A 144179-nucleotide genomic window follows, 5' to 3' on the forward strand; every position below is an offset into this window, starting at 1 on the left:
GAAAGAACTGGAATTAGGAGAACTGATTTCAGGGCTGTCCAAAACTAATGCAGACCTAGCCTGGTGATCATGACACAGCTTTAACAATGCTATGTATCACTGTGCTTAAACATTAACGTCTTATGATGAACTCAGAAAGCCCACACTATCAATCTGCAGAAAGTTCTATTCACACATGCACAGCACACCAAGGAAGTTCCCTGTGAAAATAGGAACAATTGTCAATTTCTGTCTTTGAATTCCTCACCTCTTCAGGGAGTGCCTTTTTCATAGTATGGATGAATGGTTAAAAAAAGCATTTTTAAGCCCTTAATCCATACAAAGCTATGTGAGAAAGGCCAGAGATATAGTTAGAGAAGAACCAACCCCTAATTTATATATTTGTAGGTATGTATGTATATACATATATACATACACACACACACACATATATATTATATATATATATAATTATAATCAGGAGAGGCAACACTTGTGAAATTTGAGCTCTAGGTCAGATGAAAGTCTTACCACCCACAGGCAAAGCACATGGCAAAGTGGCTTCTTGAATATCATTGTCACTGATAAAATCATATCTGTTTCTGATGTTGAACCATTTGATGGTGTGAAGGACTTTGGTGTTGAGAACTCTCTTTTTCCTAGATTTTCTTTCAGTAGCTGTGACTTATGAGAAGAGGGGTATTTATCACCAGAAGAAGGAATTATCTTATCATATCGTATCATATCATATCATATTAAATCATATCTTCTGAGGGGTTAATTTTAGGATAATGACTGTGGTGGCTGGGCTGGAAGCAAGATTAGTGGTCTGAGTATAGAAGCCTTAATGAATTGAATCATGTTTTACCCCATTTCCTGTGGAAGTTCCATCATTGGCACTGTGTCCCCATTTATTTCTCTATTGCCATTTATGCCACCATAATTTTTAATTTTTCAGATAGGATGGTCTATGATTCATAATCATCTTGTTTTACCAGGAGAACATTGACTTAAAAGCTGGGGTTGTTTGTTAGGAAGCAGTTTTGGATCATTAAAAATGATGAAGTTTCCTATCTGCAATCCAACTTGGTCTCTTCCTCTTCAGTTCTGGGTCCAGCTCTGGGTCTATCAACAGTGTCCATGTGCTGTTTGTTCTTCATTTTCAAAGATCAGTGACATCATGGATGATGCCTTGACTTGTGGATGATCTGGATTTAAGTAAGGCAAAGGTATACAAAGCCATTAGTCTCACTCTTCTAGAGTTGTCAGAGTTCATTGATAAGAGGACTAGTGAGAGCCCAGGTTGCAGTGGATGACCAAGCTCTTAGTGCTTCAGCACCTTCCTGGTTAGTGGAACAGTATTTTCTCATTCACCCATTCCACTGGGGGAACTCTTCACATGCTTGGAGTAGATATCCCCCTAATTCAGATGAATTTATGGGTCATCAGTCACTTTCAAACTGGTTTAGCCCATCTCTGAGACAGATATCTGACTGAGGTGTGTCCACTACAAATGTTCTAGCTTATTGGAGCCACAGGTTAAGAGCTAAGTGAATAAGCAGCCCTGAAAAGGGCTCAGCAAGCTCTCACACCAGAGATGCTAATCCTTTTTGAACCTCCCATATACTCTAATTGAGATATAAAGCTGTTGGACTAACTGGATGGACTGCCCATCAAATTTCAGGTCATCATCTGGACCATGGGCTTTCTTCATCTATTTGGCTCTTCCATGGGTGAACTTTTCAGGTTATCTCCTCATAATCTTTTTAGAGCATGTTCGAGAGACTTCATAGTATTCTGGGGCTTGATGCAATCGGCACAATGCCACCCACAAGGATAATGAGAATTCTCTTTAATTTAATGATACACATTATATATCTCCCTTCCCTATCTCTGAGCCCCCTCCAGGATTATGTTCTATCAATCTTGGATCAGGCCTACTGCCTGATAGACATTGAATTGATTTTTCAATCCCTAGATCTGCCTCTTATCTCTTTCCCCTCTGTACAGACATGTTTGGGTCTACTTAGTCTAAAAAAGATTTGCCAAATCCCCAACCATCAATTTTTAATTCTGCAGCCCTCTCAAGTCGTCATTCCATATTTCTCATTCTGCATTCACTCTAGGTCTTTATGGCCCTCTCTCTCTTTTAACTCTTTGTAATCTGGTTTGCACTACTACTACTACTTCTTAACCAAAAGTACTCTTTTAAAAGTTATCAGTGGGGCGCAGCTAGGTGGCACAGTAGATAGAGCACCGGCCCTGGAATCAGAAGGATTTGAGTTCAAATCTGTCCTCAGCCACTTAATAATTTCCTAGCTGCTTAACTCCATTGCCTAAAATGAATAAAAAAAATATTTTTTTTAAAAAAAGAAAAGTTATCTGTGAACCTCTCATCATCAGATTCAATGTATGGCACTGTATAAGTCAACTAACTTCCATTATCTTCAGTTTCCTCATCTATAAAATGAGAAGGTTGGGCTCTATGGTTTCTAAGGTTCTTTCAGTTTGAAACTAATGCTTCTTTTCTTAATCTTCAAATTTCTTGACTTCTGCCTCATTTGACACTGCTAGACAACTCTTTTTTGTAATCTCTTCTGTCTTGTTTTCATTCCTTTTCTAACTCATTTCTCTTTCTCTCACTCATTCAATTTCAATCACCAAGATTCAACTTTTTTCCTTTTCTTCTCCTCTTTGGATTCTCTCCCTCTACTCTCATGACTTCAAATATCACCTTTGTGCAGATAACTTTCAAATCTTTAGGTCAGCTACAAAATCTCTCCTTGGGTCCAGTTCTGTGTCTCACATTCAACATGCCAAAAACTTGAGCCCTCATTTAAACTAGCTCTTCCCTCTGATGTCCCATTTCAGCTGTTGGCCCCAGACTGCAAAACTTACGCATCTTTATTCTTCCCTTTCCCTTGACCTGACTTATCCAATCAAAAACTACTCCATGATGGCTCTTAAACTTGTTCTCTCCTTTTCATTCCCCATACCTTATTCAGCTGGATTTTTTTTAGTTTATCTCAAATGGACTTTAAGTCATTATTTTCCCCATCACTATCCTCTGCTCACTCCAACCTATTCTTCACGCAACTGCCAAATTAGTCTTTTGAAATCATAACTCCAACTGTGCCATACCACTGTAGATAAACTTTTAGAGTCTCTCCACCAAATAAAGTTAGAACTACTCATCCTGGAATGCAAGACCTTTAACTTGAATCCAATCTGTCTTTCTAACCTTGTCTCAAAATTACTCAAAATTACTCTAGTTGTCTGAGGAAAAGTATAAAAATACTTCTAAATTTAATCTGTATTGTTAACATTTTTCTCCATCACTTTCTAAAGTCTTGATAATCAGGTAATAAGTAACAGAATCAGAACTTGAACCCTCTCTCCCTCATCAACATTTAATTTTGTGTTATATTTATCTGTGCCTTTTCTTACCCACCTTGAACTAGAGCTCAAGTTCTTTAGGGTATAGTTTTCTCTTCATCTTGGAATATAATGTCTTTGCCTATAAGCAGGTACTCAAGAAATAGCTGTTGGAGTAACTCAAATTGGTTCCAGCGTCTTCATTTACTTCTAATGTGCAGGTCCTTTGAAGGAGACAACACTTTTAATTACAGCATCAGCAAGATTCTTAATGGCAATTTTTCTTTTTTGCATATTTGCTCCAAGCACTTCCCGTGAAGCTCTCAAAGCACTACTTTGAAAACAGCTACTAAACTAAACGTAATCCCTTTCTCTGCAGGGCTTATATCCCCATTGCTTAGTCCTAGAGGCAATGAATGACATACAGGTCAGGCAGGCAGCACTGCTCAGAGAGGAAGTGCCAAGTTGACTGTGATGTGGCACAAATTCAGAGGGCAACAAACTACTTAAAATGCCAATAAGTTGTGCTTAATAAAGGGGGGTTGGAGCTATGTACTTTTCACCCATATATATTTGTAGATATCCTCATATGAAACTTCTCTAGACTGAATTTTCAATTTTCCAGGACCATTTCACAGGAAACCCCCTCTAAAGTTGGTCCCTGCCCTGTTTACTTTTCCCCATCTTCCAACCCTTTGGTTTATTAAAAATATTACATAATGTACAGCAGCATATCCATAATTTCTAACACCCTGTTTTTATTGCACCCAAGTGAATGAAAATATTCCATCCCATTAATAGTTATTCTTTTAGATATCCAGTATAAATATTGCTCATAAAAATTTTATTTCCCAACTTATTTCCAGTGCAACTCATAAGGGCTCCATAAAATTTGCCAGAGAAAATTATCCACAACACAGGCTGAAGATTTTATCTCTTTAGATGGCTCTCTGTACAGACTGAATAAACCAGGGTTCTGGAATTCTACTTAGCATTTCTAGGCCCATTTCCTTCATAGCACTTTCCAAACATTACCTAAGTGACAAAACATATGCATAGAAACTGGAAGTCAGAACCTTTGGACACAGAATTGTAAGATACAGCTCTGAGCAAATTAGAATTTAAAAAGGAAATAAGACTGGACTAGAACATTTTAACTTGAAATCACCACACTTCTGTTTTTGTCTGACATCTCTATTTAAGACAAAGAGAATATTGTGTTAACTTGTGTTGTATTATTATGTTGCATTGTGCAATACTCCCATAGATCCTTGATCTCACTATTCCTCCCACACACAGATTTTCATTCAGTCTGATTCTTGTCCTTGCCAAGAGGCAGCCAGGTGACTCTGCAGATAGAGCTCCGGACAAGGAGTCAGGAAGAGCTTAGTTCAAATCCAGCTTCAGAGATCATAGGTCAATCATTCAATCTCAACTGGCTTCAGTTTCCTTATCTGTAAAATGGGGATAATAATAGTGTTTAACTCCTAGGATTGTGGCAATAATCAAATGAGATATTTGTGAGGCATTTATCAGGTATTAGATGCTTTAATAAATAAAGTGTGCTTAATAAAGGGTATTTGGAGCCATATATTGTTTGCTTCCTTCCTCCCTTCTCCTTCCATTCCAAATCATTGAGTGACTTCATCAGAAGGCCAAAGAGTTCCTGAGATATACAAAAAAGTTTAAGAATGCTTAACCCAGCCGCGCGGTGCGGCCGCCCCGGCAGGCGGAGCAGGCGGCAGGGCGCGGCCGCTGAGGGGCCGGGCCCGGAGGCATCGCCATGCCCGGCGTCAAGCTGACCACCCAGGCCTCCTGCAAGATGGTGCTGCACGGTGCCCAGTGCCCGCACTGCGCCGTCAACGGGCTGCTGGTGGCAGAGAGGCACAAGCCCCGCGAGGAGCAGCGCCCGCACGCCGGCCCGCACCACACGCTCTTCGTGGACTGCGTCCCGCTCTTCCACGGCACCCTGGCGCTGGCGCCCATGCTGGAGGTGGCCCTCAGCTTGATTGATTCTTGGTGCAAAGGTAATAGCTATGTGATTGCTGGTTATTCGCAAGCCAATGAACGTGTAAAGGATGCCAGTCCAAACCAGGTTGCTGAGAAGGTAGCTTCTAGAATTGCAGAGGGCTTCAATGACACTGCACTCATCATGGTAGACAACGCGAAGTTTACAATGGAGTGCATAGAACCCACTGTTCATGTGTATGAGCATCATGAAAACAAATGGTGGTGCAGAGATGCACACTATGATTATTGTGAAGACTGGCCGGAAGCCCAGAGGGTCTCGGCATCTCTCTTGGACAGCAGGTCCTGTGAAACCCTTGTGGATTCTGATAACCATCTGGGCGACATCCGAAATGATTGGACAAATCCAGAGATCAATAAAGCCGTTCTACATCTATGTTAGGGAGGGATTCCACTGACTGATTTATGGGCATTTCCACTACACTGAAGAGGAAAAAAGAAATATTTTTAATTGTAAATAGAATAATATCTCATACCTTGTGTGGAAAGGCAACGGTTTTAAGAAATGGCATGGGGCTCAAAAGAGGCAATTTATCTAAGCGGTCATCTTTTTAAAACAAAGATCTCTAGAGGAGATACAAACTGTCAAATCTAGCTGTCCCTGTGGATTCTCTCCCAGTTGTATGTTGCTCTAACCTTCAAAATCAAAGCTATTTCTGCTTGTCCAAGAATGTTCCTATTAAACGATTTTAACTAAAAAAAAGAAAGAATGCTTAACCCACAAAGAATCCTTCTCCTTTCTGTCCTTTGCTAGTTATCTCCCCTCTGACAGTGATGTCAAAAGTCAAATAGAAATAGATCCCAGTTGGTAGTTGTATTAGTCATATCTTGACTTAGAAAATCAAAAATTTACATTATCTCAAGTCAATTGTAGTTTGCTTTATCTTATTAAATATTTCCCAATTACATTTTAATCTGGACCACCCACGGATCAGGGGCCAGAAGTGTGATGTCTCTGTTATCTAACATGAGCCAAACATAGCTCTTGTGCTGATCTTGGCTGTTCCAGGATCTCCAGGGGTACTCCCCTTTTAGAAGGTAAGCTTCTTGAGGGCAAGGTCTAGCTTGCTTTAGTATTTAAATCTTTATTTTTGGCATGCAGTAAATACTTATTAAATTTTTTTCAGTTCATTTATTAGTTCCTAGATGGGATAACTTGGGAAAATCTTTAGCTTCTCTTTGCTAATTCTGCTTCTGGTCATGCTGATCTGTTTCCATGTTATATGTCCTTCCTCCAGGACCCAGGAGAATATAAGGTTTTGGTTTTGGATTTTTTTTTTTGCAAGGCAAATGGGGTTAAGTGGCTTGCCCAAGGCCACACAGCTAGGTAATTATGAAGCGTCTGAGGCAGGATTTCAACTCAGTTACTCCTGACTCCAAGGCCAGTGCTCTATTCACTGTGCCACCTAGTCACCCTGAATATAAGGTTTTTGAAGTCAGAGATTATTTTTGGATTTGTGTTTGTGCCTCTAGCCCTTAGGATAGTATCATGCATACTGCAGGCTCTTAATACATATTTGTGGATTGGAATGAATAATTTTAAAACAGGCAAAGAATTTAATAATTGTGAAGAATAAAAATAAAGAACAAAAATTTACACTGAGTTCATTTTATCTTGAATGTTGCCAGATATGCTATACAAACTACAATAGGAATCTGACTTGGTATCTTTTAAGGTGCATAAGGGCAGAAGTTCTTATCTTAGCCATCTGTACACAGTAGGTGTTTAATCAATGTTCGCTGTTTTTGAATTAGTTGATGAAAAGGAAATCTAAGTTTATAGTTCTTGTTTTGCTGATTGCACATAAAAGGTTGTAGGAGGTCCTTGGTTAGCTAGGTGGTACAGTGATTAGACTGCCAGTCCTGAAGTCAGGAAGATTCATCTTCCTGAGTTCAAATCTGGTCTCACACACTTATTAGTGGTGTGCCCCTGGGCCAGTCATTTAATCCTATTTGCCTCGGTTCCTCATTTGTAAAAATGAATTGGAGAAGGAAATGATAAATCAGTGCAGTACCTTTGCTAAGAAAACCCCAAACAGGGTCCCAAAGAGTTGTACATAACCAAACAACAACAACAAAAGGACTTAGCTTTCTGTTCCTGGGTTGACCTGCATTTTACAAGAGGAATTGCAAGTCCAACAAGTCTCTATTTCTCATTCTCCTAAGTATCTCACTCTATACTTATGCTTTTGTCAACCCAACATCTTCCCTGTCTCTTCCTGTTGAATATGCCTGCTAAATTTCATTCTTAATAAGCTGCCCCATAAAGGATGCCTGCTCTCAAACTAAATTTCTTTGCATCCTTTCTTTATATACCTACTCCAGGGAGGGAAGCTAACCTTTTCTGGTAGAGAATGCCTCTTAATTTTCAACATGTCTAAAATTCAATGGGAATCACAATAGAAAACGTTTTGTTTCACATCTTGGCTGGACTTATGACCAGTTTTCAAGCTATTATCGTTAACTCCTAGAAATTCCTCAGTCTACTATTATTTCCCAGTTTATCCTACTCTTCAATAACCCCACCTGTCCTCTAAAGGTAGACTATATAACTAATAACTGGTTTACCTTACTGTCTAATATCCTTGACCTGTTGAGGGGAACTGAATGGAATAGAATGGATCTGTTGGCAAATACTTCCATGAGAAACCAGAGGAAGAAGAAGTAAAGCTATGTTTATCTCCTGGGAGGGAAAGAAATCAAGAGATTGCTACAAAAATAGAAGTCCCTCACAAATGGCCTTGCAAAGAAAGACAAGTGTTGGGGCAGTGTTATTTTTCTGACAGTATACAATCTTCCCCAACGGTTCTCTTCTTCTTCTGTTTGGGAGCAGAGGGGGACTCCTCCAGGAAAATGGATTCCTCAATAGCTGACCACTGTTTGACCTTGTCTCTAAATTTAAAAATCCTCCCCTAGAGTGAGTCCGGACAGAATGCCGCCCAGTGAGGTAACAGAAGCCTCTCTGTACCCCCACCTCACCCCCTCACTTTCTCTGTCTTTCTTCACTACTGCTGCTGGCACTTTCCAAACAAAAAGAAGGAAAGACAGATCTTTGTTCCCTTCGCTTAAGAAGGGAAGAGATCACATCCTGAGTTTAGGATGAGGCTTTAAGATAAACTGGCCTGCCCATAAAGAATCCTGAGTAGTCAGCCTCATTGACTTGGTGACCTTTTAGGGAAATGCTTTGCTAGACATTTCAAGGTAAGTTAATTAGCATAAATGTGGTAAATTGCCTCCTGTTCTTTACTTTCAAGTGTATCTTATAATACAGATACACACACACACACACACACACACACACACACACACACACACACACAGAACACTCACATTCGAGTGTCATCAAGAGGCTCATTCTTTCCTTGGAGAAAAAAAATGAATAAAGCCATTCATATAGAGGCAGCTAGGTATCCCAGCAGATGGAGTGCCAGGCATTGAGTCAGAAAGATCTGAGTTCAAATACGACATCAAATGCTTACTAGGCATATGACCTTCAGCAAGTACCTCTGAGTTGTTTGCCTCAGTTTCCTCATTTGTAAAAAGGGGATAAGAGTAGGACTTAGCTCCCAAGGTTGTTGTGAGGATCCAATGAGATAATATTTGTAAAGAGCTTATTAACATAGTGCTTGATGATGGTGATGGTGATGATGCTGATGATGATTTTTTCCTTTGTTCTCGAAGAAGATCATAAAAGGAAGGAGGTGATGTCATGACAAGCATGTGAATTGGCTAAGTCACCAGCCTCACTTTCTCCTCCAGAGTCATCTGAGTCCAGGGACCAGATGTGAATCAGGACGACTGAAGATGACTCTGGATGTGAGACAATCATGGTTAAGTACCTTGCCCAAGGTCAGCTAGCTAGTAAGTGTCTAAGGCCAAATTTGAACTCAGGTCCTTCTGACTTCCTGACATACAAAAGGTTCTGAATAAATGCTATTATTCCTATCATTCTTGAAATATACTGTACTCTGGTTTGTGTTTATAGGGTTCATGGAAGCACGATGAACAGAGGAAGGTGGGGGGAACTAAAGGCTGAGAGATATTTGTTCTGACCCCTGGTTTGAAAAAAATAATTTAACTTCTTTACATCAGAGAAATCATAATACTCAACCCTTCTCAAACCATTAAGGGTTACTACATGGTCTTGGGCAAGTTATTTAATCTTTCCAAGACTCAGTTTCTCCATCTATAAAATAAGATCAGGCTAAATGGTCTCTGAAGTTCCTTCCAACTTTAAAACCAATGCTCTTATTAAACTCAAGGCTTTGTGGAGGCAGTCCCATTCCCAAAGAAAGTATCCTTGAGGGTAGGAATTATTTCATTTTTGTCTGTCTCCCCAGTGCCTACTACTAAACATTTATTAAATATTACTTATTATTGCTTTCCTGGAGCTGGCCAGATTTAATTGTTGGGAAGTATTTCCTTTTATGAAACTGAAACCTGTCTCTCTAACTACTCCTTGTTGCTTTTGGCACTGCTCTGGCTTCCATATGACAATGCCCTAAATATTTGGCGATGGCTATCATGTCTCATCCTCTGCTTCTTCGTCTTCCCTTCCTCAGGCTAAACATCCCTGGCACCTTCAGTTGCTCTGCACATAACTTTTTTTTAAACTACTAATTATCCTGACCACAAATGTATGGGGTGTTAAGGGAGAACAGTACCTCTGCTGTGAGGCCTTGCTGAGTCCTTTTCAGTCCGTCAACCCATGATGTCATTGGTCATCTCTAAAAAAAGAAAGACAAACAACAACAGTGTTCTTCCTAAAATGTGGTAGCCACAACTGAACACGAGAATTAAAATGTGGTCTGAACAGTGCATAGTATAGTGGGACTCCCTTGATTTGGAACCAACTTCTATTAACATGGCCAAAAAAATTACATTAGTTTCCAGCCATCACACACTTTTGGCTCAAAATGAACTTGTGGTCAATTAAAATTCTTAAATCTTTTTTTCCTGAAAATTCTGTCAAGCTAGAGCTATCCTTCTCTGTAAATGAACAATTATAAGACATCAATTTGACCACATAAAAGATAATAATAATGATAATAATTTCAATAAAATAGCTGGTATTTATTAAGGTTTGCTAAGTACTTTAGAAGTATAATCTTATTTTATTCTCTAAACATTACTAGGAAGTAAATACTATCATTATCCTCATTTTACAAATGAGGAAATAGGCTAATGGAGATTAAATCATTTGCCCAGGGTCACAGTAAGTGTCTGAAGCAGGATTTGAACTGAAACCTTTCTGACTCCAGGCCAATGCTCTATCCATTGAGTCACTTAGCTGTCAAAAACACGGACCACAGATGGACAACCCAAAAGTTATATTATTTTTTAAGAACTGAAAGAACCTCATCACTTGTAAAAAAAATATATATATATATTCATAGCAGCCCCATTTGTGGAATTGGAATTGGAATTGGAAATTGAGTGACTGTCCATCAACTGGGGAATGGCTGAACAATGTATGTATGTGATGGGACACTATTGTGCTATTAGAAACTAGGAGGGATGGGAATTCAGAGAAGCCTCGAAGGATTTACATGAACTGATGCTGAGCAAGATGAGCAGAACCAGAAAAACACTGTACACCATAACAGCAACATAGGGTTGATGATCAACCTTAATGGACTTGCTCATTCCATCAGTGCAACAATCAGGGACAATTTTAGGGTATCTGCAATGGTAAATACCATCTGAATCCAAAGAAAGAATTGTAGAGTTTAAATAAAGAAAGACCAAAGACTATAACCCTTCATTAAAAAAATGGTATCTTATTATGTAATTTTGCTATCTCTTATATTTTATTTTTTCCTTAAAGATATGATTTTTCTCTTAAAAACTCAATTTTGATCAATATATAGCATGAAAACAATATAAAGACTATCAGCTTGCCTTCTGTGGGGGTGGGGGGAGGGAAGCAAGATTGGGGAAAAAATTCTAAAATTTTAAAAATTTTAAAAATTTTAAAAATTAAAAAAAGAATCAAAAGAACCAGATTAAAGACCTATAGCATAGTAAGTGGATCCACTTTGGAAAACATATGGAAATAAAAGGGTAAATATCGTCCAGAAAGAGGTGCAAGCTTGCAACTGAGTCATTAAGAAAAATATGGAATAGAAAAGAATGAAGGATAGAATCCAAAAGCAATGACCTTCAAGGTTGATATCAGCTCATTTTTAAAAATTCTTTTTTATATTTTTTTAGTTAGCTCCAAATGCATTGAACTTTATCTCACAATTTTACCCATGAAGACAGTTTGAGATTGTCAGATACCTTGCTGAAGTCAGATGCTATGTCTTCAATATTTTACCCTGGTGAACTAAGGTAATAATGCTACTAAAAAAGAAATTGTGTTTATTTGATAAATATTAGAGTGAATTGAGCATGACTTGTTCTTAATGAACTCTTTCTAAATCCATTTGACCATTTCTTTTCTAAATCATCACAAAAAAAAATCTGCTTAATAGGATCAAGGGCCTTTAGAGGCTGTTGTCAAGTTATTTTGCAGTACAGGAAACTGAGGCCTAGAGAAGGTAAATAACTTGAAAAACATCACCTAGATCAAAAGTGGAAGAGTCAGAATTCAAATCAAAGTTTTCTAACTTAATCCATCAATCAATTTTATTAAGCATCTATTTTGTACTATGCCAAGTTCTAGGGATACAAAAAAGGCAAAAGACTCTTCCTGTCCTCAAAGAGCTTACAATCTATTGGGGGAGACACTCCAATACAAATCTAATACTCCTACTGCATTCTGTTGATATTCTAAAATTTTCCTAGGAATTAAATTCAATCTGTTTTTAGCTTTCCATCCACTCCCCTATCTCCAGTCTAACTTTAAAATCAGGACCTTTTTTTTCCCTTTCCAATCTTCAGGCACTTTTTGTCTTTATTTTTCAGTTTATTGTCCCAATAATGACTTATTGTTTACTAAATGCAGGAGTTTGGTCACATCACTTGATTTATCTGGGTCTCTGTCTTTGCATAGGTAAAATAAGGACAATGATAGCTTTCCTGTTTACAGGACTGCTAGGAGGATAGAGTAAGTTGATATAGGTTAAAGCTATATTAATGTAAGCTTCTATCTTTGCCCTTTATTTTGTCAATTGAGAGAGTTGAACTAAGATGAACTCTAAGGTCTAAATTATTGCAAATTTACAAAAATTCTAAGATCAGAATTATAGAACTTGAGAATTGCAAGGTATCTCAGGGACTATTTAGTCCAACCAATAAACAAAATGATTATCTTTGATAAGATACTTTTTCTGAAGTACTATCTAAACACCACAACTACCACCCCTCTCCAAGAAATTTTTTTAGAAATCAAGAATAAGACTTTCAATAAACATCTACATTTAACAGATTTTTATCTCTAAATTTTATCATTCTATTTAGCCCTGTGCTCTAGACTGTTCAGATCTTTTTGGATCTTGATACCATCCATCCTTTGGTTTAGCTATAACTCCCAATGTTGTATCATTGCAAAATTGATAAATATACCAATTATGTCTTCATCCAATCACTCACTTAAAGGTTAAGCAGCCAGTGCCAAAAACACGCATTGAGACACTTCACTCCAGACTACCTGCTATACACTAACATGTTACCATTAACAGTTATTCTTTGAGTTGGACCATCCAACTAAATCTGTGTCCTAATTGTATTTTGATCAAATGCATATTTCTCCATCTTTACCACAAGAATTGCAAGAAATATTATTTAAAGCTTTGCTGAAATAAAGGTAATCTATATTGATATCATTCTATTAAATTACCATTTCAGTAATCCTGTCCTAAAAAGGAGAAAATTATATTAATTTGGCATAATGTGTATCTGAGGTTGGATTTGAATTCAGGTCTTCCTGACTCCAGAGCTGATACTCTAATCCACTGTACCACCTAGATGCCCTAGCATAATATATTTTAGATGAAGCCATTTTTTTGGTGTTCATCTTCCCTTTCTGGATGTTCATCAAACATCTCTTCAGTGATTTAGGATTTTATCAGAAATGGTCAAGTTCAATTTGTTTTTAGTCCTTTTGCTTCTGCCATTTCCACTGATAAGGTCTTTGTAAAGAACACAAGAACAATTTTTGGCTGTCTGCAAAGGAGAGTACCATCTGTATCCAGATAAGGAGCTGTGGAGTTTGAACAAAGTACAAGGACTATTCCTTTTAATTCGGAAAAAAAAAACCCAGATGTCTTATGGTTTGATCTGGTTACCTCTGAGAATTCTGTTCTCTTTAAGGATATGATTTCTCTCTCATCACACCCAATTTGGATCAAGGTACAACATGGAAACAAAATAAAGACTGACAGAGTGCTATCTGTGGGGTGGGGGTGGGGGGAGGGAAGCAAGATTGGGGGAAAACTGTAAAACTCAAATAATATCTTTAATAAAAATTTTAAAAAAAGAACACAAGAACAAAATACTTGAGCTGCCTTAAATTCTCTTTGTTGACAGTTATCATTGTCCCATCTGCTCTAAGAAACTGTCCTATTCCTTCCTTAATCTGTTTCCTCCCCAAATTGCTTTTTTTAAAAAACCTAAAAACTTCCTATTGTCCTAAGTTTTCCTTGTCAACCTCAACTTATTCTGAGTTTTAGTTTTTCTCACACCATTTTTACAGAACTGTGCCATGCTCTTATATTCATCTTCAACTGGATAATTATTTTTAATGTGAAGATCACTCTCTTTAAAGGAGAACAAAATCAGAGTGGAGTTGTTCTGTTTGAATTCTGACATCAATATTATACCACCTTTCCCAAGCTATCTTCTTTCCTGTTCTAATCAATTCAATACACAACTATTATGACCTGCAGAATTCAGTACTAGGAATAAGAAAACAAGATTAATAAGACACAAACTGCTCAGAAAGAACTCATAATTTTATGTTAGAAAAACTAGACAGAAGTTTGGAGAAAATTGAATAGTGATAGAGTGGAATATACCTTTTTTCCTGAAGTACATGGCATCTACACAAAAATTAACCATATACAAGGGCATAAAAACCTCATAATCAAATGCAGATGTGCGGAAAGGGTGAATATGGAAAGATGGACCTTAAAACTAAGTGGAAACTAAATAACTTCATTTTAAAGAATGAGTGTAGGGGCAGCTAGGTGGTGTAGTGGATAAAGCACCAGCCTTGGAGTCAGGAGTACCTGGGTTCAAATCTGGTCTCAGACACTTAATAATTACCTAGCTGTATGGCCTTGGGCAAGCCACTTAACCCCATTTGCCTTGCAAAAAAAAACCTAAAAAAAAAAGAAAAAAAAAGAATGAGTGTATCAAACATCAAATTATAGATAGAATTAATGATTTCATGCTAGACAATGACAATAATGAGACAACCTAAAAAAACTTATAGGATACAGTCAAAGCAGTTATTAGGAGATATATTACATCTGTAAATTCTTGCATGAATAAAATAGAGAGAGGAAATCAATGAATTAAGCATGCAACTAAAAAAAATTAGAGAAAGAACAAATTAAAACCCCCAACTAAATATCAAATTAGAAACTCTGAAAATTAAAGGAGAAATTAATAAAATAGAAAGAAAACTATTGAACTAATAAATTAAACAAGAGTTGGTTTTATGAAAAAACAATAAAATAGAGAAACCTTTGGTTAATTTGATTTTTTTTAAAAAGGAAGAAAACCAAATTCCTGGTATCATAAATGAAAAAGGTGAACTCACCACAAATGAGGAGGAAATTAAAGTAATAATTCAGAACTATTTTGCCCAACTGTATGCCAATAAATTTGATAAGTGAAATGGATGAATATTTACAAAAATATAAATTTCCCAGGTTAAGTGAAGAGGAAATTAAATACCTAAATAGCCCTATCTTAGAAAAAGAAATTCTACAAGCTATCAATGAACTCGATAAGAAAAAATCTCCAGGGTCAGATGGATTCACAAGTGAGTTATATCAAAAATTTAAGGAACAACTGGTTGCAATTCTATATAAAGTCTTTGGAAAAATAGGTGAGGACAGAACTCTGCCTTCTGTGATACCAATATGATTCTGATACCTATACCAGGAAGAATCAAAACAGAGAAAGAAAATTATAGACCAATTTCTCTAATGAATATGGATGCAAAACTGTTAAATAAAATCTTGGCAAAATGATTACAGCAAGTTATCACCAGGATATTACACTAGGATCAAGTAAGGTTTATCCCAGGGACGCAGGGTTGGTTCAATATGAGGAAGACTGTTAGTAGAATTAATTCTATCGATACCCAGACTAATAGAGATCATGATTAACTCAATCGAAGCTGCTAAAATACAGCACTCATTTCTACTACAAACACTAGAGTGTAGGAATACACGGACTGGTCCTCAGAGGATAATCAGTGTCCATCTGAAGCCCTCCCCAAGCCTCATTCGCAAGGGTTATGGATAAGCTGGAGGCGGATCGGGGCGACGCAAGGATGCCGTTATCACCGCGACTCTGCCATGCGGCATTACAAACGTTAGCTCTGGCCTTGGCCGCGGTGCGGTGAGCGGGCGCTGCTTCCGCTCGCGCCTCGGCCTGGCCCGGCCCGGCCTCGGCCTGGCCCGGCCCGGCCTCGGCCTGGCCCGGCCCGACCCCGCCACACGCCCTTGACTCTTGTCTCCCTCCAGAGCCGGTCCCCGCCCGCGCCGCCGCCATGGGCCGTCGTCCCGCCCGCTGTTACAGGTATTGTAAAAACAAGCCATACCCCAAGTCCCGGTTCTGCAGAGGGGTTCCTGATGCCAAGATAAGAATCTTCGATCTCGGGAGGAAGAAAGCAAAAGTGGATGAGTTCCCGTTGTGTGGCCACATGGTGTCAGACGAGTGTGAACAACTGTCTTCGGAAGCCTTGGAAGCCGCGCGGATCTGTGCCAACAAGTACATGGTGAAGAGCTGTGGCAAGGACGGCTTCCACATCCGTGTGCGCCTGCATCCTTTCCACGTCATCCGCATCAATAAGATGTTGTCGTGTGCCGGAGCTGATCGGCTCCAGACTGGCATGCGAGGCGCTTTTGGGAAGGCCCAGGGCACCGTAGCCCGGGTTCACATCGGCCAAGTCATCATGTCGATCCGAACCAAGGTCCAGAACAAAGAGCATGTGATTGAAGCTTTGCGAAGAGCCAAGTTCAAGTTCCCAGGCCGCCAGAAGATTCACATCTCCAAGAAGTGGGGTTTCACCAAGTTCAACGCTGATGAGTTTGAGGATATGATAGCTGAGAAGCGGCTCATTCCTGATGGCTGTGGGGTGAAGTATATCCCCAGCCGCGGCCCCTTGGACAAGTGGCGGGCACTCCACCAGTAAAGGGACTGTACTGTGAATTCAGCCTTATAAGGTATAAATAAACTAAATACTGTATAAATTTAAAAAAGATGTTAGCTTCATCAATAAGAGAAGAAAAAGAAATTGAAGGAATTAGAATTAGGAAGGAAGAAACAACTGTCACTCTTTGCAGATGACATGATGGTATATACCTAGAGAACCCTAAAAAATCACCTAAAAAAATGGAAACAATTAGCAACTTTAGCAAAGTTGCAGGATATAAAATAAACCTACATAAATCCTCAGCATTTCCATATGTTACTAGCAAGGTACAGTAGCTAGACCTAGAAAGAGAAATACCATTCAAAGTAACTTCAGACAATATAAAATACTTGGGAGTCTACCTGCCAAGGTAGACTCAGAAACCATAAAAACAATTACAAAACACTTTTCACACAAATAAAATCAGATTTAAATAATTGGGCAAATATCAACTGCTCATGGATAAGTTGAGCTAATAAGATAATAAAAATAAAAATTCTACCTAAATTAAATTACTTATTTTGTGCTATGCCAATCAAACTTCCAAAAAATATTTTAATAAGTTAGAAAAAATTGTAACAATTCACATGAGAAACAAAAAGGTCAAGAATATCAAGGGATTTAATTTAAAAAAGGGCAAAAGAAGGTGACTTAGCCTTATAGATCTAAAATTATATTATAAAACATCAGTCAACAAAATTGTCTGCTATTGGCTAAGAACTAGAGTGATAGACCAGTGGAATAGACTAGGTGCAAAAGAGACAGCAGGAAATGATTATAGTAATCTGTTGTTTGATAAACCCAAAGATTCTAGCTTCTAGAATAAGAAGCCCTCCGATAAAAACTGCTGTGAAAAATTGGAAGATAGTATGGCAGAAACTTGGATTAAATTAACACCTCACACCCTATATATACCAAGATAAGATCAAAATGGGTACAGGATTTAGACGTAAAAGACAATGTTGTAAGCAAACTAGGAGATCAAGGAATAGTTTACTTGTCAGATCTTTGGAAAGGGGAGCAGTTTATGACCAAGGAAGAGACAGAGAACATCATTAAAAACAAACTAGATAATTTGACTATATTAAAAAGGTTTTGAACAAACAAAACCACTGTACCAAGATCAAAAGGAGTATAGTAAATTGGGAAACAATTTTTACAACTAGTATTTCTGACAAAGGACTCATTTCTAAAATATATAGAGAACTGAGTCAAATTTATTTTAAAAAACAAGCCATTCCCCAATTGACAAATGGTCAAAGGATATGCAAAGGCAATTTCCAGATGAGAAAATCAAAGCTATCCATAGTCATATGAAAAACTGCTCTAAATCATTACTGATTAGAGAAATGCAAATTAAAGCATCTCTGAGGTACTACCTCACACCTCTCAGATTGGCCAATATGACCAGAAAGGACAATGAGCAATGTTGGAAGGATTGTGGGAAATCTGGGACACTAATGTATTGTTGGTGGAGTTGTGAACTTATCCAACCTTTCTGGAGAGCAATTTGGAATTATACCCAAAGGGCAATAAAAATGTGCATACCCTTTGATCCAACAATAATACCTCTACTGGGTCTATACCCTGAAGAGATCATGAAAAAGGGTAAGAACATCGCTTTTTTACAAAAATATTCATAGCAGCTCTTTGTGGTGGCAAAGAACTGGAAATTGAGTGAATGTCCATCAATTGGGGAATGGTTGAACAAATTGTGGTATATAGGTGTTATAGAACACTATCATTCTATTAGAAACGAGGAGGGATGGGAATTCAGAGAAACCTGCAAAAACTTGTATGAATTGATGCTGAGCGAGATGAGCAGAACCAGAAGAACACTGTACACCATAACAGCAACACGGGGGTGATGAGCAAACTAATAGATTTGCTCATTCCATCAGTGCAATAATCAGGGATAATTTTAGGGTATCTGCAATGGAGAATGCCATCTGTATCCAAGAAAGAATTGTGGAGATTAAACAAAGACCAAAGACCTTCAATTTAAAAAAAAAAAGTTATCTTTTATGCTACATAATTTCGCTATCTCTAATATTTTATTTCTTCCTCAAGGATATGTTTTTTTTCCTCTGAACATTCAATTTTGATCAGCACATAGCATAGGAACAATGTAAAGATTATCAGACTGCCTTCTGTGGGGTGGGGGAAGGGACTGGAGGACGGGGGGGAAACTGTAAAATTCAAAACCTTATAATGATTGGTAGAAACTACTATTGTATATAATTGGAAAACAAAATATTTATATAATAAAAAAATTCACAATTGAATGGGGGAACTACCTAAAGAAAAGTATGATATCTCCAAGTACTATCTAAGGAAAGTGTGATATCCACAAGAAATTCTGACAAAAGCAGTAAGGAGGTTGAAAAGAGTCAGCTCAGTTTCAGCTAAGAGAAGGAAGGACTAGAGAAGACTTCAAGTTGAGGGGAGCATCTGAGTTGATCATGGAAGGAAGCTGAGAATTCTATACATTGCATTAGGGACAGGATAATGGGAAGGAGTGCAGTACAAGCATGTGATACAGCTTGAGAAAAAGCAGTTTTGGGGAGAGAGGGAGATGGCAATATATGAATGGGGTAGAATCCAGCATGACTAAAACATAGAATTAAATAACAGGAATAGTATGATAAAACATGGCTAATATTTTATCAAAAAAAAAGAGAGCCACCTAAGGTCTTTAGGTAAAGAAGTGAAACTATCATAGTGGTGTATTCAGATTATTTGGGTATTAATATGAAGGGCATATTGGAGAGAAGATAGAACAATTAGGAAAGGCTAATGTGATGGAGCCAGAAAAAAAAAGTTAAAAAGATACTAATAGTTTGAGAGGTCTTGAGCTACGGTGATTATCTTTTTTTTTAAGGTTTTTTGCAAGGCAAATGGGGTTAAGTGGCTTGCCCAAGGCCACACAGCTAGGGAATTATCAAGTGTCTGAGACCAGATTTGAACCCAGGTACTCCTGACTCCAGGGCCAGTGCTTTATCCACTGTGCCACCTAGCCACCCCTACGGTGATTATCTTGAGAGTGAAAATCAGATGAATGGGAGTTAGACTGCTATATTAGAATTCAGAAGACTACAATTCATTGGGTGGTATAAGGAGAAATGAGTCCAGACTCCAAGGATATTTGCTGGAGTGGGTGACAGAATGGTGATGCTATTAACAGAAAAAAAATTTGGAAAGATGATCAGGTTGGGAAGTGTAAAGGTTAAGATACTTGCATGCTGGTGGTGATATCTTTTAGACTGTAATAAATGATAGTTTTTAGGAGTAGATATCTAGTTTTAGAAGGAATAATCTGAATAAAGTTAAACACTGAAGTCATGAAAGTAGCTAAGAAAGATTCTAGGGAGAGAAAGGAGTCACAAAATCTTGGAAGCAATCTTTAGGGAAGGGCAGGAAAAGGGTAGGCAAAGTAGAAAGAGAAAGTACAATTATAGAGGTAGTCAGCCATGATAATGGTGGACAACATCATCTATCTATCTATCTATCTATCTATCTATCTATCTATCTATCTATCTACATGTGTGTGTATACATACACACACCTAAATGTGGATGTATATGTAGTTTAATGTGATCTTATAATCTAATTGAAAGCATTTGTAAAAGTGTCCTTTTATTATTTTAAATTGTCTCTAGTGAGTTTTATTAAAATTGTCATTTATTGTCATATAACCTTTATTTCCCAATATATCTCTCTCTTCCCTTCCCTTTCACAGACATAAAGAATAACAAGGGGGAAAAATTCAGCAACACTAACAAACATATCAAGTCTGAATTACATGCAATGTTCCACACCACGAGTCTTGTCCTGCAAAAAAAGGCAGAGGGAATGAGGGAAGATGCTATTCACAACTTCTTGGGGATCAACTTGTTCATTAGAATTTTGAAGCATTCAATTTTGGTTATTGTATTGTTGGAGAATTATGTTTCCAGATGAGTTTTAAAAGATATGCTTTAATAATATCCACCTAACTTTCCACTTACATTGTTGTAGTCTTCATCATTTTCCTATTTCTGCTATTTCACATTGCATCAATCTATGTCTCCCAGTGTCTCTATTCATATTAATCATTTTTACAGCACAGTAATATTCCATTATATTCATGAACTATAATTTGACAAAGGTTTAAGTCATTAGAAAGACTGACAAAAATTAAAAGTTGATGAACAAAAGAATAAAAGATCTATTTCTGATTCAGTATTAATTAATTGAAAAGTTTAAGTGGTTTCTAGGGCCAGGGCACTTATTTTGCTGCCCATTACTACACTGAATACAATCAATTCAATTTTTCAGGAGATAATTATTTCACTTCAGATCTAGAACTCTCACTTATTCATTCCTGTTCCTCCTATACCATTTCCTAAAACTTATCTATCTTATCCTTATCTATTCATTGGTACCTCCAACCAGAACACTGGATAAAGGGGGGGGGGACCCACAAACTCTGTATTGACCAATTTTGTCTCTTTTTTAAAAGTTTGGTGACATTAAAATTATTAGCTTTATACTTTTTAATTACTTTCAGATTTAACTTGTTCTTTTTATTTCTATCTTGCAAGGGTAAAAAAAGTCTAGTATTATTTTATTTTATTATGTTAAATATTATTAACTTGTTTCCTTTTTAACATTTAAACATAGTTTTATTCACATAGTAGCCACCTAATAAATTATTGCTATTATAATACATTGCTTATTGATTAATAAGTATATATTTTCTATTAAGAATATAATTAGGGGGCAGCTTGGTGGCACGGTGGATGGAGCACCGGCCCTGGAGTCAGGAGTACCCGAGTTCAAATCCGGCCTCAGACCCTTAATAACTGCCTAGCTGTGTGGCCTTGGGCAAGCCACTTAATCCCATTGCCTTGCAAAAACCTTCAAAAAAAAAGGAATGTAATTAGACTATAGAGCTTAAAAGATGAATACTAAATCTGCTTGTCATTTTTTTTTTAGGTTTTTGCAAGGCAAATGGCGTTAAGTAGCTTGCCCAAGGCCACACAGCTAGGTAATTATTAAGGGTCAGAGGCCGGATTTGAACTCGGGTACTCCTGACTCCAGGTTCGGTGCTCTATCCACTGTACCACCTAGTCACCCCCTAGTTATTTTAAAATATTAATATCTTCACTGAATTATTTGTTTCCAGATGATTTTTAAAAGATATGCTTTAATAATACCCACCCATAGGCTATGCCATAATATTTAATATGGCAGGCCAGGTGGACCACTACATATTGGATTTCATTAAACTACTTTTATTTTTGGCTTCATTTCTTACATTTACATTCAAATAGTTTTAGAGCACCCATCTTAACAATCAGGCCTCTAGACCCAAGAGCAACAAAGAAACAAAGAAGTTTCAGGACTGGCCATTTTACCAGTCAGTAAACTATGAAACAACTAAATAGAATTGAGAGTGCATTTGGCACATAGCTTATACATTTCATACAAGAACATGTCTCATTAACTAGAAATGGTCATCACTAATTCATCAAAGATTACCCATCCATGATGCTGAAGTGGAACTATGAAACCTAATATTATCTCAAATTCTCAATGGAGCTACTCATTACTTTTGCCAAGAATCAGCAGAGGTTAGTGCTAAAGAACAATTGTATTTAAAAAAACAATGGTGTTCCTTATTTAAAGAGTGGAATTAGCTTTTTGGTATTAAAAATGAGTATCATCCAGATCTGGTTACATATTTATGCATCATACCAAGCAGACGCTGGAAGTTGGAAAGCTCATCTTATTACTTTAGTTGCACCTGTCTTTTTCAATTTGTCTATTCAACATAGTTCAGTATTTCCTGCCCTGTTTGAGGCTTTTTGCAATACAATGTACATGGCAGTTTATGTGCCTGATCTTTAAGCAAAAGAATTTTTTTTGTTCTTAGAAGTCTAATGAGAAAAATATTGTGAGACTAGAGGATACACAAAGAATGTGCTGTGACTGATACAAGTTCTGGTCTGTTTTTTTTAATTAGCTTAAATGTATTTTATTCAAACTAACACACATCCTCCATCCTTCCTTAGCCCTGTTTACTCAGCTGGATGTCCACAGGGTCCAATTTTCCCTCCAATTGCCCTCGCACACTAATATAATTGCTGCTCATATGGGTAATTGGTCAGCCTACAGCAGCGTTTGTATGCATTTGCTCATCTGCAGTATCTGGCAGCTTCTCAAATGAATTTGTAGGCTCCTAACGCTAGCATGGATTTTCAGTTTTTGTCTCCTCACATAAAAGCTAAACAACCCAATAAATCTTTAAAGGAACTTTTTTTTGACAAAGCCTTTTAAAATACAATATCATACATATTATTTCAAATTCACATAAGCCTCTATTCAACTCCTTGCTTACTTCAAATAAGTGAGGCAAATTAAACAAATTTGATATAATTCTAGATTAAAAAATGTTTAAATAAAAAATATTGAAAGTAATTTCACAAGTTGGATTAATATATTTTTATAAGAAATCAATGTCAGTTTTACATTTTGTTGTAATTTTATCTTTTTATTAAATTTGAGGACATAGGGCTGTCAGATTTTGAGTTAGAAAGGACCCAGCTAATAAATAGCTGAACTAGAATTAAAACCTTGGTGTTCTTTTCACTGTGCTTTCCTTCCTCCCATCCTGTTTCTCCTTTGTTCTCTAGCCATTTTTACATGAGACTTTTTGTTTTCAATATACATTTACACAAAGTGAGCCTGAAATTCTATTTCTATGGTACTTGATATGTATTGAATATACACATGTATGTCTACATGAGCCTGTTTTAATATCTAAAGAAATTAATTCAGACATCATTAGAAAATAAGAAACTAAAACTGAAGCTTGATTGTTTGGGTCACATAAGGAGAAAACAGACTCACTGGAAAAGACCCTGGAAAAAAATATTGAGATATTGAGAAAGATTGAAAGCAAAAGGAGAAGAGGACAGGGGAGGAAGATATGGAACTGATAGTGTCATGGAAGCAACAGACATAAGCTTGGACAGTCTTTGAGAGATAGTGGAGGACAGGAGGACCTGGCATCCATGGGGTCACAAAGAATTGGATATGACTGAACTCAACAACAAAAATATTTGAATGTATATACATCTCTTTCACATATGTATACATATATGCATGTGTTGTGAGTATATATGTATAGATATAAAATCTACATATCTATAGTTCTATACTTACATATATAATGCATGTATGTGTATATATAAATAAAAAATCTATTTTCTATATTAAGTTTTATACCTACATATACTTATATAGAGTATAAGTGTATTTTATATACATACACCTTTATATAGCTATATACATTTATAACTATATACTTATATCCATGTATAGGATATATATATATATATATATATATATATTCACTCAAAATATACCTATATGCCTATGTATAGATACTAAATGCAAACATATATTATATATATTGCATATATATCAACATAACATGGGTATATACATATATGCTTATACCTCCATATTTACCTTACATATATACACATGTATATGTACATATATACATACATGGGTCTTATATAAACATATTGTATACATTGCAAATATACATGGTATAAACATATACACATTTAAACACATATGCATATTCACTTACACACACACAGATATAAACCTAATGGCCCCTTCACACCTCCAGTCAAAAAAACCCATAATTACAAGTCAAAGTCACTTAGGAGAGAAAAGAAGGAAATTTTAAGAAATACAAAGTTTAGATTTTTTAACTTACCTTGATTAACCAAAGCACTTTAGAATTTAGACAGGATATTACTTTTGAGTAAAAGTGATGGTCAGTCAACAAGTAATAAGCTTGTTATACTCTACTAAATTGTACTCAGCTCTGGAAGAAGTGCTAAAGATACAATAACAAAAGAATAAAACAATTCCTTGAAGAAAGGTTTCTAAACAACTTCTTAAGGAATTCACATTGTCATGACAATTTGAGTAGTATTCCACAAGCTGACTACAAAAATTGTCCAAACTTAACTGTACTATAGGAATTCAATATTTATTAATTATATACAGAATTCTAGATGCCGAGTTCTAAAGTCGAGACAGAAATAAGCAAATTCCCTTCAAGGAGCTTTTATTCTACTGGAGGCAAGGGATATAATATGTACACAGATGGGTTGAACTTTGAAGTCAATTTAAGTATTTCAGAAAGACCATAGAAATGAGAAAGGGAGGGCATTCCAGGCATGGAGATGATGGCAGAAAATGGAATGTCTTGTTTAGTGAACTAGTGGTCCAATTTGATGAGAAGGAAAAGGGAACAAAATGAACAAACACAGTAATTACTACATACTGCTGGGCACTTTACAAATATCTCATTTGCTACAACAATCCTAGGAATCAAGTGTTGTATTTATCATCTTTCAGTAGAGACACGAGGCAAGAAGTTAAGTGACTTGAGGCTTAATTTGAAATCAGGGCTTCCTGACTCCAGGCAGAACACTTTCTCCACTGCACCAGAGTCACTGCTTTGATGGAAATATAAGTGTGCATGAAGGGTGGTGGAACGAAAGTGGAAATGTAAGGATAGGATCATATTGTGGAAATTAATCTTAAAGGTTAGTCAATAGGGAGGAGCCCTTAAGGTTTTGGGGGAAGATTGACAAGATTAGACTCATTACATTAAAAGTTGATATCTGGCAGTTATCAGGAGAATGAATTTGAAGAAAAAAAGGGGGAGAACACTTACCTATACTACATGAGTACTCATAATAAATGTTGAGAAATAAAACTTTAAAGTAGTAACTAGTTAAACCTTTTGTTAAAGATTTCATGAAGTGGGGAGCAGCTAGGTGGCACAGTGGATAGAGCACTGGCCCTGGAATCAGGAGGACCTGAGTTCAAAGGCGGCCTCAGACACTTAATAATTACCTAGATGTGCAACCTTGGGTAAGTTACTAAACCCCTCTGCCTTGAAATAAGAAAAAATAATAAACAAAAAAAAGGCTTCATGAAATCTTAGGAAAATTGTGACCTTGTATTCTGTACAAAATGATGTTTCAGATTTACTTTCAGGATATCCACTCAATTGGTTTTCCAGGACTGGTTATGTTTTGAACTTTTCCATACTGTTCTTCAGTTTTGCCTTTGAAATGAAGACATCAAAGCAATAGGCCCTATGTGGACTCTTCAAACCTACATAAGCTCAGGTATAATTCTCATTGATTTTAAGTCTATTTATGAAGGCTTCAGGCTTCATTTCTATCTAATTCTTTGGAGTTCCTTTTTTTTTAAAGTGTTTTTATTGGTATTTTTTTTCTAATACATTTCCTAATTTGGGACTGGCTAAGTAATTTTTTTCAGAAATTATTTTCTCACAGAGCTAATGGTATTAATGGCTGCTGGGTCCGACAGCATTCTAAGCCTCCTAGTTAATGATAGTTATGCTCAGGAGGTAATGCCATGGATATAACAAGCAAATAACAAACACAGACATGCACAGCAATGTAGACTATAGGCTTAAATACACTGGTGACGTGAAAAGGGAAAAACTCTGCAACATTAGTTTTTAAAAATATTTATTTAAAAATAATATTTCTAAAAATACAATACATAATACATTTCAATAGAAGTAAAAATTTCACAATTTAAATTAAAATAATCTGTAAAGAAAATAGAAATATTACATGAATAAAACAAAAACAAAATACAAAAATCATTTTTCATAAGGTAGATACATATTTTGCTTTTTCATTTAAAGAACCAGTGCAGATTGCTTATTTAAACAAGTAAACCCCAGGTAGCTTCATCCATTTTCCTTCCTTTCTTCCACCTCTCCTACTTCTTAGTCTCTGACTAGGTCTTTCCTTTGTTAATCATCAGCATTATAGGTAATTACCAGCACAGACTTCTGTTAATCAATGCCCTATGTTAACAGTCATGTTATAGTAGTAACAACAAAACAGTACACAAATTTACAATCAAATGTATTACAAAATGTTTTATACAAGACTGGTAAATGATTTTTTAGGAATTTTAGGAACAAGACCTTTGTATGACACTTCAAAAATAGAAAATGATAAAACATGGTCTCAGGAATACATGCCAAATACACATATACAACATCAAGTGGATGATGGCAGAAATCTCAGAGCAGCACAGTTCTGGCCTTATCGCTAAAAATTCCCAGTCACATTTGATTGGTATGGGTAGGGCATTAAAGATTTGGAAAGAAATGACAAATTATAGAGGTATGAGGCATGTTCAAATATACTGGCCAATCTGACCCTTCTCATGGCTTAAATTAAATCTGCACACACATTTCAGTACCTCTGTTAATGGTGTTTCCAATCTAGTCCTATGGTGTTCTTCTACTGGCTTAACCTAACTTTGCAAAAGACCAGGAATATCCTTTTCTCTTTCTATCTTATTATAGGACAATTTCTGCTGCCTTGCTCAATATATTAAGTCAAATCATCACACTCATGCAAGGCGCATTAAACAATTCAGAAATAAATAACCTAGCTTCTATATTAACATGGTAGCAATACATTCTATATAATGTTGCAACCTGGAGAGATATAATATTATTTGCTCTTTAACTTTGTCCTAGAATTTTGTGGCATGTATTTTGATGGCAAGATTCTGTTAAAATGCTTCTATACAGTTTGTATTTATATCTTTAAAACCAAATTTTTTTCCATGTAGCTATCTGGGAAAATCATGGCAATACCACAAACAATATCTACATTTAGCAAAGATTAATTTTAACCGAAACAATGTAAAACATTATTTTACATGTGATTGTCTAGTTTATTAACACAAACACTGATAAACTTCTCTGAATGACTTCATTTCAGCTGAAATTTTTAAGAGACTAATTGGTTATATTACAAAAGGGAAAGGGGGGGGAGGAAATAAGGGGAATAATCCTATAAAAATGGGCCCTCACCCAGTTCAAGTATTGACTTATGCTGGATGAAGTATAAAGAATGCCAGAAGGCCATCTTCATTTAATTTACCATATACCTCTTTTTATGCTAAAATGTGTTCCAGCAGTTTACTTATCATCTAATTTTTAGAAAACGAACCATATCTTTCAGTACATGAAGGTTTTATTTTCTAAAATAATTTGGCCCCAGAAACCTTACATACAGAAAAAAATAAATACTGGGCACTAGAGTCTCGGGAGTGGGGGTAGGTGAGGAAGTCAGGGAAAATGGATTAAGTCGTCCTTGGACCATTGTTGTGGGGTTACCTGAAGTGTGCTGGGCTGGGCTGCAATCCTGGGCTTCTCTGGACTTCCCTTCAAGCCAGAAGGCTCACCCAGGCCCCTGGCAGTGCCATGCCCAGGCTCCTCTCCTCCATTTTAACCATGGCTCTGCCCCCCTATCAAGGACAAGGTGGCCAGGGAGCTGCAGCCTCAATGATCTTCCTATTTTTTTGCCACATTTTTTTTCACATTGCAAGGCCAGGGAGAACACAGGTTGGAAAGTACTGAACTAAGAACCCCACTATAAATTCATCTGTAAAGTAAATAACCATTTCCAAATTTATATCCTGTGTAAAATGAATTTTCATGTACCACATTTGTTTTAACTCAAGGTATACAACCTGGGTACCTCTTAGGGAAACATGAGTCTTTTTTTTAAAGAGTAAAAATTATTATTTTTTCCTTAATAGCAAGGCAAACGGTATAACTTCAAAGTGACCTTCAACTACAGATAGCAAAAACTTTGGACGACATAACACTATTCCAGCATAATCTAATAGAGGTCTATTAGGGTAAATGGTTCTTTTAAGAAAAACGAAGCTCTTCATATACACAAAAATGAAGTATAACTCTTATGAAGAGCTTCTACGATTTTAAAAGCAGTTTGTTAAATAACTTTGTAAGGTAGTAAATTTACATTAGAATAATCAAATTAAATTCAAAAACATATATCACGATCAGGTCTAACTAGGAAAGAAATGTCCAAGGAAGATCTATTTAAAATTTATTATGCCAATGTAACAAGGAGTATAAATTAGGATCTGCTAATAGAAACTGATCTGACATTAAATCCAATTTTTATAAAATTAAATACACATTTTTACTCACTTCACACAGGGGAAAATAATCTTTCAGGTTACAACAACAAGACATTTCAACTCTTTGGTGCAGGAGCTAGAAATATTAGATGCACAATACTAACCGAGTAGCACCAGAATCTCTCTTAGTGGTTGAGATTGAGAAACAACGACTGAGTATTATCAAGTTAAAATAATACTCAAAGCACACTGGCAAATATATAATGCTTAGGATTCATAGGTATGCTTTGATTTCACTTTACAATTCTACCAACAAAACCCTGCATTTATTCAGAGTAAACCAAGACACAAAAACTATGTTTCTCTTCCATATGTTAATTTGTATAAAATTTCCAATAAATCAAGCCTCTCCATAATGTTTAATAATTCTCATAACCACAACCCTGACTTCTTATAATGTCACTGCAATATACCAGAGGGAATAGGGATTTTGAGGTATTAAGTATCAGGAAAAAAAAGTAAGCAATAATCACTATGTTTCTAAACCAGTAGTGACTCTACCTCTGCCAGAACAAGAGACAAGGGCTTTTTGTCGAGTTCATTAGAATGAGCAGAAGAAATATCTAAATAAAGATATAAGCTGAACCCCTAGAATTTGGGAAATAGTCCCATTGTTCTCAAACTAACTGTGAATACTATTAAATTCTTCTCTCTGTTAAATTAGCTTCAAAACTCACATTATTTTTATTCTTCACAATTCATGTTAAGAAACACATCATGACAATATATAGTCTAAAGCATAAAACAATTTCTAGAAGATACCTGATCCAGCTAGTGAGAAACAACAGAAATTCTTCATATTAAATATGTTAATCAAAGTGAAAGCGTTCACATGCAATAAGGACTTTGACAGTCAAGTAGTTCTCAGCAGCAAGTCAATCCACACAGTGAGGACACAGCGAGGAGAAAGCACTAGCAGAAGGCCTTTCCTTGTATACATTTCTGAAGTACCATACAATAATAAAACAAATATATTTGGCTTCATAATTCCTAGTTTTAGTATGCTGCAGAAGGAAAATTGAAAGGGATTCCATAGAGAGTAAAATGACTAAATTCTCTGATGAGACAGAAATCCATACAGACAAGCCTGTTCCTGAGAAGCTAATTATTAATGACATCAACTTTTTCATCTTCCTAATTGTTGATTCCCCCAATCTCACTACCCCTCTTTTGGGGGGGAAAATTCATTACTCATCAGTGATTCCTCACTATGTGGTGGGGAAGTACAGAGAGATGTCATGAAATTCTGTCACTTGTTCAGTGATAAAACCAATGGAACAGGCTGGTTAAGCCTGACTGCAAAGAAGGTTGAAGCCTTCTGTCCACTTAGAGCAGGGTCATCCCTGATCCACATTATCCCAGATAACTGTCAGCTCACTCTATTATAACATATGAGGACAAAATAAAAGTAATATATTTGCACTTTAAATGTCATTATGCATTTGTTTTCTAGAGGGTGGTAAAAGGCAGAAGTCTGAGGAAACAGGCCCTTTTCAGGCAGAACTATGTTAACTAGCCGACTATTGCACTGGAAGCAGAAATGCCAATATTGAGTGAGGTATGCAGTGTAATCAATTAATGATAATAATGGTTCTAGAAAGTTAATTCTGATCCTTTCCCAGAATATTTCTGCAGAACACCTTGGTAGTGTTCTGAAAATGAATAATTAGAAAGGATAATTCAATTTAGCAAATTGGAGATGGACTCTGGAATTCAACAGCACAAACATAGGCTTTTAAAAAGTATACACATTATTATGTGGCTAAATGGTTAAAGGATACCAAAAAATAAAAAATATAACATAGGTACACACCCACTAATACTTAAGGCATCATTTTTCAAGGTGCCAGTGTTTTATACACAAATAACTGAAAGTTACAGAAAGCCAAGTAAAAATCTAATTGTAAACAAATGATGATTATGTTTGTCAGTGTTTTATGTAATATTCCTAAATATGAAAATTCTAAGTGAGTCTCATAGTTTGGTCACACAGGAAACACAAAGAAAGCAAAGAAAAAGAAGAAAAAATCCCAGAGAGAGAGAGAGAGAGAGATCAGTAATTTTGCAGTGTAAATACAGTATAATGTAGTATAAATAAGGGTCATATTATCCTCAATAACAATATATATTTTTAATCATTGACAGAGTAAAATTTTAACACCTATACATGCACTAGCAATGGGATAAGCTAAGATCTCTTTATGCTGCCATTACTTAAAGTAGTTTGTTCTTTCTGCCTAGGAGAGTAATTAGACAAAGGCTTATGATTCACATTCAGAAATAATGGAGATGACAAGCAGATAGCTTTTGAAAACTAGTAATTTGTGTAAAAGTGACTTTGAAAAGTTTTACAAATATAAGTTGTAATTAACATGCCATTATTGACATGGCATTTTAATGGCATTAAATTTAATTCTGCCAGAAAAGAACTTGCTAAGTTAAGAATATCAAAATCCTGTCCATATTTTTTAAAAGTAAACCATGATTTCTGTAGGAAAATATTTAACTGAAATTTTAAATTCTTTATGTCAACCAAAATATTTTTTAGTATAATTCTTGAGAAAAACATTAGATTTTTCATAACAGAATGCTGGTTCATTAGTATCTTGAAACTAAATTTGAGAAATAACATGCCATGAATACTTCAGTGAAGTGTCAAATACACACATACACGCTAAGCTAAGCATTATATCTTATATAAATAAATCTGTATGCAAATAAAAACAAAGAAAAGTTTTGTTACTCTGGAGGTCTAGTTTCCAATTTTTAAATGCACTGGAAAAAGGAAAGGCTTTATTTTCCACAAACTCCAATGACTTGTCTGGAGCTAGTACCTCCTTTGACACATTTTATTATTTAATAAAAAATGAGGTATTTATAAAGAATTACTTTTATGCAACATGCAGAGTCTATCAGCCAAAATAGTAGCGGCATAATATTTTATCTACTTCCAGTAATTCTTTTCCAGTTGTCAACAAATTTGTTTTTTTAACTTTTATATAAAGCTTACAATAAATTAATTGAATATTAAAGTATTAAACTGATTTAGATATTCAATGAAAAGACAAAAATGAAAAACAATAAAATCAGTAGATTAAAAACAGATATTAAAAACCATCATCCTTTAAATGCTTTTAAAGCACTGAATGCCTACACTTGTCTATTTAACTACATGTCAGTATGCATTTTTAACTCTCTTAAATAGATTTATCAAACAAAAATTAATGAATAGATTATCCATGTATTAGTGATTTTGTCGAAAAATAAAAACTCTTCTAATTCTTGAGAACTAAAAAATCTCAATTCTTTATATACCTCAAAAGAAAACTCATGATTGTATTCGTGTAATATAAACTGAAAATCTGGAAAAAACATTACTAAATAATAATATAAAATATATTTAAGTGAGACATGATAATTTAGGAACTGAAAACTGGCATACACATAGATACACGCATTCATTTAAGACATTATTTTCCTCATCTGCTTTTGTTAAAATTTAGTTTTCCATCAATGAAAAAGTTTGGTTCCTTAGTTGTCAAAACCAAGGTAAAAGAACAAATTTTTGAAGTCAATAAATATAATTGCATTGGTTAGCCAAAAGAGGGCGCATAGGGAACATCAGAGTTTGTGCTCTAAATTGGAGACGATTCAAGTTATTTTCTCTAATAGATGAATATCAAGAATCACAGGATAAATGTGTGTTAATTGAATAATTTGGAAATGTTGAAAACTACAGTATTTGCATGTAATCTTTATGTGTATTTATGTGTGCATTGACACATATATTGATATACAATATATCTGCCAATAAAATGAATAATCTAATCCCTTGCCTGGTCCTTACTTAGTCTTATGTTCCATGTATCTGTCAGAGATAGTATTAAGGCTAGAGTAGTATAGTTACATAGATGAAAGAAGAAAAAAGGAGGGAAACAGTGAAAGGTATCCCATTTTGCACTTTTCTATTCTAGAACATAATATAAGCAATGTTTACTACCTCTCCCCCAAGTCCCAAACGTAACCAGTCTGAGCTCTTTCCCTTTGAAAAGGCAGTATTTGTTTTGGTTTCTTCATTTTAAATTAGAAGTAGGAACGATAGCTCTCTCCTAGGCAGCCTCCTGGGCGGCTCCCTTCGGTGTCCATATAAACTATAAACATAACCAACTTCCTATATATGTGAGTTCTCCAAAAGACCCATAGCTTCCTTATGGTCCAGGCTTATAAAGAACTGTTCTATTGACATTTTTACGTATTAGTTAGAACTGGCTTCATGTCTCCAAGTGTCCAATTATCAATCAGGTAAATTTTATTTAGCATATAGAATGTAGGGAATCCTGATTATTTGCCTGGTTTCACATGATTTTTGTATTTAAATAGATCTTGTAAGTGATAGCTTAGCATTGGCCAGGAGTAACAAGGTTATTTTTCTATATTAAACTACATACCCTGTCAGCACCAATAAATACCACTTGCAGCTATTAAATATATGTGGGATTTTTAAGTACTATATTCAGATCATGAAAACACATTTCAATGTTTCTTGGGCTCTTACTCTAGTACTACAGGTTATTTTTAAAGACTATATACAATATCTCAAAGCAATGTCTACAATAAAATTATCAGGCTATGCAAAATTTCTGTTTCATGGTTTTCCAGGTATGATTTTACCTGAACAGCAAAAAGGAAAAAAAGAGAAAGCAAAAATCTAACATAGTAGAAGGTAAACAAGTGAAAAATGCTGAAAACCCTCTAATCTATCCCTTGAGAAAAATGTGATTTTTAAAAAAGTTCTGAATGCTATAATAAAACAAATGTACTCTTCTAAACATTTTCCCTATTTACTCACATATTGTCATTCAAAGACATCATTATGATCATATTTTAGTTTTCTAAAATTAAAAAGCTAATAAAAATTGCAAACAATTAAATTTCCTAATGATCTTAAAGCCATCTCATAACAGCCATTTCCAATATAATCACAAAATAATATTTAAGCCCTAATTCAGTTAGCCAATCAAAATTGAATTCAATTTTGTTTAGTGATGGTCAGAAACTAGTCACTTATCTGTAACAATAGTAAGTATATAAAAGAATATCTTAAAAATATTTAACTGGTCAATATTCTTAAATATAAATACTCAAAAAAGCAATTCTAGTTCTATTAGAAGATAAGAGTCTACTTTTGTACATATATTCTTCTATATACTATATATTATATATTAAAATTAAAATACATTTCTCAAGTGTACGAATCTTAATGTGAGGATAGAAATAAAATTATTGTGAATTACTAGAAAATAATACAAAAAACAAATCTCAGTGGAAGACAGGAAAATATGTCTCTTAATCACATATTTCCTCATGTCTTTTGATCTAAACATCTTTTCTCAACACAAGAGTGATAACCTTAGTAGTAAAAATGTGCAGATTATTTTTTCTTTTCTTGAAATGTTATACTTAAAAGATGAGAATTTTAAGTCTTTGGAAGTAAGAAAATATGGAGGAGACCATTAGGAAGATATTTGCTTCTTATAAAATACACTGCCTGTTTTCAGAGCTACACTGTATGGTATTATCATGCAGTATAAAGAAAAAGGAGGCATTAAAGATTTACAATTACATTAGAAAAGAAAATCTGCATAGAAGGTATTTGAAAAATATTTGAAAAAAAAACCCTGAAGAAGTTCAGATCTAGTCATACCTTTTGAAAATGCAGAATTTAAGCAAACATCTGTAATTTTGCACAAAATATAGTAATAGTTTGCACTAAAAAGAACTGCACAATTAGTTCATCTCAATCATTACCTTTTCAGTTTAACAACAAATGAATTTAAAGAAATCCCCATGGAAAGCTAATTTGAAAGTAAACACGTTTTAAAACTTAAATATAGATCTTGTATCAGTCCCACAACAGGATCAAGATCACTATTAAAATAAAGCCTGGGGCACATTATGATGCCTAAGATTGGTGGGTGGATTTTAATTGACTTGAAGACTGTCATAGTTCTATTATCATAAAACCTGTAACGCATTTCCAGCATGGAGGACCCATCTGTGCCCACCATCCATCTGTTTAGACGTGATTGGCAAAGTGGTAGGGAACTCTCAGTGGTTGCCTCTGCCTGAAAGGAATGAACCACAGGATCTTCCAACGAGTGCCAAAAACTTCTGAGAAGGTCTGCTGCCATGGCTTTCGGGGCCTCGATCTACAGAAGACAGCATTATTAGTGAAAGACAGCACTCCCATGGTGCACTTCAGTCAGCTAAAACAATGCGGGTTGGCTGGGGATCCATTACTGGACTCTGATGAATTGTGTCCCAGCATCCCAAATACAGCTTTTCTTTCATTAGGGCATGCAGCTGAGACTTAACTCTGGATACCAGATATTGTATCGGGGTCGTCAATCAACTGAGGGCAACTTCTGAAGCGGAGGAGAATCTCACGATTAACAGAATGCATGTCAACAACACAGTAGCAACTGTCTTTTGATGTACATTGGGGACAAAATAATTTAGCTTACTTTGGTCAGATAAAGAACAAAAATCATCAGTATTTACTCTGTATTAAAAACTATCACAACTGGAGGGCTGGAGATCGGCTTTTCTAGCTCAGACCTCAGGCAGGGCAGCAAGAAAAAGCTGTCATTTCTATCTCCACGTGCACACTTTCAAACTGCTAGTCCTTTAAATTTTTAAAGATGGAAACTTTTATACTCACATTTCTTCACAACAATTTGACATCTTTTCAATAGATGTTGTATCCTATAAGAAATTTTGAAAAGTAAAATTAGAAAGCACTCATATATGAAAGTTTTCAAGTTTTTTTATCCTCTATTCATATTAAGTTTTGGATACCTTTAAAAAAAATTCCAGAATTAAAATAACTAAATGTAGCTATTAAAGATTTTTTTAAATGCTACCAATTCCATTTGAATTTATAAGAACAGAACCAAATTAATATTATTATTATTATTATAAAGTATTCAGATAAAAAGACTTAAGACATTCAAAAAGTCTTACATTATTAAGGCACAATCTCTTACTAAATTTCCTCTCTGAAAATTATTTTTAAATTGTAGGAATAAAATATACTTTCTACAGAAAATAATAAGTAGGTATAATTTGAGAAATACTGTAACTGCATTTTAAAAAAGAAATAATTATAAACAAAACTATAGAAAGTTCACAGAAAAAATTCTTAACAATAAAATAAACTAAAAAAACACAAAAACCTCAAACATTATTCAGTCATTGGTCAATCTCACAGTTGAATAGAACTAATGATATGACAGTAAATTTTGGTATAGAATATTTCTTACTCTTTCTCTCTAAAACTTATTATTCTAAGGCTATACTACAGTTTCTCTTCTGCTATCAAGGCATTTCTAACAAATATGTGAAAAGAAAGCTACCTCTAGGAGTAAACAGATATTAGGTTCTAGGCATGCACTTTAATCTAGATTGGTATTGGGACTATAATTAACCATATGAAGCTGGTATTTAAAAATATTTAAATAAAATATAATGATCATTTATAATTAATTGTATGACTTAAAGATTTAGTTTATTTATTTCATTAACTTTTACCACAATTGTCTTTGTCTTTTACCAAAGTATATTTCTTTTGCTCCATTCTTTGTCACTATATCCTCTATAGTAATTAAATTTAAATATTCTAGCAATAATATCATTGTTTTAAATAACATATCTAAATTCCCGGTGTGTTTTTTTTTCTAATTTTCCTTTATTAACTCTACATTGAGAAGTTTCTACAATTATTATGTTTAGGAATCGGTATAATTTGGTCTTCCCAACCAAGTGTTGGAGGAAAACACAATTCAGCAACAATAAATGAGGTCACAATACAAAACTCAAGTTCTTGGATGTAGTTATAAAGATCATCCCCCCATCTCTTTCCAATAGTACTCAAAAAAATACCTTAAACTTTCAGAATTCTTTATATTGTAATCAATAAGTCTACTAATGAATAAAATGGAATTAACTACAAAAAATACTAAGATATTTAATCTCTCATATATAGTTAATATGTAAGTCAAACATATCAGCACACACTAAGAGCAAATCAGTGTGTTTTTAAATCATTTTTAATTTGCTAAATATTTCCTAATCATATGTAAAAAAGTTAACAATTGTTTAAAAAGAAAACTTTAGTTCCAAATTCTTTCCCTCTTTTACCTACCACACCCCAAGAAGGCAAGCAATTTGATATCAATTATACATGTGAAATCAATACAAAACATATTTCTGTATTAGCCATGTTACAAAAGAAAAGACAAATAAAATAGAATGACAAAAAGAAATAAAATTTAAAAGTATTCATTCTGCTTTCAGAGTTTATCACTTCCCTTTATGGAAGTGGATTGCATTTTTCATCATAGGTCCTTTGGAATTGTCTTGCATCACTATCTTAATCATGGTAGCTAAGACTTTCACAACTGGATCATCCCTACAATATTGCTATTACTTTGCACAATGTTCTCCTGGTTCTGCTCACTTCACTTTGCATCAGTCTTTCCAAGTTTTTCTGGAAGCCTCCTTCTTGTCATTTCTTATAAAACAATAGTATATTTCAACACAATCATAGACCACAAACTTGTTTAGCCATTTCCCCAACTGATAGGCATCCCCTCAATTTCTAATTCTTTGCCATTACAAAAAGAGCTGTTCTAAATATTTTTGTACAAATAGGTTCCTTGATTTCTTTGGGATACAGATCTGGGAAATGGTATTTCTGGATCAAAGGGTATGCAGCTTTATCACCCTTTGGGCCAAGTTCCAAACTGCTCTCCAGAAAGGTTGGATAAATTTATCTTTCCACCAAAGGTGCTTTAGTGTCTCAGTTTTCCACACCCCATCCAGTGCTTAATCAGTGTAGTGATAAAGAAAGATCTTCCTTCTAGGACTCAGCCTTGCCACTATCACTGAGACAGAGATAAATCACTGACCTCTATGAACCTCTGTCAGTAACTAAGCATTACCAAGTGTATTCTTTGGGTCTGCACTGTGCTAAAAATAAAGAAAGGCATCCCTGCCCTCAAAGAGTTCATAGTCTAAAATTTCCTTATCAGTAAAATGGGGAGGGAATCAGATGCCAAATTCTGAAATCAAAGGATAAAATGTTAATAAGCTCAAAGAAAACATTTAGGAAAGGAAAACGAATGTTAAAGCCTGTAGCTAGAAATAAAGTTTGGTTGCTTTTTTTGTTGTTTTTTTTTTAATTCTATGCCTTTCCATGTCAAAGGAGACTGATAAAATTGTAATACTGAAAATAATATAATGGGAAATTTTTGGAAAGAAGAATCCTGATTAGCAATTTAATTCAATCAGCTGCTTATGTTGTAAAAAGAATAAGCTTTAACAACTCCCCAATACAACTTAAGCTTTTTTAAACAAGCAAAAAAAAAAGTCTAGTTCAGTGGTCCTCAAAGTTTAGTATGCAAGATGTCTGGAGGACCCCAAGATTAAATTCTTTAGTGGAATATTTGAAATCAAAATTATTTTCATAATACTATTAATACATTATTTGAATATTAAAATATTCCTCCTTTATCCAACTATTTGGATGTAACTACTCTATGTGAAGTTATGTAACTACTCCAACTACTCTATGTGAGGCTGATTTTTTTATTTACTTCAACTAAAATAACATAATACAACAAATTGGATTCGGAAGCAGAAAGGAATCTAGTTGTCATTTATTAAAGCAAACATTTAAATATAGTTGAAAAAAGTATAAAACAATACCAATCTCAATTATAAAAATAATTATTTTTCATAAAATATTAATGAGTAAAGGATTTGCTGTTTAGATGAATGATTTTTAAAGTTCATCAGTTTTAATTCTTAATACAGTGAAGGCCTTTGAGATTCTCAATAATTTTTTAAAGAGTCAAACAATCCTGAGACCAAAAAGATTGAAAATAGCTGTTCTAGTTGAAATATGTAACTGCCATGTGACCACATTCAGGAACTTAGGTAATAAATAAACTCTGATAATCATCAACAAACTAATTAATTGAGTTTGAGAGTATTGTGATGTCTGTTACCACATTACAGGATGAGACTCCTAAGTCTGTAACTCAAATTGATGTCAATTCTTCCCAAGTATAGTAACTAGTAAACTCTTACCTATTTAGAATATGACAAACCTAAACTATGCTAACACTGACAAAATCTGTAAGTAAAAGGAAGCAACAAATATAATAACCTTAGGCTCACATGTACCACCACATAATCCATGTGTCCTACTAATAAAATATTTAGACATCAGAAGTATGTTACCACACATTCTATGTGCAATTCTAATAAACTTGGTTGTCAGGATCTAAATATAAAAAAGATTAAGAAAAGCAATTTAGATATGAGAAATGAGGTTGACAAAGGCAGATATGTTAACAAAAGGCAACTGATAGTTGCTGAGTCCATGAGAGAAGAATGAAAAGTTTTAAAAGACAAAAGAAATTTAAAAAGTGCAGCAGTGCAAGAACAGTCAGTAAGTAAACTCATTAAATATTTACTGAGCATCTACTATGGGCTAGGCTTTGTGCTAAGTGCTGGGGACGCAAAAAGAAGTAAAAGATAGTCCCTGAACTCAAGGAGTTCACAATCTATTGTAATTATGTAATAATGCAAAACATTCATAATGAATACCTTGAGTATTTATGAAAATATTCAGTTATATTTAATGCACTCTATAATAAAAGGTAGATAAATGTATAAATTTTAATAAAGATTTTCATCCCAAATAATAAAAACAAAAGCTCTAATGAGATACCATCAGTTATCTGGGAAATCGGACTATATGAACTCTATATACTCCTTGAATGTTACAGATAATCAAAATATTATTGTACTTGCATACAATTAAACCAACAGGTGAACATCCATCCTAGTTGGAGCCTGATAATACAAGTAGCTGAGGTTTGCATAGGCGCAATTAAATAAGAGTTAGCACTATTTTAATTCAAGGAAAGCAAACAGAGAGAGACATTTAGGTAACATATTAGGTAGGACTTAATGACTGACCAAATATGGGGGAGGGGAGAAAGTTAACAATGACCATGAAGTGTTTAGAAAGATGTGACTCACAGGAGGAGAAGTTACTTTGGGGGAAGAAAGAAGATGATTGGTTCTTTGAAGATAGGCTGTTTAATGATATACAGAGGCAGTTCCAATTGTATGTTTATAGATTAAAGAGTGTAGTTAAGAGTAAAGTCTTGAGAGTTAACCAATCAGTTGATATACACAACTCTGGGAGTGGATATATTATTGAAAGTAGGGAATTTAAATAGAGAAGAAAAGAGGGAAGAGGGTAAAGCTTATGGGCAATATCTAAAATTAAAGGATAAGAAGACTCAATGAGGAAAACAGGAGCAATGATATGAGAAGCTGGGGAACAATCAGAAGTGGCTCACATTTGAGAAGTAGAAGAAGTACAGTGGTCTTAAAAATAAGACAGTGGTCAGAAATGTCAAATACTGAACCAACTGTCAATGAGGATAAGGAGTAAGAAAAAAAGAATCACATTTGGAAATTTGGTGATCATTAATAAATAAAGCTTTCAGCACTTCAATGTATAAAAGCTCATTTCTCAAAACAGTCTGTAAGGTAAGTATTACAAGTTTATTATCTCTATTTTACAGATATACTGATATTTAGAGATTCAACTCCATTTAATAAATATATAAGAAGTGTGTTAAGTACTAGGTACTAAACAAGAAACTTGATATAGGAAATAAAAATTAAACAGACTCTATCCACACAGATTTTACATTCCATGGGGGGGGGGGTCAATATAACAGCTACCTAGAGAAGCAAATATAAAATATACACAAGGCAACTGGAGGAATAGCACTTGGTAAGATGTGGCACTTGAGCTTGTCACTGAAGGTAAGTAATGGTTCCAAGACATGTAGGTGAGGAAAGCAAGTAAGCAAGTATTCTGGGTGGGGGGGGGGGGGGGGGATGGAATACCAAGTCCAAGACGAGCACATGACTGTCTGTAATGAAAATTTGAACTTGGGTTGAAGCAAAGAATGTGAAGAGCTGTCAAAGACCTTAGAAATCACATGATCTAATCCCTTTATTTTAAAAATTAAGAAACTGAGATGAAATTTTAATTTTTAATAAAGTTTCTGGGTTTTTTCAGATTAAGAAATTGAAATGAATTCAGAGGAAAAATTCTGCCCAAGGTCCCACAGCTTCTCAAACCCAAGTCTTCTAAAATCCTTCCATCACACTCTATATTACTCTCATCTTTATACCACGTGGACAGAAAGTGCTCACAAATTGCAAAATAAAGCCATTTGGTATAGACTTCTACTTTGGTAATGAAGAGATAACTGAGAGTTATCTTGAGAAGGGACTGGGGACAAGGGAATATCTTTTTCCCCCATAGTCTACATTCGAATCAAATTATCCTATTTACTCTTCCCTGAACATAGCAGACTAGTTCCTTCCATTCCCATAGTGCTTGCTCTTTCCATGGAGTTTCTTGGAGGCCCTGAGGTCAGCTCCAAGGTTATTTCCTTCAAGAGGTCTTTACTATTCCAGTATTTGTAGCTCTCCCTTACTTCTTCCTCTCCTCCCAAATTACTTTGTATCTATATTGTATTAGTTTCCCTCCTCCTTGGAGGGTAAAGTTCCTTGAAGGCAGGACCTGATTTATTCTTGGTTGTGTTTCTGGCAGGGCCCAGAACACTGCCTGGTACTGTTACTTACTAAATAATCATTTAATATAATGAATAAACTTTTAATTGCATTGAAGAGGTTGGGGAGATTCAAATAGGTTAAGTAGAAGGAACTGGTATACTTGGGAAAACTGATGATATAAGAATAATGCAGCTATTCCTGAAGCATCAGCAAAGATATAGAACAGCTCTCAGAAATATAAATATGCTTGGCTTATAACATGCATTGGATCATATGTGCCAAACAAAGCTCGCAAACAGCCTGCCTGTGTAAGATAGTGTAAATGAGCAGCAAGGTCCTCAGTTTACTCTCCTGTAAATTGTGAAAATTGCTATGTAGATTATAACAATTCTTTATTATCCCAAAACCATTCATTCAACCTAGGCATCACTAGGTAGAGTGGCTTTTCTTTAACCTGTCTCAACTTTTGGCTCATTAGAAATTTCAACAATAGGAGACCAGAGAAGGGAAAGGAAAACAATGATGATGATGACAGTGACAAGAACAACACCAACAACCCCTTCAAAGCCTAATTCAGGCAGCAAGTGAGGTGGGAGGCAATACAATAAAGGGATGACAAGCCAGATAATGTCCCCTGAGACACTGGGATTCTGTGTTGTTTGAGCCTGCACAAGAGCTGCAAGTACCCAGCAAAAACCCTGAAATGTTGGCCAATTAAGCACTGGTAACATGACCAATTGGATGAGAACCTTGGTTGGTATGACATAAATGATCCAAGTAATCTAATAAATAAATAAATGGGTTGGGCACAGGTTTGCAGGCTGCAAAGCTAATCAAAAATCACTGTGATAAGCAACTTGGCAAAGAGGACTGTGGAGCAAGTAGTGTTTCTTTATGTTCCAGTAACCAGACAAGCCTAGATACATGGGAACAAATCAGAAATACCTGCTGGAAATGCTTCAGTATAGATGGTGCTAATAAAGCAGACAAATCACAAACAATGCATGAAATGGTGTGAAGATATGGAGGGAAGACAAACAGATTTCACCAGTTACCTCAGAAATGTATGCTGTTCTTTATCACTTGTCTCCAAGTCACACAATAACTTGTTTATTACTTAAGCATGGACACAAGCCAGGAACTGGGCAAAATGCTAAGTATACAATACAAGCAATCAAGGTTCTTCATGTCCTCAAGAGGCTCATATTCAAACAAGGGCAAACCACACATAAAGGAAAAATGGAAATCAGGGGGTGTTGAGGAAAGGAATGTACCCCCTATAAAGTTCAGAGAGTAATTCAGAAATATGGGTAAATCATAAAAAACTTATATTCATTACCGTCAAATTAGAAAAAAAAAGCATTATATTATTATTATTATGTAATTTTAGTATCTCATACTTTATTTTTCTTCCTGAAAGTTATGATTTCTCTGTCATCACATTCAACTGAGATCAATGTATAACATGGAACCAATGTAAACACTAACAGAATGCCTTCTGTGGGGGGTGGGGGGAGGGAAGCAAGAATGGGGGAGGAAATTGTAAAACTCAAAATAAATAAAATCTTTCTTTAAAAAAATGTCAAAAAAAGAAAGAAAATAATTACTGATTTTAACAGACTTGCTCTTTCCATCAGTGCAACAATCAGGGACAATTTTGGGGTATCTGTGATGGAGGATACCATCTGAATCCAGAGAAAGAATTGTGGAGTTTAAATAAAGACCAAAGACTATTACCTCTAATTTTAAAAAAAAAAAACTGTAATCTTATTGGGTAATTTTGCTATCTCTTATATTTTATTATTTTTCTTAAGGATATGATTTTTCTCCCAACACATTCAACTTAGATCAATGTAAAGCATGGAAACAATGTAAAGACTAAAAGACTGCCTTCTGGGCAGAGGGGAAATGAGACTGGGGAAAAATAATTAAATTTGAAACTAAAATGAAAGCTTCATCTGGAAAAAAAACAAAATATTTAATGATTTTCCTTAAGGATATGATTTCTCTCTCAACACATTTAATTTTGATCAAGGTATAGCATGGAAACAATGTAAAAACTATCAGACTGCCTTCTGTGGGGGAAGGGGGGGAGGAAAGCGAGATGGGGGGGATTTAAAATTCAAAAAAAAAATAGAAAAAGAAAATATTTACTGAGCTCCTTAAGTACCAACTACTGTTTCACTAAAGAGAAACTGACAATTCTCAAGTGAAAGAGAATTAAAAATAAAACCATCTTTAATAATCTAAAAGTGAGTCTATGCAAGTGAGATAAAATTAAAATGCTAAAAATTTATCCACCTTTGAAAATTTCAATTTTGACAAAGTGGTCACAAAGATCTTTTCTACTTTTTTATTACTGCAAAAAAGTATTAAGTAGGGGGCAGCTAGGTGGTACAGTGAAAAGAACACCAGCCCTGGAGTCAGGAGGCCCTAAGTTCAACTATGACCTCAGTCACTTAATAATTACCTAGCTGTGTGACACTGGACAAATCACTTAACCCCCACTGCCTTGCAAAAAAACAAAAAAAAAAGTAGATAAAAGACAACATCAAATCATCTTACAGCATATACTTTATTTTATACGGAAAACTAAATTCCTACAAAGAAATGAGATAGCTGTCGAAAGTAGAATCCTGCTACACAAGTTTTCAATGTCAGAGATCATCATCAGACTGCTCAACTGTTGACTCCCAAAACTCCCAAGTTTTTATACTGATCCTTCCCTACCTCAGTAACTGATAAAAAAAAAAAACAAATCCATCCTACATTTTCAGAATTAATATTCACCAGTATCGATATTATGACCATGCAACTCTATAGACTGGGATTTATTTTTTTAAAAAAAGCTTGAGTTAATCACTTCGAGAACATCACTGTCAGTTTCCACTTATAGTGAGAAAGTCATGAAACATTATCAAAACTACTAAACAGCTAAACAGAATAAGAAAATTGGTATAGCTCTAAATCTATGATCCTAAGTCTAGATAAAATCAAAGGTAACTAGAATAGCAAAGAAGAAATAAATGTCACTAACAAAGAGTATAAATATATTTGTAAGACATAATACTGTGCTTCTTGTGTACATATAAACTGTTTTCAACATAAATATGCTTTTCATAATTTGACTTTGAAAATGTGTAAAAAATTACTAAGCTTTAATAAGAATGTATGAAGCCTGAATCTTGTTTAGTATTTAAACTTTAAAATAATCAGAGGTAATCCTTTAAAACTAGGGTTTAGATTAGTCTATGCAGATAAAATGAAACATCTGGCAGCATTATGTGGAGTATTATGTGGAGAGAGACCTTTTTTAACTTTGAAAAGGAGATTAGTAAATCTGTTATTTTAAAGTTTGAGTAATTTTTAATTATTTTGTCTGGGTCACAGATAATCTGTTTTTGCTGGTGATCAAAGGATCACTGCCAAAATGATTACCCTGTTACTTTCTTCTAATGAAAGGGAAATAGTATTTTCCTGCTTTTATAATATGAGAGAACTCTGATTTGCCTTAGTTAGTTATTAATAATGAAAGTAAGAAATTGACTTTAAAGAGCAGCCTTTCATATCTTCATTTATTTATTAAGTAAATGATGTGGCACCGTATGGGTCACAACCCAGGAAAGATGGGTAATACAAGTATCATTCACGTTTTAAATTAGGTAAACTAAGTCTTAGATTAAATGACTTGCATAGCCAGTATCAAAGCTAGAACTTGAAACCATGACTCTTAGCTCTCAAGTACACACTCTTTTTATTACTGTTCATCACTAAAGCATGTAAGGTAGTTTTGTACTTAAGCTACTTAAAAGTATAAGAATACCTGAAGGACTTTTGGGTTTTGTCTAGAAATTCCTGGTGTGGGAATTCCAATCATGAAGATTAAGGAGAAAAGTTTTAAGAAATTATCTGAGACACAGTTAAATACCTTGCCTTAAATCGCACAGTAATTGTCAAAAGTGAGATTTTAAATGTAAATTTACTACAAATCATGTAGGAATTTGAATTTTAAACCCTTGTTCTGTGAACAATAATTACTCATCTTTTAAAACTAGTCTTTCCAGGTAAAACATTTAGATTCTATATTCTACAGCTTGAGACACAAAATGATTACTGTTGTTATAGTTCATTATTTCCAATATACATATTTAGATTTCCTTTTTTTTTTAAGGTTTTTGCTAGGCATTGGGGTTAAGTGGCTTGCCCAAGGCCACACAGCTAGGTAATTATTAAATGTCTAAGACCGGATTTGAACCCAGGTACTCCTGACTCCAGGGCCGGTGCTTTATCCACTGCACCACCTAGCCACCCCTAGATTTCCTTTTAAAGCTTTTTCATCTCCTTACTCCAGGATTTTACATTTTTGTTCAAGTCAGTCTCCTAAAAATATCTTCTGACCTGCTAAATCAAATCTCTGAGTACTAGCTCATTCAATTTCTTCTATCAATAACACCTTCATCTCCTTCCTCCCTACTAATCTCCCTACCCATCTATTACTTATATAGTGCTACCCAGAGGCTCCTGCCATAAGACCTAGAGATTTCTCAGCCCTAGTACAGTTCCATCATATCCACTTATTTCAGTTTTTTAAGCAAATAGTAGAAAGCTTCATGAAGAATATTGTGCTTCCACTTCTTAAAAGTCAGAAAGAGATTCTATGAAGAGGAGAGGGAAAGAAGGAAGTGCCTTCCAAGTATGCAGAACTGCCAAAGCAAAGGCATATAGACAAGGCTATCATATAGACAAAGCAAACAAAGAGAAGAACATTTTGGCCGAATCACAGAATACAGGAAGGTAAGTAATGTCCAAAGAGACTAGAAAAATAGGAAAGCTAGAGTTCAGATTAGGAAGGGAATTAAAAAAAACTAAACAAAGGAATTTATATTCTACCTTAGAAGCAACAGGAACATCCTTAAGGCAAGAGTCAAATGGTCAGATCCATACTTAAGGAAATTCTTTTTCTTTCTTTTTTTTTTAAAGTTTTTGCAAGGCAAATGGGGTTAAGTGGCTTGCCTAAGGCCACACAGCTAGGTAATTATTAAGTGTCTGAGGTCTGGATTTGAACTCAGGTACGCCTGACTCCAAGGCCAGCGCTCTATACACTGCGCCACCTAGCTGTCCCAAGATAAAATGGAATGGTAAAAGACTTTAGACAGATCAAATAGGAAGATGTTTTAATAAAGCTGAGGTGATATGAAGGTGATAACTAAGGTGATAAGTAGGTAAGTAGAAAGACTAAATGGGAACCAAGAAATGATGCAGAAACAGAAATGGCAATATTAGGGAACTGAGTGGATATAGGGAGAGCATGAGAGGTCATTAACCTGGGAGACTAAATGATGATGCCTTTGACAGAAACAGACAAGTCTGGAGGTAATTTTTTAAGAAGAAAAGTTTTAAGTTTGAGATGTCTCTGGGACTACAGCTTTTAATTTCCAATAGACAATCATGACCCTGAACTAAAGCTTAGGTGAGAGGTTTTGAATCTATCTTATCCTTTTATTTTCTAAGCCATGGTATAGTTATTGCACAGAATTATGTATTTGCTCATATTTTCCCTATTGTAAGCTCCATGAGTGTCAATCTCTGATCACCTCTAGTATCCAACATACTGTTTTTATATAGAAGGACTTTAAAATTACTGCTGAATAAAAGGAGAGTGCATTTTGGAAAACATGCTATACAGAAAAAAAGCAAACAAATAAAAATTGGTTATCTTGGGGAAAAAATCACAAAGAAAAAATATACTCTTTATAAAGTATTAGAGTGATAGTTAAAAACTCTGAATTTAACCATCCACCATATTCATACTTTAATTGTTCATGCTTAAATGAAATAAATTATCATGAAGATAAATAACCAAATAGGTTATCAAACCAATTGAGTCAATAATATTTTATTATTTACTAAGATGTTTTATCACCAAATTTTTTTCCAAGAAAATCTATCCATAGGAACATAATTTAGCACATTTATATTTAATAAAGAAAACTTAAGTCAATTTTTTAAATTTAAGTTACATAAAGCTTTTCATTCATTAACATTAACAGTTATTTTACTTGGAAAAACATTTTTCAAAAACAAAAACATTTGTCATACTTACAGTGATGATGCCAATTAGTTGTGTATAAAAGAGTCCAGTTATTCCAACTAACATAGTTATTCCCATGAAAGCAGCTAATCTCATTATGGCCAGTTCATGTCTAACTAAAAAGAGATCCTGAAAAGAATAGAAGAGGGAAAAAAACTTTAAAAAAAAAAGTAATCTAAAAAAATCACAGAAAAGTACACTAAAGTTCAATAGCTGAATCATAGCATTTTTACTGACTTTTAAAGCAATATTTTATTTTTTGTATTAGACTATTATAGTAACATAAAAATTATATACTACGTGGCAGACAAAAGTTATGATTTTCCAATGTTACTGTGCCAAAATTTAAAATTCAAAACTGAAACCTGAGAGTTATCCAGTATAATGTAGTGGAATGATCACTAGATTCTATGAACAAAACTGTACCTTGACCTCAAACTCACACTCATGATTTTGGACAAAAAAATCTTTCTGAGCCTCAGTTTCCTTATTTATAAAACAAGGGATTAGACTAGAAGACATGTCAGTTCCCTCTAGCTCTAAATGTATAATTCTTTACTTCATTGTCATTTATTTTGGATAAAGATTCATACTGAACCTATTAGCAACAAGTTACCAAGGGTATTCTTCAGTCCTTAATACCTGAAAAGATTTTTGATGTCACTTGTCTAGGCAAGCCCTCTAAAATAGCAGACAGCAATTTAACTATAGTTTAGAGAACTTTTTCATGAATTGCTATAGTCAAAAAAAAAATCAGCAACTGGAAGTCAATGTTCTGTTCATAAGGCTTTTCACAGTGATTAGAAAGTTTTTCCTTATTTAAGTCTAAATTGCCTCTTTGCAATTTCTACCATATGTGCCTAGTTCTGCAAGTCTTATTCCTCTTCCATATGATAATCACTTAAATACCATTATCCCATTCTACCTCTCTACCCTATGTCTTCTTTCTCCAGATTAAATATCACTAGTTTCTTCAACTGATTCTCATTTGGCATAATCTCAAGGACCTTCATCATTCTGGATGCTTCCTCTGGATGCTCGCTAGTTTAACGAAATCCTTCTCAAAATGTGGTCCTCAAGACTAAATAGAACTCTTTAGCCAATGTCTCTACAAGGCAAAGAACAGTAAACTATTACTGCACACTATTCTCTACTTAATGCAGCTTTTGAGGCTTCCACATCACTGCTGAATCATATTGAATTTGCAACTCTTCAAATGAACTACTGAAAAGTCATGCATTTCTCCTATCCAGTATCTGTGAAGTTTTTAATATTTTAACCCAAGATTTTATAACTATTTCCATTAAATTTTACTGTATTAGATCTGACCTTATTCCTGTTAAGATCCTTTTAGATCCTGAATCTGTCATCCAGGTTGTTACCTATCATTTCTCTGAAAATAAAAACATGACATCCAAGACATAAAAATGCTAAATGGTACAAGGCAAAGTACAAATCCATAGGACTATACATTAGAGACTTCCTCTTCCAGACTGACATCATGTTATAAATCGCTATTTTAGAGTCCAGCTATTGTCAAGTCTAATAACTCTAACATCATCTAATCTCTATCTCTCCATCTAGATAAACCATGTCAAGAGTATTGTGTTTGAATCAGAACATTGTACACCCTAACAACAATATGGGGGATCAACCTTAATGGACTTGCTCACTCCAGCAGTGAAACAATCAGGTACAATTTTGGGGTATCTGCAATGGAGAATGTCATCTGTATCCAGAGAAAGAATTGTGGAGTTTGAACAAAGACTAAAGACTATTACCTTTAATTAAAAAAAACTTACCTTATTATAAAATTTTGCTATCTCTTATACTTTATTTTTCTTCCTTAAGGATATGATTTCTCTCTCATCACATTCAACTTAGATCAATGTATACAGTGGAAACAATGTAAAGACTAACAGATTGCCTTCTGAGGGGGTGGGGGGAGGGAAGCAAGATTAGGGGAAAATTGAAAAATTCAAAATAAATAAAGTGGAAAAAAAAGAAAGTGTATTCTGCTCAACTTTCTAATCTAATAAACTTATCCAAAAAGAAGGAAAAAGAAGAAGAAAGAAGGAGGAGGAGGAGGGGGATGGGAGAGGGAGGAGGAGGGAAGGGGAGGGGGAGGAGAATCTGGTCTGGCACAACCTATTTCTAATGGGTCTTTGTGGTATCTCCTCCTTCAGATGTTCACTATCCATTCTTTTAGTGGTAACAGTGAACAGATCACTGGATCTGGAGTCAGTAAAATCCAAATTGAGATTTGACCCCAGATACTGGCTGCCTCACTCTGGACATGTCCCTAACACTCTGATTGCCTTGGTTTCCTCCTTGTAAGAGTTGCTGTTAGGATTAAATGTGTTTATAAAGCACTTAGCATAGAGTCTAATATATAGTTAATATAAAAGTTAACTTTTAATAATACATTCTATATTTTACTAATAATGAAGTCAGGCCTACCTTACCCTGGCTCAAGGAAGAAAGAATGGGAAACAGGTCAAAGAAGCATGATTTAAGGAAAGTAAGAAACAAGCAATATTTCATTTACCATTATTACAAGAAACTAGAAGGATGAAAGAGACAGAAGCATTTCCATTGTTCACCATTATAATTCCAAATTGGAGTTTCATAGTAGCCCTACACTTCAAGAGATAGATGACACTATCTATGCCTACATGGACTAAGCAGGCCTTGTTTAAGAGTTGGTTTGTCAGACTGAGAGAGGAGTATTCTGAACCACTCAATATCATCAATATGGAATTAACATTTACAATTATTAGTAACTACATAATTACTAAAATAATAATATTTGATAGAGTAGCCTAAGATTAGATTGTAGTTTTCTAAACCTTCATAGAAATAACAATGCTAAACTTTAGATATCTATATTGTAAATACTGATAATATAATTAATAATATAAACATAATACACTAATATAATAATTTATAATACAATCAACTTTTATATTCTTTATATTATATATACATGTATGTATATATTTATGTATATATATATATATATAACATTATAAAATATATAGAAAGTATATCACATTGGCCATGACTATTATATCTTGAAATGTTATGTTCACTAGTGGTGCTATGTCATGCTTATTAAAATAATTCTATCAGAAATGATAAGAAAAGAAAATGAGTATATTCAAGTAGGCCTCAAATTTTATCATATTGCTACCAAAGACTTAGTTTCATCTTGAAACCTAGGCTTAAAGTTGCTAGACTTTGAATTACTTCCTTCAGTTAATGTTTATTTTCCGCAGTGGCAAATAGCACTAAAGATGTGTCCCTCACTCCTAGATGATCACTGAAGTCCTAGTTTAGAAGGCAATACGTCCATTAAGTCCATAAGAGGGTTTTTAATCCTAGCTGAGATTTATAGGATGATTATTGAAAAATGCATTTATGTAAACACAAAAATCAACAACAGCATGCAAAATAATACATTAGGAGTCAGAATACCTTGCTCTGACTTACTACCTTGTAACTGAAAACTAGAAATGTAATCTCCATTGGTCAGTTTCCAAAAATATCTAACATACAGGTTATAGACTATATAACAAATGCATTTTACATTTATATACGGTACCATGTTCTATCCTCACCAGCCTATGAGAGCAGCAGTACACATATAAGTATTTATTTACATTTTTAAATGAAGCAACTGAAAAGACAAGGAAGTTAAGTGTAGAAGATGTGGGACTAGTAGTGTGGGAGGTGGAGGAGGATCCTGTTCCAACTCCAGATTCAATGTTCTTTCCACTACATAAAACTACTTCTCCTTAAGATCTCTCATCTTCTAGCTCTAAATCCTATGATTAAGTGATACATGGTATTTTTGTTTATTTGTTTACCAAATCTAATTTAACAAATATAATAAGCTTTGGAAAAAATAATAAGATTTCCTCAATCTTCATCGTTCTTGAACTCTCTATGATTTCTGACACTGTCAATCATCCTTTTCTTCTTTATTTTCTTTTCTCTCTAGATTTTCATAACATAGTACTCTCCTACCTGACTTCTTTCTCAGTTTTTTTTCTGGATTTTCATCAGGTCACACTCACTAATGATGCTATCCCTTGAGATTCAAGCCTGGGTCATCTTCTCTTCTCCCTTTATAATATTTTACTTGATGGGGAATTTTATCAGCTCCCATGGATTTAATTATCATCCCTATATAAATGATTTTCAAATCTACCTCTCTTCTGACATATAGTCTCACAACTCTTATTTATTTGAACATCTCATATTAGTTGTTCTATGGACATCTTAAAAAATCATCATGTCCAAACCTTCAAACAAATCATCAAACCTTCCCCTCTTTCTAACCTCTCAGTCACCCAGGCTTAAAAGATATTTCCTTGACTCCTCACTTTTAATCTTTCTCCCTACCCTTACCATATCCAGTACAATGACAAATATTGCCAATTCTATCTTTACAAAGTCTTATTTTTATGCTCCCTTCTATCCTTCTATATTCTCATTACCTCATGCCTTGACTATTTGAATTCCTTTCCAGTTGATCTCCCTACCTCAGGAAGCTCCCCACTTCATTCATCCTCCACTAGACTTCAAAACGATCTTCCTAAAGTTTAGGTTTATTGACCTAATCTTGATCAAGGCCTACTCCCTACCTTCTCAATAAATTTTAAATCTTCCCTATTAATTTCATGATCAAACATGACCTCCTTTATTTGGCATCCCAAATCTCTCTTGCCTCTTTTTTGCCCTGGCTTCCTTCAAGTCTCATTTTATTTTCCTGCCTTCAACAATTCTTTCTTTCTTTCTTGGCACCCACTTCTCCCTCACTTCCATCCCTGCTCACTCTCACCTTCCACTGACTCTATATGTATCTTTTATGTATGCAATAAATAACTATACCTCACCCATTAAAATGTAATATCCTGTAAGGTAAGACAGTGATTTGCCTTTCTTTGTATTCCTGGTACTTAGCACAGTGCTGGAAACAAAGTAATGGATGAAAAAAACTTGCTGACTGACTAGTTTCAGGAACTCTAGTACAACACACAAGATTATGAACTTAACCCTTGGTCACCAGAGTGGCTACCTGAGAGCTCATCACTTTACTGATCCTGTGTCAGCATCAATGACATCAACTAAGAGAATGACACTAAAATTCTGTCTATGGCAAATCTAATAGCTAGTCTAATTAATAGCAATAGCATAGCAAATTTTAAAGCCAATTCACTTCTCTTTGCCATCACTTCTGCTGTCCTTTCCATATTAGAAGGCAGCAAACATAGGTTCAGAGATTATAGGATTATTGAGTTAGAGTGGGAAGGGGCCCTAAGAGGACTACTAAACCTTCTATCTGGTCCATTTATTCTAGAAATATTAGAATGCTAGGGTTCCAAGACTTTGTTAATTTTTGTACATATGTAAATGATTTAAACCTCTTCTTTCTAAAATTATAGGAATGACCCTCACAAGTTATTTTCTCCTTATGAACACTTTTTACTTTACACTACTTGATGAAAGCTAATCATCAAAAGAGCTCATCAACAGTTATGGAAGTTACAATAATATTGATCATTTCTTGAAAATTAAAGCATCTCTGAGGTACCACTTCACATCTCTCAGACTGGCCAATATGACCAGGAAGGGCAATGATCATTGTTTGAAGGGTTGTGGGAAATCTGGGACACTATTACACTGTTGGTGGAGCTGTGAACTCATCCAACCTTTCTGGAGAGCTATTTGGAACTATGCCCAAAGGGCAACAAAAATGTGCATACCCTTTGACCCAGCAATACCACTACTGGGTCTGTATCCTGAAGAGAAGATGAAAAAAGGGTAAAAACATCACTTGTACAAAAATATTCATAGCAGCCCTGTTTGTGGTGGCAAAGAATTGGAAATCAAGTAAATGTCCTTCAATTGGGGAATGGCTTAGCAAAATGTGGTATATGTATGTCATGGAACACTATTGTTCTATTAGAATCCAGGAGGGATGGGAATTCAGGGAAGCCTGGAAGGATTTGCATGAACTGATGCTGAGTGAGATGAGCAGAACCAGAAAAACACTGTACACCCAAACAGCAACATGGGGGTGATGATCAACCTAGATGGACTTGCTCATTCCATCAGTGCAAAAATCAGGGACAATTTAGGGCTATCTGCAATGCAGAATACCATCTGTATCCAGAGAAAGAACTGTGGAGTTTGAACAAAGACCAAGGACTATTACTTTAAATTTAGGGGGGAAAGAAACTGATATCTTATTGTCTGATCTTGCTATTTCTTATAATTTATGTTTCTTCCTTAAGGATATGATTTTTCTCTCATCACACTCAATTTGGATCAATGTATACCATGGAAACAATGTAAAGACTGACAAATTACCTTCTGGGGGGGGGGAAGTAAAGATTAGGGGAAAAATCACAAACTCAAAATAAATAAAATCTTTAATTTAAAAAAATATTGATCATTTCTCTGAATGTTGTTGAAGAAAATACTGTTTTAATTTTATGACTGAATCTACAATAAAGAAAACTTTGAAATTTTAGAAATACCATGATAAAAGGAATTTCAAATAGAAAAAACCACAAAGCATTTACCCTACACTTTCTTTCCTCATTAGGTTAAGAAGTATGTTAGATTAAAGACCATAATTACTGACTACAGTGGTGACAGTAAACCCATTTTAATTTCTTCCAACAAATAACAACCACACCTTTGTAGTCAAAAGCATGGAATTTAAGAAGATAAAAATGAGTAATTTTATATGATTCAGTTTCATATATCCCAATGGAAGCATTTTGAAAATCTTTCAATACTGCACATACAATAGTATAAATATTTTTTTATTTCTTGCTTTTAGTTCTTTCTATAAATTCTAAAGATTAATATGATGTAGTTAAATTAAAGGTCCAAAACTTAATTTTGAACTAAAAACAAATATTTATAATTTATATAAAACTTTATTTATAAACTCATTTATATAAATTTCATGAAAAATTATTTAAATTTGTTCACATAACTAATATAAGGGCCAATATTTAAATTCTAAACTCAAGAAAAATACTTATATATGATGATTCAAGATATATTTAAAATGATGAAATCAAATCAATCATCTTTCTCATGATACAAAGAATTCATAAAGCTGTTATGTTAATTACATGAAAAAGAAAAGAAATATCCTGAAAACAAAAGAAAACTTTCATCTGATGGGTTTAAAAAAAAAAAAAGCTAGATTTAAGATAATCGGCTTATCCCTTTTTGACTACTATAGGCAAACAGGAGAAAATTCATGCTGCCACTAAACTGGTTTTTAAAGTCCTTAGACTACAATGGCAAAAAGAAGACCAGACAGTACACTAGCTCCTTAGCTCCAAAAGTAGACTTTTGGTGAAAGTGCACCCCCTAGAGGGATAAACCCCCTCAGCCACTGCCAGACCCTCATTCCAAAACTGACTTCAACCAACCAACAAACCAGTTAAGTCTCTACTTTTTGCCAGGCAGTATTCTCAGAGAGAAGAACATTTTTACTGCTGTATGTCAAAAAAAAGAACAATTTTAACTTTATGATATTTGCCATCATATTATAGGGAGCAAATGGTTTTATTTTGACCACATTTATTCACTTTCTAACCTTTCCCAAAAAACATCTCTCCTCTTTTAAAGAAAATTAAATTTTCTGTTCTTGATTTCATCCCAGACAGGCTAATAATAGCAGTAAAGCTGACCCTCCAAGGGTTTAGAAAGCTTGATGATTTACATTCTTGTCAATAATGTACACTTAACATTAGTAAATGTCTACAAATTTCTTTTATAATAATTACTAGTATTTGTCAATTTAAGGTTTGTCAAAAGATTTACAAATATTATGACATTTGATTCTCATTACTCTGGTACCTAATAGCTAATACTATTCTTGTTTTGCAACTGAACAAAGTGAGATTGAGAGAGGTTAACTGATTTGCCCAGGTAAAAATATAAAAGGCAGATTCTGAACTCAGGTCTTTCTGATTCTAGGTTCAATATTCTATCCATTGTGCCACCTGAAATTTCAGTTTCAACTATTTTGAAAACCAAACAGACTTTTGCCTCATGGGGAAATTTGTGAATCCTGATGTGTTTTTTTTTAATTGATGTTTTATTTTATTTTTCCAATTACATTTGAGATGACATCTTTGTGAGACCTTAGGGCAAGTTGTTTAACACATTTCATTTGTTTCATGATTTGAACAAACAATGAGTCGGAAAAGGAGATTCCCTAAGACTCCTTCACCTCTAAGACCCATGATTTTAGAAACAATTAGTATGAAAAGACTATTCTACAAGAATTATCTACAAACTAACAACCTAACTTTATGGGTTCATCAGAAACTGGTCCATTCAAAGCAGTTTTCTTCTATGTTTCTCAATGTTTTGATAAGCATACTGAGGAAGCAAGAGAGAAGTAAGATTTTTCTTTAACATTCTTTAATGCTACCTGGAAATTATTTCATTTTTCTCTTTTTTAAAAAATAAAAACAAAATACTTTAGATCTCTATATCTAAAATAAAACCAAGCTACTTACTGAGTTAAATGTCCTACATAATCATTATCAGATTCAGATACAAATTACTCTTGCTCTGGTAAATAGAAAGTAAATACTATTCAACTTTTAGTTTCCATCTCCTGCAATTTTTTTCTACTACGTGAATTAAGAAAAATCCTTTCCTTTTACCTAGTATTCACTAAAACAAGGAGTATTATAAAAGAAACAGAGTTGCTGAACAATCCCAATCACAATAGAATAAAAGGAAAAGTTGCTGAACAATCCCAATCACAATATCATAATAGTCACATGGTTGAATTTTCTTTAATTCTTAAATTAAAATGTAGTTAACAAGCTTCAAACAAGTTATGTTGTTGAGTTGTTTCAGTCCTATTTGACCTATCAGACCTATTTGACCATGACCCCATTTGAGTGCTGTTGGAACTTTTTGTGACAAAGATATTGGAGTGATTTTTCCAGCTTATTTTACAGATGATAAAACTTAGGATTCAGTGATTTGCTCAGGGTCATACCACTAGTAAATGTCTGTTTCTGAATGTGAACTCAGGTCTTCCTGACTTTACGTTCAGTATTCTGATTATTCGTGAACTCCTAAGAGACAATGTAGTGACTCATCAATACTTCTGACAAGCTAATGTTTCACTTTCCAAAATCTTGGATTATATTCTTTACAGATGCCAAATCTTGAAATAACAGTGTGTTTGACAGGAGAAAGTAGAAAGAGGGAAATCTCAACAGTGAACAATGTCATTGCTACTTTCCTCTCATTAGCATTAGTTAATAAAATGGTAGAGCAGAAGCAATGAGTATACAATAATTTCTATTACTTAGCAGATGGTAGGGAGGTCAGACATTTTGTAAAGGAAGGCAATAGCTTTGCCAATGCCAACATCACAATTGTGTGGAATTCAAGGATGAGGGCACCAAGAGACCTACCTGCATTAGCTCCTTTCTCCACTATATCTCTCTGATAAAGTCAGTAATAGCTCATCCAAGCCCCAGTCTCTATGACAGAAAGGACCAGAGCCAGTGATTATAGGCTACCATACTGCTCAGATACAGAGAGGCAGCTGGGAGCAGAGCCAGGAACAAGGTACTTGGTGGTACCTCCACTACTACTTAGACTTAAAGCCTTAAAGCTGGCTGATCCACTGACCTCTTGGGGCAGGTTGAAATGGGTCAGGCCACCTGAATCCTGCGAAGCAGAGCTCACTGCCTCTCTCCATCCTACCCCACAAGACTATAAGACTCAGGCACCTCAGTTCCACAGTCAACCTTATCTACCAGAAACTCAAGATCAGACACTTGATTAATTTAAATAGTCATTCTACTGATGAACCACTCAGAGGAAGAACTGATATTGTTTGAACACACACTACAATATGCTATTTTTCTTTGTGAGAAATAAATTCTCTATTTTTTACTTTAAAAAAAGAGAGGATGGACTAAACGGTATCTAATCTATTTTTCTTGCAGTTTTAAATCTTCTGAATTATGAACATGAAAATACCTCCAAATAAAAAAATTACTTACAAAAGTTCAGGAATATTAGGGACAGGGGAGGTGGGAATTTGTTGATAGAAATGTGTTATGAGTCACATAATTCACTTAAAACACATTCACATACAAACAGAAGAAAAAAGGAGTCCTGGAATAAAAATAATAAATCTACAGGAAATTCTTATCTTTGATGATAAAGATACATTAAAATTTGAACAAATGGATTAATTTAAAAAATTAAATATTCATTATATGGATGTCTTAAAAAATATTACTCTAAGTACTGCATACAAAGATAGATAAAATATAAGGGTTTTTATTTTTTTTCTTTATTTGCTTAAGGCAATGGGGTTAAGTGACTTGTCCAAGGTCACACAGCTAGGCAATTATTTTTTTAGGGTTTTTGCAAGGCAAACAGGGTTAAGTGGCTTGCCCAAGGCCACACAGCTAGGCAATTATTAAGTGTCTGAGACCGGATTTGAACCCAGGCACTCCTGACTCCAGGGCCAGTGCTTTATCCACTACTCCACTTAGTTGCCCCTACAGCTAGGTAATTATTAAGTGTCTGAGGTAAGATTTGAACTCAAGTCCTCCTGACTTTAGAGCTAGTGCTCCATCCACTGTGCCATGTTGCTGCCCCTATCAGGGTTTTTTTTCCCCAATGGAAAATTATTTGTAATGTCCACCCCTCTGAATATGGGAGAAGCATTTGAAAAATACTATAGGGGTAGCAAGGTAGTATAGTGGATAGAGCATTGGCCCTGGAGTCAAGAGGACCCTGAATTCAAATGAGGCCTCAGACACTTACTAGTTGTAATCACATAACCCAGATTGCTACTAATATAGCAAATTATCTATATTTCACATTTATAATTTGACACTTTTAAGCTGAAATGTAAAATAAAATGAAAAAGCAATATTAAGGCCAGAAACATTAGTATTTCAGTATATACAAATAAAAAAAAAATTTAAAAAAAAACAAGATTAAAAAATGTTATGCTTTATTTCCTGGTTCCCTAAAACATATATTCTACAGAATACAAAGAAATTTGATGGCATGAAGTCATAATTTCACAACTATTCTTAATATGCCAACATGCTTAAAATTCCAGATGGTCAAACACTTATTTTAGTAATTTCATCCATTTTTCCATATCATAATAAATAGAAGCCCTTACTGATACTAAGTAAACAAAAATCTGATTAAAGTCAAAACTGGCCTGAACAAAAAGAAATAAATATAAAAGGTAAGCATGTGGGGGTCTCTGGAATGTACTTTAAGGAATAATTTGTATCAAAAGAATAAAATGAATTTTGTAGACTTGCCTAAATTCCAAGCTAATTATAACCAAATCTTCTTGCTGCTTCTCTTCTTTGTAAGCCAGTTATATTTGACACCAAGTCCCTAGCAACGCTATTAGAATCAGCCAATGAGGACAATAATGTCAATATCTTCCTAGCAGAAGAGTTGGCTGAGATCCCAAACAATGTTTATTTTCCTTTTTTCCGAATATCAGCACTATATCTTTTATTCTAAAAACCTAAATTGAGGATCGGAAATTTAGCTAGCCTGTAAGCTGTCCTATATACAAAAATAAATCAATCAGAAATGGCCAATTTAAATTTTTTTTCCAATTTAATATTAAATATTCTAAATATGATTGTGAAAAGGAAGCCTAAAGAGTTTTTACCATTTTTTCTATTCTATCATCCAGATTAGTCATAAGAAGAATACTTTGTTCTCTGTATAACTCTCTTACAAAGAATATAGTTTCACACTTAATTGTCAAAACAAATCTGTAGATTGGGACATGAATACCTATATGGTTATCACAAGTCAATAAAACAGCTAAAATATTTCTCATTAATCCCTGTAGGGAAAAATATTCTACAATACAAAACTATCAGCCAGTACACAATTAGAAACCTATATTCCATGTAAAACTTTTATCAGATTGCTAGCTGCCAAGGGATGGGGAGAGAGAAGGGAGAGAGGGAGAAAAATGTGGAACTCAAAAATCTTACAAAAAATGAACATTGAAAACTATCTTTACATGTAATTGGAAAAAAATTTAAAAATATCATTAAAAGAAATATATTCAATGTGTGATCTTATAGGCGATAATAGACACACCTATCAACCACATGAGCAGATCAATATTAGAAAAAATATCAACAAATTTTTTAAAATAGTTGCTTTATAATTTATATAATTTATAATGAACAAGCCAATCATATGAATGCTGCATGCAAGTGATTTCTAAATTGTTTTGACCTACCACCCCCACATAACTTGTTTTTTTTTTAAAGAAAACATACTTTAAGAGACTGCTGAAAGTTTTCCACAAACTAGAGTGCAAATTTGCAAGCTGGCCTAAAAATCTAGTAAACCATAAAACAAAAATCACAAATCATATTTACAAAATGTCTGATACTTTAAAATAGCTAATGTATTTTCTATAAAACCTGTCTATGTTATCAATAATGCCTATCTGAAATTTTCTAATATATATATACAAAGGCAAAAAATAAAACAAAAACAAAAACCAGTCTGTAACAAACAGACAAAATTTCTCTATAACAGAGGTATCCAAGGTCTCTTACTGTTCTAAATCTATGATCCTATGATTGTTAGCCTCAGTCATTTAAATATAAGACAATATGAACAACCATTTAGAAATATGATCAAATGTGACTTTCTTTGTCAAGTAAGGAATTTAATTCTTTTCAGCAGTCACCAATTCTACTTAATAAGCAGACAAAAGAACAATACAAACATTTTAAGGTTAGTATCTTTTATGGTATTGATCTTTAATCACAATATAGTCTTAAAAAAGAAATTAGGGCTGATTGAGCTACAAGGTAAAAATCCGAGATCCTTTTACTGTTTATATAATACATAAAAATTACAAAAAAAAAGATAATTTACCACACTGTTAGTTATAATGTAGATGCTTATAAGTAGTAAATTTATAGATAGCTCTAGTGACTTGAAGGAATCCTGAATACTCAGAAATATCCAAGTTGTAACTAAGGAATCACTTACTTGCCAAGCAGAAACTGAGAAACTGTCCCATAATCTTATTCTCACAACCTCCATTTGAGGAAAAGAAGAAAGTTAGTATAATTATATTCATATTAAATCTAAAGCACAGTGATATTTTTGACTTGTCCAAGAGCATTGAACAAGTCATTGAGAAACCCAGTTTTCCAAATTTGAAGGTTTTATGGTTTGTGAATGAACTGAAATGAAATTAACTTTTAGATTACAAAGAGCAGAGTTTACCAGTGCTTTCAAAATAACAAATTTGTAAGAATAAATTTAAAAAATAAAAATAAAGTGTTTAGCACTTGTTAATTGAGCTATACCAAAAAAGAACAATATATTCTAAGAGCATTCTGATATGTATTTAAGTCTGCAAGCTAGCTCCATGCAAATTTCAATTTATGTGTATTTGCCTTGCACGTCTGCTCAAAGTGAGATGAAGGAAAACTTAGTGTTCAGAATGAAGAGTTACTAAACAAAACAAACCTAAATAACAATATTAACAAAATTGGATAATGGAAAGAAAACATTTTTGTTAGACTGTTTCTGGAGGTTTTAATCAATGGGTAACATAGCTGCCACTATCTGATAATAGGATCTCTACCACTCCAATAAAAAAAAAAACTTGTTTAAATGTATTTCCTAGATAAACTAATAGTAAAAAGAATTCATTTTAGATTGAACAAAGTTCTAGAGTACTTTAATGGTATTCAATAAACACAAATAAGTTGAATTAAATAACAATGTGTTTCTGATTTCACAGCCTCCAGTCTCCTTTAAGACATCTTGAAAGCTGCTAGGTGGCTCAGTGGAGAAAGTAGTGAGCCTGGAATCAGGACTTCCTTGCTTAATAAATGTCATTTAAATTTGGCATTTAACCTCTTTGCCTCAGTTTCCTCAACTGTAAAAACGGGGTTAATTCTAGCACCTACTTCAAGATAAAATGAAATATTTGGAAAAGACAGCACAGGACCTGGCACATAGTAATAAAAGGTTAATTTGCATTCATCAAGGAAAATGGAGTACAGCTAAAAAACATTAAGACTAAAGTATGAGGGGCCTATGTTGAAGTGCCTACTCTAAACCGGGCCTATTGTGGATACAAAGACAATGAATGAATGAAGCCATCCTTACTCATAAGGAGCTTATGTCTTCATCTTTTCCCAAAAAGAATTTCCCTTTCCAAAACTTCCCGTCAAGATAAACTTAGGGATCAACTTTGCCTCTTACCTCCAGCTTCTCCTTCATATTAATCATTTAACAAGTGATACCAAATCTAACTCTGCAATAGCATCCTCTCTTCTCCTCTTTCCAATTACAGTCATCCTCATCAAAGCTCTCATTCCCTCTTATTTAAACTTAATTTTTTTCCAGTGTCTCTACTTGCATCTTTCCTACAGAGCTATCACATAGGACTTAGAATAATCTTGTTAAAGTATAAGGAGATGCAAGTAGAACATCCTGCTCCAAAACTTCCTTCCTGGCAAATTAAAAAAAAAATCTAGCTACTTAATCTAGTTTTCAAGGAATTCAATAATCTATTCCTGATCTATCTTTCCGAACTTACTTGCCTTTACATACTTATATTACATCTAAACTAGACTAAATCTCATCCATCCATGTCATCTTGTTGAATTTTCCTACTTTAGTACCTCTATTTACTCCAAATTTATACTTGGAATAGTATTCAACCAATATAATTGTTAAAATCCTCTCTATCCTTCAAGGTCTGGCTCAGATGAAGCCTCACCTAACACCCCTCTACTACTATCTATCTAGAAAGTCTCTCCTAATCTCTTATACCTTTCTCTTTCATCTTTTCCAAATATTTGCATAATCAACTCTATTACCAATTGAGCAATCCATCAAACAACATATTTATTAAGCATCTACTATGTAGTTACATTCTACTAAGTATTCTGGAGATACAAAGAAAAAATAAACAGTCACTGTTTTTAAGTAGTTTATATTACATCATTTAGATAGATACATACATACATACATGTATATATATAAATATGCATATGCATATATATATATATTTATATGTAAAAGTATAAAGGACTTAAGTCATTTTCCCCGGACCCCAGTAACTTTTAAACTTCCCCAAAACACTAATTTTACCCCAGGTATATAGCAGGTACAGCTAAATGCACAGGACAAAAAAAGAATACAAGCAGATAAAATCTTCATGAATTAATACTAGAGAATATTAATCCTTAAAACATTCATTCAAAATTCCTAACCTACTAGTCACTGCACTCCTAGCAGGGCCTCTTTGCAGAGACTTTGCTGGCATACTTCATTCATAACCAACTACCCAACCTCACCTACCACCCAGCAACAATCAGCAGACACTGAGATAGCCAGGTTTAGGAGGAAGGACAACAGGAAAATGTGTTGTTTTCCGCTGGGGGCTGCCCCTGGATCAGGGATACAAAGGTTCTGGAATACTCTTTTCTTTCAAAAAAATAAAAGACACTCATTAAGATCAGTTCAAAAGGAAAACAGGAGACCCAAAGTAAGAAATGTCATAGAGAAACAACTACACTGAACCTGAAGGAAAGAAAACTGAAACACAGTTGAACTAGTTTTATGTCATCAGAATACTCAGGCCAAAGACCTAGAGGTAAACACTAAATTATCCCTCAGCCTTGGGGGAATGTATACATCAATGAAGGATGTAGAGTCAGAAAGTAAAAAGCAGGGTAAAATGTGGGAAAATGCTCAAGATAGATATTAAGAAGAAGGAAAAAAGAAGGAATTGAGTATTAAATCTGCAAAGAAATTACAAAGCTCTCAACAAATAATGCTAGACTACAATAATACTAGACAAAAGAAAGCCAATCAATGATTGATAAAACACAGAATTCTGTGAAATCTCAAGAGATCATAAAATTTAAAAATTCCAAAATAGTAACAAAATAAGTAAAAGATATGAATAATGAATACATGTCAAAATTTATAGCTATCAATATGAAAGTAAAACTCAATGAACAGATTGGGGGAAAAAAGGAATTTTAAAAATTGAAACAAAAATTAGACACTTTTTCCAAAGAAACTGGAGAAGTGAACAGATTTGGAATACTAAAATGCCTGAAGAAAGGAAAAGGGGAAAAAATTAAATTTCTCCCAGTGTTTGAAGGTTGTCTTTGAAAAAGAGAAAAAATATAGAATATAGAAAAGACCTAAGAAGTTTGTTTGTTTGTTTGTTTTAATAAGTACACAAGGAGATTAAAAATGCAAGCAGCATTTTTAAAAAATAGGAGAAATGAAGGTGAAGGTACAGATGAAACACCATATACTAAACTCCCCAATTCCTCAACAGGTGAATCAATGTATTTTGGGGGACAAATATATAGTGATAGGTGTATAAGTAAGGAGCCAGGGTCTATTTCAGAGATATATAACCTTGTTAAATTCATAGGTGAATAGCATATGGATGTTGATTCCTATAGAGTTGACTAGAAAATAGAGAAGGCAGCAGAAAGGCAAAGAATAAAATAGGGGAGGGGGTAAAGGGAGAAGTGGAGGAAGGATTAAAGTGAGAGTCTGTGCAACATAAAATCCTAAAGAGTTTAGAGAAGTGAACTGCTTTGTCAAGTATCACTCTGTCAGTATATGTCAGAGGTGAAATCCTCTTAGGTATTCTGGGATATACCACTCTCAATCCATTATGCCATGTCATCTTTTGATAACCAAAAAAAAGGTCATGCATTACAAAAAGAAGTAAGCTTTAACTACATAGGAGTAGAATAACATTATTTAATTCTATCACACAGAATGCAGGTAATCTCAACACTACCTGAATGTATGTTATTTAAGGATAATATCATATCATTGTCATTCCAAACCAAATACCATTTAAAGATGTTTGAGGTTTTGTTTTTTTTTTAATAAGAAACATTTTTTTCAAAAAAGACACATTCTAACAGCTGTAGGATGCTGTTGTACTCTTGATATCTGCTACAAAATTTCTTACCAGGTTGCGCCTTTTTAATGGTAGAAAGTAGTAATAGTGGCAGAAAGAAAACATCAATGCGTAGCAAGTTAGAAGCTCTGTGTAGAAGCATAGCTGCAGAAAAAGCCAATGATTATCTTCACCAACACAATTATTAATCCTGCAGTAAAAAATAAAAAATAAAAACAAATGAAAAGAATACATTTAAAAATTGTAAGTAGGCCAATTTTGAAAAACTTCAAAAACAATATCTGAAGAAAAAGAAGCTATAATTTTTACTTTTAGACACATCATTTCTAAAACCACCCAAGGCATACAGGAAGTACAAAATATAAGAAACTACAATAAAAATGACAATACAATTGTAGCACATTTTGTACTTTATATCTTTTATGTTCAAAAAATTATAGTATAGGTGAAGTATGCATTCACATACATTATTTCACAAAAATGCAGTGAGATCAAGAGGGCAAGTCTCACTCCATTTTGCAGATAAGAAAACTGAAAATGGGGTCACACAATGAGATGAGTTAGAGACATCAAAGGATTATACTCCAATTCCTTTGACTCCTGTTTCACTGGTTCTCTGTGATAATACAGGTTTCTACATTCTAGCCAAAAAAAGGGTAATTCTAATCCAGAAAAAAAATAACTTTTCCAGAGTTGTTGCTTAACAGTTTTATTTCTTGGAAATCAAGTGATTATAAATTAGAAAGCATATTGTCAAACCTGGACATAAGTTTTCTTATTTTGGCAAGTCTTTTTGCCCATTCTGTTTGCTTATTTTTAAAAAACAGGATTATTTTACCAACAGATTTTTCTTTCCACAGTTTATGGGATTTGGGGTGAAAAAGAATGAGAGAGAGTGTGTAGATTTCAACATATTACTTTTTGATGAACAGTATCACCTTGTAATTTTATTTTAAAATGTATTTTAACTTCAAAATTTTTAAACTTTAAATTTTAAAATGTATTTTAATTTGAAAATGTACTTTATCTTTATAAAAAGTTAAAAAGGAAAACTGTCTATTTCATGTGTAAATACAATTCTGGAAAATTTTTCAAAAACAGCATCAAACATATTGACTATTACAAAATTCAACTCAATTATACATATTAACTATTATACAGCTCAAGGCCAATTAGAAATAATATATTCTATAATTTCCCCTGAAATTATAACCCTAAGAACTCATTTGCCTAACAGAAGTGATTCAGTCTGATCATATACCACACAAAAATCAAACACCCTGAGTTGTAAAAAAAGTAGGAAAAATCACATCATGTCTCCACTAGTTCTTTCCTAGTCACAGAAAGATTTATAGTATATACCTGCTAATATGAATAAGATTAATACCAAATATTTCCAAAATAGTTTAAAAATGGCAATATTGTTATGTTTAGAACAAAAATTAAATAAAACACTTTTAATTGTAATAAATTTTCCATTTTAAAAAATCTATTTAATTTATCATCAATTTAATTGCAAAACTGTTCAATTTATTTTAAATATTAAAACATAGACCCTGAGGTCAATATGACAAAGAATTTTAAGTTATTTCAACACATTAAAATTGTATTACTTTGTTACCCTCTGGGGGGGGGCAAAAAGGATATAAGAGCAGCTAATTTTGAAGAATCACATTCCTTTTTAAATATTATTTTAGATGGTTATTTCTGAGGAATTTTCTACATAAATATAGAATAATCTAGTAGATTATTACAATCTAAATAGAATAATTTATTAGAACTGGGAGTATTCATGATAATTATCACAATAACAATAAAATTTAAACTACAATTTACATTGAAAACAAATTTAAATTTAATTAAATAATTTAAAGTGCTAGGTTACATTAAAATGTGCATATGTACAAATGTTCACCCTACTAAACATTTTAAAATCCTGGTGCTTTAACTATTTCTATTGTCATCCCCATCTCCCCCTCCAAACAGTTCATATGGCAGTGTTTATAGCACTTACTTTTAGTAATCCGTAGACTAAGAAATCTATTTATAAAAGTCATCAGTTCTCTCCTTCATCTCAAGCTCCTGCCTTTTCTGGTTTTCCTGGCTTTCAGTCACAACCAAAACCTCACCTTTTATAAGAAGTCTTTCCAATTGCCCTTAATGCTCATGCCTTCCCTCTATTAATTATGTGCCATTAGTTATATATGAATATAAACATACATATATACATACATCTATGCATTTGTATTGTTCTGTGTGAATGTGAAATCACAATAAATTGCAGCTATTACCTGGTGTGTGTCTGTACATACATTCATAAATACAGATATGTACTATGTATATAAATATCTTCTTTGTACACAGAAAACAGAAAAAAATTGCCTGTTTGTATGTGGTCCCTCTCACTAATCTAAGAGATCTTTGAAAAAAAGAGATGAATTTTTGCCTTTCTTTGTAGCTGTGTCACTTAGCACAGGAACCTCACACATAGTAAGCATTAAATAAATGTTTATTGCCTAGCTGATTATAAAGAAAGGATCTGACATCTGACACAGACAACGAAAACCTATGATACAGACTTGGAATGAAGTCAGTAAAAATCAAAGAGTCATTTGAGCTTTGGCCTTTTAATCTTCAAATTGCTAAATGAAAGAGCCCAGGAAAGATTTCTCCACATAGTACTAATTCTTCTCTAACTCACTTCATCTTCCCTATCATCCTTTCTCTCTCATGCTTCAATTATGTCGATCAATAAACTTAGCCTTATCACCTTATGTATTGAATGTCCTAATAGCCCTCAACAAAAAAGTCTAAATGAAATATCCTTAATCTATTTACTGTCTCCCCACTCTCCTACGTATTAAAAGAAGTTGATTAGAGACACAGAATAAGTTGTACACCTCTATAACTAGTGAAGTGAAGGCACGTTGTAACTCAAAATTAGAGTTATTTTTCATTGTTTTAAAAAATAAGTATTTATTAATATTCTGAACATTTACAAATGGTGGCTTTATCGTGCTTTTTATTCTCATGAAGTTTAAATTTTGTTTTCCTTTTAAGGAAAGGATTAATTCAAGCTGGCATATTTTATATATTTTTATATTCAATAATAAGAAACATTTTCTGAGTAAGAACTAGAACTCAAATGTGTGAAGCAATTAGAATAAACTTCATGCATATGATTAGATTTCTCAGAGGATAATGATGACTAATATGTTTTAAATCAATTTATTATATTGGGGAAAAAAGCACTGTTGACTTCTATCACAGACCAAAAAAAATTAGACAGACTTCTGATTTTTATACTATAATATATTTTACACTTTTTAATATTTTACTAATTCCAGCAAATTTATAACTATTGTTAAAGGGGTAAGATCAACCCTGACTCATTTTCTGAATAACTGCTACCTCATATTTTGTGATACTTGTGTTTTTTCTGTATACTTAATTACATTCATATGACACTTATACAAACATATATATCTTATAAATAATACAAAGAAAAGAGAATTATATACAATTTCTTGCTTTTCATAGATTTTACAGTGATATGATGAAGAATTATTGCAAAATTTCAAGTTTTAAAAAAAGTAGCTCAAAAGCATATTTTCTTTAGTCTTTAGATGTTACAAGAGAGCCCCCTATTGACCAAAAAGGTCAACATAGTTTTGTACTCTCAAACCCTGTGCCCCCTCCTATCTCCAATTCTGACTAAATGATGATAGTTTTAGAGGTGTAGAGAACTACATGATGATACATAAGGACATATTCAAACTAAGTCAAATTAGATAGATAGATAGATAGATAAATAGATAGATAGATAGATAGATAGATAGACAGACAGATAGATAGACAGACAGACAGATAGATAAGATTTAAACGTGAGAAAAATCTCAAGGGGCAGAAAAAAAAATTGGGGGGGAGGGGTTATCTAAAAAAGGAGGGAGAATTGGTTATTCCACTGTCCAGATACTGCATGTCTGCTATCAATACCGAACCCCTTCCTATTTTACAGGCTATATATGATAAGGAAAATCTAACAAATCAGTGAGGCAACTGATATAACAGAAACTACTATGATTAAAAATGAATTAATTTTGTCTTACCATGGACAATGATGATCCATTCTCCTAACACAGTGGCCACATCGGCTGCAGTGATGGGAACGCTTTGGTCTCATCAAATTACATTTATTGCATAATTCCCAAAATTCCCTTTCTATAAAAAATTAAGTTTAATGACATTACTTCAAAATTTAACCATTATTAATAATGCATTATTAATATCACATAGAAAAGCAAATTCTTAGAGGTATATAAAAGAATGATTTTCATATAAATATATAGAATATTCTAAAAGATAGAAGGTATAATTGCTAATCCATACTCCCTGTGATGAAGGCAATAAAAGAAGGGGATGGCAGAAGATAAGAAGAATAGTGTCAAGGAAGCAACAAACATGAGCTTGGACAGACTTCAGAAGATAATGGAGGACAGAAGGCCCTGGCATGCTATGGTCCAAAGGGTCACAAAGAATCAGACGTGACTGAATGACTGAACAACAACAACTCCCTGTGATATCTTTTTTCAGAATACTTACAAATGTTATTTAAAAAAAAAAAACATAAGCATATGATGGTCAGAAAAGATGCAGAATTCAAATATTGCTTCATTCCAATTGCTTGGGACTGACAATATGTAAAAGAGGTAATATCCAAAGATAAAATACTATGTGTCATAAAAGTATTTTTTACTATAAAGAGATTTTGTTAAAATGTTTTCAAAAATTATATTTCCAAACTACAAAATGAAACTGCTGATTCCCTCTTTATCTATAATGAACAAATAATTTTAAATGCTTTGAATTCATTAGTAACAAAGGTAAGATAACATGTATGTTTCTGTTATTTTTGTTTTAATGGAAGCTCAAGGATAACAATAATTTTGTTTAGAGGGTAGATATGTTTGAATGAAGTCTATAAAGAACTATATAGAGTTTAGCTACAGCTCAGCTCCTCTTCCTAACCAGCAATAAAAACTGCTCACTTTCTCAAGTCTTTTGACAACATGGACATAGATAAGAAAATGCAGGTACAATATTATTTTGTATGGAATTTAATATAACTAGTTAGCAATAAAGTTATTAAAGGTCATCTTCCAAGTTAAGGCAAACACCTTTGTTATTCGGTGGTTTATCAAAAATTCACTGATTAATTTGAATTCTACAAACATTTATTAAACAATTGGGTTTGGAACCACGGTATCAACTTAGGGATACTAAATGGAAAATGACAGTCTCTGATCTCAAAGATCTTGTAATATAATAGATAAGATAGACTAGGTAAGAATAAGTATGATAAAATCAGTCCCTCTCAGGGAAAGGAGTTTTCATAAAATTCTGAGAAATTAAGGAGATCACTTTCATTAGGGTGAGTAAAAAAAACTTCAAGGAGATGGCACCTCAGCTGGGTCTTGAAGAAAAAGGAATTTTAATGATCAGAAAAATAAAAACAAAAAGCTTTGCAAACATAGTGAATGGCTTATATGAAATGAGACTCCAGGGTGAGCCTGGGAAAGGACTAGTTGTCTAGTTTGTCTGAAATATGAGTGCATGAAGAGCAGATTAAAATAAGACTAGAAAAGGTAGATTGATCTCAAGATCTTTAGTTAAAAAGTTTATATTTTATCCTATTGCAATGAGAAATCTATTTCAGGTTTTTCAAGCAGTGAAGTAATAGTGAGACCAATAATGTATTTGTAAAATTCTGGTAACCGTGTGAAAGTAGAACTGATAAAGTCAGAAACATGAAGATCAATTGCAAGGCTACCATAATGATCTCCAAACAACCAGTAGCTAAGTCCTTCCCTGAAGTCCTTACTGAATCTCACCCTGATTGGAGAGAGCCAACTGTATCCAGAGTAAGAGAATGGAATAAGCATTTATATAATGCCTTTATACCAGTAAACATCTGTATAATAATTATTACATATAATAAGCATTATATAACAAGCATTTATAGTTGCCAGGCACTAAGTCAAATGGTTTTTACAAATTTTACTTTATTTTATATACCTAACTAGCCCAAGACTTATCACACTTCAAACAGGATATCCACAGGTCATTGGTTTTACTATTTATCCTCACCGCCCCCCTTCTACTTCTTACTCTGGTGTAGCAGTCAAATCAACTCTACTGTTTTTTCCCCATAAATATCACATCAATCAAATGCCTTCATCAATCCAGTGACTTCCCAGACCAAAATGTGGCGTTCCCCATTTAGGATACAAGATTTTTGAAAGCAGAGACTTTAGTTTTGTATTTGTGTGCTCAGCACCTGGAACATAGTAAACAGGTAAAAAATACTCTTTCCATTAATCCACCCAGCCAGAATACTTATTTATTTTGATATTTTTTACCTGTATTTGTCTTACTTTATCATATGACTAAAAACTACAATAACTACCTCACCAGTGTTTCTTCATTGAGGCAATGAGATTAACAATACAAACCTAACAAGGAAATCACTTCACATGTCAATCTCAAGTAAAATATAGTATATATAAATGCAAAATATTATGATGAAAATGTGAAATAAAGGTATCACTTATTCTAATGGATATTGTTCTTGAAATTTTGTCCATCACATCTCTGTTCTTTTGACTTTTTTCTTAGCTCAGGAATAAATCAAGAGTCAAAGAGTAAATTAGCTAAATTTTTTAAATTTACAATAGCCATAAGGGCTTAAAAAGATATCAACACTAATAAAAATGAACAACGTCTTTCTACTCATCAAAATCTCCAAGAAATTAATAAGAATTGTGCTTAAAACTGCTACTTTATTCACAAAGAATCAAAGTAAAAGGAAGTCAATCTTTTAACATTAGTAGATTTGTTACTCCAATAATCCAGCGAATCTGTAATCTCACTGATGTTTATATTTCCTTGAAAAATAAAGATGATAAACCATACATGTTAAAAGTTATCTCTCCAGCAATGGATTAGCAAGTGTTCGTGAAATACCCACTATGTGCCAGGCATTATGTAAGGTGTTAAGGATAAAAAACAAAAGTGGGACAATCCCTGCCCTCAAGGAACTTAAAATCTATCAGAAGAAAAAATACATGAAAAATAAAAACTAGGTCACTTTAATGAGGAAGGCACCAGCATTTGGAAGAATCAATTTAGATGGAAATCAGGGATGTCAACTATGTTATCAACCACAAGCTCTCCCTTGTCCCTCATTTTCAATTCTTTGGAGATTCTGGTATTCCATGATTCACAGCCATAGAACATCCCCGAAAGACCACTGTTAAAAAAAGATGACCTTAGTCTTGGGGAGGAAGGAGGGGAAAAGAGAAAAATTTAGAACTCAAGTCTTTCAAAAAATGAAAGCTGAACATGGGGATGATGATCAGCCTTGATGGACTCTCTCGTTCCATCAGTGCAATGATCAGGGACAATTTGGGGCTCTCTGCAATGGAAAATGCCATCTGTGTCCAGAGAAACAACTGTGGAGTTTGAACAAAGACCAAAGACTATTAACTTAAATTTAGGGGAAAAAACTGATATCTTATGGTCTGATTTTGCTATCTCTCATACTTTATGTTTCTTCCTTCAGGATATGACCTCTCTCATCATACTCAATTTGGATCAATGAGGGAGGCGTAAAAGAATTGTCTTGCTACAGTGAGGACCCAGTTGAAATTATGTACCATAAACTTGTAAGGGATCCTGTCAGCATAGTTTTGTGACTTCTTTTAGCAGCATCAAAGTTGGAGTGAAGACAAGAGATGATGGGAGTCATCCAAAGGTAAAGTTTGGCAAGGGAAGACAGGATAATGACAGAAGGGATTCAGAGAAGTGGATAGTTTACAGAAAAACTGGTTCACCAAGGTGTCAAGATGGATAAGGAAAGAGAGTACACTCAGAGCTGAGCTGGGTGATGGTCTGAGAAAGAACACAAGGGTGGGGTGATTAGAGGTTACAGTGAGGACAAAGAACAAGGTTATGGAGTTAAAAGGCAGAGGAAGAGGTGAACTAATTAGAGATTAGTATCACATTAAAGGAATTTCAGAGTTCATAACAGATGTGAAACACTTGTGGGTATGGCGAGACACAAGGTAAGAATTTCAGTGTGGTGGTAGGGTAGAACATGAAAAGCAAGGAAATTGAGGAATTGGGACTTCAGAGTAATTGTGTGACTGACTATCACTATCTCTCTCTCTCTCTCTCTCTCTCTCTCTCTCTCTCTCTCTCTCTCTCTCTCTCTCTGAAGGAAAAGTTGCTAACTAATGGTGACAAGAAAGAAACCTTGGAAGTAGAAATCAGGAGCAAGGAGTATTTCAATTCATCCTCTGCAATCAGTGAGTTAGGAGCAGGAATAACAGTGCAACCAGTACTGGAAAGGGTAGTCTTTCTAAAGGTTGTCCCTCAATCTTATAATACACTCTTCTTTCTACCTCGAAGAATGCCTAGTCTCCTTCAAAGTTCATCAACCTTTATATGAGTTTTCCTGATCCCAAAATGGTACTACCTTCCTCCTCCATCTCAAATTACCTTGCATTTGTGGATTTCTGTTGCATGTGCTTATGAACATGGTATCCATCCTTAAAGTATATAAAATGCTTGAGGGAAGGGGCACTTTCATTTTTCTTTTATATTCCTGGTGCCTAATAACATATCTGTCATATGACAGATGTTCAATGATTGAATGATTTTTTAAAAAACCCTATTAATCTAGATAAAAAGCAGCAGCAATGTAAAAGGTAGCCCACTGTTTCATAATCCCAAAACATAAAATACTGGAGATTTTTTTGGCCAAAACTGCTGAGGAAATTGAAAATCAGCTTGTTAGAAATTACTTAGACCAATATTTCAGAACAAAGACTGCATAAGTTCAAAATAGAACTATAACCCTAATACATAAAAACAAATTAAAAGAGAATGAGTAGGTTACTTTAACAACAACAGCTAAGGGATGAATTCTTAAAGAAGCAAATGACAGATGAGACCATAAAAAATAAAATAGATAATTCTGACCACAATGTTTGAAAGCGTTTGCACATGTAAAAGCAATGAAGACAAAATAGAAAAGTGGGGAAATTAGTGACATACAAGATATAGAGGAAATTAACACAATGAATTATTCTAAAAGACAAGTGATCAAATGAAATGAATAATTTTAGAAAAGGTTGCAAACTTTAAATGGCCATATTAAGTCTGGTAAGAGAAGTATAAAACTAAAGTAACTTAGAGGACTCATCTCACATCACCCAAACTGGCAATAGGCAATATAGCAAGATGGGAAGATAGACACACTGATGAAGTTATCTAAACCATTCTGAATATAAATTTGAAATTATGTAAGAAATTTCAGCAAACTACTCATACCCTTTGACTCATCAATTCCAGACAGGAAAAAGATTACAAGAGGGGGGAAAAGAGAAATAAAGTTTTGATATACACCAAAATATTCTTGTGGTAACAAAGAATCAGAAATAAAGTTGGTGTACTAGAAAATAACTGAAAAATTATGGCCTTATAGAGCTCAAAATTATAAAAATGAGTAATTCAGAAAAAAGTAAGATTTTGTGTAATGATGCAGAGTTAGAGAAGTCAAACTAAAGACAGTATCAACATTGACAACAAATAAAGGAAAAGGTAACAGAAAGAAAATGGAATAACTATAACCAAAAAAAAAAATCAATGATGGTTGTAGAGAACAGATAGTAAAATGTACCTTCCTCCGTTGGCCAAAAAGATAAAGGTACTATCAGGTTTAAAATATTAGATAATACTGTATATATTGTGAAATTTAATCACTGCCTCAAATCATAGTTTTTGTTTAATTCTTTTTCTTTGTCAGAGGAAGACTTAAACCTGGGGAAGGAGGTAGGTGAGAGGAGAGAGAGAGAGGACCATTTGAAATGACCATGCCATGAAGACATAAAAGATTTCAATACATGCTAGGTAAAAATAAGGGTATCATAAGAAAACTAATCAGCTAGGAATTAAGTACAATATTTCTGAAGAATATAATACCTCCATGTGGAATCTTTGGATTTTCAGGGAGTCTTCCTGGATCAGTTATTGAAGCTCTCACTAAGGCCACCAAGCAAAACATGGCAATACCATAGAAGACTGGAAAAACAGAGAGACAACCACTTACCCTTAAAGATCCTTTATTATTAATTATATTTACATTGTAAAAATATGAACTTTAGCATACATTAAAAAACAAACAAAAGAATTGTTTCCAAGAAAACATATCAATACTAACACCCATTACTGAGTGTTCAGCACCCAAACTCCTCACCCTGATTTTAGTGGTCTTCTTCAATCTGACATATATAATCTATATGCTCTGGGCAATATAACCTTTCTACTCCAAATTGGTACTACTTCACTGCTTTACTCACACTCTTCCACCTAGCCTCCAATGCTTCCTTCCCTCCAATTCACCTATAAATCTACCACTTATTCTCTAAGAACTGTTCTTCAGGACTGCCTTCTCCATGAACTCTCTTCCAATCATCTAATCCCAAATTAAGTTCCCCCTCCTCAGATTTTCCATGCCTATTAACATGTATACTACAAACCAAATCCACAGATGAGATGCAGTTCAGTGAGATTTGTAATTTTATTAACAAGTGTTTGGGGGAAGAAACAAGAATTTGGAAGTATTCATAGCATAAAACAAAACAAATATATACTGTGGGTATGGACAAAAGCCTGTCCTGTTCATCTGACACAGAGTATGGTATCCCATCATCACAAACAATTTAGCTAGGTGAACCAAGTAAGTCCCTTCATTTCCCTTGGCCTGAGTATCCTGTCCTGTAAAATGAAGACGTCTATAGTAAATAACTCTACAACTCCCATAAAATACAACATTCTATGTGATTCTACATAAAAGCAGAAAAGTTCAGAACTATCAATTCTCCAATTATGATGTACCTAGGAGGTTATAATTGATAATGAAATCTAAAACTAATTTCAGAAACTCTAGTGTCAAAAAAGAATAAAATGGCTTCACAAAACCAAACAGTCAAATATGTCAACAGAAAGCATTATTAAAACAGTGGCAATTGACAAAGAGATGCACAACAAAATCCTTCCAACAATCAGTGCCTACTAGATTAATCTAGTCTATAGATTTAAAACTTTAAAAACTTTAAACTTTAAAAAGTTTAAAAACTTTAAAAGAGGGGCAGCTAGGTGGCGCAGTGGATAAAGCACCAGCCCTGGAGTCAGGAGTACCTGAGTTCAAATCCAGTCTCAGACACTTAATAATTACCTAGCCGTGTGGCCTTGGGCAAGCCACTTAACCCCATTTGCCTTGCAAAAAAAAAACCTAAAAAAAAAACTTTAAAAGATTAGAAATATTTTCAACAGTTTTTTTCCTCTGGTGATAGAAACATTCTGTAGATGTAAGTCAGATTTAATAATACTCCATTTTTCAGAATATATTGCTCTTTCTTTTGCCAATTATTCTTTGTACCTTCTGTAAATCTATTCTTTGTCCAAGCAGAATTAAAAGGCAAGTGTGTATACATGTCCCGTTTCCACAAATAATAAGAAGGTGAATCAGTAAACCAGCCACATAGTACTAATGAGTTTCTTTTGAAACTTCAAACCAACAGAGAACATAATGGAAGAAAGCAAAAAGGAAGAAACCTCATATATTTTTGAGTTGAAGGGATTTTAGAGGCCAAATGAGTCCAGCTCCCTCATTTTTTTCCATGATGTAAAAGAGGTCCAGAGAGCTTAAGTGACTTTCTTGGGGTCATATTGCTAGTATCTATCTATGGCAACATTCAAACTCAGATCTTCCTAACTCTAAGTCTAGTGATCTATCTACCCTGTCACCAATATATCTCCAAAATGAAAAAAAAAGTTAAAAAAATATGAAAATCAATTCAAATATTTGAAAAACAAGCAAAAAGCTCCAGTGAACAGTGGCAGACTATAGTATTATTAATTGACTGGAAGAATTTGTTGGAATTATTTCTATCTCTGTTTCTCTCCATCTGTCTTTTTATCTAACTATTTATCCTCTCTAGGTTTCACTCACATGGCATTACTTCTCCAAGAAATAGAAGCCATTGGGGAAACCTCATAAATAAATATACTCTTAATGTCACCTGAATTCAGTTTAGCCTTAGAAATTTTATTTATTGGGCAATTCATTAATCTAAATAACACTGGCAAGAGAGATCTTGAAAAACAAACTTCAGGCATTCACTAAAAGTCTATTCCCTAAAATCACATCTCTTAGCAAAGTGGTACTAAAGGGAGACTTAATTTGAGACCCTGCTTCAAAACTTCACCCATCTGGATACTATGTAACTATGTTATTTACCAGTATTATTAGATGTATGATTATAAAATAATAAAAATCACATTTCTTTTTAAATATTCTGTAATTCAAAGAAAGGATTCTATTTACTCCCTTGTCATGAACAAAGCTTCTATATTGATATATCAGATTCCCAAACTTGCACTGGTTATTCCAAGGTCCAATCCAGTCTCAGTGTTAATGATAATGAGAGAGTGGTAAAGCTGAAAGGAACCTTAGCAATCTAATTCAATTCTATCATTTTTAAAGAGGAAAAAAGGGAGGCCTTAAAAAATTAACTTATGCCTAATTATCATCATCATGGGAGTAGTAGATCATTCAGTTCTTTACTGTAGTGAAGTTTCCCCATCCTATTGGTAAAACTCCTCCCTCAGGATGACATCTTAATTTAAAGCAAGAATTTTTTTTAAACTAGACATTTTCATAGGATCATAGATTAAAATATAGACCCTGAATCTACTCTATCCTGCTTTACAAAAAGGGAAATGAGGACTGGAGAGATTAAATGACTTGCCAGAATCACCCAGTAAATAAATATCTAAGCTGGAATTTGATGTTAATTTCACCTGATTTTGAGTATCTACTATATCATGCTACAAGTATTAGGAACTCATTTTTTTCTGAAGTTTCTCAATGTTCAATTTACTAAACTATTCTGGCACTATCAATAGGGCAATCACAAAGACATTATTATCCAAAACTATTTATATGGAGAAAAAGGTTATTAATAAAAAAACAAAGATATGTAAACTTACATATTATTAATATGCCTGGGATATGTCCTTCTTCATAGTGAGGAAAGAGGACAATTTTGGGAATTATGACAATATTGTATAACCAGACAAAGACAATCAAACCCATGCAGCACCAACCATGTGGATCAACAACAAAGTGAATCCGTAGACCCATTGTATAATTTTATGACTACTAGTCAACAAGGAAAGATAATCCTAAAAGAGAAGAAAGAAAATATTATATGAAAAAATTAGAATAGTATTTCTACTCAACTGGAAATAGTATTCACTAATAGCTTTCTGCATTTATTATTTAATCTTTCTTTTGAATATGAAATACAAATAGAGTACCCAAACTTTGCCACTAAGTAGGAAGAGACAGGAAACCATTTTATATTTAATAAGCATTTTTTTTGACAAGGTGGAATGATTAGGAACAAGGGTTATAATTTCGCTGGCATAGGGATTGAAGAAATCTCCCACTATCAAAGCACATCAGCAACTGTTCTTCATTTATAGTATTAGACTGAGGCATGGAAAGAAATTATTTGCCCAAGGTTACTGTCAGTAGAACAACCCACATCTCCCTAACTTTGAGGTCAAATCTCTATCTTTTACACCATGCTAATTCTTTTGATAAACATAAAATTATTTACTTTAAATTTTTATTCATTAAAATATTTTAAGGGATATGATTAAATCTTTTGCTTTCAAATTAAGAGAAATTATAACCAGACAAAGTTAGATTTGGAGATGTAAAAAAATCAAAAATAATCTGTTAGTGAAATGTAACTCTCTAAAACTATCAAAGGAAAGGAGTTAGTTAAAAAAATTAATACTAGAATGTTCCTATTAAGTATTTTTAGGTTACTTTTTTCAATTTAGTTTTATTGCTGTCACCAAAGTACCATTTGGTTGATCTGGCATTTAAATGCTTCTACTGGAACCAGGTGCCCAATTAAACATCTTAAAACACTGAATAGATATAAGTAAAATTAAATTCTTGGCAAATATATTAATATGCTTGAGTTATTAATGGGGAGGGGAGTTTTGTGTAATTCATCAATTTCTGTTACACTGATTCCTAACATACTCAAGATACAATCAAATGAAGAGCTGTATAATATGTCTTTGCATGCCTGAGCCAATAGCAACTATTCTAAATGGAGGGTTACAGCAAATGTTTCTCAAATAAAAATGTTCTGTCCTATAAATATATAAATAATGGTGAAGTAAAAAAAAATACTAATGATCAGAATTAAAGTCTTCCCAATGAATCAAATTTCAAAAACTCTTAGTAAGCACAAAGAGAAGCATCACATGTCCTTCAAAAAACAAGTGTGAATTCCACTATAAGAAAGGTTAAAACATATGCTGATCTGATTAAAATCAGGACAGCTCTGGAGAATGAAGCATGTTACAAATTGTCCTGCATCATCATTAAAGAGAGAAGCTTATTTACTAGATAACATAAATCCCCAAACAGTTGCAGAAACAATTTTAAGCATACTAACTTGTTAATATTCTTATTCATTTACACCAAAATCAGGGTGCAAAAAGTTCTTTCAATTACTTTCATATGCCTTTTTTTTGTGCTAGACCTCTTTCTACAGTTAAACATCTAGAACATTCCTAACAACTAAAAAGTACATTAATTTAATTTCCTATTCATAATTTCACAATCATTAGAAACATGAAGACATTCAAATCAACAAAATTACAGGGAAGCAAAAAAAAAATAACTTAGCCTTCTTAGTGGAATTACTCTATTCTGACTCTATTCTCCTTGTTATTGAACTGAATTTCCACAGAAGAGCAAATGTTTCTTATCACTAAAGTGAGAAGTCTCACAAAACAGTGAATAATAGCCTGCCTGTATCATTTTTTATTTTGTCTTGCAAAGCATGGAAACAAAAAAAAAGGTGTTAAAAGTTATTTCTGACCAAAACCTGGTAAGAAAGAGAAGGGAAACAACAGCATATAGAAAAAATTACCTGGTTAGCTGAAGGTAGCACAGCATACTCCTAATTTAGGTGTAGGAGAAGAAATACTGTCTTCCACCAGCTCTAAATGACATAAAAAGAACAAATATATAACAGGCAAAAGTTGCAAAGTCTCTCCACTCAGTTAACATCTATTAGGCATGGCCAGTGCCTAAACAGAAACTATTACACATCCTAGGCAGCAAGCAACCAGAGCTTCCTACAAGACTGTACTGCTCATCTGAAGCGAGTGAAGAAGGAACATTTGTAAAATACTTTCATTAGATCTCATTATTCCAACATACTAATTTGTAAATTAAATGGTGAGTTCATAACTCAAACTTTTATTTAACTAGTAGACACACAACTGGCATTTCAACATTTCTTAAGATTGCTATCAAGTTACCGTACTTCAATAGGATGATTCACTTCATAAACATGTAAATTACTACAACACAAAAAAATTACAGTTCAACTCTCCTAAATTAGAATATTTATAAATTATTTGACCCCTTCTTAATGACTAGATCTTTTCCTTTTGATTTTTCAGAGAATCACATTTCACAACAACAGATTCTCCTGAAGACAAAAATAGACATCTAATTAGAAGAAAGGATAATTATGAGAAGACAAACTCAATTCCAACATTTTTAAATGCTAAACAATGGAGATAGAAAATGGGAGATAGAAAAAAAGTAAAGATTTTGCTCAATGATAATCATTTTTTTCCTGAAAATGTTTAACATATGCAAAACAATCACCATAATGCAGAGGTCAAAAGAACTCAGAAATCAACTAAACCTGCAAATACTTGCTAAGCAGAGATATGGCAGCTAAGGACAACTATCCTGAAACATAAATTCATTTATAAAACACTTTGGAGGAGGATAGTATAAAGTGATAAGTAGTACTACTTCAAAAAATAATGGAAAGTAACATAGGTAAAAATGAGTCTTAAGAAGGCTTGATAAGAGACCCTCCCCCTTCAAAACTTACATCTTCAAGTGAATTCTTAGATAAAACTAGCACAAGGTCAACAAACATCCATCAAAAACAGAATAGAAAGATCAACATTTCTATAAATATTTATTTTATCATCCATAACACTGAAACCACCTCATTTCTGATGCGTTAAATGAGAAAATCAAAATGGTACTTAAAGATAAAAACAAATTCTTGGCAAAAATACTGTAGAATAGTTTACTATTTCCTTTTTCAGCTCATTGAAATATAAGGAAGTTGAGACAAACAGGGTCACACAGTCAGTAAATGTCTAAGATTGTACTTAAACTCATGAAGAGCAGTCTTCTTAATTCCAAGACCAATGTTCTATCCACTGTGCCACCTAGTTGCCTCCTGGCCCTAAAAACATCCAAGAAAAAGGTTTTGATATATAAACTACAAATGTGATATGACCCCCATAAGAAATAATCTAAAGGAGACAGATGAGGTCACTTAGATAGCCAAACAAGAGGACTTCCTCTACCAGTCTAAGAAAGTATCATATAGAAACTATTTCTCACACACAATGCAGTAACAGGGAACCTGGTTCTGTCCAAATTTAAATTTTAAAAAGTATTATTCAAAAATTCAAAAACTAAAATAATTAAGTTTTCAATTGATATTTTTATGAGTCTGTAACATTTCTATTTTTTAAGTTATTAAAGCTTAGAACTGCACTAAAACTTTTAGGATATACTATATTGTTTTCCCAGTTTTCCAGTGTTTTTCTAATGCATCAGTTTACATGTCTTCCCAATCACTTGTTTTTCCCAGTCCTCATCTTAACAGATACTAATCAAAGATGACTTGGATCAAGAAAGAATACAAAAATAATCACCTGAAAACTATAAAAACATGACTTGCAAAAACTTACCAATAGCAACTTTGCTGAGATGGCAATTACTTGTAATTTTTGTAGTACTAATTAGGAATTTTTTCTTTTTTCATTCTTTAATACTACATCTGAAAAAATGGATCCATCTTCAATAACAGTTCTCCTTGAAAGCCTATTAATGTTTTAACAAAAAATTATGGTCTCACAAGAATCAATGAAGTAGTAGTAGTAGTAGTAGTAGTAGTAGTAGTAGTAGTAGTAGTAGTAGTAGTAGTAGTAGTAGTAGTAAAAAGTTCTATGAAAATACCAGTTACACAGATTTTTAACCTCAGAACTAACAAGAACAGATGGCTCAGTTCTGAAGTTTTACCAAAAATGTCTCTTTATCCCCCCTTGAAATTTCTGATTGGCAATATTTAGGAAATTATATGAGCTTTCTTTCATCTTTTGCCATGCCCCCTTCAGTTATCTTCCTTCTCCTGCTCCCCCCCCCAAAACTGTCATACCTTCAAGGTCTTATCTAACTATTCTTTTCACATTCACTTGTAGAAAAAAAAAAAACTACATTCATTGTCTTTGTTATCACACTTCTCCTTCCTTCATCTCTCCCCTTTGTAATTGGCTTTAGAAATCACTTATGTAAAACTGCTCTCATAGGTAACTGGCCTTTCAATTACCAAATCTTTTCTCATTTCTCTTCGTTCCTGATCTCTCTGTGGCTTTCCACAAAGTATGATGACCCTACCACCTTCTCCCACCCAATCCTTCTGAGGTTCTTTTACAGGATCATCATCTATTTCTCATGTCCTAATCACAGGTGTCCCTCAAACCTTTGTTGTGGTCTCTCCTCTCCTAATACTTTCTCAGCAAGTTTATCAGCTCCTAAAAAATTCATTATCCTTCCTACACAGATGAATCACCTATCAATATAGCTAGATTTAAGTCTCTCTAACTCTGGTCCCACATCACCAAAGGATTGTCAGACAACTGAACATCAAACTCATCACAGGCAAAGTGGAAGTCATTGTCTGCCCTAACCCTCCTCTTGAAGGCACTGGTACCACTAAGGCAGTGGGCCAAGATGGTAACCTATAATAATCTTGGACTCTTCCCTCTCCCTCTTCTCCACATCCAAATAATCGCCACATAATCTCAATTCTATTACCACAATACCTCTTGATTTTGCTTCTTTCTGCTTACAGTTACTTCTAGTTCAAGGGCTTCAGCTTCCTCTGGACTACTGGAAAAACCTCCCAAATGGAGACAGTCATAGTGGACAGCTCTGCTTCTAACACAACTAAATCTATAAATCACAGAGAAAGTGCCAATAACTATTGATGGAGGAGATTGCTTCTTCAGAGCATTCTCAAAAATCAACAAAATCATAGGTTTGGTCCCCTGGAACTGATATCCCTGCTTTTTTTTTTTCCAATCCACCCTCCATATAACTGCCAAAATCATCTTCCCAAGGCACAGATCTGACATATCTTTATGGTCAAAAATCGTTAGTGAGGCTTAAGTGCCTCTAACTCTTCAGGTTAACATTTACAACACAACTCCCAAAACGCCTTATGCAAGCTCTTCACTTCAGCAGATTTGCCTGCTGGTGATGCACTGCTCTTAACATTCCCTCTCTCCTCTCCTTGTATAAGCTATCACCCATGTCCAGATCACACCCCTTTCTTATGTCTGCCTCTGAATCCTTGTTGCCTCTCTTCAAGGTCAACTCAGCTTTCCCTTGATCTTACAAGTTACTAGTACTCTCTCCCTCTTCAAATTATTTTTTTCCTTGTTTGGTTCCACATTGTATTCCCTGAGGAGAATTTAAGTTCTTCTCAGGCAGGTGGTTCATTACATATATATATATACATATATATACATATATATATATATATATATATACATATATATATGTGTGTGTGTGTATATATATATGTGTGTGTGTATATATATATACATATACATATATATATATATATATATATATTTAACTTCACCTCTGCCTCAAAGAAATCTTAGCTTCTTTTAAAGTGAGCTCAGGTGCTACTTCAAAGACAAGGCCATTCTTGATCCCCTTGCATAAAAATACTCTTTCCCTCTTGAAATTACAGGATCATAATTGGTTGAGATCAGAAAGGATCTTAAATATTATCTTAATAGATGAGGAGACCTGAATATACTTTTTTTTTTAATTTTATTTATTTAAGGCAATGGGGTTAAGTGGCTTGCCCAAGGTCACACAGCTAGGCAACTATTAAGTGTCTGAAGACGGATTTGAACTCAGGTCTTCCTGACTCCAGGGTCAGTGCTCTATCTATTGTGCCACCTAACTGCCCCCCTGGATATACTTTCTCTTTACTTATTTGTGAATGTAATCACTCTGAAGGCAACAGAGTTTTGTCTTTACATCCTTAGCCCTTAACTTTTGTTGAATTTAATTGTATTACCTCAATTGTGAGCAATATCTTCTCTTTTTTGTGCTTCTAATATCGATATTGATTTTGATCTTTTCTTAAACAAGTCAATAATTTAAATCCATTCACATAAAAGTAATTTGGAAAAATTACTTCGACATCAACAATCAGATTGTTTCCTACCAGTGAAGATATAATTTCACTGCTTTGTGCTTTGGCAATTGTCATACCCACAATCCTCTTCTCAAAGAAAGTCATGTCATGTAGGCATGAGGGTTCCCTATATTCTAAAAGCCTTTGATGCTCTCATTTCTAATACACGAATCATCATTTTCACTGTCCTCTCGTAAGCCAACTTCTACATTAACATAATTAGTTCACCCTCTTCAATACAAATTGACAAGCTCCAATTATTTAGTATTAAAAGTTCATCTCCAAGTGTTAGCTTCTTTAGAGGCCTCTCCTGATGCCCAAGTCCCCACATACCAACCCCAAAACACTTACTTCTCTGTGAACATGCTGTATGTATATATGTGTGTGTGTGTGTCCCTGGTAGAATGTAAGCTCTCCGAGGGCAGTGGCTCTTCTAATCTCATATTTATATCATCAGTGCTTTGGCACATAGCAGTGCCTTGGTATTTGATTTTTAATGTATAAATTGATCTACACTGGGCTTTTTGCAAATTCATCATATTATCATCATTGTAACACAAGATGACCAAGCATCCCTTAAAATGTTTCTTATTGCCTGAACACTCAAATCAAAAATTCTGCCAACTCCTTTGCTTATCTGACTAAGGAAAATCTATGTCCATTTACTTATAACTTTTTTTCATCTAGTTTCATTTATAGTAAGACTGCCAAGATTGATATGATTCAATTCCTCCTATAATAAGGTTTACTCACTGATAGCTAGAAAAGGATCTCTCATTTCAAATGTCAATAGCTAAGTTAATAATCATAGACAGTCCGAAAATTATATTTATTGACACTATGGATATAATTTCTAAGAAAGATAATTTCCCTCATTTTCAGAACCCACTTACCAATGCATTATTAAAAGATGCTTTAGGTCATTCCCTGTAATGCTCAGCTAAAATTGTCTATTACAAAGATTTAGATTTGGGGGGGAAAGTTTACATTGATCTAATATATGAATTCTAGAAGAAAGTTCCATCAAACTATCAAACACACTACTAAAATTGAATCAGTTTTCTTCTTCATTTCAATTCATGACATTTTGAATATTGTTGGATCATTGCAAAGATTCTGTGAATCTTACCTGAGGCAGATTGGTGTAGTGGATCAAATCCTAGACTGAGCGAAGTATAATATGCATTTGAACCCACCTCAGGCACTCACTAACTGTGTGACCCTGCTGAAGTCACTTAACTTCTTCAGCTTCAGAATCTTCATCTGGGAACATAGAGATAATCAGAATCCATAATACTGACAAGGGTGATATAAGGAACAAATAGATAATATATGCAAAAAGCTTCATAAAATTTAATGCTAGAACTGAATGTTTGTTTTTATGATTATCATTACTTGACAATGTTTGGATCACAGTTTAAAGAAATTACTGAAGACAATCAATAATAATGAAAGTTTAAGTAACACTTTATAGTTTATAGTATATAGTTTAAGTAACACTTTATAGTTTGCAAAATCTGAATATTCTATAAAACAAGAAAATGAAAGTATCATTACCCCCATTTTATAGATGAAGAAGTTGAGACTCAGAGAGAGGAAGTGACCTGTCCAAAGTCACATCGCTAGTAAGAAGTACAACTTAGGATCATAACTCACAGCATTGGAACAACATTGTATTTCTGCATGCTACCTTCCCACTCTGAGATTCTGTGATTTCTCAGTAGAGATGTGCTAAGGAGGTGTATTTTTATTAGGGCATTAGGAATGTGAGAAGGATGAAAAATATTGCTGATAAATAATTTTTGAGAATAATAGCAAAGCTAATTTTAAATTCCTTCTTCAAAATGTTTCACCTACTTTTTGGTAAATTAAACAGACCTCTGCTGTAGACACCATGAGCCCAGTTTTTCTCCAGTTTGTTTTTAGGAGACAGAGTGACACAAAAGAAAAAGTGATGTAGTTGAAGTTAGAGACCTGGTTTGAGACCACTTATTAGCTATATGATAAAATGAACATAATGCCTATAGTCCTTTCTTCATTATTCTGTCAGGAGTATAAAATGAGATAACTGATGACAAACACATATTAAGTGCTTGCTACCTGTCAGACACAGTGATCAAATACAGTTGGAGATGCAGAGTCAAAAAGAGAAGTTCCTGTTATCAAGAAGCTTTTTTTCCCCAGAGGAAGTCATCATGTCACATATCAATATATACAAAATAATGCATGAAAAGTGCTTTTCAACTTTTAAAGGTTGATATAATGTCATTAACTATTATTATATGCTATTTTTAAATATACTCTAGTTTCTATTTCCTATAAAAACTTCAAAATTCTTATCCATTTAAATAGGCTAAATATCAAAAAATTACACAAAACATGACAGAATTTAAAAATTGCAATCTAAAAATTGTGATTTTAAAGTAGAACCCTAATAATAAATCTTTAAACATTTTAAATAAATCCATGTCTATTTCATGCTATAGATTTTAAAACTACTCATGAGCATAGCCTCTAAATCTAGAGACTTTTTTAGATTTTGTTGTTTTTTTGGGTTTTTTGGGTTTTTTTTTGAAAAGGCAATGGGGTTAAGTGGCTTGCCCAAGGCCACACAGCTAGGTAATTATTAAGTGTCTGAGACCAGATTTGAAGTCAGGTCCTCCTGACTCCAGGGCTGGTGCTCTATCTACTGAACCACCTAGCCACCCCCCATAGCCTTTAAATCAGAATAACATCCTGGTTCCAATTTATGCAGAAATACAAGATGTGTTCTGTTCCTAATAATGCCACTTATCAGACAAGGCCTCAGCCATCTCCAGTCACCTTGAGATAAAGCAAGGGAGAGCCCATGGGGTGGTGCAGGAAGATTAGAATGGAGGCTTGCTCTCTAACCTTGGCCCAACTGGAATTCCCCTGTGCAATTCTCTCACCTCACCTCTGGTTTCTGGTTTCCCTGGCTTCCTTCAAGTCTCAGATCAAATATCACCTTCTAAAGAGACTTTTCCCAACCTTTCTCATCATCTACTCTCCCCATTGCAAGTGCTTCCCCCACCAAGTTTATCCCCTATCTACTGGGTACCTCTTTCAGGTACCCAGTGATTTAGATAACTATTTCTCCCATTATCATGTAAGCTCTTTGGGCTGTTTTGCCTTTCTTTGTATATCCAGTTTATCACCAGGCTTGGTACCTAGGAAGCATTTAATAGCTGCAAACTGATTGACTGGTCCTGGGTTCCTTTTTCTCTCTGACTACAGCCCTGTAGAGTGGGAAAAGTTCAGGACTACAAAGGACTTGGATTCAGATCAGACACCTATTACCTCCTGAACTTTAGGTGAATCACTTCACATTCTGACACCTCATTTTCTCCTCTTTCACCTCTATATATTTAAGGTTGATGAAAAATAACAATTCTAACTTTTAAGAAATATGTCATGTGTTCCACATAGTGAGTCTAAAATGCTATACCCTTATTCAAAATCTTGTTCATCATTACAACTTTGCAAAGCAGTGTCTATTAGAAACATTCCCTTTGCCCAAGAAGTATAGTTAAACTTAAGAATACAAGCTTCATAGAAAGAAAATGTATGAAATGAAAACTAACAAATTACTGAAATTTCAGAAGAAAGTTCAATAAGCAAGAAACTCTAGCTTTTATTTCTATTAAATGGTAAGATTAAGTGCAGCTATTGGAAGAGCTGCAGAGGACATGAGAGACAGATTGGAACAGAGATAAGAACAACGATGGAGCCCAAGAACTATCAAATGTTTAAATTTCCTACTTATTGCCTATACTATTTTCACAAGTTAATCTTTTTGAATCCATGGGGAAAATAGCACAAACTCACAAGTCTATAACTGCTTAATTATCTGGTCTAGAAAAGCTGTAGAAGATGTTAAACCACAGAATCAAAAATGTAAGAGCTCATAGTTTATGCTCAAATTGTCAGTTTTCAAATAAAGAAATCAAAGCCTCAAGGACTAAGTGATCTGTACAAGGAAATCAAAGCTTCAAGGACTAAGTGATCTGTACAAGGTCAGACTTCCACTTAGTGGCTAAATTCAAACTAAATCCAGGTTTCCTAATACCTACTCTGAATTCTTTCCATTCTATCGTTTTTTAGCTTTAGGAAATCTATTTAAATAATATTGTTTTTTAGGTTTTTGCAAGGCAATGGGTTAAGTGGCTTGCGCAAGGCCACACCGCTAGGTAATTATTAAGTGTCTGAGACTGGATTTGAACTCAGGTACTCCTGACTCCAGGACTGATGCTCTATCCACTATGCCACCTCGCTGCCCCTCAAATAATATCTTTTTTTTTTTTTTAGGTTTTTGCAAAGCAAATGGGGTTAAGTGGCTTGTGCAAGGCCACACTGATAAGTAATTATTAAGTGTCTGAGACTGAATTTGAACCTAGGTACTCCTGACTCCAGGGCTGGTGCTTTATCCACTACACCACCTAGCTGCCCCCCCCCCCCTGATAATATCTTAAAAAACATTTTATGCCAGTAACAATAATAATAGCTCACAGTTTCATGCCACTTTGCACTTTACAAAATGCTGTCCTCATGACCCAGTAATGGGAAGTATAATTATATCTGCTTTTCAGATGAGGAAAACTGAGACTCAGAGTGGTTGCCACACTGCTGATGAACAACTCCAAGTCCAAGCTCAATTCACTTTTTCAATCCTATTCTATAGTGCCCTGAGAGTGAGCAAGGTAGAGCATGTAGGTTGACCTTTCAAATTTTCATTAAGACCATAGAAAATATCTACAAAGAAATGTCAAAAGGAAGCTCTTGGAAAATGTCACACTGCTCTTCAGCAAGGGGTCCGGGAACTAAGACCTGGAGGGAAAAGGAGCAGTTTGAGGTTTTTTAAAAGGAGAGAACACAGTAGCAGGTGAAATAAAATGACAAAGGGGAGAGAGACAGACAGACAGAGACAGAGAGAGAGAGATGAAGAAGAAGAAGGAGGAGGAGGAGGAAGAGGAGGAGGAGGAGGAGGAGAAAAAGAAGAGGAAGAAGAGGAGGAGAAGAGGAAGAAGAAGGAGAAGGTGAAGAAGGAGGAGGAGGAGAAGAAGGAGGAGAGATGGAGAAGAAGAAAGGAGGAGGAGGAGGAGGAGGAGAAGAAGAAGAAGGAGAAGAAGGAGGAGAAGGAGAAGAAGGAGAAGGAGAAGGAGGAGAAGGAGAAGGAGAAGGAGGAGAAGGAGGAGGAGGAGAAGGAGGAGGAGGAGGAGAAGGAGGAGAAGGAGAAGAAGGAGGAGAAGGAGGAGAAGGAGAAGAAGGAGGAGAAGGAGAAGGAGAAGGAGGAGAAGGAGAAGGAGAAGGAGGAGGAGAAAAAGAAGAGGAAGGAGGAGGAGGAGAAGAAGGAGGAGGAGGAGGAGAAGAAGATGGAGAAGAAGAAGAAGGAGAAGGAGAAGGAGGAGGAGGGGGAGGGGGAGGAGAGAAGGTGCTGGAGTGGGGGTGAGAAATGAATGCAGCGTTTGGCAGGTGAGGGGGCAGAGTCCAGGAGCGGGCACACGGGAATGAGGCCAACAGCAGAGGATTGAAAGGGAAAGCGGAGGGAGAGGGCCTGGTCGTGGGGGTCAAGAACAGGAGAAAGGGGCGCGGGGGCTCGGCGCTACGAGCCCAGGAGGAGGCAGCCGGCCGGGGAGGAGGGCAGTGCGGGGCGGGCAGGGGGCACAAGGGGAACACCAGGATGGGGCAGAGGAGGCAGGCGGCGGGCGCCGCGGGGGGGGGGGGGGGGCGGGCGCAGGCCCGGGGCCGCACTCACCGGGCCGCCCGCTCGTGGCCGCCGCGCCGCAGTCCTGCTCCGCCGCCGCCGCCGCCTCCGCCGCCTCCGCCGCCTCCCCGCGCCGCCGCCGCCCACACCCCTCTTCCGCTTCCGCGGGGCCGGGCCGGCCGGCAGGTGACGGGCCCGCGCCGCGGCCGGGTGCAGGGGCCGAGCCTCCGCCGCCGCCGCCCCCGAGCGCCCAGCCCGGGCCGGGACGGAGGCCGCCGAGGCCCAAGACTGCCGCGAGCAGGAAACGCGCTGGGGCCCCGCCGAGCGCCCCCATCCGGGCCTCTCAGCCCCGGGGAACCGCCAGAACGCCCTGGAGCCCGGGCCCGGGGGGCGCCGGGGGTCCTCTGCACAGGCCGGGCAGGCGGGGCGGGACTCGAACCCGGAGCCCCCGCCAAGACCAGCAAACGAACCTTCCCCCACTCGCAGCCAAACCCGCGGCGCTCCTTCCACCCAGCTTTTCCTTTTTCTTCCAGGTTCTATGGACAAAAACGGGGGGAGGGGGGGGAAATGGGGCGACAACACGCGGAGAAGCGTGTGCGGGAGGCCCCCCCGGGGTCGGCGCTGAGACTTGGGAGCCCCCTCACCGCCCCCGGGGGGCCTCGTGCTACGCCCGCCTGGTTAATCAGCAAAGGGAACGTCCCAGCACCAGGGCCCCAGAAAGGCTCAGGAGGGGCCTCGGCGGCCGGTCACAGCCCCACCTGCATCTCTTCTCTCCTAGCCTGCACATCATCCGCACACTGCGGCTACCTCCTCAACAGTCTCCTTAAATGCATAGTTTCACTTTTAGGATTTTTCCCCCCTATTGTGAAATCTAAATGGACATCTTCTACCTCAGGATGAACTAACTCCAAGGCTGCTCCTGAGGCTCGGCTTTGCCAAGGCCTGTGAAAGTCCACAATTAGTTTGGCCCCAGGATCTCATGGAAGTTATCTACTAATGTAACAAGGTACTATTAAACACTAATAGTGGGGGATATTCATTTTCAATAACATCAAAGTTTTTTCAAAGTTTGAAACATTTCTTCTCGTTGACTTCCTCTTTAAGCTAGACCTTAGGCGTTCCGAAAGTTCATTGGAAGGACTCCCAGGGCATCGAGCGCCGGCCTTGGATTCAGGACAGAAGTTCCAATTCAGCCTCAGACACTTGCTACTTGATCGATATGGGACATTGGGCAAGTCACTCAACTCTGCCCCACATTCAGGATCATCTCCGGGGGTCTTGATTCATATCTGACCCCCGGACCCAGACGGCTCCGGAGGAAGAAGTGAGACTGGTGACTGAGCAGAGCACTCCCCTCACTCAAATCCAACTCATGTGCTTCTCATGGCATCATCTCCCTGATGTCGTAGTCTTCTTCAAAAATGAAGAATGCTGGGGCGGCTAGGTGGCACAGTGGATAGAGCACCGGCCCTGGAGTCAGGAGTACCCAAGTTCAAATCCAGCCTCAGAACTTAATCATTGCCCAGCTGTGCGGCCTTGGGCAAGCCGCTTAACCCCATTGCCTTGCAAAAACCTAAAAATTAAAAAAAAATAATAGTATTGCTTTCTTGCCTTAGTCTATGCTATCTGAAAATCTACTTTCTGGCAACATAAGGAGACTCACTAATTTCTGACTTCTAATAAATGATATAGATAGTACAAGTATTTATATCCCCCCACACAACCCATTTACAGAAATTGAGAGCAGGGAAGACATTTGACCTAGTCTTCTGAGCAGAAATTCGGTATTCATATCATGGAACACTCCCCTATCTCATACATAAATTAATTCTTTACAGAGTTTTCTTATTTATAGTATTTGTTTTAGCTTTCATCAAAGGTGTTTGATAAGTCAAACTAGATTAGAAGTGTTAAAGAACTCCGTGGAATCGAGAGAGGAATATGTGTCTTACCTGCACACTTTTCAAAATTTCCATTCTATTTTAAGATGCCCATGACTCACTACAAACTGATTATTAACAAACTAATATTTATCAGAAAATAGGAAAAATAAGAACAAGATTTTTTTTTCACTTCCTATTCAGATTCTTGATAAACAATATTATAAAGAACTTTAACCTTCACTTCAGGCCAGAAATTCATTCAATTACTGTACTGCTGGATGGTGTTTGGAGAGAAATGGATTGATTGCTGTTTTCTAATATCAAGGCAGTCCAAAGTTTAATCAGCATTGACTAATCACCATGGAAATGTTGGAGGAACTTTTCCAGGGTCGGCATGGTAGACACCTATCTTAGATGAAAATAGAATCAAAGGCCTTAATGAAAATGACTCAACACACACTTATGTGTATGTTACTTTGTTAAGAGCTAAGGATTCTCAGAAAAAAAAGTGAATTATTTCTTAAAGAGTTTACTTTCTCAAGGGAGAGAAATGGTTGAATGAGAGAGCCACCTGGTAAGGAGAAGTATATTCAGAATGGGAGCTAATGACCTAGGAGACTGCAGAGGGACAAGAGACTTGAGTTCACAGTGAAGGAAAAAAGCAAGTTTCACTAGGAATGAAGAGACTAAAACAGGGGGAAAGGTAATCCATAAATTTAAAGATAGAAAGAACTTCAGAAGTCATCCAGGCAAACCCCTTCATTTTTCCACATGTAAATACTGATACCCATGCAGGTAAAACGACTTGCCTATAGTCATGCAGATATTAAGCAGCAGAGACAGTATTTGAACATTGCACTACTAGAGAAGAAAATTTTAGAGTTTGAGATTTTTGTGAAAAGGAATTTCCAGTGGAGGGAAGAGCACTCTTAGCCCTCAAACTAGAGAGTATTAAAAATGAGCAAAAAAATTGATATCTTTATTTTGAGTACAGTCAAATGGATACAATTCTGACAGGATTTATTAAATAAATTAGTTGGTCTCCAGGAGAGGTGGGTGAAAATGAAGCCTTCTAATCGATCACTCTATCCTTCTAAGATGGAGTAGACTGCTGTTTCATAGGTTGGATAAGGGGCAGGCTACAGGAGACTGCCCCCAGAAGTGGGATTTGAGCCCAGACCTGAAGGAAGTAAGGGAAGCTAAGAAGAGGTAAAGATGGAGCAGAGGACAGCACAAGGAACAGCAAATACAAAAGAAAAGAGACAGGAGATGAAGAATCATGTTCAAGGAAGCCAGCTAGGGCAGCCTTGTGGCTGAATGTGTAGAAGGAAATTAAATTATAAAGACTGGAAAGGAGGTTAAGTGGAGAGATTATAAATCAATTATAAATCAATCAATTAGTAGGCATTTAACAATTGACAGGCACAATAAGCTCCTACTGTGTGTCAGACACTGTGCTAGGTGGTGTAAATAAAACACTTCTTACAGAGAGGTTTATATTCAATCTTGGAGGTAATTGAGAGCCACTAGGGTTTATGGTGTTGGGGGAGAGAGAGGGGAGGGAGAAGGCATGATATGGGCAGACCTACAATTTAGGAAAATTACTAGCACCTGAGTGGAGCTTAGATTAATTAATAAGTGAAGTAAGTTTATATAGTACTTTTAATAGTTGTCAAGTGATTTATATGCATTAGGTCATTTGCTGTTAGGTTAGTTGTGGTAGTGGTTGATTTGCAAAGTAGTTGGTTTTTTCCCAGGTCACTTTCCAGTCATCTGATTTAATTCTTGCAATAATCCCCTTTGGTAGGGGGCAGCTAGGTAGCACAGTGGATAAAGCACCAGCCTTGGAGTCAGGAGTACCTGGGTTCAAATCCTGTCTCAGATACTTAATAATTACTTAGCTGTGTGGCCTTGGGCAAGCCACTTAACCCCATTTGCCCTGCAAAAAAACCTAAAATAATAATAATAATCCCCTTTGGTATGTGTTATTATTTCTTCCATTTTATAGGAGAAGAAACTAAGACTGAACAGTTAAGTGACTTGCCAAAGGTCACAAATACATGTTTGCACCTATCAGATTAGCCAATATGACTAAAAAGGAAAATGATCAATGTTGAAGGGGATATGGAAAAACTGGGATACCAATGCATTCTTGGTAGAGCTATGAACTAATCCAACCTTTCTGGAGAGCAATTTGGAATTATGCCCAAAGAGCAATAAAAATGTTCATACCCTTTGAAACAGCACTACCACTACAAAGTCTGTATTCCCAATGAGATAATGAAAAAGAATAAAAAACTCACATGTACAAAAATATTCATAGCAGCTCTTTTCTTGCTGGCAAAGAATTGGAAATTGAGGGGATGTCCATCTGGGGAATGACTGAAGAAACTAAGATATGGAATGTGATGGAACACTATTGTTCTTAAAGAAATAAGGAGGGACAGGACTTCAGAGTAGTCTGGAAAGAATTGTACGAACTGATGCTGAGTAAAGGGATTATTGTATACACTAATCACAACATTGGGTAATGATCAACTTTGATGGACTTCTTCATTTTAGCAGTAAAATAATCAAAGACAATTCTAAAAAATTTATGATAGAAAGTACCACCCATATCCAGAGAAGGAACTGTGGAGTTTAAATATAGACCAAAGCTTACTATCTTTATTTTTTTAAAGTTGTTTTAGATATTATTTTTCCTCTAATTTTTTTCCATTATGATTTTCTTTCACAACATGATTAATATGAATCTATGTTTAGCATGGTTATAAATGTATAGCCTATATTAAATTGCTTTCTTTCAGGGGAGGGAGAAAGGAAGGGAGGGTAGGTAGGAGAAAATATATAAAACTCAAAACCTTGCAAAAAATGATTGCTGAAAACTACCATTGCATATGGCCGGGAAAATAAATAAAATATTTTTTAAAAAACAACTCCAATTTACTCCAAATTCAGTGCTCTTTCTAATACACCATGCAAACTACACTCTTCTGAATGAACAAACCATCTTGACATATAGGGAACAGGGCAGAATATTGAACACAATTGCTATTTTTTTAAATGAGAAAATAATAGATAAAACAGGAGGGAATTATCCTTAAATCATATTTGTGAGAATATAACATTAAAAAACTATTCAATTCATTCAGTTAAATAGAATTTATTAAATGCCTACCTACTATGTTATGGACTTATGCTAGGAGCTCTCAAGAAGTTCAGTCACATACAAACAACAATTTATAAATAAGCTATGTACAGGAAAAACTGGGAATAATTAACAGACAGTAGACACTAAGTTTAAGAAAACAAACACTTGAAGAAAGTCAAGGATGACAGCAGGAAGAGGAAGAGCTTTCCAGTGAAAACACTCAGAGTTGGTAACATCTTGTTCAAGGAACAACAAAGAGGTCAATGACACTGGATAGCAGTATCTGCAGAGGACAATAAGGTATAAGAAGACTGGAAAGATAGGAAGGGACCAAGTTATATATGAAGGATTGTTGTTTATTTTTCATTCTTAAAAGAGGACTATGACATCAGGAAGGTGATGCAAGTGAATTGGATCTAAGTGAAGGAGGACTGTGCAAAGTCATCAGTCTCACTTTCTCCCCTAGAATCATCTGGGTCCAGTGGTAAAGTATAGATCAGGCTGGCTGGAGATGGTCCTGGATGGAGTGGGAGACTTTGACCTTTTTAAGCTAAGGTCTTTCCCAAGTATCAGTTTGACTGAAGAAATACCCATTCAGTGATTAAGAGTAAGAAATTAAGCAAAGAATGGACTTTTTTTAAATCTAGTCAAGAAAGAAAAAGATATATTTAAGAATCAGAGTAATTTGGTTTTAAACTTTGGTCCTTGCAAAAGAAATCTAGCCTATAAACTCCAAGATACCTTGCAAGGTTTCCAAGATCAAAATTTATATTCCTTTGGGGACTATCCACAGGTAAGGGTATGGTACCCTATGGGTCAGAGGAAAGAGGAGGAAAGAGAAGGAAAGAGAGGAAAGACTGCTTTGCCCAACTACAACTGGCTAGTTGGGTCCCCAGTGAGGCAGCCCATACTGTCTGGAAGTTGATGTTTGTCTTTCATTCTTGAAGAGAACCAAAAAGGTAGGAAGGGACTAGATTATATATGAAGGACTTTAAAAATCAAAGAAAGAATTCAACAAACATATTATTGACTTACTATATATAATTAACTACATGAGACACTAAGGATACAAGGATAAAGAATGACATTCTCCCTGTATATATATATATATATATATATATATATATATATATATATATATATACATATATATGTATTAGGAAAAGATCCAAAGATCTCTTGGGAAATATAAAATAGGAGACACCACTCTCAGCTTCAGGGAGAAGCTAGATAGATGGCCCAATGGATAGAGAGATGAGATTAGAATCAAATTTTGTCTCAGATCCCTATTAGATGTGTGACTCTGGGCAAGTCATTTAATTCTTGTTACCCTCAATTTCCTTATCTGTAAAATGAGAATAACTACAGCATTTACCTTCCAGGATCAAATGAGATAGTCATAAAGAACTCAGCATAGTGTCTGACTTAGTAAATTCTATATAAATGTTATCTATTATTATAAGAAAATCAAGTAAAAAACTTCCACTGACAATAGCAGGTTAGGTCCAGACTGAAGTACTAAATGCAAATAATATGATGGAAGAGGCCCTTTCTACTCTGACTGTTTTGCAAGGGACAGACTGATGTGGCAAAGGCTGTAGCGTGAGGTGGGATAGTAGGAAAAATAGCAAAGAGGCCAACAGGCTGTAAGGAGAGAAGAACTGGCAGGAGTGGCTGAGTGATCACAAAGGGGAAGGCAATAGGAGAGTGATCCGAGCCAGAAAAGGATGTGGAAAGGAAGAACAGCCACTGAGACAGCCCACATCACTCATGTGGAGATAATGTTTGCTAAGGGAGCAAAATAACCTCAGAGGGCAGCACGTGTACTTCAAGAAAAGCCCAGGTGCCGGAGGAAATCATCACAGCACTGATTGCTGTGTTTTATGATTCTAAAGCACTTTAGTAAATTAACTTCTGTTAGTTTCCAAATGTACTAATTCACCTTACCCTCTTGGGGACACATAAGTAATATTATCCTCAAAAGAACAACACATGGACAAATAGAGACCAGCACAAATTTCCTTTGATGTCATTCCAGATCTAGAAGCTATTGTTTTATCTGGTTTATATATACATAGATGCTTAGATATATAGATACACGTATACAACTAGCATGTGTCTGTTATATGTGTATGTTTATATATTACATATATTACATATCTCCATGTGTTAGCTGCTTTCATATATATATATACATATATATATATATATATATATGTATGTATATGTATATATCACTTTGGAAACTTCTAACAACCCTGTGAGGTAGGTGCTATGACTATTCTCTTTTTTACAGATAAAGACATTGAGACTCATACAAGCTAAAAGACTCTCCAAGGGTCAGGTAGCTAGTAAGTCTCTGAAGTGAGATCTGAACCGTTATCTCCCAGACTCTGGGTGCAACACCCTAAGCACATTGTCTCTAACAATAGTGGTAATACCAAATCTAAACAGACTCCTACGGGTATGTGTAGAGAAAGGAGGGGAGAATATCTATGGAAGATATGCGTGAAGAAAGAATGCCCTAGAAGGAAAAAAAGCAGCAATGACTGTAATCACAATGTGGTCTGAGGAAAGGCAACTGAGCAGGGGACCAAAAGACCTGGATTCTGGTCCTGCTTTTATCCTTCCTTGATGTGTCACCTTGGACAGAGTCCTTACCTTCTCCATTCCTCCATCTGTATATAAAGTGGGGAGAAAAGAGTCACAAACCAAGGGGTTTGATGAGATTCATCTCTTAAGAATTCTTCCAGCTCTAAAATTCTCTGACAAACACAATCCAGTTAGGCTTATGATAAAAAGTGTTCCACTTCCTCTGAGGCAAGACCGGCTACTTCGATTTTTAAAATCATTTGACTTTCTAATCCCAAACACACAGAATTTCTGTTTTCTCCTCCTTGACTAACAGTGTGGAATAAAGTAGATTTGTTCACTGTCACTGCAGTAATTTCCCACAGATGTCACTCTAAAGCTCAGCCTTTTCTCTGAAAACAGTCCTGTTGTTTTCTATTCGCTTCTCCTCCTTTCACATTTCCTGTTCGATGAAGAGTCTAGGGATTTATATGGCAGCAAGGGATTATGCATGCAAATAGGAAAGCATTGTAGAAACCAGGTTTAGGGGAAAAGGAAAAACCTGTAGCCAGGAAACAAACCATGTGTCTGCATAGCTTATGAAAAAAACATTCTATGACAGATCCTTTCCTAAAGCATCCTGGGCTCTGTGTTGTGTTGTTGTTTATGAATTGTCACGGGAGCCACCAGCTGTCATCATGAAAATCTTTTATTGGCACCCTGTAAATATTAAATCAGCATGCTAAAATCAGACCATGTGGAGCAGCAGCTGATGCCATTTTATGGGGACAATATCAGAAAGCCAACAGAAGTGCTGCACTACAACTCCCATGATTCCAATTTCTTCTAGCTCCCCTTAAGCATGAAGCTGTGCTCCAATTTTAACTCTTTAATTATGACAGGAGGGAGTTTCACTGATCACTTACTCCTAGAGTAAATCTTATTCCACAAACCATTTTTTTTGATCATTAATGATGTGTTTTCTCTTTGCCCATAATAAACATTGGAATTTGAATGGTGAGAATGAGAGCCATATGGTTTTCTTTGATGTTGTTTGGTGGAGAAGGAGGAACATTTCTTCCTTTTCATAGTTACAGAATGCGTGGGAGATACCCAGAAAAGTTGTTTGACCTGTCTGTTTCACCTTGGCTTGTGTGGGCCAAGAGGAAACAATGTCTTCTTCCTTACAAGATGAAAACTTGGCCTTTCATCTTTTGTGAAATCCACCCTAGGCTTGCCCTAGCCTGTCTACCTACATAGTTAGATTTGAAGAGTGTCAGAAGAGCTATCTGCTTCCCAAAAATATCTTCTCCACCAGTCTGCCATGCTATCTGAAATTTATACCATTAAAGTTACCATTTAAAGCACTGTAGACCTTATTATATAATAATAAATATATTAATTGAGGTTGAGTAAAATTATTATATAGCAGGTTGACTTGTTATTTAGCAGTGAGCATAGAACTGAGTGATTTGGAAGTCAAGGAAGGTTTGGAATAGTAGAGAACAAAGTCAGGAGAAGTTTGGATTTCAGAATCCTTAGCTACTGCAGGCATTGTGAGCACACTGAGCTGGGGTGGTGGGGATAAGAAGAAACAGAGGGGAAGAATCAGTTTTAAAAGCTGGGCTGAAGGGAAATGAAGATATTTTTCCCACTGAGCAAGAATCAAGCAAACTGGAACCCATAATCATATTTGGAAATGAATGATCTCAGAATTATTTGTTTCTGAAATCTCCATCAATACCATATCCTTGCTACCTGATGGCAAGAATGGTTCCTGTCCCACAGCATTAAATAGTAAAGTGTTACACATTGTAAAGCCAAATAAATATAAATTTTATAATAAGTTATATTATTCCCATTATCTCATAGTCTCCCAAAAGTTCAGATTGTTACTCATTCCTGTTCTGGGATACTAGTTAGAATAATAAATGCCATAAAACCAAATACTTTCTCTTTCAGGACATCCCTCTGTGAGAAATGGGAATGTAGGAAAGAGGGATATGGGTCCAGTTGTGACTTGGGGTTCAACATAGGATCTTTCCATTTCCCCTATTTTCTGTCTGAAGGATGGGCAGAATGCAAGATTCTTTGAAGTGATGTAATGATGAATAAAAAATAAAAAAGATTTACTGGAAATTCTTGTTCTTTGGAGGTTGGGTAAAGAACAGATCTTTCCATGGGCAGAGACGGAAGAGGGCAAGGCAGTGTTCCCTCAGAGGAGATTGGCTCATGCTCCTACCAATGGATGCATTATTGGCAGCTTACTTCTGTTAGAGGAAAGAACGAGATAAATCAAAGGAATGAAAACCTCAGGCCCTTCTTAAGGAAGAAGAGTAGATGATTAAGGATACATTTGAGGAGACACACCTTTGGAAAACAAGAATTACAGGTTACTGAATCATTTCTTTACTAAGGTTTTATTACCCAGCTATTCCAGTTAATTTTAAGGTTCTAAATTAGGTAAAGCTCAATCACCTCAGCACTACTGTGTATTTAAAAAAGTTTGAATTGATCCAACCTTCTCCTTCTATGATCTATTCAGTAAATCATCGCCAATGCGTTTTCCTAAACCTACATTTTCCACTGTCATGTATCTGCTCAAGAGTCTATGTTTCTCCATTCTCTACAGGCAAGGGTGTCCTGGAATCAATTTATTCTGGCTTAATTTAAACCTTGGGCTTAATGTATTGCTTTAGTGATTTTCTAGATTTGAGAAAGTGTTTATATTACAGATTAATCTTGAAAGTGTGATTCCTTACATTATTTTTCATAAATTAGTGGTTGTTGGACATTTACCATCACACCCCTCTACAAGATAATTTTCAAATGCCATACATATTTTTTCCATCAAAGACCTTTACAATCAGATCCCTAGCTCCTTTCCAACTTTATCCCATTACTCACATACATGAACCCTTTGTTTCAAGCAAACTAATATAATATAAACATTATGCTTTCCTTTCTCCATTCTTTTCCTTATCCTGTTTCCTCCACTTAAAACACTACCCCATGACCGAATGATTAATTGCTATACATATGACTATAACTTCATGCCTCCTGCAAAGTTGTCCTGGATTCTCTTTCCTTTCTCTCTCTAGTAGATATTCTTCCCTCATTTCAGTAGGCATCACAATATCAAGATGTCCAAAACAAAACCCATTATCTTTCCTCTAAAACTTACTTCTTGTCCTATTTCTATTGATGACATTACCATCTTTTCAGCTTCCCAGGTTTACAAGCTTAGAGAGAGCCATTTTCAACTCTTCACTCCATATAATCAATCCATTGTCAAGGCTTGTCACTTTTTCCTCCACATCTCTCATATGCTTTCCATCCTCATCCTTTATAATGCCAATTCTGGTACATCTTGTCCTATTATAATTGTACTACCTACCATGTTTATCCTCTTTTTCTCATTTTCATGTGGCTGTTACCATACACCTAGATTATTGAAATAATTCTTAACTGGTCATCTACCACAATCTCTTATTTCTTCAATTCATTCTTTAATCAAATTGGCTTTCTTAGTGCAAAGGTCTATTCTGAAGGTATATGGTGGCCAAAGCTTGATGATGCTTCTGAAGTCAGTATCATAGTTTAAATAAGTGTAGTACAAGAGAAATGGGACATATTTTCCATTTTTTATTTTTATTTTTACTTACCTGCTATGTAATTTTTTAGGATCAGAGTAATTAAAACTCAGATCTTCTAGGCCCAAACTAATTCTATATCTCCCTTGTTTGTCCCTAAATAGAAGTTTAGTACTATTGTATCTTACTTGAAAAATATCATTGTTTCCTATTGCCTATGAAGTAAAGTCAAACTCCTTAGCTTAGCACTTAGACCTCTCTCTTTCCAGACATATTTCATATTACTCCCCTGCATTTATTTACCTGGTTGCCAAATTGATTTTCTTTGCTGTTTCCCAAATGGACCATGAGTTTTCCAACCTCTTCATTATTGTTCAAATTGCCCTTTTCCTCTAAAATGCCTGCCGCCTATAAATCTTTTAAGGACCATCAAAAAGGTTTCCTTTTTCAACAAATCAAAAATAATGTTTCCTTCTTCTGAACACCTTTAGTATTTCACCTATTATATTTTCACTTTTTTCTTTGTACCGCAGCTGTGTATTTGTATTATAGCTATGTATATTAATTTCATATCTTATATATTGATTATTGATATATAGTATATATATATATATATATATATATATATATTAGTCTCATCTCCTCCTATAAGAATAAGCTCTATTAGAGCAAGAACTGTGCCTAATTCATCCTTTATATTCCATAGTACCTTGCTTATGGTAAGCAATCAATATGCATTTCTTTTGGTTATTTTAATGATCTTATGATTTTTAAATGCAAGTGAAGGATGGGCTATTAAAAAAAGAAATTTCATATATGTCATAAAATTGGGGTTAAAAAAAATCTATCGACAAGCTAGTAGAAGGGATATACACATATGCAAGCAAGATACATGGAGGCCTTTCAAACCAAAAGCATGCTCCAATTGGCTGAAAAAGGACCACATTATCAGGCATAGTCAATTGAAGACTGGACAGCTGGTCAATAGCTTTTGGCACCAAAACATATTGACCAGCTGGGAGGTCGTTAACGCTGAACAGTTTTATCCCTATGATCACATCTTGGCCAATTAGATTGTCTTTGGACACCAAAGGGTGTAATATTTTCAGATATAAATGTCACAAGTATAGCCATGTTGTGAGTATTATATGTATGCAAATGTGTTGTAGCATATACTCTGTCTGACTGAACTGGCTTCTTCTTGTAGACCCTGTTAGTTTTTCAGTTACAAAGTAAATGGGCTAAAAGTATAAACTGATTTATTTAACAGTAAAATACAACTGATGGCCCTTATACTAGGGGAGTCTGTCATAATTTATGCCAGTTTAATCCCTGGCATTCCAACCAAAAAACAACCAAATGACCAAATGGATTCTTTGAGAAATGAGATGTGGGCAAAATCCAATTCAGGGATAATGGCATAGATGAATACTAGAAGAAGAGTTTCTCTGTTAAAGTTGGGATACTTCAGTTTTCCTGTTTGTGATGATATTGTATTATATACCAAGCCCCAGGACACTACAGGGTCTCCTCAATGAGATCCATGAATATTCAATATTAATAATTTACAAAGAAAAAGTTGAATATATAAAAACTTATCTATTATATAAGTTGTATCTTGTAGTAGGATAGCCAGACAATCCATTGAGTTAGTACATTAACTGAAATATATGGATATATTTCTATATATCCAGGACAAGCTGAGAAAATAGAACATTAAATTGAAGGCAGAAAATGCTGGGTTTTGAAATGGGAAATCCAAAGGACTTTCTCCAAAAACCCAAGTTGCTCTCTAGGACAAAAAGTCATTTTTCATTGTGTCTTCCAGAAAACCATATTCTCCAAAGATTTGAAATTAAGGGTTTCTTAAGAAATAGAGAGACACATAGTATACACACACACACACACACACACACACACACACACACACACAAAATTTTGGTGATGTTCTATACTCAAGTGATTATGTGAGGAATTATGAAGGAACTACCTAAAGGAAAAGGAAGGGAGCTAGTCATTGTATTCACAAACTATAAAAAGACCTAGAGAAATGTCTCCATTACATAATCCTCTACAGAAAATGCATGGGAGACTGGGGACTAAAATTTTGCACAGAATGAGAAGGCATGATTTCCATTGTGATCTGAACCAAAAAAAGGGGATACCCATATTGAAGATATCAGAGATTCATTAAGACATAAATGAAAACAAATCTTTCTCAAACTCAAAGAAAAGTCATTACTCTGGGAATAACTGCTGTACAATAGATATATATTATAGAAAGCAAAAATTATTATACAAAGTATACATATTATCATCCAGATCAGAAAAAGCAAACTCAAAGAGACAAGGGTAAAATGATTAGTGTACGGGAGTTATAAGCCAGAAACCTTGTCCAGAGTGATAGTACTAAGTACCTATATTTGGGCTATTCTATAAATGGCATAGTAACATGGTTTACTAAAAAATTCCTTATTTTAGAACTTAAATGCTAGTCTATGTACTAGGGCTGGTAAACTTGAGACACTAGAGAGATTACTCCTTGAACAGGGAATCAGGATAAATGGGTTCTGTGGCCATGGGCAGGTTATTTCCAAGGTCTTAATTTGATCATCTATAAAAATGTGATGATTGCATAGATGATTATGAGGTCTTTAACATTTTAGAAAATGACAAAATGAGAAGTTTAAAAACTTGTCGTATTTTTTCCATCATACTTCAGATTCCAAATCTGGTCATCCTCCTCCCCAATTTTATTAAGTTTACATGATTTATAGCTAAGATTTATATAGCTAAGATTCACAAAGTAGATTTTTTATATTAGAAAAAATCTTCTATCAAACCTGGAAATTCCATGTGCTAATTTAACCAAAAACTTGTTACCATTTAGTTATGTCCAACTCTTCATGGCCCCATGGATTGTTGTTATTGGATACTGGATATTGTCCATGGACTTTTCTTGGGAAAGATACTGGAGTGGTTTTCTATTTCTTTCTCTAGTGGATTAAGGTAAACAGACGTTAAGTGACTTGTCCAAGGTCATGCAGCTAATAAATATCTGGGATCATATTTGAATTCGGGACTTCCTGACTTCAGTCCCACTGAACCTTCTAGGAGCATCTAAAACTCAAAAACTTACTTTCATTTAATCTTTATTTACCTATAGGTATTTACTTCTAGTGGTGAATCCTCTTTCAGCTACAAATTCTGAAGAGTTATTTCAACGTCTAATTAAATTCAAGAAGAATTTATCAAATACCTTTCAGTATGATAATCAATGTTCTTAGAACCAGAGATACAAAAATAAAAACAACACTGACTTAAACTCTCTAAGAGCTTACAATTTATCAGCATGAACATTACACAAACCAAGGGTTCTCAATCTCTTTTGCCAGAGATCCTTTTGACAGTCTGGTGAATCCTATTGACTTCTTCTAAGAATCATGTTTTAAAATTCATAATTAAAACATCTAGGATTACAAAGGAAACCAAAAGTCAGTGAAAACAAAAATATCTTTTTTCCCATCTAAGTTCACATTCCCCTTGAAATTTATGTTCTAAAAATCCTAGGTTCAGAACCTATGACGTAAAAAAGAGACAAAAATACAAATATATACAAAGTAACTTGTGGTGCACAAGCAACAATATGTGGGTTGCAAATCACAAAAGATCATATTGGTCGATATATGAAGCCCATGATGTCCAAGTTAGTCTTCTGGAAGAAGAGAGACACAATACTTAAGATGGGAAGAAGGACTCCAAACTGGAGACCAAACAGTTCCTCGTCTCCATGGAAACAGTCATCAGACAAAGGGCCAGATACAACTGGGCTTCTCCCACCCCAATCCCCATCGTTCCAGTTAGTCCTTTGTAAATGACCAGATTGTTTACCATTGTTTCATTTTTTACTTCTGGGAGGAAAGAGCGTTGGTCTCAAATTCACTAAATCATCCTCAAACAGGTTAATTGCGACTATTTTTATGCATGAGAGTCGGAATGAAGATCTCCCTCATCTTCACCTTGTCTGATTTTACACTGACATTCCTCCACAATCATCACCACCTTGACTACTGGGTTGGATCCAGTGCATTTCAATAGTAATTCTTTTGTCGTGAACTTGGTAGGTGAACAGTGAGAGCAGAAGGCATGATGGTGAGCTGAAGTCTCAGAACTACGATGGGACCGACATTTCCCGAAGCATAAGTTGTTTTGAATGACCACTTTTTCACAGTCGTCATGAATGATTGTCTAAAAAAAGGCAAATGGGTTGTTTCAATTACTGATTAACATCAGTCATCTTAACATAAATTGATAGGGAGCAGTTGCTTCACTGTACTTTAAAAACCACCTTCTGATGTAAGACAAAGAATTACAATGACCTAGATCTCAAAAAACCAATTCATGTCAGTTTAGGAACAGATTTACACATTAGGAGCAACTCAAAACAGATTTCTCCTTTGAGTAAATATTAAAACAAAAAACCTAGCCTTTGAAAAGTGAATTAGTACTAAAAGAAATATTCTACTTTACCTTTTTTAACACATTCAGAAATACTAAACATGTTAGACAATTTACTTTTTATTTGGGAGGTACAAATAAAAATTAATTCTATTATCCATTTTATAACATATAATTTTAAAGCTTAAAATATTACAAACTTCTTTCTACTCTATTTTGAAGAGCTTGTAAATTCACCATGTGGCAGAGGTTTTGTAAACACATGATAATCCCTGCTGAGATTATAATATTTTGTGTGCGCATGATCCTTTGTACCTAGCCTTATGTGACCTTCAAAATATGGAAATATTGAATTCTTCCATTTTAATTTAATTAGCAATAGATTCAAATAAGAGTTGAGAAGGGAATCTGACTGCCTGCTTCTTATGAGCAATTTTTCTAATTACACACAGACAACAAAGCGGTCATTATTATTTCATAATTGACTTGTCATTGTTACATACCCTTGCCTTTTCAGGCAGAATGCTTAACTACCTTCTACAGTCAATTACCTTGTAATACTGTCTGCTTAATTGGCTACCATTACTAGACTATAAAATTTTAAGCTGCACAGTGTTGCTTCCAGTTCAGCATTCCTGCCTATGAGAACTTGCTTCCCAACTTGTCACATCTGTAACTCAGACTTCTCATTTTTAATTTAATATTTGGAATATAGGGGCACCCAAATTGGAAGAGGATAACAGACTGTGACTTTATCTCTATAATGTTGACTAGAAATTATAGCAATGAATTAGCTCATGCAACAGGAATTAGGAGCACTTTTGAAGGTTATATATTTCTCTGCTCTACAAATAGAAATATTCTCTCATCTCTCCTCAACACAAAAGGAAGACTCAAACCTATTTCCAAAAATGGTCATTAGCAGTAGTAGCAGTAGTAGTAGTAATAGTAGTAGTAGTAGTAGTAGTAGTAGTAGTAGTAGTAGTAGTAGTAGTAGCAGTAGTAGTAGTAGTAGCAGTAGTAGTAGTAGTAGCAGCAGCAGCAACAGGGGCAGTGGCAGTGGCAGTGGCATTGGTAGTGGTAGTGGTAGCAGTAGCATTAGCAATCAGTAGTAAGGTAGTAAAAGTAGAAGTACTAATAATAGTGAAAACTATTATAAGATAATCCCTGTTATATAAATGAAATCCCTGTTATATAAATCCCTATTATATAAATGAAAATTTATTTAAATTATATAAAAATTATAAAAAATTATAAAAATAGTTACAAAATACTTCCTTTACATTATATCAGTAAAGTCACTGCTCACAAAACTGTGAACTCAGAGGGAAAGGTATGTGGATCAAGTGAATGCAATTCTGAGATCTTCTTCTTTATTCAAAGCACTTACCTGAGAGAAGGGCACCGTCCTACAGGTCTCCTGGTATACTTCACTGCTTTTGATGGGTAAGATGACCTCCTGTGAAGCTGCACTCTTTCTAAACAAGAAGTAGTGCCAGAATTTTTGTGCTTCTTCCTGTAGATGGGGCTTCTCAATTTCCTTCCCATCAGGCTCAGCGTTTGCTAGGGTCCTAGGTTTGAGGGCCTCTCTAGCAGGATCCCTTATTTCCAAATGCCTTTCTGGCTTCTGCTTCTCAGAGGTGTACATAAACCTGAATAGCATGTCTCTTTGCTCTCTGGGAGCTTCTGTCAGCTCAGGGTCTATCAGGTGGGGTATGGCTACAAACAAATCTGGCTTTTCTTGAGCCTCCTCAAAAACATCTGTTGATAATGCACCCCAAGCATGAGAAGGATGCTGGGTTCTCTTGTCCCTACCTTGCAGCATTTGTTGCTTGGACTCTGCCAGACCTGAGATCGCCAGCAGCTGAAGCAGCAGGAGATACATGCTTTTCCTTCGAGTTATTTTCTAGTTTCTAAGAGAGTAGAGAGAAAGGAAAGACTCAGATAATTCAGTTGATTTTGATTAGAAAGAGGAAGGGGCTATATATAGAGAGAGAGCACTTCCTTGGTGATGGTGGGAAAGCAGGTGGCCTAGAGTCTGGCAAAATAAACAGATTTCTTGTTGACTTCAATTATGAAGTGCTAATGGCTTCCTGCTTTTTTTCCTGGTGTTTTGTGTATTTTTGAAGACCCCAGTGAAAGCCTATTACCTAGGGGGTAATTAGCTGAAGAGTTTAGATGCATTGTTTAGCTATTGTCTAGGAATTAAGGGAAGTTCTAAAATGTTTATTGGCTCAATCAACCGATTAACGGCCTTTATTTCCCATATGATAAACCAAGAAGTGTTATCAACAGCTGGTTGACTATGCATTGTACTGTATTGAGAACTAGTTCAAGAATCAATTATTTTTTTCCTCAGGAAATATACTTTTTGAGCATCTCTTGTGCCATAGCAAAATGCATCAATACATTTTAAAAACAATTTTGAGGAGAGGGAGAATCAGCATAATTAATCATCAAAATATCAAAGGCATTTACCTCAATACATAACTGTGATATTGTGGAAATAGTATTTCACTAATATTTCTCTTCTCCCTGTACTCTCTTTGGCATCTGCACCAGCTCCTGTGGGTTTAACTACCATCTCTATACAGATAACTCCCAGATCCATAGATACAGTCCCATTCTCTTCCCTGAGCTTTTTATTTGCCTATGGATAATTTCTCACTGGATGTCCCAAAGATAACTTCAGTTCAATATGCCCAAAACTAAATGGATAATCTTTTCCCCTAGTCCTACTCTCCTCTAAACTTCACCATTTCTACCTCTCACCACCATTCTTATGGTCTCCCAGTTTTGTAACCTAAGCATTACCCTTGACTCCTCACTCCTCCTTGTCTTACAAATCGAATTAGTTGCCAGTTTTATATCTCCCCACTCAAAAAGCTACCACCTTAGTCTAGTCCCTTATTATCTCTTTCCTGGATTATTAAATTAGACTCCTAATTGATCTCCCTGCCTCCAGTATTTTCTCAATACAGTACACTCTGCACAAGAACAGATTTTACCATCTGATTCTTCTACCCAGCCAATTCTGGGGCTTCTTATTACCTACCTCTAGGATAAAACTATTAACTTTTCCACATAATGTATTATCAATATTTAATTATATTATCAATATACATATATACATACATATAAGAGTTTGGATATATGAGGGTGGAAGAGAGACAGAGAGAGAGAGAGAGAGAGAGAGAGAGACAGAGAGACAGAGAGACAGAGAGACAGAGAGAAAGAGAAAGACAAAGAGAGAGTCAGAGAGAAAGAGAGAGACAGAGACAGAGATAGAGATAGACAGAGTCTCAAATTCTGTGTCCAAACCTGACTTCCATCCTTAATAGCTATGAGACCTTTAGCAAATCAAACAGTTTGCCTAGGAAGCAACTAGATGGCTCAAAGAATAAAAAGCCCTGGGCCTGGAGTCAAGCCTGCATTCAAGTTCAGCCTCATATATTTACTAACTTAGTGACTCTGGGCAAGTCACAACTGGACTAAATGGAAAACCATTCCAGTATCACTGCCAAGAAAACCCCATGAACAGTATGACCATTAGGGTCATGAATGAATAACAACAACTCCAAATCATTTTGTTCATTCAAAATCTGATTCTAATTTGCTTTCCTAGATTTATTTTCTCTTACACCCTTTCATCCTTTATTTTATACCCAAACTAAATTACAGACTGTTCCTTAATTTTCTCTCATACTATTCTATCTTTGCACATTTTGCATGCCTCTCTTCTTATCTAGGCTAATCAAAATTCCTTTCTTGGGGGCAGCTAGGTGGTGGAGTGGACTGAACACCAGCCCTGGAATCAGGAGGATCTGAGTTCAAATGTGACCTCAGATTCTTAATAATTAATTACCTTGTTGTGTGACCTTGGCAAGTCACTTAATCCCATTGTCTTAATTTTTTAAAAAAATCCTTCTTTTGATTCAAGGCCCAGATTTAGGTGTCATCTCATTGTGAAAACTTCTCTCCTTTCCCAACCAGTCTCTTCTATCTGACAATTTTTTTCAACAAACCCTTTTTAAGTATCTGCTATATCCAAAGTAGAGGGCTAGGTATTAGGCAGGCAAAGATAAGAACAAAAAGAAGTTTTCTAAATTGCTTGGAGATAAGAAACAGATAAAAAAAAATACACAATGATTTGACAAAGGAGAGATCACTAATAACTCAGGAGATCAGGAAAAGGTTTCCTTTAATGCAGGAAGACCTTTGAATTTAAATTTGTCTTAAAAATTGTGATAATTGTATTTCAATATAATTGATTTCCTTGTCTGTATTTTATTTTGTGTATGTAAAATCATTTTCCTAAGAAATGATCCACAGACTTCACCAAACTTCCAAAAGTGTCTTTGACATTTTTTAATAACAATTTTTTAAATAATAATTTTTTAAAAGTTAAGAACTTGTGCCTTAAGGAGTGCTAGCTGAGCTGAGCTTTGAAGGATGCCAAGAATTCTAAGAAGAAGATGTGAGGAGCCCATGAATTCTATATGTGGAGGATTGACTGTACCAAGAAAGGGATTTATGAAATGGAATACTGTTTTCAAGACAAAGCAGAGTTGTTTGTTCAGAGGATAGAGCAATTTCAGTAATCTGAAATTAGGCTGGGAAGGTTGGCTGAAACAAGATTGGAAAGGGATTTTATTTTATCCTGGAGGCAATGGAGGATAAAACTCAGCCTGGAATCAGGAAGACCTGCATTCAAATTTAGCCTCAGATATTTACTAGCTTAGTGACTTTGGGTTCTCTGGTTAATTCTTTTTAGGTTTTTTTGTTTTGTTTTGTTTTTGCAAGGCAAATGGGGTTAAGTGGCTTGCCCAAGGCCACACAGCTAGGTAATTATTAAGTGTCTGAGGCTGGGTTTGAATGCAGGTACTCCTGACTCCAGGGCTGGTGCTTTATCCACTACACCACCTAGCCACCCCTCTCTGATTAATTCTTTTTTTTTTTTTTAGGTTTTTGCAAGGCAAATGGGGTTAAGTGGCTTGCCCAAGGCCACACAGCTAGGTAATTATTAAGTGTCTGAGATCGGATTTGAACCCAGGTACTCCTGACTCCAAGGCCGGTGCTTTATCCACTATGCCACCTAGCTGCCCTTGATTAATTCTTAAATAGTGAATTACATAATCTGTCTGAAGCTTCAGAAAAATTATTTTTAATAGATGTATAGAGGATGCATTGGAGATGAAAGAGATTGGAAGAAAAAGGCCTTCATGATAGTCCAGGTAAGAGGTGATGACTATAGGAACAGAGAGAAAGAAGTAGATTAAAGAGATGTTGCAGAGGTAAAATCAATACAATTTTACTGCTGATTGAATATGGGATATAACGAGAAAGGAAGAACTAAGAATGACCCCAAGTTTACAAAACTGGGTAGCTGGAAGGATGATAATACTCTCAATCAAAATAAGGGAATTTGGAGGAAAGGGAAAGGAACAAGAGAATATTGAATTCATTTTGAGAATTGATGAGCTTGAGATGTCTATGAGACATTCAGGTCAAAATGTTCAGCAGGAGCTTTTTAATTCAAGACTACAGTTTAGGAGAGACGTTAAGAATGGTTATATGAGTTTGGAAGTTAGTTGTAAACCTATAGAAGCTGTTGAGATTATCAAAAAAAAACAGATATTAGAGAGAAAAGAGAAACTCTAGCAAGGGTAAAGTCTCAGCAAACATGGTTGTGATTAGAGGACAGGAGATGGATGATATTCCAGCAAAAGAGACAGTGAAACAGGTGCTAGACTAGAAGAAGAATCAGAAAAGAGTATTATTACGGATATTAAGAAAGGATGTTTTCATTGCCAAAAGTTGCTGAGAGCTCAAAACAGATGAAGACTAAGAGAAAAGTCATTAGAAACTAAGAAGTAGGATCTGTGATAACCTTGGAGAGAATAGCTTCAGTGAAGTGGTTAGATTGGAAGCCAGACTGCAGGTAATCCTAAAACAGAATCTCTTTGTACCATTGACAGAATTATACATTATAATGTAAACCACAAATTGACTCTCTTACTCCTCCCTTCTTTCATTATGGTAAGAAGTTATACAATAGAACATTTTGGTCTTTATCATGATAATTTGGCATCCACTTAGACTGTGGGGATATATACATATATATATGTGTGTGTATGTCTATTTTAACTAGGTACCTTTCCAGAAAGTTATGTAATAAAAAAATGAGGGCTAAAATACTTTCCTTCATACTGAAAGGCATCATAGCTTCTCATGCATTTATCATTTTCCCCATAGATATAGTTATTTATCTTCAGCACCAAATGCAATATTTTGCATACTGTGAGTGCATAATAATTGTCTGAGCTTTCCTTAACTCTCCAACATATTTTATGTAATACTAAGTTTTGTAGCTAACAGGAATGTTATATCCTAGCTAGAAGAAACTTTAGATTTAGTACAACCCCCATATTTGACAGGTAAGGAAAGTGAGTCCCCAAAATATTAAGCAACTCTCTGAAGGTCACTCAGATAACAAATAGCAGGGTTGATAATTGAACCCAGTTTCCCTGATTCCCAATAATTCTTTTAGAGAGAATTGCCTGAGGAGACTGAGAACCTACATGACTTATGCAGTCTTTATGACTCTGACACCAGCTCTCTATCATGCCAAATCTCAATTTTACCTAAACTTTATACCTCCCCCAAAGTCTAGTACAGTGCTCTCTATATAGCAGATTTTCAATGTGTTTGTCAAATTGAACTTTATGATTTAAATTCTATTTAAGTCCAGTTGGTCTATTTAAACTTCCATTTTTCAACACTGAAAAGCATTTTAGCAAAGCCATTTGGAAGATTTTGTTTAGGTTTGAAAACAAGGGTTCTATGTTTCAATTCTGTCTTTTTTGTCATGAATTGATGTCTTTCTGGAAGGAACATTTTAATCTGCCTGCACTCTGGAGCATTGCAAGCCACAGGTGGCTTTCTTGACACTTCTGCTCTAAAGGATCGAGTTTCCTTGACTACAGCAGCAGAATATAACAAAAATCCATTTTCAGCTTACATTGTACTGCTAAGGAGAGATCACTCTTCACTGCTATGTTCCTCTCATGTAGATAACAAGTTCACTTGACTGTGTTTATCATTAATTGCCCCCCAAAATAGAACAATGGTATTGTTTCTTAAGAAAAACAATCAATTCCCAGATCCATAGCTAATATGGAAATTAAGATTTCTTCCAATTTGGTGAGGGCAAATGGAGAGCAGGCCAGGGGAAAGCATCTGAAAACATCAAGGATATTGTTTGGTCCAAAAGAATAACACAACTGTTAGAGCAATTAGTACTTAATACTCCAGAGAGGAGAAAGCCTGAGAGTTTATGACCATAAGCATAGAAAATCTGCTTCCTGGACCAACAACAGTAAGAAAACAACAGTCTCATAATTCATTTGCCTTAGTACTACTCACACTCAGCATGAATCTGTCTCACTCATTTCTGTAGTGCTTCCTGACTCTAGTTTTGAGAAACCCTAGGTTATCTTCTATTATTTCTGAGGTGTGTTACAAAATTCAGAGGCCCATACACATTCCCACAAAATTTTCAAAAATTTATTTTTATTTTAAAATTAGGCACCATACTTCACTTAAAAGACAGAGGAGAAAAGAGGTCATGATATTTAGTCATGGTAGTATACTATACCAATATTGGGCAGCTAGGTGATGCAGTGGATAGAGTATTGGTGGGAGGACCTGAGTTCAAATCCATTTCACATTAACTGTGTGACCCTGGTACATCACTTAAAACAGTTTCCCTCCGTTTCCTTATTTGTAAAAATGAATTGGAAAAAGAAATGGCAACTTTGCCAAAATAACATCAAATAGGCTCATGAAGAATCTGAAACAAGTCATCAAGAATATACCAAGGCATACCTAGCAACTGTTTCTCAGGCTTCTTTTATACCTGCAAGAAATAATGTTAATGATAATTTTTCTGTCAAAGAATCATAAAATCTTAGAGCTAGTAGGGATCTTAGACACTTTCTTCTTCAATCCTCTTATTTTACAGTTGGAAAGCATTGGAAAGACTGTCCCAAAGTCAGAGAGCTGGTTAGTAATTCAGTCAAGACTGGAACTCAGGTCTCTTGACTCCAGTTCCAGTTCTCTTTCTAGTCTACTGTCTGCTTGCTCATAATAATGATAATTGTACTTACATAACACTTTACAATACTGTTTCTTTTGATTCTAACAGCAACCATAAGAGGTAGGTGATAATATTATCCCTGTTTTATAGATGAAGAAACTGAAAAATAAAGGTTAAGTGACTTGCCAAGAGTCATACATATCTGAGGCTGAATTTGAACTCAGATCTTCCTAACTCCATGTACAACACTCTGTCTTCACTTGAGTCACTTAGCTGAAGATATATGTATATACTCTCTTTCTTTTTTCTTTTTCTTTCTCTCTCTATAAATATATATATAAATGAATATACAAACACACATATTTAAATATATACAAATAATATTAAAACATATCTGTATAATATATATATTTTCATGAATTTATATTTCTAGTCCCAAGAAAAGGACAAAAGATACCTATATATAGACTACCATGGAAATATCCATTTTATATAAATATCCATCTATACAGGCTAAGATACATATACTTTACATATGCTTATATAATTGTACTTCTGTAGCGATTGCATACACACACAAAAACATATAAAATATTATGTATACATTACCCATATGTATCTATATAGAATGTAATTAGAAACTCTGCCTAGAATGTAATTTATTAAAGCTATTTGAAAGAATGATTTTTCTCCCCTTTACATAATCTCCGAGGCCAGATAATCCAATCTGTATCTGAACAAGAGTATGCTACAATATACTTGATGGCTTATGCAGCCTCTGCTTAAAGAACTCAAATGAGGAAGAATCCATTAGCCCAATCCAATCCAATCAAATAAGTACTAGTAACAACCTACTATTTACAAGATTCTGTGACCTCAAAGATCCATCAGAGAGTGAGGCAGATGACTTTGCACATCTCTGCTTCACTTAAATCTAATTCAAGTGAAAGCCAAGACATCACCCTCCTGATGTCATTGGTCCTCTTCCAGGAGGAAGGACAAATAACATAACAATATTTCATGCTGTAGGGGGTAAGGGGGAGGAGGGAATAACAATGAGCCTTAAAGTTAAGTACATCAGAAATTCATAGTCCCCACCCCCATCTCCATTTTATTTACATCTTTTATGGGTCAATATTTGAAAGTCTGTTCAGTGTTCACAGGTACCAATGTACCAGGTACAATGACTATTCTCCTAGAAATGAACATTCACTTCACTTAACAAGTAATATGCAAGAACATATATACACAGCTGAACAAATATACAAGAAAGAAGACTAAATCAGGATTATAACACTTTCATTTCCAAAGTGCATTCATTTGGTAATCTCATTTGATTATCATATCAACTCTGCAATTTAGGTGTAAAGTAATCTGTCTCTTTTTAGGCCTTTCCCCTAAAGATCTGTTAATTATGAAAGGGATAGAACAAAAAGTAATCCGATTTTGTATAAAGTATACAATTTTGATTAGTTATCAAAGGGTGCTATTCCTGCTGTTATTTTAATGCCTAATATGATTATAAAAATAACTTTTAATATAAACTGTTAAAAATAGCTTTCACATGGGATTTGGAAAGTTATACAGAGAAAAATCTGTCGAATAGATTAAGGATTTGAATCTTTGCTAACATGGTGGAATAACGCCTTGCTAGGACTAAGGGCAATTTCATGTTATAAAGTCAGAGAAACATCCTTTATTTATTAAAAATTAGAAAAATGTGATTAAAAATAAAAAAAGACAAGTTCAAGAGCTATACTAGTTTGGATGGAGATTTTGCAACTGAACTATGAAAGGCTCGCCTAAATAATTTCCTTTACATATTTTATCACCACAGAGAGTAAAACAATAAAAATTAGAATCATATATTTACTTGGAAATTAAGTTAGTTTAACAAAGATTATTCACATGATGGGATTAATTTGGGGGGGTTGTGATTTTTAAAATTAAAAAGTGACTCAGATTCAAATAGATCTCATTTAAACCAATGATAACAACAAAAACAGGGCTGGTAGCTATGCAAGATAGCAACTGGAAAAGAAGAACCTGAGAATTGGAGACACTTGGAGTTGTGGCAATTAGGAGCAGTGAGCCTAAAGAAGGCTTCAGCTGAGTAATTCCTAATGCATTAGAGAAAAGATTGATTCCATTTGACCAAGAGTCCCAGGGAGTTCTATTATCCTAAAATAGAAGAAGGGGAAGTTTTCATAAAGGCTTATTTCTCTGCTATCATTCTGGCTCAAGACGGAAATGCAAATAGACCTTTGCAGCTGCTTGGGGAACCTGATGAGGGGACTGTATTTCTGAATGCCATTCACTTTGCATTGTATCCAGGTGAGCAAATAATTGACTCAAGTACTCTGAATATATATCCCAGAGATAGCCGGAGGGTTGAACTCTATAGTTCTCTGGTTTGAAGAGAACTGCTATTTATTTTAAGATACAACACTTTCTAAGTCCTCTTTTAAGGTTGGTGATCAATTGAAAGTTCAAGGAAAGGCTATAAATCAAGTTGAGAAGAGGTCTCCTTAGCTGAAAAATGATAAGGAGCCAAGCAATGATCAGAGAAATAGTTTTCTGTGGTGCAGATATTCTTAAACATAATAGTTAATAATATTGAAATCTACAGTTCTGAGTTATTCTAAATACATGGGTTGTCTCTTCATGGGTTTTGTTGCCAGAGTCCTTTAAAAATATGTTGCCCATTCTTCACCATAGCTTTTGTGTACTTAGAGGTGGAGCAGCATATGTGAAAAATGAGTTTATATTTGTATTGTGATATATTTTTATTGTATATTTGCTTTAATATATTAGTATTTATTTTGCCTTATTAAGTAAATGATTTTGTTCAAGGTCTAAAAGTGTCATTACTGTAAATAACTTATTTTGTAACTATTACACACTTCAAGGACATTATATTGTGAGTTGGAAGTTGTATATAATAGACAATACATCAATGGGGACTCACCACTAGAATGATGAATTAGAGAAATGTAATTTTCCTCAAAAGGTCTAGCATTTGGATTTTGGGAGGGTTTAAAAGTAATCATGTGATGGTTATCTGCCTCTGAGAATATATTAAAGTAAGTGAAACCCAGAGAGAGGTTTCTCATGCTTAGATTTCTGGGAAACCCCTTCAAAAAAGGAACCACTATTTGCATCATTTCTCAGGTGTGGTAGATATCAGATATTGTCTCTCTTTTTTATATGAATAAACTAAAGCTGAGGAAGTTGTGATTTTGCCTAGGGCTAAGAAGTCTCTACACTGCAGTCCTGTGGAATCCTATCTAGTTCAAGCTGTTTCCTAAAACTTCAGATACTGTCTATAAAAATAATATACTGTGGGTATAGACAAAGTTAAAGTAGGTACTGATTAATAACTATAATTCCTAAGTGATGTGACTTTCTAAAAGGGGCTTCTAATGTAGGAAGGAATGAAACATAAATTTGGGGTTTCACGAATCTACAGAGGAAGTTAGATGGGAGTTTTACCCTGGAGTCAGGAGGACCTGAGCTCAAATCCGGCCTCAGACACTTAATTACCTAGCTGTGTGACCTTGGGCAAGCCACTTAACCCTGTTGCCTCGTAAAAACTTTAAAAAAAAAAAGAAGTAAATTTCAGGACAATTACTTGTTGAGTTTATCCATAACCAAAACTCAAAGAGAGTTTCCTCAGATCCTTCATATTTACTTTTCTTCTCAGGGAGATGGAAGAATTGGGATGAGCAGGAGTGGTGCGAGCCTATCTCCTCTATTCCTTGAAGTTGCCACAAGACTAAGAAACCTCTCTCCCTATATCACTTCTAGTCCAGCCCCAGCTTTGCTCCTGATTTCCCAAATTTCCTGACACATACTGATAAATAAACAAAAGGTTTGGGATCCATCTCTCCTCCTGTTCCTTTTTTTGAAGGGAGGAAAAATTACTTTTAAGAGTCATATGGATTTTTTTTAAAAACTACATTCTAGTAACATTTTTAAAAAATTAATTTATTTTTTCTTCTATTTTTAAGTTCTGAATTGTCTCTCTCCTTCCTCCGGCACCCCACACTAGAGAAGACCACCATTTAAAATAGATTTATAAGTATCTATAAAACCATACTATATGTATTTCTGTTTATCAGTCCTTTATTTGGAGGTAGATAGCAACTTCCTTCACAGATCCTTTATAGATGATTTGAGTATTTAGAGTACTCAGAATAACTTGATTGTTCATAATTATTATCCAAAGAATTTACCTGTTACAGTATACTGTATTCTCCTGGTTCTATTCTTCTCATTTTTCATTATTTCATGAAAGAATTTTCATGGGTTTTTTTTTCTAAGATCAACCAGCTCATCATCATTTACAGCATAGCATCACTTACAGAATAGTGATATTCCATCACAATCATTTACCACAACTTGTTTAGCCATTCCCCAATTGATGGGTATCCCCTCAATTGCCAGTTCTTTGCCTCTATAAGAAGAGCTGCTATAAATATTTTTAGAACATATTGGTTCTTTTCTTTTTTCCCTGACCACCTTGGAAAACAGATCAAATAGTGGTATTGATGGGTATACACTGTTTTAAATTCTTTGGGCATAACTCCAGAAAGTCCTCCAAAATGATTGGATTAGTTTGGCCAGCAGTTCCACCAACAAAGAATTAATTTCCCAGTTTTTTTTCACTTCTCCAACATTTATCATTTTCTACTTCTATCTACTTCTATCATTTTAGTCAATCAGATAGCTGTGAGATGAAATTTTATAGTTTTCATTTATGCTTCTTTAATCAATAATGATTTAGAGCATTTTTATGTGACATATATAATTTTTAATTTCTTCATTAAAAAACTGCTTATTCATATCCTTTGGCTATCTTTTGGGGAATGACTCATATGCTAATAAATTTGACAAATATCAAATATATAGAAATTTGACAAAGGTTTCTATATATTTGAGATATGAGACCTTAATTCAAGAAACTATATATATAAAAATAATTTCCCCAATTTTCTGCTTTCCTTCTTATCTTGGTTACACTGGTTTTATTTAAGCAAAACAAATTTTAATTTAACAATCAAAAATGATCCACTTTATATTTTATGATGCTCTTTCTTGTTTATTCATAAATTCTTTTCTATCCATAAGGTAATGTGTTCTATATTCTTCTAGTTTTCTCATGATATCTCCCTTTATATGAAGGTCATGTGTTCATTTTGCCCTAATTTTGGTTAATGGTGTAAGATATTAATCTATACCAAATTTCTGCCATACTACTTTCCAGTTTTCCTAACAATTTTATACCAAATAGTGAGTTCTTATCCAAAAAGCTTAAATATTTGCATTTCTCAAAAACAAAGTAACTATAATCATTTACTAATATATTTTATGACTATCTTCCACTGATCCACCTTTCTTTTTTTATCCAGATCCAAATAGTTTTGATAATAATTGCCTTATAGTGTATTTTAAGATCTGTTACTGCTAAATTTTCTTCCTTTACATTTTAAAAATTAATTCCTTTGATATTCTTGATCTCCCAAATAAGATACATTTTTTGGAATTATATTGAGAGAGAGAGACAATTCAGAACTTAAAAATAGAAGAAAAATAAATTAAATTTTTAAAAAAATGTTAATAGTTTAATTGAATGGCATTGAATTAATAGATTGGTTTAGATGGAATTATATTGACTCTACCCACCCTTGAACAATTAATAATTATCCAGTTATTTAAACCTGAATTTATTTATATAAAAAATATATTAATTTTCATGTAGTTGCTGGATTTTCCTTGACACATATACTCCTAGGTATTTTATATAGTTTAAAAAGGGTATTTCTTATCATCTCTCTTTTTTAATCTCTATTTGTTGGTGATAGAATACTGATGATTTATGTGGTTTCATCTTATGTCCTGCTACTTTGCTAAAATTGTTTCAACTAACTTTTCATTTGAATTGCTAAAATTTTCAAAGTATATCATCATATTATAAACAGATTTTCTTATCTCATTGCCCCTTCTGATTTCCTAAATCACGTTTTTTTTTTCTCATTGCTTATTGCTAGCATTTCTAGTAAATCCTGAATTATATTAGTGACAATAGGCATCCTTATTTCACATTTGATCTTATTGGGAAGGCTCCTAAGCCCCTTTAGAAATAATATTTGTTGATGATTTTAGGGAGATTCTTCTTATTTTAAGGGGAAAATATATTTAAAGCTATGTTTATGAGTGTTTTAAAAAGGAATGAGTATTTATTTTGCCAAAAGCTTTTCCTGCATCTATTGATAAAAATATGATTTATTTTATTTTATTGTTATAATAGCTTACAATAATAAGTTTCCTTATGTTAAAATATCTTTGCATTCCTTGTTTAAGTCCTATTTAGTTATATATAATCTTTGGAATATAGTATTCAAGTTTCATGGTTAGTATTTTATTTAAAATTTTTGCAACTATATTTATTAATGAAATTGATCTACAATTTTATTTCTCTATTTTTGCTCTTCCTGGTTTAGGAATCAGTTCAATAATTGATTCTTAAAAGGAATTTGGTAAGATTCCTTTGCCTATGAACTGATGCTGAATGAGAAGAGCAGAACCAGAAAAACATTGTACACCCTAACAGCAACATGGTGGTGATGATCAACCTTAATGGACTCACTCATTCCATCTGTGCAACAATGAGCGACAAATTGGGGCTGTCTGCAATGGAGAATACCATCTGTATCCAGATAAAGAGCTGTGGAGTTTGAACAAAGACCCAGGAGTATTACTTTTAATTTAGAAAAAATACTGATATCTTATTGTCTGATCTTGCTATCTCTTATATTTTATGTTTCTTCCTTAAGGATATGATTTCTCTCTCATCACACTCAAAATTTGGATCAATGTATACCATGGAAACAATGTAAAGACTGGTAAACTGCCTTCTGTGGGGGTGGGGGGAGGGAAGTAAGATTAGGGGGAAAATTGTAAAACTCAAAATAAATAAAATCTTTATAATTCATAAAAGATTCCTTTACCTATCATTCCAAATAAGTTATTTAATATTAGAATTAGTTGATTTTTAAATGTATGGTAGAATTCTATTGTAAATCCATCTGGTCCTAATTCTTTTTTCTTAGGATACTCATTTATGGCCTGTTCAATTTTTTTTTCTAAAAAATACGTTTATTTAAATATTCTATTTCCTCTTGTTATTTTGAGCAGTTTATTTTTTTATAAACATTCTTCCATTTCATTAAGTGTAAAATGTAATAGCAAATGATTAGGCAATTACTTTGATTTCATCTTCACAAGTGGCAAATTTACTCTTCATTTTTGATACTTGTAATTTACTTTTCTTCTCTTTTGAATATATTAACTAGTTATTTATCTATTATATTGTTTTATTTATTAATTCAATGGTTTTCTTACATTCAATTTTACTAAACTCAGCTTTAATTTATAGGATTTCCAATTTAGTGAATAATAAAATATTTGGTAAGCAATTATTTTAATGTGAAATTCTATTTAGAAAAATATAAAATGTGTATTCACAAAATTAATAACACCAAACTTCTAGAAATTAAAAAATTAAAGTCCATATTTTAAAATTTTATTTATTTTACAAATTACATGTAAAGATAGTTTTCAAAATTCATCCTTCTGCAGGCTTTTGAGTGCTACATTTTTGTACCACCCTCCCATCCTTCCCCCACTCCCCAGAACAAACAATTTGATACAGATTACATATGCACGTACAATCATATTTAACATATTTCCATGTTAGTCCTGTTGTGAAAGAGGAATTAGCACTAAGGGGGGAGGTGTGAATCCATGAGTAAGAGAGAGAAAAAACATAAAAGAAGCTTTTAAAAGTGAATATAATATGCTTTGTTCTGTATTCAGACTCCAAAATCTTTTTTTCTGAATGTGGATGGCATTTTTCATAGCAGGTCTTTTAGGATTGTCTTGATCACTGAACAACTGAGAGGACCTGCATCCCATCCATCATGGTTGATCATTTCACAATGTTGCTAACATGTATAATAGTCTCCTCGTTCTACTCACTTTACTCAGTATCAGTTCATGCAAGCCTTTCCATGATTTTCTGAAGTCAGGCTGCTTATGATTTCTTTCAGAACAATAGTACTCCATCACATTCATATAACCTCAATTCATTCAGTCAGTCATTCCCACAAAAAGAACTGCTATAAATATTTTTGTACATGTGGTTCTCCTTCCTCTAATTTATGATCTCTTTAGGATGCAGACCCAGTAATGGTGGTGTTGGATCAAAAGGCATACAGGTTTTTTTTAAGGTATACAGTTTTATTGCTCTTTGGACATAATTCCAAATTGCTCTCCGGAAAGGTTGGATCAGTTCACAACTCCACTAACAGTGCATTGGTGTCCTAGTTTTCCCACATCATCTCTGTTAGTGATAATTTTCCTTTTTTCTTTTTGTCATTTTAGCCAGTCTGACAGGTATAAAGTGGTACCTCAGAGTTGCTTTAACTTGCAATTCTATAATCAATAATGATTTGGGAGCATTTTTTCATATGACTATAGCTTTAATTTCTTCATCTGAGAACTGCCTGTTCACGTCCTTTGATCATTTATCAATTGGAAAATCACTTGTATTCTGATAAATTTGACTCAGGTCACTATATATTTTAGAGTCCTTTATTAGGAAATTTGAAAAAAAAGTTTATAACATGAAGTTATTGAACTCAAGTCTTGTTTATCATTCATACAACAATTCATACAACTCCTCATACAAAACTCCCATCCATTAGCTCAATGTCATGGGTGTTTGATGACACATCTTAGGAGAGGCTCTGACTGTTTTGCTGCCTGTGCTCCAGTCTGTGGTTGATCACAAGCACTCCCTGGGCAAGTCTGGTGAGTGGATGCATGCTTAGATCATTACATTTCATGAACCTGAAGCACCAGTTGTGTCTTCCATTGAAATCAATCTCTTCTTTTTCATCAGCAATTCTTCTTGCCTCCTGCTGAACCATCTTTGTAGACACAGGAGTTCCAATTCTCTTTGTTCTTCAATCCCATCTCTTCAATTTCCTCTCTAAAATCAGGCCATTTAGCTGACTTGCTTCTCATGGCCTTCTTCTGCCATGTTGTTTTCAGGAGGGTTTCTTCTTCCTATAGCCAGTCTCAGATTGCTACCTCAGTTGAAGGAGGATCAAACTGACATTCAGCAGCATGACTTCCATCACTTTTGCAAACTGGATTCCTTTGAACTTCAATTCAGCACTGGACGAAAATCTTTTCTGAGCCATTTCTGGGCAGAATGTGGTAAAATGTAACCTAATAGACCAATAACAAATGTGAAACAATGAGCAGAAAGGCAAGCATGAAAAAAGCAGGAAATGCCCATTGTATAAGATGCTTCCAATTTTTCACCCCAAATTTTTTGAAAAAGCTTGTGTCTTTTACATAGGGAAATATAGTCCTACACTTTTCCTTAATCTCCTAATTGACTTATAAAATCACCCTTAATGTTTAAATCCTGTATCCATTTCAACCTTATCTTGGTATAGGATGTGAGATATTGGTCTATGCCTAATTTTTGCCATACTATTTTTCAGTTTGTACAGAAGTTTTTTGTTAAATAATGAGCTCTTCTCCTAGAAGCTAGTCTCTTTGGGTTTCTCAAACAGTAATCATTTACTACCTAATCTATTCCAGTGATCCATGTCTCTATTTCTTAGCCAGCACCAGACAGTTTTGATGACTGCCACTTTATAATATAGTTTAAGAAGTCTAGACTATGTTCCTTTGCATTTTTTTCATTAATTCCTTTGATATTCCTGAACTTTTGTTCCTCCAGATGAATTTTGTTACTATTTTTCCTAACTGTAGAATAAGTTTTTCGTAGTTTGCTTGGGATGGTACTGAATAAATAATTGAATTTAGGTAGAATTGTCATTTTCTTGTATTAATTTGCCCTATGAACAATTAACATTTTTCCCAATTGTTTAGGTTTGATTTTATTTGTGTGAAAACTTTTGTTTCTGGGTTTGTCTTGGGAAGTAGATTCCCAAGTATTTTATATTGTCTACAACTACTTAAAATGATTTTTTTCTTTCTAGTTCTTGCTTGTTGGGCTTTGTTGGTCATATATAGAAATGTTGATGATTTATGTGGGACACATAAATCCTACAACTTTGCTAAAGTTGCTAATTGTTTCAAGTAGTTTTTTTCAAATGATTTTCTAGGGATCTCTAGGTATACCATCATATCATTTGCAGACAGTTTTGTTTCCTCACTGCCTATTCTAATTCCTTTAATTTCTTTTTCTTATTGCTAAAGCTAAATTTTGTAAAGTGATATGGACCTCCTTGCTTCACCCCTGATCTTACCAGGAATGCTTCTAGTTTATTCCCATTACATATAATACTTACTGATGGTTTTATAGATACTGCTTAACATTTTTAAGGAAAACTCTATTCCTATATTATTCTTTATTTTTAATAGAAATGCATGCTGTATTTTATCAAAAGACTTTTTCAGCATCTGTTAAAATAATCATATGATTTGTCAATTTTATTATTTTTTTTTAGGTTTTTGCAAGGCAATGGGTTAAGTGGCTTGCCCAAGACTACACAGCTAGGTAATTATTAAATGTCTGAAGCCGGATTTGAACTCAGGTACTCCTGACTCAAGGGCTGGTGCTCCATTCAATGTGCCACCTAGCCACCCCCTGTCAATTTTATTATTGATATGTTCAATTATACTTACCATCCCTGCTTACCTGATATAAATTCTACCTGTCCATAGTGTATTATCTTAGTGTTAGCATGTGTAATATTTTTGCTAAAATTTCATTTAAAATTTTTGCATCAATATTTCATTAGGACTCAGGGAGAGCGAGGTAGCACAGTGGATAGAGTACTGGCCCTGGAGTCAGGAGGACCTGAGTTCAAATCTGACCTCAGATACTTAATCATTGTCTAGCTATGTGACCTTGAGCAAGTCACTTAACCCCATTGCCTTAAATAAATAAGATTTTTAAAAAAATATTCATTAGGACTCTTCCTGGTTCAGGTATCAGCACCACATTGGTGTTGAATAAGAATTTGGCAGGACTCATGTTCATCTATTTTTTCAAATAGTTTATGTAGAATTGGAATTAAATTTTCTTTAAATATTTAGAAGAATTCACTTGTAAACCCACCTACCCCTGGAGAAATTTCTTTTTTTTAATTAATTTTTATTAAAGATATTATTTGAATTTTACAATTTTCCCCCCAATCTTACTTTCCTCCCCCCCACCCCCACCCCACAGAAAGCAGTCTGTCAGTCTTTGTTTCCATGTTGTACCTTGATCCAAATTGGGTGTGATGAGAGAGAAATCATATCCTTAGAGAAGAGACAAGAATTCTAAGAGGTAACAAGATCAGACAATAAGATATCTGGTTTTTTCTAAATTAAAGGGAATAGTCCTTGAACTTTGTTCAAACTCCACAGCTCCTTAACTGGATACAGATGGCACTCACCTTTGCAGACAGCCCAAAATTGCTCCCAATTGTTGCACTGAAGGAATGAGCAAGTCCTTCAAGGTTGTTCATTGCTCCGATGTTGCTGTTAGGGTGTACAGTGTTTTTCTGCTTCTGCTCATCTCACTCAGCATCAATTCATGCAAATCCCCCTGGAGAAATTTCTTAGGGAGTTCACTGATGGCTTTTTTTTTTTAGATTTTTCAAGGTAATGGGGTTAAGTGGCTTGCCCAAGGCCACACGGCTAGGTAATTATCAAGTGTCTGAGGTCGGATTTGAACCCAGGTACTCTGGACTCCAAGGCCAGTGCTCTATTCACTGTGCCACCTAGCCACCCCATTGATGGCTTTTTTAATTTCTTTTTCTGAAATGGGGTTATTTAAATATTTTATTTTCTCTTCTATTAGTCTTGGCTAAAATCCATATTTCTAATATCAGTGTTCTACAGGTGTTATACAATACTTATCTCCAAAGAAATGAAAATTAGTGTCTCATGGAGGACAATGAAAAGGAGCATGGTGGATATGAGCAGGCTCCAATATATTGTTGCATCTTAGGAACTGAGAAGCAGAATATATTATGGGTGGGTGAGCAGACAGGCAGGGAAAATGACATCAACTGAATTTCATTAAATTTTTTTTTGATGTCATGAAAAAGTGAGGAAAGAATTTTTCACCCTAGAGTGAATTTAGGGGAATAACATGAATGAGGGTACCATGAGATGAATAGGCATTGTGAATTGTGATCTGACTCTGGCACTGTGTCTTAGGTGCTACAGATACAAAGATAAAAACAAGGAACTCCCTGCCTTCAAGGAGCTTACATTCTATGGGATAAACATAAACCATATAGAAAGTAAACATTAAGTCATCTGTTGCCTCCTACCACTTTCAACTCAATTTTGAGGAGGCTAGGAAAGGTCTCATCGAGGAGGTGTCATTTGAACTAAGTTTTGAAGGAAGCTAGAGATTCTAAGACCAGAGGTAAGGAAGGTTCATTATAATCATGTAGGACAGTTTGTGTAAAGACACTGAGACCAGAAATCCAGAGATAAAACATATGTGAGGATTTGCAAGTATTTTTGAAAATCAAAATTCATGTTTATAGCTATATATATGTAAATATAATAAATTATATATAACATATAATACTTAATATGTTAATATAAATAAATTTGAATCCTAGTGATTGTATTTGCTTCACATATATAGAAATCACATATATACACATTACCTGTGATATTCTGAGATTATAAATGATTATCAAATGAGATAATTTATATAAAGTGTTTAGTGAATTTTAAAGCATCATATTTGTCATTCATATAGTTATAATTAAGATTCATATGTATGTATATATTATACACACACTCATATACATATGTATACCCTAAGAAAATCAGACTAAACATGTTTTCATAACTACCCAAAGAAAATCAGGTACATGATGAGTCAACAAAAATAAGGATAAAAACCACACCACAATAATCTGATTGATCTCAAACACTTTTCACTTAATTTTCTTCTTTTTATCCTTTAGGTACACCAGATAAAATTTGAAATTGAATGAGATTTTAAAATGGAGCTGTGGGCCAATCTCCCATTGTTCTGTAATAGTGTCATCTCAAATATCTGCACCCCATTCCTTGAGGGTCACGGGTCACTTCATTTTGGGTATGTCTATTATTATACTTCAAGCTCAAATGACTTACAGATGAGCAACTTGCTCACGATGAACTCAAATAACCCCTATGCAAAACTGTGAAGTCATTGAATTTTGCTTTGGCACTCTCTCACTTTATCATGACTAAGTGCTGACTCAGGTTTTTAGTGCTTTTGTGATTGCTCCTGTCCTCTCTTTCCTTGAGTTACCCCCCATTCAAAACTTCACTGATTCTAGCTTTTAGGACCCTCTGCACTCTGCCCCCCCAAGAGATCCCAAAGTATCCATTCCAACAAACTCTCCAAATTCCTTATCTATGGTAGTAAGCTTCACTCCTGACAAAGCTTCTAGCAAATTGAGGTTTTAATGCTTTATCTGAGTGAATTTGATCAAGTTCCCTTCAGCTAGCCTAGTCTCAGTTTTTTCAACTTTCAAATGGTAATAAGAATTCTTTTTTTAAATATTTTCCTTAATTATATTTTCAATTATATGTAAAGATAGCTTTCAACATTAATTTTTTGTAAGATTTTGAGTTCCACATTTTTCTGTCTTCCTCCTTTCTCTTCCCACTCCCCATGACAGTGAATAATCTGATATAGGTTATATATAATAAGGGTTCTTGTATTATTTATTTCATAAAGTTGATGAAGAAAGCATTTTGCAAACCTCCCAGACCTTTAGAAATGTGTTACATTATTTGGATACTATGATGATCCTATGATTTAATTGATGTGAGTAGTCCTTCTAATGATGCATATTCATCACCAATTCATGCTTACCCATCCTCTTTGACTCATATCCATGTTCTTTCTTAAATCTACCCAACCCATTAAATCATTTGACATTATCTATGACAGAGACCAAATGATGCAGAGACTTTGAATACTGATGATGTGCCTTAATATTACAATAGAGATTTTGAAAGACTTTTCTGAAGGAAAGAGAATCCATGGTTTATTCTTTGAATAGACATCCTAAAAAGAACTCGGATAGTTCTGGAGGGCTGTTTGTTTTGGGTTTCAGTGATTTTAAGAAAGGACTTTTCCCAGGAAAGGAGATATCATTTGAGAAAACTAATAGGCAAGAGTAAAATGCAAGCAGATTAGCATATAAACCATTGAGAAAGAAAAGAGAACATAGAAATGTAGCAGAGGAAAGCATGCTGAGAGCTAAGACCAGAGACCAGACTCAACCAGCAAATGTAACTATTTTCAGTAGAGGATAGGGAAATACTTTTAGCAACCCTGCTTTCCCAGAAAACAGAAGTAAACCCTGTTGCAATTTCTATACTTTGTTTAAATGCTCATTTATATTTATTTATTACATAATTATGCTAATAAATTACCTGGTATTAAAAGTGATGTTTGTAGTTGAAAAATAAGAGAAGGGAAACTAGTTTATGTGAAAAGAGGTTTCCCCACTTTCCTTAGATGTAGACAATGGGATTCATGAGATATATAGTGCTGGTAATTTCTGAGATTATTCAAAAGTATAGCCACTAAATTGCTTTGGAACACAATGAAAGAAAATTTGTAAGGACACTGGACTACAGGGTGGTGGAGGCACTCACTTCCCCTGAGTACAGTGTTAATAGAATAGCATCACAAAATAGAAATACTCCCATGTCTCCTTATACAGCAACTTCTATTCAGAATTTAATTTTTTCCCCTTCCTTTTTTGGAATCCCCCATTTAGGTATCATTTCACTCAAGATCAGCATACATTTCATAGGGCAATAAATGCAAATTTTCTTTCATTGCTGCTCTTGTTTAATACATTAAATGAAGTGTTTTTAAGAAATGCATGTGGTGCTGCCTAATCATACACTTGTCAATTGATGACTTTTGTGCAACTTCTTCTAACTGCACTTAAATGTTCGTTATTCTCTCTTAATTTTCTTCCCAGTACTTTTGCAAAAACAATGAGGTCATCTAGGTATTCTAATACTTCTAAGAAATTCATGTCTCCATCTACTTTTTCTATAAGTCATTGAAAATTGGCAGATGACTTCATAAAACTTGGAGCAATTAGCTTTCATCGGATAAATTGGATTTTATGATCTTCTTATCTTCCTCTGCTACAGTAATCTGATAGTATCTATAACATAAATCCAACCCTGAAAACCAGGGACTGCCTAGCAGAGAAGTCTTCACATGGGTCTATTTTAATTCCCTTGTTCAGGATCTGGTAGTCTATGTATAGTCATGTTTACCCACTTTTCCCTATTATCTCTGTGATTGATGCTTGTGGGCTATTGGACACTGTGATGATGCCACTGAAGAACAATTCTTTCAGATGGTTTCTGAAGTTTTTTTTCATTAAAGGTAGAGGAATGTTCCTGGAGTATTACCTCTGAGGTGGGAGTCATTAAGTAGGATTCTACATACCCTACTAATTAATGCATTAAGAATATGACTTTCCTGTTTCTGAACTTCTGCTTCAACTGTTCCTTCCTTTCTTCTACTTCTGAAGAGTCACCAATCAAATTTCCCAGGCTTCACTTCTTAGTCTAAAGGTGGTGTAGTGGATAAAGCACTGGCCCTGGATTCAGGAGTACCTGGGTTCAAATCCAGTCTCAGACACTTAATAATGACCTGGCTGTGTGGCCTTGGGCAAGCCACTCAATCATGCTTGCCTTGCAAAAACCCCCTAAAAAACAAAAGCAAAAAACCCCCAAAAACTAAAGGGCCAATTAAAAAATAACTTTCCCAGCAAAACTGCGTATACTCCTAAATGGAAAAAAAAAATGAGCATTTGATGAACTGAAAGATTTTCAGGTATTTGTTTCAAAAAGACTGAAATTCTTTAGAAAATTTGATATAAAGATCAAGAACAAAATATAAGGAAAGACTATTAGATACTCATTAAGGTCAAACTGCTATTTATTATTTATATGAAAATATTAAAAATGTATCTTTAATATTATCATTACTAAAATTTTTGAAAGAAAAGTTGATACTGAATTGTATATGATAGGGTGATTCTAAAAAACAGAAATTAATAGGAAACAGTAAAAGGAGCAATAATATAAAAATAGGGTGTGAAAGGAAAAACTAATACAGAGGAAACATCTGGGGGTGGAGGGCTGGTAATGTTGATACCTTACTCTCATCTGAGTTGAAGAGGAAATAATGTGTTCATCTGGAAGTTTTCTGAATATGGAGAAAACCGAGGGATAGGGTGGGAGAGATAATGAATTTATGTTAGGCGCTGCCATTTCCTTCTACTCTCCTATAAACTCCAGCACAGATTAAATAGATTCTCAAAAGGAATAGGTATTGGGTCCCAACTTGTTGCCAACAGTATACCAACAGTATTTTAAATAGACTTGACCTCTTTGGGCTATAGGCTTAGTGAAGTATCACTGGTCAAAAAGTGTGCATTCTATTTTTAGGTTGAATTATTATTGATCCGGCAAGGTCTTAGAATAATTTCTCGTTAGATTATAATTCTCCTCAAGGCAGAGACTATGCTTTAATTGCCTTAGTTTCCAATTCAAGTCAACCAACATTGATTAAATAATTACTGAGCAGAATACTAGGTGATGAAAGCAGATACAAAATTTAGATAAGATATATGTTCTTCTTTCATGGAACTTAAAATCTAGTAGGGGAATATGACATCTAAATTGTAGGATAAAATACTATAAAAGTTCATCAGAGAGGTCCAAATAGTGAGGTTCAAGGGGGTTGAATGACTTTTGACTGTGAGATCAGAGGTTTCTGGAGAGGAAGTATTTGAGCTGAACTTTGTAAAGACTGAATAGCAATTTGAAAGATGGGTAAGCCAAGATAGATAGATGAGAGACAGAAAGAGATAGACAAATAAAGATAAATATTGTTAGATGTTAAAATAGATAGATAAAAATCTCATTTAGTATCTAACGTTGTGCCTTGCCCATAATAGGTGTTTAATAAATATCCATTAAATTGAATTATTCAGATATTAAGAGACTCTATTTTTTAACAGCCACATTCTCCCATTACGCACACAACCACACTGATAGTACACACTAACTCTTCTTTGAAATGTAAGTTAGTGAGACTACACCTTTTTGTATATGGGAAGCAATTCTTCTGTCACTTCTATGATGGAGTTAGTGTTCTCAGCTGTCATTAGTGTGGGGGCACCTGTCTGAATGTGTCTTTCCCACAGTAACCCCAAAGCCCACCTATATTTCACCATGCCCCTGCATGCACGAGGAAGCCTACTCAGGCAAAATGCATTGTCCCTTTAATCTTGTAACACATGGGCGAATGATTAAGAGCACATGGAAAACAGTTCCACAGCTAAGTTAAAATTCAGATGGGAATGAGAGAACAACTTGCACAGCTTTCAACTGACTCGGGGCCAAATGCAGGACAGAATGTGAGGAAAATATGCCAAAATAGAGGGCAGATGGGGGAGGGCAAGGAAGTAATGGGGAAATAGCTAGAAATAATCATCCTTTGTGTTTACCTTGATAAGGCTTTCTCCAAGGTGCTCAGAGGATGCGGGGGGGGGGGGAATCATAGTGTTGATTCTCATCATAATCCAAGGAAATATTTATATATCATTTTATGAAGGATTTTTCATTCAGATTTATATCTTAAGGTCTTTATAAATAACAAGTTGGCTTGACTATCTTGGCTCAAAAAGAAATGAAATATTATTAAAATGTCTATAATGTAAATATTAACATATTATACATTTTCCCCTCTTGAGGTGTAGAATTTAAATAATAATGTGGTAGGAAACAAGTTGTAAAGAACATTGAAGGAAATTTGAAAGCAAAGCAAAACTTTCCAGTTGATTTTGGCTTCTTCTGTGAACTTAAAGTTTGACCCAGAATTTCCATAAGATTGGTAAACCCTCAGTCAAATTTGAAGAAGTTTGGATGAATTTGGTACAAACATGAAACTCTTAAGAAATTTTTTCTTTTCTGAGGATTTTCCAAAAGTAGATCCCAGTTGGTAATAAGGGCATGAAATCTCCAGGTAAGAAGAACATTTTCCCCAATGCTGATCATAGTTCCTGAGGGTATAGTTATCTTGAAGATCTTTACCAGTCATTCATTTGCTCATTCATTCAACACACATTTATTAAATTTTTTTCCCCAATACAAAACACTTTTAAGAATAGGGAGAAACAGTCTAGCCCTCATAGAACTTATAGGCAAGTCAGGGACTATAATACTACACAATAAATGCACTACAGCGAAGTAAAATAACTAGCATTTATTTGGTGCTGTATAAATAACATCTTTGTTTAAGCCACACAATAATCTTGGGAGGTAGATGCTATCATTATCTCAATTTTAGAGATGAGGAACTAAGGCAGAGTTACTCAGGGTCACACAGCTAGTAAAATATCCAAGGTTGGATTTGAATTCAGCTCTTCTTGATTTCAGGTCCAACACTGTCAATGGATAAGAGTACCCTAGTACCCTTGCAACTTTGAGCTTCAGTTCTAAAAGAAGGTCTTTCGTAATCTCAACCAAGTCCTATGTAAAGCATGAGGAAGAAAAAATCATAACCAATGGGGAAACTCAGGGAACATCTTGAATGAGGGAATATTTTAGTTGGTTTTATAGATCATTGTTGTTTGACAAAGAGTACCTTGCCATCAGGAATGTGTTGTCATGATATGCAGCTGAATTGGACTTAGATGAGGGAGGGCTATATAGATCATAGTATCATAGTTTAGAGCCAGAAGGAATCTTAAAGGGTTTTTTAATTTATTTTACAGGTGAGGAAAGTGAGGCTCATAGACATTAAATAACTTGTCCAGTGTTACCTGGCTAGATGAATAGTAGAGGAAGGATTTGAACCCAGGGCCCCTGGCTCTAAATATAATGGCCTTTCAGAATTCTGTGAGTAAAAAACAGAAAGGAAGGACATTCCAAGTATAGGTAAGAAATGAGTGAAAGCACAAAATCAGAAAAATCTGGGAATATTCAGAGAAGACAGGAATAAGTTGGGAGAATGGAAGGTAGAGTGTAGACTGTGCAGAAGGCAATAATATGGGATAAAATATATCTAAACCTCAGTCTCCCTCATACTCTGATTTTTTTCCTGCACTCACTTTCTTATCCTGTGTCTTAATCCTTAGGATAAGAACTGGCATAGGGAATTCCCTTGAAAAGAAACCCCTTCTTCCACTGAATCTCTCATCTTAAAGAATTGTTTGTAGAACCAAGAGTTTAAGTGATTTGTCTAGGATCACAAAATGAGCACATGTCAGGGTGGCACTTTTATTTCGAGAGAAATAATAGAGAGCAAAGATAATATGTATTAATGCATAAATTATGGGTCATTAGAATTAAAGGATTGAAGCTTTAGAGTTGGAAAAGATCTTGGAGATCTTCTAGGCCAACCTCCTTTTTTTTACAGATGAGGAAATGAGCTGAAAGAAATCAGATGACCTGACCAAAGTTATGCAAGTCATGGTTCAAGTTAGAACTTGAACTCAGATCTTTTGACTCCAAGTCTAGTGGTTTTTCTACTACACCACATATTTCCTTTTAGCCAATTTTTGCCTGGTCCTGATCAATCAGTGTATAGGATATTATCCTGCACTTTTATTTGCCAAGAAATCATCATCTGTTTTATTCCCTTTTTATAACTTGTCCTAAATCCATTTCTTTCCATCCATCTACTTTTTTAAAAATATGAATCTCTAATAGTAATTAATCCTGCAACGTAGGAATCAATAGATCACTCACTGAATCTTTAACTAGATTATTCAAAAATAGTCATCTAAAGAAACATGGGCAGCAAGGTGGCACAATGGATAAAATGCTGAGCCAGTTTCATACACTTTCTAGCTATATGACAAGTGTAAAGTAAGCTAGAGAAAGAAATGGTAAACCACTCCAGTATCTTTACCAAGACAACCCCAAATGGGATTCCAAAGAGTCAGACAGGCCTGAAATGACTCAACAACAACAGTAGAAAGACATAGTAAAATAGACAAACCTTTCAATCTTGAGTTTTTCCTTCCCTAATTCAATGAGCTACTCCTATTAACTCAATTCCAAGAGCATATACTCATATTTTTTTAAAATTTTATTTATTTATTTTACAAGCATTTATAATCGATTCCCATTTTGTTCCTCCTCACTATTGCCCTCCTTTTAAACATTCATAATTTAGCCAAACTCTTGCTTCAACCAGGTAGAAAATCTATATATCTTTCAGTCAAACACTTATAAAGCATTTACCATATTGCTGCCAATGTACTAAGTGTTGAGGATACAAAGAAACATAAAAGACATTCTCACTTCTTGAGTATTTTACAGTTGAATGGTGGAGAAAGCAAACAATCAACCATGCACAAACAAGCAATATATAGGATATATTGGAAATACTCAAACAGAGGGAAGGTATTAGAATTAACTAGGATCAAGAAAGTCTTCCTGTAGAAGGGAAGCTTTTAGCTCAGATTGAAGGAAGCCTGGGAAGCTAGGAGGTGGAGATGAGGAGGAAGAACATGCCAGATGTGGGGGGAAAGCCAATGAAAAATGTCCTGAGTTGGAAGGAGAATCTTGTCCAAAGAATGACATTGAGACCTATGTCACTGGATCTAAGAGTTCATGATGGGAGGGGAGAGAGGATTAAAAATCCTGGAAAGGTGAAGGGGTAGGAGGAGGGCAGGCTATAAAGGACTCTGAATGCCAGAGGATTTTATATTTTATGACAGAAGTAATAGGGGAGCCACTGAAGTTTATTGAGTGACATGGTCAGATGTGTTCTTTTTTTTTTAAGGTTTTTTTTTTTGCAAGGCAAATGGGGTTAAGTGGCTTGCCCAAGGCCACACAGCTAGGTATTTATTATTAAGTGTCTGAGACCGGATTTGAACCCAGGTACTCCTGACTCCAAGGCCGGTGCTTTATCCACTATGCCACCTAGCCGCCCCAGATGTGTTCTTTAGGAAGATCATTCTGAAAGATCAGTGTAAGATGAAATGGAATGAGAGACTTATGGCAGGAAGCCCAACCATCAAACCACTGCAATAGTCCAGTGTTGAAGTGATGAAGGTCTTCACTAGGGTAATAGGAGTGTCAGGAGAGAAAGGGGACTTTACTCCCCTCAACATATTTTATGATCCAACCACATTGGTCAGATTGTTGTCATGTGCAAACATGACTTTGTAGTAAACAACATGCTTAGAATTGGTCTCCTTACTCACTTTCACCTCTTTGCTTCCCTTATTTTCTTTAAGACTCAAGTAGATCTCATCTTCTCTAGTCCTCCCAGTTAGTAATGCTTTTCCCTCCAAGATCATCTTTTATCTTCTCTGCATATACATCGTTTGCATCTGGTTATTTACATATTGTCTCTGTAGTACTTCCAGAAGAATCCGTATTGTTCTTTGTCTCAATGTGTATCCTGATACTTAACACAGTGACTAGAAAAATAGAAAATGCTTAATGACTGGCTAGAATTCATCCCTTCTTAACCTCCTTCAAGAGGCATCATAAGTATCACATTTTACATAAAACTTTTCCAATTTTCCCAATTGCTAATACTGTCCCTTTCTCTCTTTTATTCAAATGTCTTGTATTTATTTGTATTTTTCTCTATATGTTTAGTTTATATGAACTTAAATATGTACATGTTGTCTCCCCTTGACAGAAAGTAAGGTCCCAAGAAGAGGAATTATTTTCTTTTTCTTCTTTTTTTCTCTCTTTCTCTTTTTTCCTTCTTTCCTTTCCTTTTTCCTTCCTTTCTCCCCCCCACTTCCTTCTCTTTCTATACCCATCATTTATCCCAGTGTATGATACCTAGAAGGCTCTGTTTGTGTTCTGGCTGATTGATTCTGAAGCAAAAAGAACAACAAAAGCATGGTTTGGGGAAACATTACTATTTCAAGCCCTATACAGAAAGTGTTGGTTGAAATTTATTCTTTTCTGTCTTATTAAAAATAAACTTGGTTTTATTGCTAAGTTGAGTAGAAGAGCCATAAAACACATACTTAGAAAATAAAAGTAAGGTCTGTGGAAGTTATGAAGCTACTATATTCATTTCCTGTTCTAAAGTCATGGAATTTTACATTTGGAAAGGACTTGAGTTATCACCTACTCCTCATTTTACAGATGAGAAAACCCAGGTCTAGAAAAGGTGTGACTTATCCAAATTTTTACATGATATCATTTGAAGAAAGCACTGTGCAAATGGTAAAAATCCTTATAAATGACATCATTTATTGTTATCATTATTACCCAGGTCATATAGCTAATTCGTAGTAAGCATTGATTAGAATTTAGCTCTTCTGACTTTCTGTCCAGACATAGGAATTCAAGATATACTATCTCCATACTTTAACAAAGGTTTCCCCCCCTCTTGGAATCCCTAGTGTTTTTCAAAATACAGTCCAGTCCCATCTCACCTGGAAAGGCTTTTTAGATAGTTCCTGTTGATGCTAGTGTCATCTCGATATTTTTGAGTATTCATACTTACATATGTGTACATGCTGAATTTCCTCAGGAGAAAATAAGTTTAATGAAGGTAGAGTGTTTTATTTTTGTCTCACAGTTCTTTGCACATAGTAGGCACTTATCAAAAGTTTGTTGAATGGAATGGTTCATCTTTGTAACTTAGCAAGGAAGTAAAGATGATCAATAGCTACTTGTTGAATGAATTAAGTGAATGATAAATGACAATGAAAGAAACATGAAATTTTAGTTCTGGAAGTACTCTTTGAAGTCCACAAAACCAACCCAAATCAAAGCATTCATTCTTTCTACAACATATGTGACAGCTGCTCTTCCAGCCTTCATTGACAGGATCTTATTTCCTTCTGATGCAATCTGTCCCACATTTTGATCTGTCCCAAATATTAAAAGAGCAACTAAGTGACCCAGCAAATAGAATGCCAAACCTGGAATCAGGGAGACTCATCTTCACAAATTCAAATCCAGCCTCAGATATTTACTAGCTGTGCGAACCTGGGCAAGTCACTTCACCCTATTTGCCTCAATTTCCTTATCTGTAAAAGGAGCTAGAGAAGGTAATGGCAAATATCTCCAGTATCTTTGCCAAGAAAACCACAAATGTAATTATAAAGAATTGAACACAACTGAAAATGACTAAAAAGCAATAAATACTGGGAATTTTTCCCTTCTATCCTTTTTTTAAAATTTTATTTATTTAAGGCAATGGGGTTAAGTGACTTGCCCTCACACAGCTAGGGAATTATTAAGTGTCTGAATCTGGATTTGAACTCAGGTTCTCCTGACCCCAAGGCCAGTACTCTGTCCACTGCACCACCTAGCTGACCCCCTTCTATCCTTTTTGAAACCTGCATCTCTGCAATGTCTCCTATCCTTTGGAAGTGAGAAGAACAAAATTAATCCCCCCCTAGACATAATAGCTAGCTCTTCAAGTAATTTAACCAGTTCCACTGAAGTCTTTTCTTCTATGGGCTAAATTCTCTTCCTCATATGGCCTGGTCATCATCTTCTCCACTTTTGCAATGCATTTCAGACTTTTTGTTGTTGTTGTTTTTGAAAAGCAAATAGGGCTAAGTTCAGACTTGTTTTTAAAACACTTCAGCTAGTAGAATGCAGAGAACCCACAACTTAAAAGTTCTAGTTGCCCCCTGCCTCTTAAGGCAAAAAATATTTAAGATCTGCTGCTGGTGCCATTGTTTATTAATTCCTTGGGAAACTGAAGCCAAATTCTTGATTTCTCAGGGAAGGAGTAAAATGTTAGTGGCAACAGCAAGGAGTCTGGTAGAAGAAAGAGGTGGAAATGCTTTGCTTTTTTTTCTACTTTAGAAAAACAGAAATGGGAAACTGAGATCTGAGAAACCAGTTCACCTTCCTACAAGTATTCAGCACCTGGTATTATGGTACTTATACTACAGTATTATATTTACAACATATACAATTTACAGTTGTTCTAGATAGAAAATAAATGTCAGAGGATATCCAGGGCTCCTTTCACATTGAGTCTTAATTGGAACCATTAGGGATAGAAGCTTTGGTCTTAACATATTGAGTCTCAGGAAAGAACAAGTTCATATGGAAGTCAAAAGAAATATTTAGCCATAAGCATTAATTACATATATTTTATTAGCTTTGGTATAACAGTAAATATAGTGCACACAGCATGCTACTTTATTATAGAAACAAGATTAGCACCAATCTGTGACTTCAGTTATCCAGACCCATGAAATCCAGTATTCGTGAAAGTAAACCCATTGTCTTCTTTATTATATTGAAAAGTGTAAACATGAAGAAAAAAATCTAAGTAAACTCTTTATTTCTTTCCAACACTCTTGTGAAAGAAGCAGTGATTAAGTCTATTTTTAACCAACATGGGCTGAGAATTTGTTTTTCAAAAATAATCAAAGCTCTCTAAAAATCACAAACCTATCTCCCTGTCTATAGGGAGAGGACCTGGATCTATGATTTCATTGGTCATGGGAGCCCTAAAGTGAGGAAACTCCCACTACAATACACATCAGAAACATTGCAAATTATAGTCTGGGAGACTTGCCTAGAGCATTGAGAAGTTACAAGACTTGTCTAGTCACACAGTAAGTGAATATCAGGTCTCCCCAGTTCCAAGGCTAGTTTTCTATCCACTATGCCATATTGTTTTCCTTGTTGACGCAGAATGACAAATCAGTTTTATTTTTCCTGAAGTAGAGTTTGAAAAGAGTTCTTTCCGAGGGGATTTTAATTCAAATTAAAATCCAAGTTATCTGTAAACTTCTACTACTTCCCCTGGATGCTATAGAAGCTATCACACTTCTCTCTCTTCATCTTTCCTTTCTTATTCCTCTACTCTTTTCATTACCCTTCTTCCTTTCCCATACTACTTCTGCCCAAACCTAGAGTAGGTATTATGGTGGTTAATAGAATATACTTCATAAGGAATGGGCTAGAGGGACTCGGGTCAAATATTCCTAATTTCTCCCTTTCTTAAACCCAATCCTGAAGAATAAAAGAAAGTACTAATAAATGATGACCTATACCCAGCTCTTCCCTTTCTTTCAAATTTTAGTACCCCACCCTAGTTCTACTACTCTCTGTTCTTATGGGTAAAATCACTTAAATTCTTTTTCCTCATCTTAAAATAAGAAACATGGACTAAATGGTCTCTGAAGTCCTTTTCAGTTTTAAATCTATGACTTTACAGTAAAATTTCTTTTTTATTCACTGGATTTGAATTAATTGCATTTAATTTTAAACAGAAAATGAAAGTCTTTTTGATCACTAAATTAAATGCCTGATTATCAAAAAATTTAATGGGCACAGAAATAATTATTTTTTTCAAAATTGTTCTTTTCTTTATGAATATAATTAAAAACCAGCATTTTCTATCATTTTGATAATACAATTTCTTTAAATATTTAAATAATCACTGGAGATATGTGCAATAGAATTTTAACAAAGAAACTTTTCTGACTATTTACACATTTATATTGTTTGTACCTTATTTTCTAAATTCTTTCTGTGGAATAATACTTTAATTCCAAGTAAACAACAACAATAGCTCAAGATTTCTGGGGTAGAGTAAAGATGCAAAGAGATTACCATCCTTTTGCAAACATATCCCTCACACACTGAACATTCACTTCTCTCCATGTACACAGTTCTTCCAATTTCTTGACCATTCACAAAAAAATACTTAGCTCCAACATTCTTTGTCTCACAAGCATTACTCCTCATATAACAGAAGATGACAGCCTAGAGAATAATGCTTGTCAGATCCCAGTTTGACCAGATTCTCTCTATATAATTATATATTTCAGATTAATGCTATTGTGACAGGCAAATATTGGTCAAGAGTTGTTCTAGTGAATTGTCTGGGAGTTAATACAAGGGATCTATTTTTTTTGGCAAAATATAAAAACAGTACAAAATTTCTAGCTATCAAAATAATATCTCTATATGGAAAGAAATAAGGGTTTGGGTCTATTATGTTTCTAGGTTACAGGAAGGAACTGGTTGCTGTAGCATGAATTCATTAAATGACCTTTAAAATTTTTTTTGATATTAAAACAACTGAAATAAATTACATATTTTGTAGAAATCATGAAATGATAAAAGGAAAAGAAGTATTTTAGAGGCAAATTGTTCTTGGAATAAAATTCTCAGATTTTCAAATTTACTATGGAAACAGAAGAATTCTATTTACTCTATCATCATTGACATGTTTCACATTGAGGTCATAGCCACATGAAGGGAGATGCCTTGATGCTCACAAATCTTATCCAATAATGGAACTAAGTCAGAACATTCTGGATTCATCATTGCATCAAAATTCCCTTCAGAGAACAGGGGTAATTGGCAATATCATCTATAAAACTATTGTATTCAAGAGAGACCTTTGACCAATTAAATGGTCACCTATTTGTTTTTGAGGAAATGGTCTTTTTGACTGTCCCAAATCCATGTACATCTTTGAGAAATGCCAATCAATGGCACAAATATCAAAAAAGAGATGTTTTTGTGGGTTCAATTTCATTCTGGGATCTGCATGGGGAAACCAAAGCATTATCTTGTAATGAACCAAAGCTAACCCTTCTTTCAGAAATCTGATCTGCTTGGGTGATACCTGATGTATAATCCTCCAAAGGATTGGCAGACTAGTCCATTGACACCTATCTGCTTATCTGAGCCCAAATCCAGGATCAAAGTAGTTCTGACTTTTCAGAGAGGCACATACACCATGACTCATCCATTTTACAACCTTTCTTTTCAACTATTACTCATTACCTGAAAACTGCCACTTTTTAACCTATTGAACCCCCCCCCCCACTTCCAGCCTCACCCTTAAAGGTGATAAAAGAATCCAGCTCTCTCGTTTTTCAGCTTTTGTTTGGCTGTATAATTGGTTTTTTTGGGGTTGAATTGAGAGAGAGAGGCAGGTCTATTAGGGAAAAAAACTTGCTATACAGATTTCATGGGTAGCCTCTCCTGAAATGATGGGCAATAAAATCATAAGCAAGACAGTAAAAGGGTAAGAAGACAGAACTGATTGAGAAATGGAATGTTTTCTACCTAAATAAGTAAAATTCTACATCTTATAAGACTGAGCTTTTGATTAGGGGATGAAGGAGGGGTTAGAAGTATACAAGATAAAGTTCAAAAATAGTTCTTTTTTTTGCAGGAGGTGGGGACAGGTAAGAAGGGGAACTATTGACCAAATTTTGCAGTCACAATTCATTTTTACAGAAGTCTTTCATAGTCCACAGGAAATAAATTTACTAAGTAAACCTTGACCATTGATTATTTTTTTAAACATAAATTCACAAACACTGCAAATCATATGCAAAAAAGGATCAGTTTGTGAGGGAGCTGTGCCGGATGTCTTCGATGTCACTTGTGTTTATAGTTTCCTGGCACACATGTAGCTGTGAGCTTTATCCTTCCTGCAGTCCTTAGCTTGCCATTTTCCCCTTTTTACCAAAACACAGTTCTTTCTTTTCGTTAAATGTGGAGGGGCCCCTCTCTTCCAGTTTGTGAAGGTTACAGGTTCACCTCCATCCCATTCCCAGTGACCAGCATTCTCTTGATCATTCAAACCTATCATGAAACAAAGAAATATAGCAATATTCTTCTTGGGATAGATGTTTTCCTAGAAAAATTGTTCTAAATTTACTATATAGCTTTTATGCAAGCCTGTGTTGAGGCTTGAACCATAGGCAAAGGGTACTTCTTATACTCCATTAGAAACATTTTCTTCATAGTATAACCCATGTTTGAATTTCATCCGTTTCATCTTTGATTGGTAGTCTTGGCTTTCATATTTCAAATGAAAAGTCATATTTCATGACTTCTATGTTTCCTTTTTGTTTACATCTTGAATTATTTTCTCATTCTGACTGTTCGAAAAAACTTGGCTTCAAGCCCTAGTTCACCAACTTTTTAACTCTGTGGCCACAGTTCTTTCACCTTTTGGGGGGGGGGTTAAATTTCTTCTTTAGTAAAATGGGGTTAATAGTATCTCTCTCATTGAATTGTAATAAACTTCATATCACTAAAGAAATGTGGGTTGTGGTTACTAGGATTCAGAAGAAGGAGACCCTTTAGATTTACTGAATTTGCAGTTTAATAGACAAGAAATGTTGACTCTTTGGAGTCTCAACTTTAGAAGTTCTGTCATTGTATATGAAGAAATATGTGAATACATTAAGAATTTTAGCACAGAAAGGATGAAGGCCTTAGCCTTAGAGTTCATTTAATCTGATCTTTAATCTTTCTTACAAAGAAGGAAAACTTGGTCCAGAAAAGCAAAAGGTCTTATCTCAGATAATACAATGAGTTAGTAGCAGAACTGACAGAAACCAAGGTTCTCCATACTACTTTTTAAATCATTCCCCTCAATCTTCTAACCCTGGATGATACCTTTGCCACCAACCTCTAAAAGTCTACTTAACCAACCAGTAAATCTTATGGCACAGTCAAGGAGAATGTTTATATCTTTGACGCCATGGAAATCATATTTTTTCCCAAGGAATTTATAAAGACATTCTACTTTTTTTTGATCAGGAAGAAGAGGTCAGTTAGATATAAGCCACAAATTAGATTTATTTGTCTATAGATGGTATCCTTTTCCTTCTCTATCTATTAAGAAATAATGTTATATTATATCACTTAATATAGTTATACCAAGGATACTTGCCTATCCAGAATGACTTTCTTCCACTCAAGTCCCATAGCCACTGCATATGCCGTTTCGTAAACACACTTGCTAGTTTGCCATGATGTCTAGACTCAAACAAAAGGAAATGAAAGAATCAGAACGAAAGAGTCAATATTTCTTAGGGAAAAAACATGTTAACATGGAATTTGTAAGTGAAAGTGGTGGAAAAAATTCAAATGAAAGCTCTTTCCAGGTGTTTTAATAGTAAATGTTTTTTCCAGCTGTGATGGTGACATGGATGAGGTCCTCACATTTAATATATTTTATTACTGAATCTATGCTTTTAAAACAAAACTGTTCAACAGATTCTTTTAAAATCTCTAGAAAATCTGAAACCAGAAACTACATGGTTACATTAATTATTTAAAGGCAAGACAATACTACTCATCTAAGAAATTCAATAGCAAACTGACCAATTTCACAACCACATCAAATCATTAGATTCCTCTCCCACTCCCCTTACAAAAAGAAAATCTCTTTGGGCTCTAAATATGCAATTTTATTATGTATATGCATCACATTAACTGAATAACTGTCAAATCTCCAGTGCCATTGATCCTACATAAACAAAGCCCCAAACAAACCTTTATTTTCTGTTTGAAATTACAAGCTCTCATTTCTACAGTAAAACCTCAGCTTTCTGGGTCTCCAGGGAAAGGAATAATTTTGAAGAGCTGAGGATTTACCCATTTAAGTGCCAAAACATTTTTTAATTTAACCAGTTTGGATGGAAGCCTTTTGAAAATATATTAGACATATTTCTGTCTCTCTTAAACAGAGTATACTGAATATAGGTCAACTTTTTCTCAAGTCAAGGTCATTTTTATGAACATTAATTATTTAACTAGTGTGTAATATAGACATGACATCAGACTAGTTAAGTATTTAGGCTTCTTTATTACTACACTAAATGGCTGTAGATCAGGCTTCCTAGTCTTTTTTTATGTCAGTCTGGAGAAGTCTATGGACCCTTTCTTAGAATGTTTTTAAACATGTAAAATAAAATACATAGAATTAAACGGAAGTCAATTATGTTGAAATAAAGATATAATTCCCCTACTCCCCAACCTAATTCTGGGATCCCTGGGGATCTTTGGATCTTAGAACCTCTATAGAAGATAGTCATATTCTCTAATTTCTTATTTTTGTTTCATTGTAGTTTTTGTATATGCTTCCTATTAGGGTATCTGATGTCACTTCTTAAAGTTATTAATCCAACATTCTTGTGTGAAGTAACATTGTCTTAAATGGCTCTTCTAAACTACTATGAGGTAAACTGTCTCTGCTTACTAGGATTTTCTAATAAATTCAGAGAAAGGCATTTTCCTTTAAATAAAATGTATGAATTTTGAATGGGGACTTTGTGACTGCTATGTGTGTTGCTCCAAAATTTTGGGGTTCTTTTTTAGATTCACTTTCTGGTTCTGTGTCCCAAGTGGGAAATATTACTGGGTTCTTTAAGTTCTACAAAACTGAGGTACAATTCTACTTCATGGCAACTTCAAAGAACCATGATATCATTGACATGAATATTTCTTCTAATACAGATGTATATTATTCATCAAAAGCACAGTACCCAATTCCCGAATGCAATTCAATTCACTCTCTTCATTCTAATCAATTCTTAGACAAATGTTCTGTCTCTCTGTAACAGTACATGTCCAAGATACCTAATGATATTTTAACTTAATGGACTAACTATTCAATTGACAATAATTGTTTGGATAATGAGCATTTTTCATTCATTTTCTTGAATGGATCATTGACTGAATTTTTGAGTTGGGATGGATCTCACTGAGGAGATCCTATAATATTCTGGGGCTTGATGCAATCAGCACAATGTTATCCCCAACCAAGG

General features: G+C 34.8%; 4 protein-coding genes and 1 pseudogene across 8 annotated transcripts in view; 2 read left to right on the forward strand and 3 right to left on the reverse strand.

Annotated features, from left to right (window-relative positions):
- The first annotated feature begins 5137 nt into the window (after positions 1 to 5137).
- On the forward strand, positions 5138 to 6073 carry LOC141495794 (ER membrane protein complex subunit 8 pseudogene; annotated as a pseudogene).
- Positions 6074 to 15860: 9787 nt separating this feature from the next.
- LOC141495793 (large ribosomal subunit protein uL16-like) lies at positions 15861 to 20702 on the forward strand. Its single transcript, XM_074197528.1, has 2 exons — positions 15861 to 16727; positions 20436 to 20702. The coding sequence occupies exon 1, from the start codon at positions 16052 to 16054 to the stop codon at positions 16694 to 16696; it is 645 nt and encodes a 214-aa protein (XP_074053629.1). The 5' UTR covers positions 15861 to 16051; the 3' UTR covers positions 16697 to 16727; positions 20436 to 20702.
- A 5630-nt stretch (positions 20703 to 26332) lies between these two features.
- On the reverse strand, positions 26333 to 89872 carry ZDHHC21 (zDHHC palmitoyltransferase 21). Of its 5 annotated transcripts, XM_074197531.1 has the most exons (12): positions 89827 to 89872; positions 85183 to 85316; positions 82660 to 82789; positions 81526 to 81658; positions 79662 to 79733; positions 77689 to 77883; positions 74617 to 74715; positions 68682 to 68793; positions 64624 to 64762; positions 47565 to 47681; positions 35508 to 35551; positions 26333 to 34995 (listed from the first exon to the last, which is right to left on the reverse strand). In XM_074197531.1, exons 6-12 carry the CDS (start codon positions 77840 to 77842, stop codon positions 34863 to 34865), a joined length of 798 nt encoding a protein of 265 aa, XP_074053632.1. In that variant the 5' UTR covers positions 77843 to 77883; positions 79662 to 79733; positions 81526 to 81658; positions 82660 to 82789; positions 85183 to 85316; positions 89827 to 89872; the 3' UTR covers positions 26333 to 34862. The 5 variants fall into 5 exon arrangements, with proteins under 5 accessions (XP_074053632.1, XP_074053633.1, XP_074053630.1 ...); XM_074197532.1 differs by lacking the exon at positions 82660 to 82789 and having other exon boundaries at positions 81526 to 81614; XM_074197529.1 differs by lacking the exon at positions 82660 to 82789.
- A 13427-nt stretch (positions 89873 to 103299) lies between these two features.
- CER1 (cerberus 1, DAN family BMP antagonist) lies at positions 103300 to 107365 on the reverse strand. The gene is made up of 2 exons (XM_074196016.1): positions 106822 to 107365; positions 103300 to 105221 (listed from the first exon to the last, which is right to left on the reverse strand). Exons 1-2 carry the CDS (start codon positions 107314 to 107316, stop codon positions 104952 to 104954), a joined length of 765 nt encoding a protein of 254 aa, XP_074052117.1. The 5' UTR covers positions 107317 to 107365; the 3' UTR covers positions 103300 to 104951.
- Positions 107366 to 137718: 30353 nt separating this feature from the next.
- The window catches only part of FREM1 (FRAS1 related extracellular matrix 1), a 182530-nt gene continuing 176069 nt past the window's right edge, over positions 137719 to 144179 (reverse strand). Inside the window, exons 36-37 of the mRNA XM_074197539.1 lie at positions 142301 to 142386; positions 137719 to 141201 (exon numbers count right to left, since the gene is read on the reverse strand). Of these exons, the coding sequence (XP_074053640.1) occupies positions 141005 to 141201; positions 142301 to 142386 (283 nt within the window). The 3' untranslated portion in view covers positions 137719 to 141004. The remainder of the gene's footprint in view (positions 141202 to 142300; positions 142387 to 144179) is intronic.

Source organism: Macrotis lagotis, chromosome 8, assembly GCF_037893015.1.
Source record: "Macrotis lagotis isolate mMagLag1 chromosome 8, bilby.v1.9.chrom.fasta, whole genome shotgun sequence".
Taxonomy (NCBI): Eukaryota; Metazoa; Chordata; class Mammalia; order Peramelemorphia; family Peramelidae; genus Macrotis; species Macrotis lagotis.

Coding starts and splice junctions, on each gene's coding strand:
- LOC141495793 (XM_074197528.1), top strand. CDS start 16,052: ATGGGCCGTCGTCCCGCCCGCTGTTACAGGTATTGTAAAAACAAGCCA.
- ZDHHC21 (XM_074197533.1), bottom strand. CDS start 77,842: ATGGGTCTACGGATTCACTTTGTTGTTGATCCACATGGTTGGTGCTGC. Junction 68,794..74,616: donor TCCAAAGATTCCACATGGAG/GTATTATATTCT, acceptor AATTTTTTATAG/AAAGGGAATTTTGGGAATTA. Junction 47,682..64,623: donor CATTAAAAAGGCGCAACCTG/GTAAGAAATTTT, acceptor TATTCTTTTCAG/GATCTCTTTTTAGTTAGACA.
- CER1 (XM_074196016.1), bottom strand. CDS start 107,316: ATGTATCTCCTGCTGCTTCAGCTGCTGGCGATCTCAGGTCTGGCAGAG. Junction 105,222..106,821: donor GGACGGTGCCCTTCTCTCAG/GTAAGTGCTTTG, acceptor GCCTTTTTTTAG/ACAATCATTCATGACGACTG.